The sequence below is a fragment of the Homarus americanus genome, unplaced genomic scaffold (assembly GCF_018991925.1).
Source record: "Homarus americanus isolate GMGI-L3 unplaced genomic scaffold, GMGI_Hamer_2.0 scaffold21914, whole genome shotgun sequence".
NCBI classification, from domain to species: domain Eukaryota; kingdom Metazoa; phylum Arthropoda; class Malacostraca; order Decapoda; family Nephropidae; genus Homarus; species Homarus americanus.
Genome location: NW_024719665.1, coordinates 2,873,284 through 3,017,462, shown reverse-complemented (window position 1 = coordinate 3,017,462; position 144,179 = coordinate 2,873,284). Strand labels below are relative to the sequence as shown.

Below are 144,179 nucleotides of genomic sequence, written 5' to 3'. Positions count from 1 at the left end.
TCTCGGGGGATTGACGGAAGTAGTGATCTTCGTAACACACGCTTGGTGAGGGGATAAGGGTGACTCGATTCAATTATTTAGAAGTTTTAGCCACTGTATGGAAGTCTTTACATCAGGGACACTAACTGATCACCAAGTTGTCTAAGTAATCGCCTCTTTAAGTACTTTAGCCACAGTCCTAATAAAGCAGAAGGAAGTACAATGATTAGACGAGTTGTAATGCGCCACAACTTTTACACAGGAACGTTAGTCAGCAAATAAGTTGTCGCCATTAGGTGTGAGATGATATGTAATTTTTAAAAGGAACATAAATACTGAGACAAAATTTATCAGCATCATAATTAGAATAGTGTGTAAAGAACTACTAGATTGTACAATAACGACCCAATTCCAGAAGGTAATGATCATACACGGTAATTATGATGTTGACGAACCCTTATCAAGAGAAGTAATCTTGTAGTCACTGCTTACATAACTAGCATGGAGGTTCCAAGCTTACGGATACAATTTTTTCAGATCTTTCATGTTTAGTTTTATCAAGAAATGCATTTCTTGAAGACGCTCGATGAATGAAAGAGCTCCTGGCATTAAATTTCTTCTTACAGCTGCTCAATATTACTGCAGGGTGCCACCGATCGCTGACACCGCAACTTATCCCAGTGTATTGCGGTTCTCTCCTACAAGGAAAATTTTTTGTTTGTAGTAAATGTCAGGTGGAGACCCGTTAAACATATATCTCCCCAGTGCATGTGTGTGTGTGTTCTTCCTCTTCACTGTCAAAAGTTGGGACGCGGTAATACCACAACAACTTACAAATTTGTCTAATAAATACCGAGTTCTGAACAAACAACAATTTGGCTTCAAAAGAGCTCTCAACCTCTTAAATCTTTCCACTCCATGACGCCGAGCAGATGACTCCAGACTAATTTGCGTCACTGAAGTAGACAGCCGGGAGTACACAGCCCACGTCACATCAAGAGAACCGGAGAGAAAGTCAGTTACAAATTATGCCGATATTTTTGCTGCAAGTCACCACATACGTATATTTCGAAAACCAGGGCCCAATATTACCAACGGCGTGGATAGATTCCGTGGAATGAATTCAGGACATTCCCGCTCATGGAACATTACCAAACTCCGTATATGTGCCAATGGCAGGCCAATGGCAATATTTACAGAGTTTGTTGAGGCTCCCTGGACGGGAATGCCCTGAATTTATTCCACGGAATCTATTCACGCCGTTGGTAATATTCGTCCCAGGACTGATCAACGAATTCAGCCCAAGTAGCTTGACTTGGACAGTTAAGGACAAAATCTCAGTCCGTACTTTTGAATAAAATATTGTTCAATAGGTGGTGATATTGAAGTGCTGAAAGTTGTTTTTTCTGTGTTGTTTTGCAGTTAGTTCAAAGGGCCGCCACCAAGATGGGTCGTCCTAAGATTAGCAACACTCAGCTGCGCCAGGGTAACGATAAGGTGTTCGGGGTTCGGATGCCTCTGCCATCTAACAAGTTGCCTCTGAACAAGGAAGTTGGAAGTGCCCTGGCTTATGAAGCAGAAAACGAGAGGTTAAGGAGAAGAACAAATGCTTTTGATTATATGGATGCCACCAACAAGGTGACTGAGAAGGTACTGGATGTGTATAGGAAGGCCACTGTCCCCACTATCTCTGAAATCAGGGTGAAAATGAGAGTCCACGACCTGTGGAGGATGCGGAGGGAGACGATGATGATGAAGGGAAATGGACAGAAACAGAAAAGGAAGAAAACGAAGAACGGGAAGCTGAAGATGAGGTTCGAGGATATAGCTGAGAAGTTGTTTGATGTGGCAGACGACAGCAAAGTGCACGAACGAGAGAAAAGCTTCCTGGCAGCCCAGAGGAAACCGGGAAGGGAGGGCTGCATTGATGGCGTTGACAAAATTGTGACTGCCAAGCTGAAAGAAGAGAGGGAGAAGGAAGCGAAGAGGGCAAAGAAAAGGGCTGAGGAAGAGAGGAAAACTGAGAAGATGAGGTCAAAGAGTAAGGAGGAGATGGAGAGGATGTCGTGTAAAGTGTCGGCAGTGGATGACAGTGCTCAGGAAGAAGATAGTGATTATAAGGATGTCAATGACAATGAGTTCAAGGCTATGGTCGACAGGAGAGCAAGATCAGAGAAAAGGAAAAGGGAGAAAGAAGCCGAGGACAGGATCGGAGAAACTGCTGACAGGTTCAAGGTATCCAATGATGCAGTGGCTCACATCGCAAACACCATCAGAGCTGCAGACAACATCATAACTGAAGGGGACAAGTCTAAAGTGACTAACTGGAAGAAAGTGGAGAGAGTCAGGAAGAGGTCACGAGAACAGAAAAAAGAAAAGTTCAGGGGATTCCCGTCCAGGGAGCCTCAACAAACTCTGTAAATATTGCCATTGGCCTGCCATTGGCACATATACGGAGTTTGGTAATGTTCCATGAGCGGGAATGTCCTGAATTCATTCCACGGAATCTATCCACGCCGTTGGTAATATTGGGCCCTGGTTTTCGAAATATACGTATGTGGTGACTTGCAGCAAAAATATCGGCATAATTTGTAGCGCATTGAGTTGTAAAACAATAGCATATTATGAACCAGTGTACACAGTAGTCGAATAATCCAATTCAATAACTTGATTTTAACAGGTTGTGCCACATTGCCAGTCCCTTTATTATTTACAGTTTTTTCGCGTTTTTCATGCCAAACCCAAAAGTATCCACAAACCTTCTAATGCAATGATGTAAAAAACTCAAACATATTCGGAATTAGCGTGGCCGATAGACAAATAATCCAACCCAAGCAATTAGATTTTGAAAACTTTTGCCAAACTGTCACTCCCTAGTGTACATCCTAAAACAGCCGCCATAAAACTCGCAACGAACTACAGAATCATTTACGTCCACAATTGTCTCATTTTCCGTAATGATTTGTCACTCCTCTCATCTTCGCCTCCAGGACAAAGTAAATTATCTTGAGTTGAGATTCATCTTAAAACAAGGACTCATCTACCAGGTCTTATCCTACCAGTGAGTCGACCGCACAACATTAACAAGTGAAGAAAGCCTTACCGTCTCCTCCAGCGCTCTAACCCCACATAACTTTGAAACTTCATTATTATGGTCATTTCAGTGGAGCTTCAGCATCCTACAACTTACTCACTGATAGTCTTATTGGTTCATGTTCAATAAGTCAATCTTATTAAACAAAACACTGTCTAACTGTCGGCTTTGTAAATATGTAAAGATACCAATACTTTAATATATATATAGAATGAGTACATAGGCTTTAAACCTCGATGCTAAGTGAAATTGAGCAGTGTGTATACAGAACTCTAAATACAAAGCCTTCACTGCTAAGGAGGAGTCGCTGGCACTACAGTCACTACACAACGTCACTTCCCAAAACAATTAAAACCAGAAGGGATAATATTTTTTCTAGTTAACTTTTGAAAAATATACACAGGATCCAGCCCATCAACCACACGTGTTACTCTTATGTTTGTAGTAAGTTATGTAAAAAAAAAAATAATAATACAGAGAAAAACAACACGAAACGATATATAAATTACAACTAATGATAATAATATAAACAACGCCAACAGAGCTCTTAATGGTGGTTGTTGTGGCAGAATAAGATATTAACACTGACAATTGGACTTATTAATTGAGGTAATTGGCTTTGACACTCCAGTGGTCCAGGTAAATAATGCGAGACAGAGCAGGTACAAATTGTGGCTCCCGTAAGGACCACCCAATATCCAGCGAGCTGTGGTGAGCTGGACTTAACCTATAGCGTTGCCTTGAATGTAATGTATATATGGGGGAGGAAGGGCTGTCGAATTTTATGCTTGTTTTCATTTATTATCAATTATAATTATTATTATTATTATTGACACAAGTGTTGCCACGATAACGATTTGCTCACTGGTAATAAATAGGGTATTTCAGGTGTTTAAGGAAACGATAACATGTAACAGAGTCTAGCGGTGACTACAGCAACAACATCACTAGTTTGTTTTATACCCTGCCATGGTCACAGATGTGCAATTATCGTCATCATTGTCTCCACTACTACTACTACTACTACTACTACTACTACTAATACTAATACTATTTTTTGGGTCTCTCGTAACTCTTACCCACGCTGGTATACATTGTCAAGTGGACAAGTGAATATCAATTTTGGCAATTTTGGAGGCACTGAGAAATTTATTCATTATATTCTTTATTAGATGACTATAAAAAAGTACGTATTCTTTTTTAAGGTTCGTTTTCTAAACTTTTTCTGCAACGTTGCTGAATAGCCGGACAGGTGTTAGAATTCAGCAGCTCAAGCAAGGGTCACTTCACCCCCTCAACAGGATGCTAGTCCACCAGAGGGTTAGCCCCATCGACCAGCACACCTGAGAGTGTTACGTACATATTTTTAGGGACACACACACACAGGTGAGGACCTATGAATTCCTAATTTCATCACATGAAGAACAAGAACCATCTGCAACACCCTATGTGAACTGAAGGACCTACCCGGACCACGTGGTGGATGTGCTAAGCATCTGCAGCTGTAGTGAGGGAGCGGCCCTTAGCACCTAGATACGACGGCCATTCAAGCCGTGGGAAGGACTTTGTTGGCTCCAATATCAGGTCAGAAGACTGTTAACAAGACCAGCTCCCACAGTACCAGATCTATTGTTAATCTATATGTTGACTCAGTGTTTCTTATATTTTTGAACTGAAAGCTTTTGTCAGTCAAGTGACCCACTCTCCAATATTACTATATGTAACTTATCATCTCTGTTTATTGTATATTTTCAGCCTTCTGGGTGCCATGTTATCTTCATATACCGTTAATTATTATTATTGTTACACACACACACAAACTAGTGCACCATCCTCGTCATCGCCACCTCCTGCCACCGGCAGCCCCCCCCACCTAGCGCAGTCCAACACTACAACAAAATTCAGCCCATAAGAGCCTGCACTAATAGACATAAGAACAGCACCATCCCATTTATTGTTAAAATAAAAAACAACTCCTGATTTATGTACTGTACAGCCCTGTAAATGTATTCAACCCACATTATATCATTATGTCTAAATCAAATGTAAGTCTGTATATTTTCAGCCACCGGCTGCAACTCTATTAATAAACCGATTATTATTATTATTATTATTATTATTATTATTATTATTAAACACACACACACACACACACACACTCACTCTCACGAGACGCACACACGACAAACACACACGACACACACACATACATAAGACACACTCGAGTAAGCTTCCCACAGTGCCGGGAACAAAACACACACGTACATTGTACTTTACTTGTCCAACGATGCTTACGCTTATAACTTAAAGTTCCAGTGGTGGCTGTCAGCATTGCATAATGAAGCTGGTGTATAATTAGCTTCATGACAAGGTAATGACATGCTCCCTGGGGTGCACGGCGGGATAAGTGAGCATGATGACGAGCAGGATAATAGGAACCTCATTTATATCCTGTGAGTGAATCGGATTTTCGGAAACATTTAACTGTTTTCATCTTCGACGTTTGTAATGAATGTTATTATTATTTGTCTTGATATGGAACACGTGTGCTGTACAGGTCTCAGCGGTCGCCCACACTGTGTTAATTGATATAGATAAATGTTGTAGCCTGAGTGAAATCTTAATTTTATTCCGTGAAATTTAGGAACGTTTGGTGGTTTTCACATCACCTGAAAATTAGACACCCCAGATATTTCGCGTGATAATTAAATACCCTAACCTAATCTAACCTAACCTAATCTATTCTAACCTAATCTAATCTAACCTAACCTAACCCCCCAGGTAACGTTAAGGTGAAATATGCTGGGGTGTTTAAGCCTCAGGTGATGCCGGTTTTCTACACACTATAACCACCATTATTCGTCAGTAGTATAACACCTGTTGATCGCTGGTGACGGCTTCAGGACACACACCACCGACCAAATCAACCACATTAAAAGCCTTTCCGTTTACACCACCACCACCTCCCTGTGACGGATGGTTTGATTGAACTCATGTATAAGACGTGTGTGAGTGAGGGTGCATGAGAGTGTGTGTGTGTGTGTGTGTGTGTGTGTGTGTGTGTGTGTGTGTGTGTGTGTGTGTGTGTGTGTGTGCATGAGTGTGTGTGTGTGTGTGTGTACGTATGGTAAAATCCTTCCAATCACTCAGCACGTGCCATGTGTAGAGGAAGAAGCCGATATCTTTTTATTTTTCAGTCACTCACTCAGACATGTGTTGGTCATGATTAACTGATAATCCACCTTAATGTAACTTTGTGGTGCATACTTATAAGAGTATGTTATCTTCACCAATATCACACTTTTAATTAGAGTGAAGGGTTCAGTCCTGTTGCTATAACTTCCTGTCAGTAACACTAGAAATTGTGTTTATTATGAAAATAGTTATATCTTATCACAGTCTGTTGGATTTATTTACAGATTAAGCAGTCTACAACTAACCGCACTAACTATAGGCACCTTGTGTTTATGTGTTTCCATGGAGCGCCCTGCCACTGTCACGCCTCAGGAAGTGAATGTGGGATGTATGTCATAACAATAGGGTGTGAGGATAGTCGCTGTGTTACTGCTGGCTGTACAGTGACACAGAAAACGTCAACATAGTGTGTAGACTAAGACATGGCTGGAGACTGATTGCCAAGGTCACCACAGCGGAAGTATTAAGAGTATTATGTTAACCCCAACAAGATGAGCACGACGTGTGGCCATGTTAAGACGGTATACGGGTTATCATTACCGAAGGGTGAAGCTTGTTATTTTAGTCAGCTAGGTTGAGCGCCATACTTTAGCTATAAAACAGTGGCTGGGACCGAGTGTATTCATCAATGCGTCGCTAATAGCCGACAGAGACTTGGTGGTGTAAGGTTGAGAGCAGCTGTAGCTTCCCTCGGGTACTCCAGTCGTTAGTGAGATGACAGTCATTACTCCGACAGTAATTAGCGGGTCTTTGGGTTTTAGAATATTTTCCAATTTACGAACGACACAAGTTGATAAGTAAAAACAAACTATGGTGCTGGGTGAGAGGCGGAGGTAACGCGGTGACATAATACCTCACTGTAGGAAGACCACGCCGTCGCCAGGTAGGTTTTGCCTACCTTGTCCTCCCGCCTCACACATGCCATGGAGTCCAACATCGTCACTGTAAGTCACAACATTCAAACGAGCTTGGCGAGCCTTTAATTCATTTAGCGTGACCAAATGTATCGTTGTGGTCACCTGATGCCATGTTTTGTGTTCTCAGATGCGTGGTAGATGAATGAGCCTCGTTAATAGTTAAGCAAAGGTGTCTTTATTCAACTGCCGTCAGAGGTCGCAGACAGCCACGGTGTTGCCAAATGAAGGTTGTCGCATCGATGGCCGTTACTTATTCCTCTGATAATGACTCTATCATCCAAGAAACAGGCATCATTATGTCAATGTTTCACTTCGTGTACTCGGCAGGCAGCTGCTATGAGTCGCTCCCAGCAAAAATGGAGGAGCTTGTTTCAGTTCTCTCATAGGTAAGAGGGAATGTTGTGAACATAATATTACTTTTTAAGTCAAGTAAATTGGGGGTAAGTAGAGCTTACATCCAGAAAAACAAGGACACGTGGGAACGACAGCCTCCTGATGACACGCCAACAGCATCAACACGCAACCCCCGTGTCCCCCCCCCCATATTCGTAACCAGCCCCAAGAACAGTTAATGGTAAACGTTCCTCGGCAGTTAGCTACATCTGGTATCAATTTGTGTTGTTCACGTAAACATTTTATAGCTACTGAACTATGTTGTTCACTACGACTTACTTGAGAATAACAAGAAAAAAACGTTTCATAAGAAGAAGAAAAATCTGTGCAAATATATGTTAAATTCACAACCTTTCTACCCTACACGACCGGTCAAAAACGTCCAGATAATATTGTCCTTAACTGTATGTTCTTAAAACAAAGACGTAGTCGTAATGTGTTAAATATCCAGCACAGGTACAGGAGTAACAGAACACTTGCTCAATACAACACTCTCACTGAACATCCTAGTAGTAAGACGTTAACAAAGGTCTCTACATGTGAGGTACAACACATGCCCAATACAAGTACAATATTAACATAAAACATATCCAAGACGAGTACAACACTAAAACTGTACATGATTTGTCCAGAAACAGCCCTCACACAGTACGTGTAAAGTACCACTAACACAGTACATATTTACTGTAAGTACAACGCATACACGTCAGACACAGACATGAGACGTGTACAGCCCATGCGCAATACGGACTGTACATATCCAATTCAAGTGTAGGGTTAACGTCGTAATTGTCCCCGTACAGGTCACACCAACATTACTGAATAATAAACACAACACCAAAAAAACATTTCCACCTCAGGAGCAGTACTGTACCATCACTGTTAAGGACAAGTATAGTACTAGGACATTTTACGTCGACCATAGGTAAAACACTAGTACAGTACACGTCTAGCACAGGGTCGGCACTAGTACAGCCAGATCAATAATACAGTAAAAACTGAAGACAAGTTCACTATTAAAGGGCAGGACAGAGCTGGTTAAGTGTTGGTGCCTGGGATAGCAGCCAGGACTCCTACGCTCGTGGTGTATAAGGTAAACAATGTGGCCACTGCCAACAAAACACTAATTCATTCACTTGTGGAAAAAGAAGCAGCACAAGCGACCGTCGGCGTCATTGCTGACATGCCCGCCATAACGTGCAAATATCCCCCAGGTAACCCACGTGTTTGCACACATTATCAACAGGTAAAAAGTTTTATGTGAGAAACTAACGATAACGTCCATATTCATATGCAAATTAGTAATCAACCGACCAAAATTAACAGAAAGCAAAAAAGGAAAATAAATCAGCATTTACGACCAATTAGGACCAGCCTAAAATGATAACTACCAATAATAATGAGGGTTTGGAGTTCCTAATATGATGTGAGAGGTGAGCTGGCGGGTCAGTAGCTCTTCCCAGGCTGCTCGACGCACACATACAGTACAGTATATGCATAGGCACGCACGCGCGCGCGCACGGATAACCTGAATTCTCGTGTACTACTTTTACTTCCGCTTATGTCTGGTTGTCGGCTGTTAACCAACTTATTTGTTCACTGTTTTATGCTCATTATTCTTCAGATTTTATAAACTATGAAAAAGCATTCAAAATCAACAGTGGCAGTTGTGATGATACTTATATTTTGCATTGAATTAATTCAGTAAACATAAGAACAGATTAACAAAACATTTAGCTGATAATTAGTTCATCAAGGAGGTTCACTGCCTGTATTTAGCTTAGTGTCCTTATGGATGACGGTGCGCGCTGTTTGTTACTACTGTAGTGAGACTGTGCACCACGAGAGCCTCCAGTCGAGTTCTCAGAAGTTTTGTACAAGGAATATTCCTCCCACAACTTATAACAGTTTTTGACAATTAAGTCAAAGAACATCGTTGGAGAATACCATCATAATTACACCGAGGCTCACACTTTGAATACCGCGGCAGGTGGGAAGCAAGACTATAACAATGAAATTTTTTTTTTTACTGATTCTCTACGATAATTCTACCTCCTAAGTGGTATTAATTGAACGTAGGATGTCTAGCTAAGGTAGATCTTCAGTGTAATTGTATTTTTGTTACTTTGTTGTTATAGTTACGTTTAGGTTAACTAGACACAATCATACGCTACCCTAAGACTCGCCACTGCACCAACCACTAAGAATTTGGTCTTTAAGGGATTACACACAGACTCCTGGCTACTGCAGAACTATACAGCCTATAATCCTATCTAATAAATAACCTATAATTACGGTAAAACTCTTCGTTCTTCATTCAGAAACTGAGTCATTAATTCTTATGACACTTTATGAGAACATTAAGACGACAAGACTCTCTCCATGAAACAACATAGAAAGACACAAATGTTTCTTCCTTAATATAAAAGTTTAGTTATCAGGTGGATCTTTAGTTGAGGAAACAAGACCTTTATTCGTCACCTGGCCACTGGTACACCTGTAAGCGTAACGAGAGAAATAGTATAATTTGGCTACAATAAATAAATATACATGCTAGTGTTGTATTACTGAAGAGAAATGCAATGTGTTTCTTTACTGTTCACTTGTGTTAAGTCTACACATGCACAATGAACCTCAAGATCTTACTTGTATAAAATATTGGTTACCGATATACATATATGCAAACTGGAGAATTAGCATAGAGTCAAAACAATGCCAAGTTAATATTTCTCAGTCAGAGGAACACATGGGAGCCGCTCCACGTGAAAAACTTCGACAACACAAGGCAGATAACAACACTGATATGTTTCGAATACAGAAAATGAGACGATGAAAAAACTACCCACAAATTATCAAAATTTTCTGGGAGGAGAGCAAAGTGACGCAGAAAATTCCTTATTACAAACGTACAAAGCCTCACACCGCATCACCTCATGTTAATTAGTGCAGGTGTTGGACAGATACGACGGTGTGTACGTGAGGACACAACTTACCATCCATCCATTAGTGTGTGTGTGTGTTGTGGTGTTGGTGCGTTGACTGGTCTGTGATGGTAGGTTGGTTGTCATAGTAAGTATACCCTTTACACGCTAACCTGGCCCACAGACAACGCCCCTCTTCTATTCTAATAGCTATTTGGTTAATAGAAAAATCAAAGTAAATCTGTTCACAATTGGTAAATAGACCTGTTATTATCTTATATAATGTTAAAGATGTGGATTATCAAAATTCAAACCATTTCAAGGCATTAGTACTTCAGAGAGGATGTCAGAAAATTTTAAATATTTATTATAAAAGGTCGATATAAATAGGGTACATGCTTATATACTCGCAGGGTTTATGGGTCAGGTTAACGTGGAAATACTCTAACTCTCATTATCACTCTTCTTCCTTTCTCTTCTTCCTTATCCTTCTTTACTTTCTTTCTCGTCTTCTTCATTATTCTCCTTATTCTCCTCGGGCTACACCAGTTCCCTCTTCCTCTCTATAACCGACCTAAAATTTATACTAACCTAACCTAACCTAACCTAACCTAACCTAACCTAACCTAACCTAACCTAACCTAACCTAACCTCACCTCACCTTACCTCACTTCACATTCTCCAAATACGAAATTAATATTCCCAAAATACCCGAGGCAGAATATCTGTTTAAACTGGATATAATGTGTTGTTTGTATTCCTGTCACAGATTGATCCTTGCCGGACTTGTATAAACGTGGGTGATATCTTGAACCAGTTACAAGGCATAAATACATTCAGTTACACGACCACAAACAAATGCGTTGATGACTTTATTGACTTGAGCCGATATTTTTGTCATTCTCCTGTAACGTTATAGAGAATAATATTTATATGTATATCTATTGGCAGTATGGAAATAATTTAGCCTTTAATTCTGTCTTAAGGATCGTATGTAGATTAGATCTCTTAATTAATTTTACCTGATGATTAAACACCTTAACGTTACATTGGTGGGATTTAAGTTAAGTTAGGTTAGGTTAGGTTAGGCGAGTGAAATAATATGGAGTGATAATCTTCATATGATCGTTTTAATTTTCTCGTATGATCCGTCACAACAGTACCAACCTTCGTGGTATCACAGTACCTGAAAAATGCTTTACTTTCCTATACTCAGGTGCAACATGAAACCATTAATTAAGAAGCTCCTATTTCTCAGGTTTGCGACGCATAAATCTACATATATATATATATACATACATACAAAGTGCGTTCATGCGCCAGATGCTTGTGCGCCAGTCAGGTTATTCATCTCCCACTGGTAGACCACGAGGGTAAAAACTAGTCTGGATGGCCTAGTTGAAGCAACAATGAATATTTAGTTTTTTGGGTTAATATAAATTTGACGCTATACGACGCTAGAACTATTAAATAGAGGCTACACGGCCGAGGAATTACCGTGTAGATTATTCAAATGCTTCGAATTGATGTGAATGGTGTGTGTGTTTTATATCCTTATAAATCAGAAGCAGCAAGATGGTGTAGTGAAGGAGGTATGTGTATGTGTGTGTGTGTATGTGTGTGTGTGTGAATCTCCAAGTTTTGACGGTCAAAGACCACCAGTCACCATGGCCCAGGACCACCAGTCACAATGGCTCAGGAGCACCAGTCACCATGTCCCAGGACCACCAGTCACCATGGCCCAGGACCACCAGTCACCATGGCCCAGGACCACCAGTCACCATGTCCCAGGACCACCAGTCACTATGGCCCATGACTACCGTCACTATGGCCCAGGACCACCAGTCACCATGGCCCAGGACCACCAGTCACCATGGCCCAGACCACCAGTCACCATGCCGAGGACCACCAGTCACCATTGCCCAGGACCACCAGTCACCATGGCCACAGGTCACCATGGCCCGACCACCAGTCACTATGGCCCACCACCAGTCACCATTGCCTAGACCACCAGTCACCATGGCCCAGGACCACCAGTCACCATTGCCTAGGACCTAGTCACTATGGCCTAGACCACCAGTCACCATGGCCCAGACCACCAGTCACCAGGACCACCAGTCACCATTGCCTAGGACCACCAGTCACCATGGCCCAGGACCACCAGTCACCATTGCCCAGGACCACCAGTCACCATTGCCCAGGACCACCAGTCACCATTGCCCAGGACCACCAGTCACAACACTTGGAACGAAAATGAGAAAAACTTATCTAGTAGAGAATTATGAACCAAAATGCTGAGGTTTGATAACAAGGGGACCTGTTGAGTTCCCCCCCTCCAAGAAAAAAACAATCTCTGGGCTCATGGCAGCAGCCCAAACAAGGAAACACACTTGGGCGATAATATAAACTAACTCCCGGGGGTGACAGCGGTTGTGTGGACGGTTGAGTGAGAACATTTACCTCGCACAAAATGGTCCCAAACATAAAGACATGTATCCCCGTCTAACCTCTTCCCCTCCACGCGCTCCATTATAGAAATCTTCACTTAACTCCGGGTATATTAACGTCTCACTGAAGCTCACGAAAGACACAGAATTTGAGGATCACAAGGAAGAGATATTGAGTCTGTTTATTGGTGTGACTTGACGGGGAGGGGAGGGGGGAGAGAAGGGAAGGGGAGGGGGAAAGGGAAGGGGGAGAGGAGAGAAGGAGAAGGGTGAGTGGTCAAAATGTTCAGAATCTACCATGTTGTTAATTCACATGTTAATTTTTATTATGCCTATGATTCACAAACCTCAAATAACAGTGTTCTTTAAAAATGATAAGGAATCAGACAAACATGCACGACACGTTATATACTCCTGAAATGATAACGAAACAACCTAACATATAATCATCACCACTATATCACTTTTACAATATACGGTGTGGATTCATCTGATAACGCTGAAATATGAGATGATACACTTTCATACTAAAATCTGTGTGGGGTATTTTTTTTTTCCTGAAGTATATAATCGAGTTAGCTCAAACATGGACACTCGCTTTGATAAGATCTGCCAAGTAAGGAACGCCACTCTTAACTGAGGCTGACCAGATAACTCGATTGTCATTGGTTACCTCGATTGACTTAGCGGAATAGTCACTATAAATAGAACATCTGGAGGCAGTGTGAACGAACACCGACTATTTATCACCTGTAAAGATCCAAGACTTGTGGAGTATAATGATTAGTTTGGCTTTGTTTGTATGCATGTATGTATATATACAGTATATATGTATATCTGTACGTGTGGTGTATGTATATAGGTATGAATGTATATCTGTATTTGAGTATGTATGTATACACTTCTTCCAACGTTAAAAAAAATCAACCGATTATTATCAGGATTTTACAACCTATCGGCGTAGTCTCAACACAAACCCGGTATTTTTTTACAATCACCAAAGGTCAAAGGTCACTAAAATAAGGTCACATTCCTAGTCTATCATTGTACCTCAAAGATTCAGGAGCTGTACGATGGTTTGGAAAAATAATTCATTCGTTTAATGTCTAAATTTTCCCGGTGAACGACCGTCCAGTGTGATGAGTAACACACTGAGAGAATCACTAACACACTTTACCATGAGAGAGAGAGTGTGTGTGTGTGTGTGTGTGTGTGTGTGTGTGTGTGTGTGTGTGTGTGTGTGTGTGTGTGTGTGGATGGGCAGGGGGATGGGTGTATGTCTGTCATATAATTATATTCAGTATATAAATTTCAAGGGGAAATTTATATCATTATTCTAAGGTAGATTCCTACATAGATGTAATGTATCACTCGTGTGTGTGTGTGTGTGTGTGTGTGTGTATCCTCCCCGGGCTGAAGAGGGACACGTCTTTTTTCCGCTGGTTTATTATAACAAGTCACTCACTCACTCACTACTCAAGGTCGACAAGTGACCAGCAAAGAATGACGTAACGCTTAACAAACTCACGGCTTAAGAATATTATATCACCGTCCAGGAACACCTCTGATTATTCTATATATATGAGTTAATAAAATAATTACACCCTCTGTATTACAAAAACCTGACAAAATTTTGATGAATAAATCTGTTTAAAATAAACTCAATTGAACGTTTATATACATTTTTATTCTTCTTCCCCGTCCAAATTACAACCCGCATCACCGTGGTCCCAAATCACTTGATGTAAGATTATTGCACAACATACTGAAGCACCATTCTGTACTTGACAAAGATTTTGAAGGATTAACAAAAAATCGACTTAATATTGAATAATCCAAAGGCAGAGAATAAATTACTCGTGCATCGTATACTTTAATGATCATTTAGTGATGTTGATGGTGGTGTGAGAGACGCCCTGTGATGGTTATCCTCGTCGTGTCCAGCACAGTTAATGAGATCCTCGATTATTATAACTTCATATTTATACTGTTTATTTTTTTCCTTCTCTAGTTTAATGTCAGGAAATGTCTTCAGGGGGTCTTAGCCTCGACCGTCCAGTGTGGTCGTGCTTCTTTTTATTCAGCATTACTCAAGAGGCCATAAAGTGCACAAACTTATACTCAAACGACACCAATCTTCTCAACAATCTCTCGCGTCATGGCCTCCACCTAGCTCCCCGTGGATCGACTAAATAATTATCAACTCCACTCTTAACTCTAATCTGGTTACCATCACATTAGGGAATAATAATCCTCTAATATTTATCTGTTCATTTATAATGCGCTGAAGCTTGAGACAGGCAAGAGTGGGGTCCTGCGACTATTTATCACAGTTTCTTATCAGGAGCGAGAGATAGTGTTCTGTATTTAAAGGCAAAGTGTTGATGCAAATATAATCCAAGAAAAACAATTCTACATGATAGATCTTCGTAGTATGAATAAGATAAAATATGCGGAGTGTATGAATTGTGTGAGCTGTAGAACAGAGGCATATGCATACCCAGAGACCCAGGTGGAACTTGTGGAACTCTGAGTTGGTGTAGAAGAATGGAGCAACACTACAACACTAAAACAACACGACTCTGCAACATCGTCGACGTGTAACACAAACAACCAACCTTCTCCCATGATGTGCGCCTCTTCTCCCTCCTATAAACTGCAGCTCTTCAAGCACTGGGCAAAGAAATGTCACCTAAGAACTCGACTGTGATATTTTTCTCTCCCTCAACAAACATCATAAACTCAGCGTGAATTCAGAGTCCAGTTTCGCCTGCGTCACTGTGGTGTTGTCATGTGAACAGCAACATTGTCCTCTGCTAACATATATGCACGTTTAACAATATTAATCTGCCGTCACCTTCCAGATAAAAGTCTCCGTCGCGAATGCCAGTGATGAAACGATCTCAGGATCACGTGAGGCTACAAACACAACGTAAATGTGATATGTCGATAATTAAGGTCCACTCAGGGTCTCAATGGCTCCCTCAGGTTTACGGACACTGGGTTAAGCGTGATGTTGTCATGTGATGGAATCTCGCATAAATCATCACACGACCTTCTGTCCAGGTGTTGCTGCCTTACACAAGAACTTCCCAAACATTAGGACTACATAATAATGACTCGGCTTCCGCTCAACTTAAGATCGATCCATCATATGATTATAGACTTAATTCAAATTTATGGTGGTCAAGCAATTGTCGGTGGGAGTTGTGGTCCTGTGTTGGTATCTCGCAGTCACGTCTTGTAGGCACCACGACACTCGCCTGATGGATGACCAGCTGACAGATGGTCCTTGTGATACTGGTCACACCACAACACATGAAGGGCGATTTTGTATGTCTTGTGGGTTTAGACCATGAACATAATACTTCTTGTTACATAAATCATGTAAATACACACATCTATCAGTGTGGTATTTCCAATCCCTGAGAGAAGATTATCCATTCATTATGTTACTGCTCATACAGATATTAATTTACAGCTGACATGCACTCCAGATCTATAGTTAGGCCTTATTCCTGTGATCCACGACTTCCACGGATACGATTATTTTGACTCACCCCCTTCCTTACCCCTCAAGTGGAAGTCTTACCATTGGGCCGCCATTTATATGATGTGACACCGTACCATCTGGCCCAGTCCACTGTATGGCACTACAAAATGACACAGTGTAAGGATGCCCTTGTTTCGAGGTTAGCACAAAAATTCTGCAATTTAGCAGAATTCAGCTCTACGCAGTTGTAGTGTACAGCAACTAATCCTTGCCCGACTGAACATCCACAAAGGCCCATCATATCACTCCAATATTTTATGCTCAGACCTAACTGAACCTCACTTAAACATACTTGAACACAATAACCTGTACTCACCTGAATGTAATATGACATCACCTACTAGTATTAGGGGCATCAAGAGAAAACACTGATGAGACCCCTGTCAGAACAAGACATGTACAAATGTTTGGATTTTTTTTATTGTAGCGACCTATTCGTGTTGCTCGGGCTGCTGAGCGAGACCACTCCTGTGATATCGTTAAGACGGAGGAAAAACCTCGTAACTTAACATACTTTGTAAAGTAGTAATTGTTGTAATTTTGTATGATAATATCAAGTATCAAAGCCTAAGGACTTGATCACAATGAAAAATAGCGACTTATTTTGGAATTTAAGATGCAGAATTAAAACGAAAAATTTACTATCCGCTCAAGGAAACAAGATAAGATACAGGTAGTCGTGCAAATTGTTAGACTTAACACATGATGTCAGCTTCGTGTTACGGGGTCAACCAGATCCTGTAGAATTTAGCCAGATCATTGGAATATTCTGTTCAGTGCTTGTGACAGGGAATATTTACACCTCTTCTGGCGTTATATTAAGCTGTTATATGCGAGGAGCGTTGAGCATCTGAGTGACAGGCACAGGTGTAATGTTTGAACTGTAAGGCGTCTTCTTTCCACCTCATATTGGTCCCTCACTAATTACTGTCTAAGCCTCTAAGGAATCTCCCTCTCTCTCGCGTAATAATAATAATGATAATAATTAACGGTTTATTGAAAAGGTTCAGCAGACCGAAGGCTGAAAATATACAGTATTAGGCATAGTGACACTGGGGTGTGTGTGTATCTGTCTGTCTTTCGTACTAGGAATAATGTGAATCCTAAAATTATTACAAATACATCGTAGAATATCAAAACCATGGCGGGACCTGAAGAGGAGTGTATAAGGCCAGCTGGGTGTGGACAATCTGTGGTGGTGGTCAGGCTGGGTATAGCCACCCGAGTGGACCCAAGAGATAGGGATCACTATACACGGCCCCATAAACCCTGCATATGTCAAACAGCCCTTCATATAGAGCCATTCACTCCATCCACTCCGCCTCAACGCTCATTCAAATATCTCCCATAATTCTCATCTCCTGGTGTAGCCCCTTCCTTATGGAGCAATGTAGCGGCAGGTTATGGTGTCGAGAGTGTAGTGAATCTTCCTGCCGCCATATATCACAGTTGTCCTCCGGAAGACCCTCAAGTAATGGATGGTTTTTCTCCCTGCCACTGAGTACGCTGACTCCCTCCCTCTCCTGACCTCTACCCCCCACCCCCCCTCCTCCTCCCACTCCTCCTCCCACTCCTCCCTCCTTCTCCCGGCAGGCACTGTTGGCTGTGTTCCGCCTCAGTGGCTGGTAAACACAGATCTTTTTACGAAGCTTCGCCACTAATACCCCTTCATCTTGCTGTCTTGGAGCAGAATGAGGTGATGTATATCTTGTCTCCACTTGAACATTACGAGGTTTGTCTATCAATTTATGTTCAATGTACATGTAATGTCTGGGAGACTCTTCATTAACCAGACATGATCACTGGAGTTAGGAAGAGAAGTGCCTCTTGAATGCTGTTGATTATACTGTCATCTTACTTAACAAAATATGAAAATATCCAGTTTCAGACGCAACCTGCTGAGTTAAGTTTACCATATGCCGCAAAAATTACACAAGTCACCTATCGAGTGCCCGGTCATCCTTGGCTCTTAGTAACTGATATAATTAATGATTATTGTGAATAAAGCCTAAGAAGGAGTTATAGGCTGCTTCCCTAACACCATCCCTACACCACCATCACCACACTATCACCACTATTACCACTATTACCATCCCTACAACACCACCACCACTATTACCATCCCTACAACACCACCACCATCCCTACAACACCACCACCGTCCTTACAACACCACCACCATCCCTACAACACCACCACCATCCCTACAACACCACCACCATCCCTACAGCACTACCACCATCCCTACAATACCACCACCATCCCTACAACACCACCACCATCCCTACAATACCACCACCTTCCCTACAACACCACTACCATCCCTACAGCACCACCACCATTCCTACAGCACCACCACCGTCCCTACAACACCACCAGCATCCCTACACCACCACCACCATCATATCTACAACGTCATCAGAAGCTCCAACAACTTATAAATATTCACCTAAATTTTTAAAACAACATCAACAACAACAATGATTAACAAAATACCCAATGACTTCTGAACAAATCTTAACACCTTTCACACGCGTTCAATATCATTTTCCTTTCTTCCTGCAATGTACCATCCTCGGCTCTCAAAACACTTCAAGTCCACGCAACTTCTGCCAGCTTGCTACTCACAGTAACACCAGCGCCGCCAGGAAGCACCTCCGACTCACTAACTGCCTCACACATATAGTATTTTACCCCCTTGAATAGTTTCATCATCCTAGAGTGCACACAAATATTCTTTCCAAATCCTTAATGTCCTTCTCCCCTCACCATCACCACCTAACCCGGAGTAACCTTGATGTGTTCGGAATGACTGGGCTTCATAACTCACCGGGTTAAAGTCTGGAACACGACTAGTGATTACAGAGAAGCGTTATAGCTCTCTGCTCCCGCCGTTCCTATCACCTCATCAACTGATAATTTTTACGCTACATTAATCAACCGATGCCTTAGCAGGGTGTCATTTAAAGTTCCTCGGTGTCATTCTTTCATGGCAGGAAGCTTCCACTCTATCCGAGCAATTCGCCTCCATATCAATGAGCCGTGCATAAATGTCTGTTTAAAGAGATATTTATTGGCTATTGGCGATTTCATCCCGGGTGCATTACTCCCACTACCGTTCACTACAGCTGCGCCCTGCAGGTGTCATTTGCAGTCACCAGTGCGAGACAAATGAGAGATGTGCATCACATTTCTTGCTTGTATTTATTACCCTGGAAGCCTCGACGGTAGAGTGCGGCAAATTATTCCATTACGAGAAGCAGATTATTGCCCTGGACGCTGTCCAACCCTGTTTACTCTCACGACAACCTGGGAATAACCAGGTTTTTACAATACTGTGCAAGCATTACATCAACCACGCAACACTACCTTCTCGACTGCCTTAAATGCACCAGCCAAAGGCGAAATCAATTTACTTTACCTCCCAAAGATGTAACTTCGAAGCTTCTATTGGCTAATTTGCTGGTTTGTGTTTAAGATTACGTAGAGCAAACTAACTCTCCTGATAACAGGCTTACAAATAATTTCAAAGCTTATCCGTACAGTAACTCATTAGGGAAGAATTACAAAATATTATGACCCTAAATTTAAAAAGAAATGAATGAAATGAGAGACGCGTAGTTTAAGCTCTGCTTCGCCTGGTGTTACTCATATCATCAGCGTCGGTCTAGTGGTCATTATATTGTTACGACAGATTAAGAAAACACTTCAGTAGGCATCATAAAACGGATAAAAGTCACAGTAAAAAAGAATAATTGGTCAGGTGCAACACGAGGATAATGAGGCGAAACTTTATCACCAGCATATATTACTTATACGTAAATATACTCAATAATATAATAACATCCTTAGTAATTGTTTCACGTGTTCAGACAGGACATCAAATCGCCAGTTACTAAGAACAATTTCACTAACACACATACTAATCATCACACCCACTGACAGGCAACCACACAACGAACACAGTGCCTTACGTTTAGGATTCTCAATGGTTGCTACCTTAAATATTCCTCGTAACTAAAGCTATGAAAAAGGACTTAAACGAGTGAATTAGACTGAAACAGTAAATAAAAACTCAACTTTATAAATGACGATATTCCTTCACCCTCACACACCCATGACACAGAGCTGAGACCAAGTTGTTATTATACTTACCTGACTCTCGCCCCCATTACAACATCGTCTAGATCATGTGAACAGTTCTCACATTTTGTCTGTTGTGATTCTCTATGTGTTTAAGATGAGGAAATATCCATATCTATTGATGCTCTAACCGGTTCTCCTCCACCAGTGTGTGTATGTGTGTCTGTGAATTTTACATGTTTGTGTTTGAATACGTGCGAGCGTGTCCATGTGTACGTACGTGTGTGGAATGTTTATTTACACCTGTACTGACTTATGAAAAGACTCGCCAGCTAATACCACTAACGACACCTGTCTCTCTGGCCTTGTACCATCCCCTCATCCTTATGGTCCGATATACAGGTACTTAACACGAAACCATTATCATCTGTTCCCTTCAAGTGACGTCATTAACATATTATCAACCCACATGACACACTTCAGCCAATCAGTGATCAGAACGTCGTCAATTGAAGGAAATTATTGGTTTATACAGACGCCAGCAGAAGTATGGCATGAGAATTCGAACTTTCACGCTCTTGTTGTATAAGAGCTTCAATAGATGGTGTTAGTTTCCCTTCAGGATAATTTAGGAAAGGAGTTAATGAGAGATGTGTGTGTGTGTGTGTGTGTGTGTGTGTGTGTTAAGGGGGGGTGAGTAGGGGGAGGGGAGTGTGCAGAGAGAATGGGTGGGGGTGGGAAATAATTCGGTGAGAATGGGGGGATAATTGTGTGGGGAAGGAAAGTGTTGTAAGGCTGTTAGAAGTGATGTGTGAGGGTGAGGAGGAAGGAGAGGGGAGTGACGCCTAAATGGTGTCAGTTCACTGAAGGCGGGCACTGTGGACTAAAAGCTTCCAGAAATACATTAGCTGTAAAATTATGAAAACCGTCGACCAAGTTGCTTAACAGCAAGTCAATGCTTCACTCAGTAAGTGTGTACCTTGACAGATATAACTGCAGCTGCACCAAGGCTCGCTAAATACTTGTCGGATCTCAGGAAGGAAAAACTTCTGACTCGTTCTTCTGCGTAAATGACCGACAACCCAAGTTTTTCCTTAGTGTAATGAGTGGCTGGCCAACCGTGTCGCTGACTGGAAGACTGTGTGTATGGTGGTGGTGTGGGTAGAAGGGGGGGTCATGATAAAATTCTGACGACTTGCACCTCAATAGCCACTTTTTGATTCTTTATGTAGTACCTGAGGTCATAGTAAACAGTATCTCAGTTCCTTCACTAAGATATGTGTTGCGGTAAACACACACTACTATGACGAGCGGGGTGTAATATCAATTATAACGAAGAGAATAATTACCAACACACTTGCATGTCAACACACAACAGGCTGGAGGTCAGGGTATCACACGCTTGGTAAGGCGGCAGATTTACTCCCACATTCTCCTCCCAAGTTGAGTGTTACAGACTAATTACTACTGTGAGAAACTTTACGAAGTGTGGCGAGTGGTAATGATACTCTCTGGTGTGTGAAATTCCGAAGCATAACTTTGTCTAAAACATGACCTTAGATGACTTAGATAAAAATACTCCAAAAGAAAATGTAAAGACGATGGTTGGGGAGAACGAAGGAGCCGCGGGTGTTGAAACGCTACACTTATTCTCCAGGAATTAGCACACACTCATGGCTGCTTCGGACGTCAGGTACACTCCAGGCCTTCATAAACAGGTGGAGCTCCCAGTAATTAACAGTAGTGAACCTACAAGTTTCTCATGGTGAAGACAGGCACTTGCCCAGGTGCGAATTTGACTGTAACAAGTTTTGGGTCTTTACTGAATGAAACATTGTCAAAGTGAAATATTATTAAAAACAAGATTTGTTACTGAATACGGAAAAGGGAAAGGAAAAAATACATCGAGAACAATACACTTGTATTATACTAAACGAGGCAAGGGGAAGGTTAGGTTAGGTTAAGAAAAGGGGGAGAAGAGTTATGGGCATCTTTAAAGGTATTCATTCCTCGTTTATTAAGACAAACCTAATTGTTTTTTCTATGTTACTGTTGGTAAAAGTTACCTAAGGGATGATTGATAATAATTGTTTACATGTTCAGAGATCACGTTGGGGACCTTGACAAGATGACTCTCCGTTACAGTTCCTCAGAGCGGTCACTAACATCATGGTTGTGTGGACTCCTCAGTGTGAATGGACTATTAAAGTAGTTGACTGTGACAATTGAGGATCATCATACATACATCAAGTGGCCACTGAAGTGAAGAATTCTACCACTGATGCGTGAACGTCATCTTCACTTCTACACAAAAAAAAAAGAGTTGAAAAGCGAATGACAAATTTTGAAAAGTCGCTGTGGTATTTGTGTCTTGTTTATAATAATCTCCCCACGGTAACACCACTCTGTCGCCTTATAGCTACAGATTCAATGAGAGCCATAGTATATCATGTGTTATCCTGTGATAGTTGTCGTGAAGCAGTAGTCGGTGTTTCTGGAAGGTCATTTGTGTCATATGTGCCAAAGGAAGTGACCTACGGTTTGAAACAGTTTTGTTCATGCTCTACAAAAAGTTAAAACCATCTAACCTGACAAGTTTCCTCAGATCAGCATCGAGGTTCTATGTTTCTCATCGGTGTAACATAAGTGAAAATTTCAGCGTTATTTAAGTTCAGTTCTTGACAGTCACAAATAAACCAGATGAGCCACTGCGCTGCTTTAAGTTAACTCCAACCTTTCATTCGACTTCGAGTAAGAGTCACCAGGGATGCGAGACCTACCACTCTCATCAAAGCGACTATACGGTAGACTGGAGAGCAACAGCCGATACATATCTGTTCTTGTTCTTTGAGACTTGTATCACCAAACACCTCATCTGAACACCTCGGGGGTCAGCGCTCTGATTCACCTTACTCCACAACTGTTGTTACAGCGTGAGAAGAGAACCTGTCAGTGACTATGATAACAACACCTGACGCTCACCCTGACGAAGGTTTGCCCTCCATCCCTCAAGAGTTGGTAGCTATAGTTCCCCTCAACACCTTCTATACTCTACATGTGAGTCGGTGAACATTGTAGTTACACTTCACTCCAGCAAGCGATAACAACATAATGCTCGGCGGTGAAACATGTTTGTATGAAGCTAAGTGCCAAACACACAATAAAAAGTCATTGAGTCGCGGGTCCTGGGAACACCCGTCCATCCCACGCCAACAAACCACCGAGAAACTACCGCATCAGCGCTGCCCTTAAGCCATAGTGGATAAAGAGTGAGAATGGCAGAGCTGGAGAAATGCAATAATGGTGCTCACTTGCTCGCTATCTTGGCCAAACTTTTCAATTTGCGGTGGAAAAGACGGAAGCGAGGGAAGATAATTATCATTATGAATGTGATGGCTGGCCGCGTTGTGTTGATGATGGCCCCTCACTGGGTGGTCCTCCCGCCCTCCATGACTCACTCTGTCCGACTAAAAATGACAAACTTCTCTCTGTCCGTCTTTCGTATACGGAAGAACCAGGACTTTTGTCTACCTAGATTTTATTTCGTTTCACTGGAATAAATTATATGCCTGAATCTCTATTTTTCACTTCCATATACACACACCTTCTCGTTCTCTCGCATATTGTCTCGTTATTCCTTTCACTCAAGCTCACACCATTCACATAAACAATAAACATTTCATCTTACTGGGGCGTAAACCCGGTAGCCATCAACACAAGAGGTCAACAACACCCGGACATTCTCTCCCGTAATCTATGGACGCACTAATGGGCTCCTCTTTGTTATTAGTCACATATTTCCGTCGATAATTTGCAGTGTCTACCCCGCCGTGTGGACAACCCAGGGTGTCCTTACGTTCTTTTATGTGGGTAAAAACCGCAAGGGTTTTGCCACACACACAAACACAATTCATTCCTGCTCTGTGGGTGGTACTGCCTCACCCAATTACTTGGTGTGGCCGCTGAGGATAAATCCTTGCGTGTAGGCAGCGCTCCAAGCTCCTGTAAGTCTGTAACTCAAGAAAGCCTCTCTAGCGTGTGATGGCTTATATATATATATATATATATATATATATATATATATATATATATATATATATATATATATATATATATATATATATATATGAAAACGTATATATATATATATATATATATATATATATATATATATATATATGTTAACTATGATTACATTTGAAATACCAAGACGTAATAAGCTCGAAGGATAACACACACACACACACACACACACACACACACACACACACACACACACACACACACACACTAACCAATAAGCTACACTTGACATTTCCCTCCATCCTTTATTGACGCTTGTAAACTACATTATGTACTTTTCAATTTATTTTGTGTGCGTTTTTCTTTTCCACTAAAACGCTTAAAATTCAAAAATAAATAAGAGAAAAAAATATATTCGAAATTCCTCCCAAATAATAATATAATGTAACTAACCTAAAGGACATACCGCACACATGAGTACAAGAAAGAAGAAATGTTTCGAAATATTTACGTAACACTTCACTCACAGAGCAATGGACAGAGAGAGAAAGAGCTACTGAACCACTGTGTAAAGGAAGAGTTTGCCAGCTGATGATTGTAAGAACTAGAGTACAATCACCATGTTGGGTGTAGGAGGTGAGAGACATAACACAAAGGTAGGAGTCACTGTCTCCATCGATTAAGGTAAAAATATAAAAAAGGGGCAAAATTACCGTGGTAGGTGTGGGAGGTGAAGCACATGACAGACCCACGATTAAGAGAAGTAAAAAGCTCACAGGTAACAAATACAAAAGATCTACAATGTGGTTTCTGGCGGAGTGTGACTGTGTGAACCAAACTTTTATCTCGACGTGAAATGATGAATTTATGTGACGAAAATTAGCATCGTGTTCGTCTGGATTTCTATGGGTTTTTTTTTGTGCGTGCCTGTTTCCGTGTTATTGAGTATACATGCGTGTGCTTGCGTGTGCGTGTATGAGTCAATATGTCTGTCTGTAAACATAAATTATAATCACGATAATTACAGTAGTCTTATATGTCAAAATATGACGAATTGCAGAAGGACTGACTGACGACACCTCACACTTCCAGACAAGCCACAAGCTTCAATTGACAGAATAAATGCGCACTGTTTATATTAAGCTAATTTATACGCAACACTACAACTACCAACACTAGATCGTAATCTCTGGGCTTATCTGTGCGATGGGGAACTTGGGCAGAGTTGAATGTAACACAACGTTTAACACAGACGGAAGGACACGGTGAGTGAGAGGCTTGACGGCAGTGTTAAGACGTGTCATGAGGTGAGACATAATTGATGATGTATCAGTACATTACCTCAGCCTTGACGGTCATGCCTCCAACCCCCTGCAGAGAGAGAGAGAGAGAGAGTCATACAAGCATGCTGAGGCCAACATAACACCCACCAAGACGAAGAAGTGGCATTAAACCCCATCATCCAGGAGGCAGCATCTGGTCGGTCAACATCACACAGAGGTCATCGTGATCATTCTCGCTTGATCAGGAAGAGTTTATTTTATGGCCAAGTGTTGTGACAGTCCAATAGTGTTTTCAGGTCTATTGTCAGTGGAGAAAACGTCCCATCCACTAGGCATTGACTGCACTACATCTTGACTTTAGTGCTAAATTACTTAATGAAGACGAACTAACTTCATGTAAATATGTACGTTACTTGTTTTATTGTAAATATAAAACGATATTTATTATGCTTGGCGAGTCTTTTACGGCCATAAACCAGGACATAATGAGAGACAATAAAACATAACTTGAATTTCATCATGGCGGGAATAGATTATCGCTTCTGAACCCCGAGACTTTTGTAGCCAGTTTCGATGATATACGTAGACCATTAAGAACAAAAGAAGGTCGAAACAGTGAAGTGAAGCGGAGTTGGGTATCACAAGACTGTCTACTTGGGAGGAAACGTAATATATTCCCCCTGAAGCAAAACAACTTCTCTCGAAATGAAATGTTGCCAAATACCTCCAGTTGCCGTGGGTGTCCGGACGTGTGTTATGTTAGTCTGGTTTTCATTGTCATTTAGTGTTTTCTGACTCAAATCTGACTGACTCTTTCTCACTGATTAACTCGCTCACTGACTGACTTTCTCACTGACTGACTCACAAACTGACTGATTCTGTCTCAATAACTGACTTTCTCACTGACTGAATGACTCTCACTGACTCACTGACTGACTCACAAGTGGAGGAAAATTCCTTTACTCTGACGTGTATTTGTATGAGTAACTCGCACATTTTGTTATTCAATATTGTCACAGAAAGTAAAAATTAAATATAAAACGATACTCAAGGAATAAAAATGGGACATTAAAATGTAATCTTATAACGTGAATGATTGTGGAATTAAGAGCAACTGTTCATTACATTTCACTCAGTGTACAGTGATTAAAGTCATTGTGTCGTGAGATGGTTTCGTTGTGATCGTAGTTACCATCAACACATCTTCCCTACTTCCCCCTCTCCTACCCATCCCCATCCCCCCCTCCCGGCATCCTCTCTGTTCTTACTGTAACCTTCGTTGTCACATCACTAGTTCAGTAATACAAAAGCCACGACCAGTACTAGTTATCGTAAGTAATTAATATTCTCGTTGTTACTCCAATTTATGTCATGTAAGAATTTACTTTAAGGGAGATAATATGCAAATTAGGACACGATCATGAATGACAACTTGGCCACAAAAACCTGAAGTGTCACATCTGAATGTTATCAAGCAGGTGGGCGGAGGAGTGGACACCTTGACCACCCTCTCAAGACCCACTGTGGGTGAGCAAGCAATGGAAGTCCATCTATGTCGTCCAGCCACCCGACCGCGTCATTAGGCTGGTCCAACCTGTCATGTTGTTGATCCGTGCCGGCCGGCCAGACAGCAAAATGTTATAATTAGCTTGCCAGTTAGATCTTCAAGCCAGCCAGCCAGCTAGCCCCGACCTCGAGTCAGTCAACTACCTACAGTAAGTCATCAGACCAGACCGCTAGTCAACTACGTCTTAAAGTCAGTTCACGATGTTTTAACTCCATTCAATGACACGTTTTCAGGTAGCTAGCCATCCACGCTTTCAAGCCAGTCAGCCATCCATGTTTTCAAGCTAGTTAGAAAATCAGTGAGACTACTGTGCACAAAATAAGTTCAACCATGTGGTAGACGAAGGGTTGAGCCCCGCGATGGTAGAGAATATCAGAAAAATATACAACAATCTGTCGCTAATACAGAACAACACGCCTGAAGACCACAAGATGATGCTCGTATTGCTGTACCGATACAGTTACTTCTGGCGTCATAGAATTACGTATACTTATATTCTAGCATCATAAAGGGTCACCAAGGCCGACTACGCGAAGGCTGATGCCAGAACTCATATTCTCAAAGTTTAAATTTTCTTCTCGGTCTGTGAGCTGATGAGGAGGGAAGCGTTTAGTTACAGCAGTCTAAATATAATTCCGTAGACATTTTGATCACAATCTTTGCATCGTAGCTTAATCGAGCTAATAAGATGTGTTCTCGCATAACCAGCCATTTAGAAAATGCTTAATGTACGAAAAATTTTGAGAATCGGGTCAAGAACTCAAAGATTCGCGAGTAGATCCCCGTAAATGGCTGCCACAACATCTAGTCTCGGTAGAATAAAGGTACAATTTCCACGCCCCATGGTCACCATTTTTGTGCCGTAGCTTAACTGGTTCTAGGCATTCTTACATCTCCAGTTAAGGAGATTTATAACTTACGATCTAATGAAAGTCTGGTTCAGGTCTAGACTATCCAGCGCTGGGCAAGCACCAACGACAAGTGATAAAGCCTTCCTCGCCGGTAGTGTTCACCTGCTACGATTTAATGATAAGTTGTATTGTGTTTTGAAGTTACGCGTTGCTGGGGATATAATTGTCTGCCTCGTGAGGAGCGTACTAATAGGTTATATTCCATCCCACCCACATGCAGTCTGCCCGGTGCACGGGTGTTAGTGCAGTAATTAAGTGTTGCAGCCAATTTAGCAGTAATTAATCCCTCGCAAGAAGTGAAGGCTCAGGTGATTTACCGCCCGCCTCAAGCTGTTAAGGGCGGCGCCACTGAAGCTGGCCTCCAAGTGCCATTAATCAAGGTCACATACCCAAACATAGTGACATTAAATGTGTATGGCAACAAGCCTTAACCGCGGCCTGAATACCGTGTGGGTCAGTATGGAGAACAGTTTGAGTTTGGTGGTATTTGATGGTAATCCCTTAATATATTATCCTAGGAATGTATTGAGACATAGTTGTGTTCACTCTATTGAAACAAACATCCCGAGCATAAAAATTATATAAGTCCAACACACAACACTGGTGAGGTGGTGAGCAAAGACCGAAATCAAAACAAAGTAGATAATACACATGGTCAGTACTGTACTTCTGTCGTCCAATATGCTCCAACTTTCGTGGAAACCCATCGGTTGTTACTGGACAGCTTCCACAAGGTCAGAGTGATGTACAGGTGGAAGGGTGTAAGGACGGACACCATGAAAGGTCATAATGGTGTGACAAGATTAACAAATATAAACATTATCAAGACAAAGAGAATAGAGGAAGGAAATATAATTGTGAAGAACAACTTTGTACACTATCTGTCTCGTCAGATCTTACTGCCAACATTCAGGAATTCTCTATTAAGAGGCTACAAGAAAGATACAAAGCCTTGATAATAAACTTATTAATGTTGCATATTAAAAACTTATTCACCCAACATGTCTTCATTAACTGGCAACATCAAAGACACAGGTCAGCGAGACAACGTTCATAAAGTTAACCATAATCTTTTGCATGTCACAAGTCAAACTAGACTTGCGCCAACAACATAATTTGTGTCATTATAATCTAATCATTCCTGACCGATAAGGAATTGCCAAAGCAGACAAATGATACGAGATGTTATGAATATTTTAACATGAAGATTTACAAGTCAATGAAGACAGTGGGACAAGCGAGACAAAGATATAAATATTTAAAACTTGTGAATTACGAATGACAAACACAGTCAAGTTATTATACAATATAAAACAAAAATATACTCTCTCTCTCTCTCTCTCTCGTCCTAACTACATTATTGCTCACTTATTCTCATTCTCAACTGTTTACTGCATTATTCGTATTCCTTAAATTTCTTTCAAGCTGTTGGCGTGTCTCTATCTTAAAATAGTTCCAGTCTCTATATACAGTTATTTACAGAATGATCGATAATTTACAAGCTAATGTAGATAATTGTATCCTCATTACCGCTTCAATCATTAGTACATTATCTATTTATGCATCACTCATCACTTTGGCACTGTCTCTTATTCGTATGAAGGTAATTGTGTATTTTTGTTTTATTCATTCATTCATCTTTATTCATCTTTTCGTTATATTCTTATTTTCTTGGGTTCATCGACGCAGAGACAGTAGAAGCATCAGGAGACACAAACTTCATACTTATATTTATTCACCATTATTTTTTTTTCCCCTCAGGGTGTCAGTCTTGGATGAAGCTGTGATAAATTACTGAACTCACCATTAAAGTGCTCGAGTGTGAGGGTAAAAACTGCACCAAGTCTTCCATCACGTCTGCCATCATTGCCCACACTGGTGATGGCGCAATGAGGCGTATTTATCACCACCGGCTCCCAAAATACAGCGGTTCAAGTAATAATTTATCACTTCACTTCACTTCACCTTATCAGTCAAAACAAATCTTCAAGTAGCTGAGAAAGTATTATATAATGTCCCTGTGGATAGTAAAATAAAGTATCTGAACTGAGAGAAAGTTTGAGTCTTAAGAAACTGAATCATTGGATATTACGTCAAAAATTAATTCGCCAAACAACCTCTGACTGGCCAGTTTGATAGACAAGTAAAATTCAGCCATGTTGAGGACCTCAGATCTCAACACAGTAGGTAGGTGATATTTTATCAGTAATCAGGGACATATATCTTAATGAGGCAAGACATGGGGGTCCTTCCACAACACTGAACTCCTCTTAATCCAATACTTTGATGATTATCGAGACCAAGGTTGGCTATATCGTATAACACATCTTGGATATTACCACAACAACCTCTGATAAATTTCTCTTAAGGTTCAATCTTGGAAATATATATATACAAAGCCGGTAAGATTATCCGGTTTTATATCAAAATTAATGATGAAACTATCTACAAATCGAGCCTGAATTATGGCTCAGAATATAATAATATTTCCAGTCAACTATTACTATCAAGTCTGAGGCGATGTTTATAACACAAACTTATTTATTTTGATAAGTTTTCTATTAATCAGTCAGCAGTGTATCATCAGGTATGTAAACTAAAGTCATAGAGAAACTTAACACAAAATTACACTGACAAGAATAGATGAGCCAGCCTCCAAAACAGAAGAATTTCAAGACAAAAAATAATCACCACTTTAATGACAGAGAACCACTCTATTGTGAGAGACGAAGGCGACAGATACAGCTGTCAACTTGTTCATTACACCCAAGATTCACTACCGTCCAGGGACCTTTATCTCTACGCTTGGTGTGTACCTCAGCAGGGCCATAAAGTTTACATGCCATGTGTGTGTGTGTGTGTGTGTGTGTGTGGTCGAGTATTACACATTCTCGTCACTACCTGCAGAAGTAAAACAGCTGAAATTACTTGAGACTTAACAAGGTAGGCGAGGTACAAAAAAAATGTATATATATATAATCGCCTTTATACGTTAACAATAACTCGATTACTGTTTATTAAAGATATATAACAACACATACAGAGGCCTTACTGATATACAATATATAATAATTTGATTTGTTCTTGGTTACCTGTAGCAATATAGGAAAACTTGTTATATAAATTAGGCTTTAAGCTACCGAAGATAAATACAATTATAATCAATAATTGGATTGAAGAAACTTGAGACTTGGAGTTAAGGTTCAGGAGTAACTTATGTGTGTATTGTTGTTTAACCTGTAATTCCCTTTATTACTGTTGGTGCTACTGTTACTGTTGGTGCTACTGTTACTGTTGGTGCTACTGTTACTGTTGGTGCTACTGTTACTGTTGGTGCTACTGTTACTGTTGGTGCTACTGTTACTGTTGGTGCTACTGTTACTGTTGGTGCTACTGTTACTGTTGCTGCTACTGTTACTGTTGGTGCTACTGTTACTGTTGGTGCTACTGTTACTGTTGGTGCTACTGTTACTGTTGGTGCCTACTGTTACTGTTGGTACTACTGTTACTGTTACTGTTACTGGTGCTACTGTTACTGTTGGTGCTACTGTTACTGTTGGTGCTACTGTTACTGTTGCTGCTACTGTTACTGTTGGTGCTACTGTTACTGTTGGTGCTACTGTTACTGTTGCTGCTACTGTTACTGTTGGTGCTACTGTTACTGTTGGTACTACTGTTACTGTTGGTGTTACTGTTGGTGCTACTGTTACTGTTGGTACTACTGTGGAGGGTGTGATAGTTTGCCGTGTGGGCGTGGGGAGGATGTAAGGGCGTGACGTCAGGGCGTGGGGAGGATGAGACAGCACTGTGTGTGTGTGTGTGTGTGTGTCTGGAAAGGTAAGAGGTTACAGTGTATGGGCGTGGAGAGACTGATGAGTGCTCGACATGTGAGTGTAGGGAAGGTGCAGTAGTTTGGCGTGTGGGCGTGTGTGGAGGGTGGGGCATGGATGTAAGAAAGATAAAGTAGTAAGGCGTGGGTAGGATGGCACGATAAGGGTACTGACAACAACACGTTACTATTCAGCACGAGAGAGAGACAGACGAAGAGAGAGAGACTGAACACCTGACACCTCCCAGAGTACACAACATACTGGAGACAGACACACAGACTCAATACCTGACTCACTATCCACTCAATACCTGACTCACTACCCACTCAATACCTGACTCACTACCCATAAATCGTATAAACTGCATCATGATGTGTGGTTGTCAAACACAGAGACTATTCCCTCAACCACAAGATAGTACAGATAACATCAATTAGTGTTTATGGGGAAAAGTAACTATTACTTCTTGTGGTGTTACATATCTGTTTAAGAGAATCCTAGGATCTTATTAGGCACTTACCCGGGGTCAACATAGCCTCGGGGCCTCCATAAAAAAAGGAGTGTAATTGTCCTAATTGAAGATGAATGGAGGCAGACCTTACTAGGAATTATACCATAATGGTTATCCTCACAGTTGTTAAAAGATTTATGGAACTTGACACAGTTGTAAAGAAAGTTGCAATAGATATTATGTAAATGGACGTCAACATGGATTGGTCTAATTCTATTGAGACTTCAGCAAGACAACCACACATATCTTGTGCAATAAGTGTAGATACAGATTATCGAAATAGAATGCCGCTGACGTGTTGAGTGTCTCATGAGTAGAACCCAGGAAGGTGTTAGAGAGTGATCTAGCACCAGTGTCGTGTGACCTTCCGGCAGACACACTCAAAACGTCTCTGAAGCAACGCATGTCTTACGAATAAATAATATAGAAGCAACAGTAGAGTTAGGTAGATGAACAATTTTGTTTGTGGAAACGATTTCGTCCTACTATGGGGAGTCTCTTGGCACTTGGGGGTAATAGTGCCCCTTGAAATCACTGAACACTCCAGAGTATCAGGTTATCGGAATGGGGAGGTAGAAACTTGGTTAAGTTCAATAGTAATAAAACTCAGTATTTACCAATTACACTTTCCAAATTTGATGATCTCCCACCAATCACATTTCAGGACACTATCATTCTGCCAAATTCTAAAATAGATATGCTAGGCCTCACAATTTCCTCTAATATGTCATGGAAGCCACACATCCACAACTTTGCTAAGGCTGTCTCCCGAAAGCTGGGAATGCTGTAAAGATGGCATAGCTACTTCACTCCTGAGCAGTTGCTTGGAGTAGTGCTCTCTTTTCTGGGGTGGCTCTTCTTCTGTCCAACTGTTAGATGTGGATTGTTGACCTGTGCCCGGGTGGGCTAATCCCCGTAAAAAAAAACACCATCCTCCGATACAGACACCCACAAAAGAAACACTCACCACACACACACACCAAACATAAACAAACACTCATCACACCCATACAGTAACTCTCAACTCCCCTCTCCACACACACGTCACCAACTTATAATTGTGTGCGTCAGTGATCTTATGACCATCACGTTTTGGCCACCGGAGGAGATTCTCACAATAAATAACCCATTAAGGATTCGGAAGTCACTTAAATTATTATAATGAGACAAGTTGAGGTAATTTATCTCTCTCTAAGACGTGTGTGTGATTTATGGTGGCTGCTACACCCAAAGAAATATATTTCATGGGGGAGATAGTCGTCTACCTAGTGGAGGCACAGCACATGGTGGAGGCACAGCACATGGTGGAGGCACAGCACATGGTGGAGGCACAGCACATGGTGGAGGCACAGCACCTGGTGGAGGCATAGCACCTGGTGGAGGCAGAGCACCTGGTGGAGGCACAGCACATGGTGGAGGCACAGCACATGGTGGAGGCACAGCACCTGGTGGAGGCACAGCACCTGGTGGAGGCACAGCACATGGTGGAGGCACAGCACCTGGTGGGAGGCACAGCACCTGGTGGAGGCACAGCACCTGGTGGAGGCACAGCACATGGTGGAGGCACAGCACATGGCGGAGGCACAGCACATGGTGGAGGAACAGCACCTGGCGGAGGCACAGCACATGGCGGAGGCATAGCATCTGGTGGAGGCACAGCACCTGGCGGAGGCACAGCACATGGCGGAGGCATCGCACCTGGTGGAGGCACAGCACATGGCGGAGGCATAGCACCTGGTGGAGGCAAAGCACCTGGCGGAGGCATCGCACCTGGTGGAGGCACAGCACATGGCGGAGGCATAGCATCTAATGGAGGAACAGCGGCAGTACAACTTCCAGGCTGTAAGGATCTCTAAGCACTCCCCGCGGGCCCTTAAGCAATCAAACGGCACTAATCAGCGACCTGACCGTGATGTAATTTTTCTATGTTCCTGGAGGTAGAGGCAAGGTGAGGCTGACGAGAAAAAAATATACCCTTAAGGTTTATATAAACCCTGAGGCGGGGGAGAGTCTTGGGGTGACTCTCCACCATCTCTGGGATACCCTGTCTCTTTCTGCTGGATACGCCTCCTTGCGTGTGATTGATTCATTATTCAAGGCTTCCAAGATAGACTCGAGTATTTTTTGTTCTGTTCTCACAGCAAGAAGCAGGGAAATGTCTCCAAAAACAGAGGTAATATGTAACAACTCGAGGAAGGAAAGAGAGGTGATGGTCATCTCACAGTGGAAAAAACTATGAAAATAAACGGTGTACCGGTCTCCTTTCCACAACACCTTCCCCGACCACAGACATGTAACATAACCATAACAACCAACAGCTCAACCAGCCCCCGGAGATAGTGGTAGCTATATTCAGCTCTCTTAGTCATCCAATCTACAGACACTTGTATTACCAACACCGCTAATGTCACCATCTCCACCACCGCCGCCGCCACAGTCATCAGGTTCAAAGGCTCCCGGTAAGGCCTCAAGTAAGTCTCTCAGCCCCCCTCCACACCTACTCTTTTTTTGTTTACATGTTGTGACAAGACTAGACGCTTTGATTTTCATAACACGAGTAAATGACCCAATCATTACCGAGAATGGTTGACAGCCAGGATGTAACTGCTCTCTTTATTCGCGCTGTTCTCACATTTTACGCACGCTGATTGCTACTGCTTGACGCACAAGAAACACTCTTCTTATTATTCTACGACATGCCACAACTGAGTCCCGCCTCTCGTACGACGCAGACCGGTCTTACGAGTTCCTTCTTGTTTACTGCTCACCAATAATCGTCGTCTCTCAATTACTTTCTTCAACATTTGTTTCACGTGTTGAGGAAGAAGAATGTTCTTAGTGTCTTGGGAACTATACTTTCCTCAGATGAGAATTACCATGCAGCAATTTCGGGTAAAATATCATAATTGAGAAGCAAGAGCAGCTGTCTCTCCGTGTAAAACAACCCATGAACTTGTCAGAAGACGAAGTACATCTTACCAAAAGCAGTGTTTGTACGGGGATTGTCATGTAATTTTATACTTTCTTTCAGTATTTCCTGTAATTGTAATCATGTTGTGTTGCAGACAAGTTCACTCTTCTACTGATTGCTCTAAACCTACAAAAAAAATGCAAATTTTCAGAATTCTTTTACGTCAGAAAACAACTCCTTTCACAGCACGTTTATATATAGAAAAACAAAGAACAACCAGGGACACGATACACCAATAAGGTTGAGTGAGCGAGAAGAGAAACCCAGGTTAGGGCGGCAGCTGTTATAATTGTTCACCACGTAGTAGCTGTTACCTCACTGCTCTACCGCTAATGCATATATATTGTGTGTATCTGTTGATCTATTATGATATCCGAGGCCGGGGAAGAAAAAAACCAGTATGTGTGTTATCTCGTCAACCCGGAGCATATTCACCTGACGTGGCTCGACCAATCACGAGGCTCCTTTAATTAAGCCCAATTACAAGCTTGAAGTGAACAGAGTACAGCCAATATATCAATACTATATGTTCAAAATTGTTGATCTCCTTAATACTATTCGTGCAGAGGTTATCAACTATATCAACTCAAGTCTCCTGGTCAGCCATATTCCTACTGAAATTAATTCGTGTCAAGAAGTGGTGTAATCATCAGGTATGGTGAGACAACCCTTCATGTATAACAGCTCTTCACTGGATTAATTTTCCCTGATGATCTTGTATTTCTACCAAGATGAAGTATCGATGTTCTGATGTAGTTAATGTGTTGTGTAGGTGACGACCCAGGGAGGCGAGTCCTGCTGGGCGCCGCGGTGTGTAGCTCCCATTGTTCCTCCCGTTGTCGCTCACCGCATCACCCGCCACAAAATGTACGTTTTTTTGTATCAATGATTACCTTGGGTGCCACAAAGCTCCAGGGGTACACATTTAGGGCTGTTTCTCGACCACTGCCTGAAAGTTGGAACACAGTATGGCCGGAGTATTATTATTATTCCAAAATTATATGTTGCGGCTCGCCTACTCTTCTTACTTGCCAGATCACGAATACAGAAAAATAAACAAATCCAATTACCTTTACATATCTGCACCGACTGCCAAGGAAGACATAAGGTGTATCTCGACCAACGTCAATAGATCTAATTATTTTCTACAATTTCTAGTACAAACTTAAGAAATGTCTGCCTGGGATCATGCTTCTCCCTCATGCATACAAATTTATCCTAATATTTGGTGGAGAAGCCTCTCCTTCTAGCCCTCTTACTCTTCTTCACTCTATCTTCTCCACATCTTTTACTATCGCAGTCTTTCCTCTCCCTCCCCATTTTCTCCCAGTTTCTCCTCTTCGTCTTCCTCCTCAACTCGCTCCTCCTCTCCACCCAGCCCTGATAGCTGCCAGCACTATTTTAAACATAGGCAATTGAATATTCAGATTAGTGGTGTGGCGTCTTTTTCCGTGTTTAACCAAGAGACAAGAGACCTACGCCCGGCCATTAACACTCAGCCCACCATGTCTCAGTGTCACAGTTAAAGTGTAAAAATGACCACAATTGAAGCGTTGTCGGGGTTAACAATACGTCAGACTCCGCCAGTCACCACCTGCGAGGAAGGTCAACCGCTGACACGAATAATTAGTGGTGTTTATAACCTGTAAATACTGGCTTTTACCAAGGCCAGCGGGTCTTGCCCTTCTGACGAAGAAGGCGACGTGCAGTCACGCCTGTGTTAGCTCCCGAAGACACTCCAGGCAGCTGCAGCTCGGCCACCAGCTGGAGGACGTCTCGTGAGGTGATCAACAATGATTGAGTACTCAGGTAATACCCAGCAGCTACACCCTCCAGCACTCATACACTCCAAAACCCACACACACACTCAAAACACACACTCAACACCCTGGCAAGTCAACAACCACACTTCCACAATCATGTACACCCTAAAGCGTGTGAGTTGCACACACACGCACATACAATCACAACTACACGCACACGTGCGCGCACATACAAAATTAACAGCCACAAAACATAAAACCCATTTGCTTACTAATTCGCTGTAGCACAAAATTCTACCTAAGATTCACACAGTTCATCACATTACTGTACACCCCAACACACACAGCCAAATGATTTAAATACATTCATCATTTGTATTTCCCGCACCATTCACACCAACTCATCGGTCCAACGTCTTATCAGTCATACACATTAATCTTTATGAACCATAAATCATAAAAACACATATTTATACACCTATATACATATTCTTCAACAAATACCGTATATGCATGCATCCATACAAACAGAAACACAAAATATAGCATAGGCTCAATAAAACACTTTTCGATCACACACACACACACACACACACTATAAACATGCTCAATACATGTATGCTCCTTCCACCTTTTTTATTATTAATAATAAGGTTCCAGTCAGGCCAGATGCCTTCACCGAGGGCAGACCTTCCTGAAGGAGATGAAAAACAAAAAGGGATGAAAAAGTGTTCAGGTGTGTGTAATAATTAACGGTTTATTGAAAGAGCTTGGCAGCCAGAAGGCTGAAAATATACAGTTACATATTTGGGGAATGGGTTACGAATTACAAATAAGACATATAAACTTAGATGGGGATCAGCTCAAACTACAGTTCATTTCAACATAGTGTGTGTGTGTGTGTGTGAGTGTGTGTGTGTGTGTGTGTGTGTGTGAGTGTGTGTGTGTGTGTGTGTGTGTGTGTGTGTGTGTGTGTGTGTGTGTGTGTGTGTGTGTGTGTGTGTGAGTGTGTGTGTGTGTGTGTGTGTGTGTGCGTGAAACTCGTTCTCTCTCATCTTCTATACGCTTAATATTAATCTCGATAATTTGCATACAGCCTCCTTTACCCGCGGCGAGAACACTAAACCTAAAACAACAGCGCCTCAAGAGACATTAAGATGCAAACACACGCCCTACAGTTTACTGGTTATTCTCTTTACTCATAATTATTCTCTATCATTAGCGGCCTAACTCGCGTGCCCTCACTGCTGGTATAACTGCCTCACTGCCGCAAACATTAACTACAGCTTCTTGCGCGACCAACCAGTGGTAAGTGTTGTCCCCGGGCTGGTGCTGGTGTCTCCAGTGTGTCGAACCCAGACCTGGACTTTTAAGAAGAACTTCCTTTGTTAAAATGTTATGAGTTACGAGGTAAGAACCCTCACATGTTGAATTGCTTATGAGTTATGAGAAGGTGTCTTTGTGTCTCACTTAATAATGAAGTAAAGGTAGTGACGGAAACAGAGCCGAAATTGAACAGGGAATCTATAGTACCAGGGTGTTTGTGTTCAGGGGGAGGGGAGAGTCGTACGAAGCTTTGTGAATTCAGGCTCAGGTCTCATCACCATCTGAGGCCCCGGCTCTTGCTTTCATAAGGCAGACGGGATCTAATCTCCAAGTCTTTTGCATATTCGTTAGGTGTACAAGTCTGAGGAGAAACGAAAGGGTTAAGAGAGATGCTGCATCGTTCACGTCTGCGGTCTGGGAGATGTGAGTGTTCTGTAAGTCTGGTGAATTTCTCGACAACTTTTTGTAGTCGCTGTCAAATTAAGAAGTACAAGTATTTGACTGTCAGTCACAGGTGTCAATAATATTTGGTTAGCTTAAACCACACTTTACCTATTTCTTCTTTTTTTAACTCTTCTTCGTGTAAATAAATTTCTTACATGGTAGTTGATAATATAAACAAAGTAGGATATATAACTGACGGGGTCCTCCACACGTGTTCCCACAAGTCAACACACCTACAGGCAAATGTTTCACAGGGTCATAAAGTGTTCCCTCAGTAGACACTAACAACAACCATCGCTTCACTGTAACAGTAATCTTTTTATGTTCTTAACAGAGACAAATGATGAAAGGGCAGATAAAATATTTCGTAAATTTGCTATTTATTTATGTCATGTTCTGTTCTGTTCTTCCTCAGACATGTTTGATTCTTATTATAGCAGTTAAATATTTGCCTCAGATTCACGAGACCTTAAAGAACTGAAACAAAATACAAGGTTTAGTGTGTAAAGCTACAGTAATACACACACACATGTACACCACATACAGTATACACACATACCTGTAAACACAAAGACTTACAAGCGTGAACATGCAGCGGCCTGATAATGATCAGATTAAAAGAGTGTCCCAACATAATTACGGAGTGTGAAGGTCCTTGTGGTAAAGGCTTAAGGAGCTTCTGTCATCAATGCTGGAGATGATGATTTCGACCGAGAATACAGAACTTTAGGTAGCAGCTTCAGCCTCGCCAGCACAGATGTTAGAAGCAGTAAGCTATCAACGTGATGGATGGGGAGACGGAGGGACGGACGCACGGGTGGAGGGACGGACGCACGGGTGGAGAGACAGACGGCCGAATATACAGACTACCAAGACAGACAATATCCTACGCGTTGGTTCATCAGGACTATCAAAACGGAGGCATTTAAGTGACACTGCAATGAAGATCCACCATTAAGGTCACTTTATACACACTTGTAACCGTTGACGGAATTTTGCACCACTTCAGTCGCCTCGTACTGAACTTGCGCCACTCTCAACAACAACCCTCATAAGTTCTATGTTGGAGACAGAATATCACCCCCCCCACAAAAAAAAATAAAAAATACCCAAATTCCCTGTCGGTCAACACCAAGCTACTGTACAGTCAGTTAGTCATAAATGATGAAAATAATCATGACTTTTATAAGCTGTAGGAAAGGTGATAATTTTCAGGGCGAGAACAAGACACAAGAGCACGGTAAGTATCCCGGGAAGCTTTACTGACCAATTATAACCCAGCTTAATAAATTACGGAGAATGATATAACAAAACAGAAAACAAAATAATGAGATAAAAAAAAGCTAAAAATTAAGGGAAAAAATACTACGAAAAATAAAAAGTGTAACGATAAAAGACATTACAAAAGATAGTGAATCAAATGTTACTTATTATTTACACGTGTAGTAACATAATGAAACTTGCCTCCTGAAGCATATGGTGATGGTCAGACACAAGATTAATCCCACTTCTCTTTTTCTCCCTCCCATTTCCCTTCGCTCCTCTCCTCCTCCCCCTCTTCTACCACCCCATCCTTCCTCCATTACCCGAAGACTCTTCACGTAACCTAATATAAGTACTGACTCCCGGGGCAGTTGATATTGGTTTCAAGAGTAGCATCTATTATGTTCTGAGTCAGCTAGTGTTTACCCCAGTGACAAGGGATACTCGAATATTCCTCTAAGTCACCATTAACAGCAGGTATTGACCCCATGCCCAGCAGCGGTGAGGAGGAGGTAGACTTTGTGGTGGAAAACCTTCAAAACATGGCCGGTAACTCTGAGGGATTGTGCATCCTTTGAGCCGCTTATAACAGGCTGATCTTCCAGGCCAACAACTCTCAATGGCGACCACACAAAACACGCGTCTCCAGTCGTCCTCGTGATCATGAGTCTGACCACAGCTACCATCAGTGGCTGGGGGAAGTGTGGTGATGGATATTTATACGAGGGTTTATCTAAATTATCTTCTGTTACTCGAGAAAAGAAAAGAAAAGAAAAGCAAAAATAAAATAAAAGAAAAGAAAAGCAAAAATAAAAGAAAAGAAAAGAAAAGGAGAACGCCCGATATTTTCTTGTTATTCAGAGTGAACGAAAGAGTTGTAAAAATATTTGCAGAAGTGGGATCGTTGAGCTGTGAAGCTGTCGTGTTTTGTCTGAGTTTACTGGTGCTTCATTACGTAAATGTAAAACAAGTAAATGTTGTTAGTGTTGCTCCTGTCTGTCCGTCTGTCTGTCTGTCTATCTGTCGGTTAAGCTTTCTCCAAAAACAAAACGACAGTGTTGACAGCGCCTTACAAGGATTCATAGAGCAGATGTATTGAGTGATAAAAAAAACGATTAATCCTACCGTATAATAACTCAAACTAGAATAATAATTAATGAAATATTAAGTCCACCTACCACAAAAAAAATCATTATTGATTCACCAAAACCTATAAACCTTTTACCTCTTGGACATTCACCTTCCAGAGCCATCTATACTGCACACTAAACACAATACCGTTAGTTCAGATCCACAGAATATTTATCGTTCAATAAATAACATCTCAAACATCAGCAGAGGAATACTGTGCTAGCTTTGGTTGTAATTTTTGGTTGGTATTACTCCCGCTGGATCATCTACAACGACAAGACTCTTCCCGGTTACAGAGATATAACAGGAACCGTCCACAAAACTCCACAAGTAACTGCATGATAATGATTGTTTGAGAAGTGTGCGATGTCAAAAAGTGCTATACACTTCCGGGATTGGAGCATCAATTATGTACCATCAGAAGCATGAAGGTTTAGGAAGAGTAAAGCCTGTAGCTTATGTTGACATTTTCCTCGTCTGTATAAAAAAAATTCTAAAACTGAGATGAAAATCGTAAAGTTGGTAACCGTGTGTTAAGATTTCTTCTACTTAATGAAACTTAAGGAAACACGGAAACAAAGCCTCAACGTAATCAGTCGTTTGTGCCCTGAACAAGTGTCAAAACAACACTTTGAGAACTTTAACCAAAACACTGACCCACTAGCTTGACACAGTTATACCACATAAGAAAAATACACAAATCATACATATTGGACAAAACACATTTTACAGAACCATAACTCTAATTTTGTTTGTTAATTTACCCGTTAGCTCAAGTAATCAGTCAACAAATTAAGTCGATGAACATTAAGTAAACAATGTTTCTTAGCACAATACTTATATGACAAGTGAAGAAGTAAAACAGAGTGTAGTCAGCCACAGACGAGGGCCTCGTACATAAACAACTGGCTGGATCTGGCGTGTGCGTAAATGACGCACAAAACAGCTGCCTGTCAAAACAATTCATAAAGTAATTTGTCAAACTTCTTATATAGGATGTAGAAATATTTTACTTAAATATTTCGAATTTCAAACAACTTGTCCCGTGGAACAAGTTATGGAGAACGTGAAGCAGTGATGAACTAGTGTCTGGGGCCAGCTGACAGCCGGTAGTGTCGGGGCTTTATTAATATTTTATATATGTATGTACAAGACGGTATATATCATATGAATTAGTCTGCTGAACGTTTAATAAAATACTTAGTAACTATAACAACATTGTACTGCCTCAAGATGATGATTACGAGAAGAACACTTATGAAATCTGTCCAGAGGGAGGAAGGAGCTTTTTTCTTGTGCTGCTTTAAGATTGCCGCCAATAAATGGAGACATGAGCACATCCCTCTGATACACAGGTGACCGCATTCTGTAGCTGGCAGGTGAGAGTTGTTGCCTCCATGTGCTGCTAAATATACGTGTCTTTGTTGAAGCTGTGTAATGTAAGACTATTCCTTTATAACAAGTTGACCCAATTATCATCTCATTGATCGAGTTTCTTTCGTGTGATAATGACGCAGCCCGCATAGGTCTGTTGGTCCTCCTTTCAGCAACATTTATTTCACTCTAGAAAGAATTACAGACAGTGTGAGTTGAATCCCGAAGTATGTTTTCGTCACTGATTCATTAATATTCTCGCAATTTACCTCAACTTAATCTAATGCCGTGTACTGAATACAGTATATGTTGGCTGGCATCTCTGTCTGTCGACCACCAGCTGAATTATTCAACTGGATGTGCAACCATCAAGATTTTTTTTCTCCAAAGTATCTTAGTAACTTTCACCGTTTAATTAATGTTCTATTTCATAGTTGTTGGCACAGATGGAGTTTCTTGCATAAGATTTATTTCTCATTACCAAATATTTGGATCAAGGTTTTATGCAGAGAAAAGGAGCTGTTGATAATTACGAGGAGTCCTGCCTTAAGTTCCGTCACTACCGAGAAAAGACTGAAAACTGACTCTTATAAATGCTAAAAGAAACATAAAACTATACGAGGGTGACTGAGTTCTGCTCATTGGCTGCTTCAAAACGCACTTGGAATAGTGTCCCTCACTCGCGCAAATCATCCATCTGTCGGTTCAGGCGAGGGGCTCACTAGGTTCACCAAGAGTAGCCAATGACCAGTGTTTTAAGCACATTTACTCATTCCCACTGTAGCTCTGGAGTAAGACTTATAACGAACGATACAATTTTCAGCTCTCTATCAGACGGAAACCAGTAAGTATATAATCAAGTCCATCAAGAAATATGAGTTCTATTTGATTTAAGCAGTAGAGAATTACACTACATTAAGTTAACGATTACAGTATGACTAAAATCAAACGACGCGCGGGTCCGTGATATTGCTGCGTCTTACACGTCCTGATTAGCTAATTTCCCCTAATCATTAACGTAATTTATTTCTGAGTATAATCTCTCACTTGAGTTACTATTCATGATCGTCGCCTGGGATCAATTATCTGTCTGCTTAGATTAAAATATAAAGTGTGGGGGATGTCCACCAGCTGCTGCGGCTTGGGTGAGAAATACTGAACACAAAACATCAGACGAGTTAGTTGAGGGAAGTGAATATGGCGGAGTGCAGTGCCTACCTCGCTGAGTGTTGGTGTACCGAAATCTTGGTATACAGTGTGCTGCTTTATTTACACTTATGAGAGAATAAATGTTGCATCTAGAGCATAATATCAATAAGTGTGGCTCAGTTTAGATAATTGATAAAATCACAGTAGCAGAACACCGTGGTTCCTGGTTCCTCATTCACATGCCGGCTACACCTTTGAAGAGAGAGTACCCAACTTCCTTTGGAAATTGAGCTCCATTATGCACCAAGTCTTCACCTATTACATTCCAATTCTCGTATAAGGCTTAAACCCAGATTGTACCTCATGTCAATCAAATCATGAGGGAGGGAGACTGTAATAGCGGACCAAAAAGGCGAAATGAATCCCTCAGTGAGTCAAAATAGACAACAACGTGGACGCACTAGAAACTCTATATCTGTTGACTGTATTAATACAATGACTCTCTCCCTGTAACACCTTTTTCTGCATCATCATCATCATCATATATTTTGTACACTTTTATCCGCTACACTTGTACAATCACAATGTCCTTCGCTATACCACCCTATATAATTAGTGTCAAGTACAGTGTTGTTATAGTATTTTACATGAGAGTTAAGACGTACTGTTTTAAGGCAGGTTTATGAAAAGTTGACCGAATTTGTTACTTTTACATCAATTATTTAATATAAAAGATGAAGATTGGCATAATTACGGACTGTTTCTATTCCTCTTCTCGTGAATCTTAAGACTGAATGAACAAAAATGTATGAATGCCAAGTCTGTGTGGATGTATCTTACTCTATATAGCAGCCATCATTTACTGTAGTACATCTCATTAATTCATTCATCATTAACGGTTTATACATTAATTAGCCAATATTTTATACATTATTCGGAAAAAAATAAAAACAACACACTTCAATAAGGTGCGTTACTGCCAAATGGAGAATGAACTAAGTGTGTCGTAATGAATGTGTTGTGGAGGTTGTGGCGAGTGTGTTGTGGGGGTTGTGGCGAGTGTGTTGTGGGGGTTGTGGCGAGTGTGTTGTGGTGAGTGTGTGGCGAGTGTGTTGTGGTGAGTGTGTGGCGAGTGTGTTGTGGGGGTTGTGGTGAGTGTGTTGTGGGGGTTGTGGCGAGTGTGTTGTGGGGTGTGTGTGTGAGAGTGTGTTGTGGGAGTTGTGGCGGTGTGTTGTGGTGAGTGTGTGGCAGGTGTGTTGTGGTGAGTGTATGACGAGTGTATTATGGTTGTTGTGTGACGAGTGTGTTGTGGTGAGTGTGTTGTGGGGTTGTGGCGAGTGTGTTGTGGTGAGTGTGTGAGAATGTGTTGTGGGGTGTGTGGCGAGTGTGGTGTGGGGGTTGTTGCGAGTGTGTTGTGGGGTGTGTGGCAGGTGTGTTGTGGTGAATATGTGGCGAATGTGTTGTGGGGTGTGTGGCGAGTGTGTTGTGGTGAGTGTGTGACGAGTGTGTTGTGGTGAATATGTGGCGAATGTGTTGTGGGGTGTGTGGCGAGTGTATCGTAATGGGGGGAGGGGCATCGTACAATGTGACACTAATTGAAAACTTCCTCCAGGTATAATTTGTCGGCAGTCAGCGTCAGGTGCTAACTACTGCGCCCAAATGTGACCACCGCTGTCACCTGTAATGAGAGGGCCATACCTGTAACTCTTAGAAACACACCTCTCCTCTGCCAACACCTCCCCTCTGCCAACACTTATCCTCTGCCAACACCTATCCTCTGCCAACACCTCCCCTCTGCCAACACCTAACACCTATCTTCTGCCAACCCTCCCCTGCCAACACCTATCCTCTGCCCTACACCTCCCTTCTATCCACACCTCCCTCTGCCAACACCTCCCATCTATCCACACCTCCCTTCTATCCACACCTCTCCTCTGCCAACACCTATCTCCTGCCAACACCTCCCCTGCCAACACTTATCCTCTGCCAACACCTATCCTCTGCCAACACCTATCCTCTGCCAACACCTCCCCTCTGCCAACATCTATCTCCTGCCAACACCTCCCCCCTGCCAACCCCTATCCTCTGCCTACACCTCCCTTCTATCAACACCTCCCCTCTGCCAACACCTCCCATCTATCCACATCTCCCTTCTATCCACACCTCTCCTCTGCCAACACCTATCCACTCCCCACACCTCTCCAGCCCATATATTAGATAACCTAGACACAGTCGCACCAATCACCCAGGCGGTAGTTACGGGACTGGTGGACAGACTAAATTACTACATGTTTAACAATGGTAATAATCTGCTCCTATATGAGCTGGTGAATATATAATGCTATATAGACAGGTAAATATAGGGTATTATACTGCCAGGTTGTATAAATTATTATACTGGCAAGTAAATAATAAATCATCACACTAACCGTTATATATAAACTACTATTACCTGGTAAGTAATATAAATTAGTATACAGACAGGTAAACACAATATATGACCTGGTCAAGTTAGTTACAGCCTCTGACACTACCAGGAAGATGTTATGTACTACACCATACAGATATGTAAACAAACTTGAACTATTGTACCTGAAACTAAGGAGAAAACATTACACTGGAAGGCGAGCATAAACTATCATATTTGTAGCTAAAACTAAAGTAAGTAATCTTGAAAGTAATCATATAAAGTTATAGCAATAGATAAACAAGGCGGTGGAATGATCAAGGACTGATACACAATAACGGTGTAATATTTTCCCGTTGATAGTTGCGACCCATAACACCTACAGTATGTCACGAGATCACTTCTGAAGGAGAGGTTATCAGTAAGTGTCATACAACTGTCATATTACCATAGTCAGGCGTACCCCCTCTATATTGACCTTGGACGTACTCAAAAACCACACACACACACGCGTACAACAAGGCTCCCCGTCATGACCAAAATAATCGAGGTAAGCTGCCTCAGGCCCATGATATTCCCGACGAGCAAGATTATCTGGAAGCCTCCCAGAACATAGATCTCTTTTATGGCTCTACGCTTGACTGTTATAGATCGCAGGATGCTTGCCACTTAATTACGAAAAGGAGACTGGGTCTTTCCCCTAGTGGAAGACTCAGGATGGTAATGAATTAAGACCGGTGTGATCAAAGAGGGCGGGGTGTTTGAGGAAGCCGCTGTCAAGACTGGTTAAGACAGGCGTTCAAGGCTTCACTTGGTATATTGTGTTTTAATTGAACTAACTGGTTAATAGAAGGTTAGAGCATAGGACCAGACTCGTGGAGATTATTCTGATAAGGTTGATCTTGACTGATATATGTTGCGTGTTTAGTGAGAGTCTCAGGAGTGCAGTGCCTTAACGACTGCACCCGGCTAACAGTTTTCAGACATAGGTAAATGTAATCGTTTTTAAATTTGAACCAAAAGTATAAAATGATGTCATAGCATCTAATTAGTTTTAATGTGCCAAGGAACATTGAAGAAATTGATATACTTACATACATACAACTTCGTCCATGAGCACTCCAACACATTCACAAGTACAAAAAATACACATACACATATAAGGCATGTGTCATAAATACGATGGTGATATCCACAACACTTGCGTCCACTCACATAAAACTCTTTCCATACTGCAACTCTATTTTACCACACCATCAAGTTTTCCATTATCTCTCACCCCCCCACACTCACCTGTCAGCGACCCCAACCACCCACCTCATCACCTAAGAGACATTCCTGCCTCCCCAACACCTACACTTCATCTCTCTGCCTGGAGTTCCCCCCCACACACCCATCTCATATAACCCCCCTGTCTTACCCTCATCACACGCTCCTCTCCCCATTTCACCTTCCTAATACACCCCTACACACCCCTCCCCTACATCCATCACTCTACAGGGTTCTATCTCACCACTTACCTCCCCACACACCAATAAATAAGGCTAATTTGTCTTTTTCCCAGTGTCTATCTTTCCACCCCCCACACAGCTGTCTCCCACTTTAAAACATCACTATCCTGTAAATTAAACTCCCTTGTCCCTCGGCACTCCCACACAATACCCACTCCTGCTCCTCCTCACTTCAACAAAACACTCTCCCTCTCCCTATGCACCTCCAGCACCCACTCAGACACACCATTCCCCCACATCTTCTCAGCTCTTAACATATAGCACTTGTGAGATAAACAGTATTACCTGCGGCTGTGTTTGTATTGCTCTACCCGAACCAGACTTTGTTGACCGGTAGATACTCCTAATATGGCACCAAGACGTGTAAATAATCTACTTTCTCATTGATAAATAGACTATTTTATAACGTCTATGTTTACGTGATGGTTTTTGTACAGGTACTTTTATCTGTACGTATAAATAAAGTACTTTAACATTTACACACACAAAATCAAAGGTAGGATCAAGGGTGATACCTGAATCATCTTGTACAATAATAATACTTGATTTAACTCAATAATACGAACATCTCGGAGCTAATTCTCCCACTAAAACAATCTGGTAAAGTTACATTCTCGTATATAAATAAATTATACAAATCTAAGTAATCAAGTGAAAAAGAGAATGACAACAAAACATAATGACAGGGATTAAGGATATACAAAAGCACAAACCAATTCTTAAATATAACAAGAAAGACAAACACGTTCAAGTAAGACCTAATCCCATAAGAAACAGCTGATAATGGCATGTATCGCTAAAACACACAGGTTTTCAGAGACTGTCCCCTTATAAGGCAATTCAATAATGGTGGTGATGGAAGGTGGTTGGCCGGTGTGTGGGAAGGAACCGCACAGTGATGGTGGTCGTCGATAAACTAATTCTACATCATTAGATTCTAATATCGTAGAAAGACAACACGTGGAGTTCAGACAATTTCTAGGTAGTTGGTAAATAAGATAATACAAGAAAATATTACGATAAATCGGAAAATACTGTTTTAAACTAATATTTACCGACAAGAATTGTACACTCAGAAGCTTCCAACATTGAATCAAATAAATAAATATATTGTACATAATGGTACGCGTCTTCACCTTGTTTGGGAAAGCGGTCAGTTTATTGTAAAATAACTGAATAAGAGCTAAAGTAGATCTTATTTTGTAGCAGCCACCGACTTACTAATGTAAACAGGATAAACCACAAAGAAAAAACACCCAGAGGAGGTACCAGGTATAAAAACAGGGACGGCCACAACCTGCTGTTTGGGTCAATACTTGATGAGAAGCTGGACAAACATTGGGCAGAGTATAAAAATGATCCCGGAAAGCAAAAAACCTTATAATCTTTGTTTTACAAGATAAGAATTTACTACACCAGCCTGACAATTGGTAAGTTGTTGGTATAATTTGGTGCTGCATGCGTGTGTGTCTGTAAATGCCGCCTCTTGCCTTGTGTAACTGCAACTGGGAGGCGTCACACTATCACCACCCCTGATAACATGTATGTAAACACCGGACATTATGATAATAACGCCGGGGCGCAGCTAACGTATATGGGTTGGCGTGTCATAAACCGGTCGTGGAGAGGTCGGGGGAGTAAACCCTTTGAGATAAACCAACCCTCAGGAGTATTGTCACTTCCTTTTATACAGTGAAATTAGAGTCAATTAAAATACTATCCAGGATCTTACAAGATTAGAGAGCCAGAGTTGACTAAAAGAACCTCCCACACGAGCCGGTCAACAGCCGTGAGAACTGGTTCGCGGGTCAGGCACACAGTCAAGCACCACCCCGGGCTCCTCCAACTCCGTCACTCACACACACACACACACACACCGTACCCCCCCCTCATACACGCGCACACACACCGTACCCCCCCACACACACACACACACACACACACACACACACACACACACACACACACACCGTACCCCCCCCTCATACACGTACACGTCCTTATAATGTCCACAATCTAGATATACAATATACATTACACACACGGGAATATATACGCACAAGGATTACGACCATATACATGTACGGAAATACACTTTATAGCCAAAAACAAACACTACCCACACATACACACTAAAAACACGTATACACAGAAATACACAAAACACGGAATATGCAAACACAAAGGAAAACACCAAGGGTAAAATAACCACACAAGAAGTAACACACGTACACAAAATAAACACACACGTACACAAAATAAACACACACGTACACAAAATTAACAAACATATACACATCATAAACACCCACACACCCTTCCCCCCACTTCATACACTCCCAATTAATACACCCCCATCACACAGATCCAGCGTGACACAATAAATCAACGTGTGTGTGTGTGTGTGTGTGGCGCGGCATAAGACAATCTGCAGCAGTAATCACGCCGACCACCAAGTTTGGCCAAGAATATCACAGGCTGCTAACCACTTCCACACCTCCCGTCAATTTGTTCTGTCTGATCTCTGTGATGATGAGACGGGACAAACAACGATTGCAAATCTTGACAGATGATTCGCCAAAAACAGCAGCCAGAGCCGTTAATGACTCGATAAATGGATTGAGTGGGGAAGGAGGTGGGGAAGGAGGTGGGGAAGGAGGTGGAGAAGGAGGTGGTGAGGAGGAAGAGGGGAGGAGAAGGAGGAGGAAGAGGGGAGTAGAAGGGGGAGAGGAAGGAGGAGGAGGGAAGGAGCTGAGGAAGGAGTAGGTGGGGAAGGAGCAGTAGGAGGAAGAGGGGAGGCGAAGGAGGAAGAGGGGGAAGCAGTTGGAGGGGGATGAAGAGTTGGGGAGGTGGAAGGAAGAAGAGGAAGAAGCGTCGTCATCTCCTGGATAATAGTGGCTCCGTCGGGTCGTTTATCACTGGTCTCGTTACAACTGCAGACCACAGCCTCACCTACACACCACAGCCTCACCTATACCTGCCCCACCTACACCTGCCGACCATCGCCTCACCTACACCTGCGCACAGCCTCACCTATACCTGCCCCACCTACGCCTGCCGACCATCGCCTCACCTACACCTGAGCACTGCCTCACCTACACCTGAGCACTGCCTCACCTACACCTGCCGACCATCGCCTCACCTACCTGCACTACTTCACCTACACCTGAGCACTGCCTCACCCCCACCTGAGCACTGCTTCACTACACCTGCGCCTTAGCTTCACCTACACCTACTGACCACCGCCTCCACCTACACCTGCGCACTGCCTCACCTACACCTGAGCACTGCCCTCACCTACCTGCCCACCTACCTGCCAACCATCGCCTCCCACCTACACCTGCCTCACCTACACCTGCCTCTTCACCTACACCTGCTGACCACCGCCCCTCACCTCTCCCACCTACACTGCCTTACCTACACCTGCCCTCACTACACTTAGCACTTAATCTCACCTTCACCTGCTGACCACCGCCTCCCCTACACCTGCTGACCACCTCATCTACACCTACGCACTGCCTTACCTACACCTGCCTCACCTACACTTGCGCACTGTCTCACCTTCACCTGCTGACCACCGCCTCACCTACACCTACGCACTGCCTTACCTACACCTGCCTCACCTACACTTGCGCACTGTCTCACCTTCACCTGCTGACCACCGCCTCACCTACACCTGCTGACCACCGCCTCACCTACACCTACGCACTGCCTTACCTACACCTACGCACTGCCTTACCTACACCTGCCTCACCTACACCTGCCTCACCTACAGGACAGCGTCTAAGGATGCCAGTCTTTACCTCAAGTTTCCTGCTGTATTTTCATCATTTATCATGACGTATCTCTGTGGTTCTAGAAATAAGTAAATAAAGTGAGTTTATCTCCAGGTTTATTTATATATAGTTTATATATTTAATCATTGTGTCATTTTAACCGTGGAGAACAAATGTCTTATCAATGTGGTCCAATTTGTCTTACTGGATGAGACCACGTGATTAGACCTCAAGATGATCGAGTTTAATAAGAGGTTTAAAACTGTATCTAAACGAGAGCTAATATGTCGACCTACAGCCTCCGTAATAACAATTTATCAGGCCAAGATTGTCAATGACTTGTGCGTGTCTTCATGAAGCAAATGACAGAAGCAACCACCAGAGGGAGGTAGTGGTCATGCAACTCTCTCTCTCTCACACACACACACTCACACCGAAGACTCTCAGAACATGCAATGAACACCTCACCCTTGCACTCTGAATACATCTTATAAATGCTTCCTCATCACAGTATCTCATTCTAACCCACAACAGCATAGTAATATAAAACGAATTGAAGTTCTGTGTCTTTTAATGAATTATTGTGTATTTGTGACCGACAGTATGTACCGGTCATGGGAAGAAGGGGCTTGTTCTAGGTTAATTAAGACTTACTGAAACACATCACCAGGACACTCGATGAATTAATACTCTCTTATTATCTATATATATAAAACACAACATCAACAGAAAATCAAAAAGGTTAATATCATCTCTTCAAATGCTCATCAAGAACTATTATATCATAAACACCTTTCTCACTAAACCCCAGACATGAGACCTGTTACCCTGAAGGAGTTACAATTCTGCTCCTCTGATTAATGATACGTGACTAATTACTTATCAACCTTGATATATAGTCGTAAATATTAATGGGAATTGCCTTTCATTTCATACATAAGTAACAGTGGACAAGCTAGACAATGTAAGACCTTGTTTTTCTAAATACTGTATCCTACGGTCATTTTTTTTTTGTCCACTAAATTGTTATCTCCTCTTAAGCACTTGCAGTCTGTCTGGCTAGTGACAAATTGTTGCGTAGGTGAATCACTCAAGTTGCGAGTGTGTTTTGGTGGATGATCACTAAGTTGGTGTCGCAGCTGTGCAAGTCAGTGAGGCAGTGAGTGTGTTCAGCTGCGACTCAGTTCAATGGTGAGTGTGTTGCGGGGTCGACTCAGTTCAGTGATGAGTGAGTTAGTCAGTGATTATTTCGCGGCGGTGACTATAATCATTCGATACCCGATTAGGAGGAGGAGGAGAAAGGGAGGAGGAAGGGAGGAGCGGGAATTTCCTAGCTCACTATACAACATTGTTTACCTCTCCTGGACACTTATAGGAGACAAGTTCGTCCTTAATCTTAGGCTGTACAATAATCCAGTACAAGACGACCCTAAATGGCATAACACCAGAGAGTCGAGTTTCTAATGACAATAACATTTTACCCTCAACTATTCTGCTCCTGTGATGAGTTGTTGTTCTTCCCCCGACGTCCTCAACATTGACCCCGGAGGACACCTGAGTCTGGGGGTCATTATTAAGCACTGTGTACGGTCGCTGAGGAAGCATAATGTATCCTCTTGTAGTTGTTGGTGCCACCGTCTTGAGTTACGCCTCACTGTAGTGTAAGCAATATGTACAAGCACGTCCCAGGTGATGACAGAACAGGGTGTGTACCACGATGGTTGGGAGTGACGCATACACTTCCTCTTATTAATGATAGTTAGGGTCATGGTGAAGCAGGACAAGTTCTATATTATTATATTATATACAGTATATAACTGAGAACCTTCTAAATGATAAGACACAAAATCATTTACAAAATAATTAAATAAAACTGATGATCAAAAATATATATGTGTAGGCAAAAACCTTCAGTAGTTAACACTGTCAAGACTCAGGATTGATACAAGCGAGAATCTGAATTTGACTGTGGAATTCCGGCCTGACCATCACATTTCCCCAATCGAGTGAACAACTAGCTGCTCCGAGAATAATGATACAGTCCCGGGGCTACACCGTGTTTTATGGGTCTCAGTGTACACACCTTCACGGTGGATCAGAGACTGTAATGTATTCACATCTGCCTCGGGTACAGTTCCCGTTATGAACATACTGAAGAAGTGTATGAAGAGGGAAGCATTAAATCTGAGTGTGTTTGCCTCCTCCTCCACCACGGTAAAAACGAAGGTTAAAATATTTCATGGTTGGTGTTTGTCGAGGCTCCGCGTGTTTTAGTGATCATCCGACCTTTCTGTGTGGACCATGGCGGAGAATATAAACAGTGAAGAGAGAGAGAAAGAGACGGACATGTGCGGAGTGTAAGTCTGATGATAGAAAATTGTAAAGCGAATAAAGAAGTATGAAGAAAAACATCAACAAGTCGATTATTATCACACTAGTAAACAGTAATTAAAGGCATAAACACTTTCAGAGGTTAAGAAGAAAAATAAGAACAGAGATCTCTTATAACAAGTTAATGTACACCAGGATCATGATCAGTTAAATCACAGAACAGGATAACATCAGACATACAGTAGTTCTTAAGCTCTTAACTATGACAGCACCTTCCATATGATAACTTGAGTACGATAACTTAACCCCCAAGTAATCGTACTGAAGAGGTTAACAGTGTAAATAAAGCCAGAATTACTCTTATACGATACCTGTAAACTGAAATACCCGAAATATAATTTAAAATAATAATAAAAACAATTGTAAGGAAGACTTCACTCAAGGAAGGTGCACCATCGACATTGGGAACGACCACACACTAAAAGCAGCAACTCTCAGAATTATCAGGGTGACAGTAGTAATGTAGAAAGTATTGTACTGTACGTTATAGTTCCCTGTATTCTAGAGGTATGATATAGAAGATTACATACATACATACATACATACATACATACATACATACATACATACATACACACATACATACAGTTAAGTAAAGAAAACACTGTAGTCCCTTCTCAATCATCTTCGTTAGCTTGAGTAAATATAATATATATACAATTTACACAATGTATAGTGCAGTAATTAAGGTCATTATAACATGTAGTGAACGGAGGTAAATTACACCACACTGGGGCAGGACCATAACATGAATCAGGGATAATCTTGTCGGGATTCTCTTCATTAAGTATTACTGTGTTGAAAGTTATTTGGTATTTATGGCCGTAATTTAGGATACAGAGTAAACTTGTTGTTATCTTTACAGCGATAATATACCTTAGTAGAATGAAGAAGAAGACGAAGAAGAGAGAGAGAGAGAGAGAGAGAGAGAGAGTAAATCCACAATACAAACACTAAGTCGTCAACACACACTAGGACCAGGGCTCAACACTTGTAGTACTTGCAGGTAAATATCTCAAGGCAACGATACCTTCACACCTTCACGGACGTCGTCACTATAAACCTCACGCCTGGCAAAGAAAACAATTGACTGAGAGACGCATCCACAAGCTCTGTTATTTCTGACGTGAGGAATAACAACATTGGGAGAGAGATATGAGTTTAGTGCAGAGTATCGGTTTTGCTGAGATACGAGTTTAGTGCACAGTATCGGTTTTGCTGAGATACGAGTTTAGTGCACAGTATCGGTTTTGATGTGTGGCTTTACCTTCACCATTTTCGAATCCCTTATAGGGCACCTCTGATGCTGGCCGAGGGGCTTGCTGCGTCACTGCTCCTCGGCTATAAACACGCCTCTCCCTTAGCGTGTTTCAGGGCTGAACTTACACTATGTCTCGAAGCTAAACTCACTGCCAGACTGAATTATTGATTGCTAGGCCGAGAGATTTATAAGGATGATACACGTGTAGAGGGTAAAAATTATTTTTTTTTTTGGCTACTGAGACATAGACGAACTAATATGTAGAGTTAACTAGAAGGTAGAAATTATGAGGTCAAGAAGATGAAAGGCGTACTAACTCGTTATTACAACAAGTCATAGCCAAGGCGATACAGTTTTACTTCACGAATTGAACATCAGGTTAAGGTAAATAAACTAAGGTGTAACAAATAAAACAATGTTAAAAGTTGTAATAGGTGTACATGAACCCAGAGTGAGCGAGTGAGTGAGACCACCAGACTACAAAAAACAATCACTGCACACCACACCTGTCCACCTCACACACCTGGAAGGAACAGATATAGTTACCTGACGGACTTTGTGTCTAATCCTGAAGAGATAGTATGGATATCAGTTAGAATTTTAGTACAACATGATGATGATTATTATTATTATTATTATTATTATTATTATTATTATTATTATTATTATTATTATTATTATTGGTGGAGGAAGTTTGGCACCCTGCAGCACCATCAGCTCTAGTAACAGTCAGTTTCAGCAAGTTAAGACAAAAACCCTTTGGGGAGGGGGGGAGGGACATCAATACCAATGAACCTGGGACTAGTTAAACTGCACTATATTCTTCCTTTAAAATATGTATATGACAAGTGTACCAAAAACCATGTTTCACGTGTGGACACTTTTATATACAGTCGCAGTTTGTGTGAGCGTACTGGCATAAAATAGAACACTTTATACACGTCCTTTGCTTTCTATCACTGCGTCAATTTACCGAGATAGTCCCGGCACAATTCTTAGGGCGTGTTTATTTTCATCTGAGGAACAAGTAAGCGACATTCACTACTTCCTTAATAGTTCATTGACCTGGTAAATAGAGCTCACTCATCATCATTGCCCTTGTTAATGTTGCTGGTCTCACTCACTCTGTTATTACCGACTTTCTATTATACTGGTTGGTGGGAGGGCGGCCTCTGCTCTCTCTCCTGCTGGCTTACGTGGTACCCAAACTGCCTGGCTAGAGGGAAGAGGCACCTATTTATCATTGTTTGTTCGGTTTTCTGCTCAACAAGTTACCCTTTTTATCTTCACCTTCACCGATGTTCCTGTACTGCCGTTACTCAGTGCTAAGATAAACAGCGATGATCCTCCTAACCTGTTAAAACTTTTGGTATTATCCTACATATAAATACAGTGATTGCGATGTTCATGACTAATCAAGACATTTAAGGGTAAGTGTTCGAAAAGGCTAAAAAAAAAAATGGCGAAAAAAAACCCTGAAAAATGGATATTAACCATCACCGGGAACTTGACAAAGTGATAATTAAAATATTAAATAATAAGACCGAGGCACGTAGTTCCCAGGGGTTTGGGCGATGATAACTGAGAGTGGTTAGAGCAGTAGAACACCCATGTATAACCTTTGTTTACTAGAAGCAGACAATGTTATTCCTAGATTCGATCCAATTGCTGCATCACTCTGTTGTGTCGTCGGTCACACTTGCTAATTGGATTACAGGTGGCATCAATAACAGCGTCGCTAAAAAGATTACGGCCCACGTAAAGAGACGGAGAGATGTATGATGACACAGGGCTGGAGTCCTACCCACACCTCCCCTTACACCGCCCCCAACAGTAAGTTAGCATAGCCAGCCATCCATTAGTAACCAATAAGGCCGAGATAGAATACAAAAGTAGAGGCACCCTCCTGGGCGTGCATATATCCACGACAGGTTACTCCCATCATGTCCACACCAGGAAGGAAAAGGCAAGAAGAGAGCTGAGAAAACTATACCGCTTTAATGCGCTTCCTGAGAAAATAAAACTCCGCCTGGTGACATCATTTATTATACCGATATTAACTTACCCAGCAGTACCTCTTCATACTATGAGCACCGGTCAAATATTAAAATTACAGGTGGTCCAAAATGAAGCCCTAAGATTCGTCACAGGTGAGAGGTACCCCTTCACCAGAACCACAGCCGAGATACATAGAGACCTGAGAATAAAACCCATCAACCAGCAGCTGCACACCCTGGCCAGCAGAGTCTGGCAAAAGATAGAACGATCAGAGCAAGAACTCCTTCAAAGACTCCCACCAGATAACGACAACAACCATACATGGTTCCCAAAAAGGTACCAAATCTCAAAAGGTCCATTACCACCCCCGATCTATACGGCCAGGCAATACACAACCTCCCTAGAGCAGCATCCACCAGTAGGGTCGGCGGAATATGAAGTAAGGCCCTTAAACACCCATACATGGGACAGGGTAGGATGTGTAGTGCCTGTACCGATAGACAATAACTAACCCATGACACAACCCTAACACACCATTAGCTTAGCTAGGCGGTCAGCCCGCCCTCTCTTACCTCCTCCTAAATTTCTTCGATTTCCGAACTATAACTTCCTTCCCCCACCTCCAATCTTCTTTCACCCTCCTTTCTCTATAAAAAAAAGAAAAAGTAATTTAGCGTAGAGGAGCAAGTTCTTATTCACCAGCAGAAAGTGGAGCGGCTAACAGGTGTTTTCTCACAGGTGTTCTCTCACAGGTGTTCCCTCACAGGTGTTCTCTCACAGGTATTCTCTCACAGGTGTTCTCTCACAGGTGTTCTCTCACAGGTGTTCTCTTACAGGTATTCTCTCACAGGTGATTTCTCACAGGTGTTTTCTCACAGGTGTTCTATCACGGGTGTTCTCTCATAGGGGGCCACAACTTCATTTACATTTACCTTCAATACCGTAGCTAAGGACTTAACACTCAAGAGAATATTATAAAAATTAGTACTTTAATGGAGGTTTATGTCAGTTGATATGTATTAACTTGTAAGTAAGAAGGAGCTATGTATACTCCGTTGGTTTTACTATAGATATATTCATTCTATTTTCTTTTGTTCGTTTATGGAGACCCGGAGTGGAGACTGATCAAGGAAAAGTACATTATAGCACAAACAACAACAACAACAACACTCAATAGTTACAAATTAAAGTCTCACGCACAAAAAAAAATACAATAAAAAGTTCATACAAACAATTAATGGTTCAATACCAAAGCTAAGATGGCCAGTGTTAGGTACAGCGTAGTCTTAAGATCTTCCTAAAGTTGTGTAAAAAAAAAAACCCACTTTGTGTATTAGTCATTAAATAATATTAAAATAAAGTAAATAGGTTATATGAGTGGAAAAGACAGCAGAAAATCACACAATCTTCCTCAGGCGACGCACCAGTACGTCTTCCTCACCATGAAGCGGAGTTTGTGTGACCAAAAGTTGAAATGTTTGGCACATTATACGCCAGGTAACACTACACCAGACTCCGTTATACAATAAATTTCAGTAAAATATTAGGAACTTGATCTTGCGGTTCAATCTACCGTCGTAATATATTGTTGCATTAAAAACTCCTGATTTTAAAACTTTCGGGTGATATTTATGGCCAGAAAAAATAGTTCGTATTAACACATATTTACATCCGGTGTTATGCAATCACAAGCTAAATAAATTTCACAAATGGCAGAGAAACACCCACAACACTTTAATCACTCATCGTTACCACACAAAAACTCTGGATGATTACTTCCTGAGTGTCAGCATAAAGGTAAAGGAAAAAATGCAAGGTGATAATTTTTTAGGTGAAAGCACAGGCGGTGGTGGTGGTGGTGGTGGGAGGGAGGGGCGGTGGGGAGAGGGAGGGGCGGTGGTGGTGGGGAGAGGGAGGGGCGGTGGTGGTGATGTGGGGGAGGGGCGGTGGTGGTGGCGTGTGAGGGATGGCGGTGGTGGTGGCGTGAGGGAAGGGTGGTGATGAAGGGTCACATAATGTCCTTCACACTTGTGGCAAGACAACATCTGTCACCTTTATTGCCGTTACCACCAGGACGATACCACCAACATTACCAGAGCCTCGTTTACTGATATCATTTCTACCTAACAAATACTCTATTTTTCCCCTAAGACGTCTACCTACCCTATGGCATTATTTATACAAAGTCCGTATTACTCTCTGGTCTGTTGTGGTCGAGGCAGGACCAACGTGACAGAGCTGGGACTACAGTATACTCTTAACAAATATCCCAACCTAGCAGGGCCAGTAACAGTGACACAGCCTTTATTATCATAGGAGCTGATAATAGCTACCCACAGGCAGACTCTATACTAGCATAGTGTTAATAGCCAGGACGTTTAAAACATGATAGAGAAGGACAGGCTGGGTGAGAGGAGGAGTCCGGCACGTTTGATTTTTGTACCAAGGTGAACAATGGTTTCTCTAAACACCTAAATCTAAGTTCGATAAAACACTGTCCAATATCAAAAGCCATTGTCTAAATGTAACAGTAAAGTGACAATAACAATCCACTATGACCTGTATATCTGTCCCGGAATGAAGTATTGATGAAACTTTGAGATCCTGAACAGATACATCCTGTGAATCCTACGATGGTCAGCCACATCCTAGAAGAGGAATCCTGTTGACTGCCCTATCAAGACCGAGTCGAGGTGAGGGAGGGAAGAAGAATATCTAGAGATTTAGTTTTATTGTGTAGAAGATGTGACTTATCCATGTCATGATATTTCTCAACCAGCTCCTACTGTCATCTAGTTTAAAGATGGACTTAACGAGTGAGGCACAGACACACTGGCCGCCGGAGCACCAAAATACACAATTGCTCACAGGTAGTTAATGATGAGGTTGACAGTGTTATGTGCTTTGATTATGTCAGTGTTTGAGTGTGGCCGACTGTGCAGTGTGGAACCAAATAAGTTACTATGTATAGTTTCTTTGGTATGGTATTTACAAAGAAAGATCTCACTCAGATTGTCTGGTATGTCATTTATGCACTCCATGACCTGAGGCAGTGTAGAGGATAGTATGAGGTAAACTTAAGCGGTGGCCTCAACTAGGCTGTCTGTTAATGATAGTGAGTCAAGCTGTGGTGTTCCTTAACTTCACGTTATGAGAGTCAATTAGACATGAAAAAAAAAGAATGATTAGAATTGTAAGACCACACACACACACATCCCTGACTGCACGCATTCCTGACCACACATCCCTCACTAGACAAATCCCTGCACCATGCCATACTACCAGAGGCCAGCCATCACTGGTACTGGAGCAGGTCTCTCCTGGTGCTGTCATACACCTTCTGGCACTAAGTGGTGTCGAGCTGACATTGTGTTAAACTCTCTCCTCAGGCAGGTGTCTCTCACCTTCCCCTGGCACGTGTCTAGTGCACACCTTCCTATGGCAGGTGTCTCGTGCACACATTACTCTGGCAGGTTTGTCGTGTTGCACACATTACTTTGGCAGGTGTGTCGTGGTGCACACATTACTCTGGCAGGTGTGTCGTGCTGCACACATTACTTTGGCAGGTGTGTCGTGGTGCACACATTACTCTGGCAGGTGTGTCGTGGTGCACACATTACTCTGGCAGGTGTGTCGTGGTGCACACATTACTTTGGCAGGTGTGTCGTGGTGCACACATTACTCTGGCAGGTGTGTCGTGGTGCACATATTACTCTGGCAGGTGTGTCGTGGTGCACACATTACTCTGACGTGTGTCGTGGTGCACACATTACTCTGGCAGGTGTGTCGTGGTGCACACATTACTCTGGCAAGTGTTTCGTGCACACAGGAGAAGTCCTTTGCATGTATTGTTCGGGCAGGTGTCCTGTACACAGCCTTGGGCCATGTGTACGTGTTGTCGCGGTAGCCAAAAAGCAACTCACTTCTGGTAAACGTTTTTATTCCAGGGTCATTTGCGCTGGCAGTTTTGATCCTGTCTAGAGACGTTAACAAATGAGGAAGGGTGTGTGTAACAAGGAGCGCGGGGCTCCTGAGGGAGTGATGGGCGTACTATGTGCAGCGGATCTACTCGTTGTTCATAAAGGCGCGGTTCTCTCTTATTACAAGGCTCGCTACTGAAGGGACGAACAAATATAGATATTATGCCTCATGAAAATCCCATCCTACTCGCCTCACCTGGATGGATTGAGGAGGATAGACTGTAGTGACTGGCCGATTACCTGCTGTTAAATGGTATTATTACACGCGATCGTTTGATGGCAATATAATCTCAAATGCAATTTGATTTCGGAGACATTTATCGTCGAATCTGACATAATACTATGTATCGAGGCCCTTTAGCGACTTGGTTATCCATTTACGTATAAATTATTAACAGATGCTTGTTGCCAGGCCGAGGTATTAACTTTTAATCTAGTCCGGTGGCACAATCAGGAGGACCACAGTCATTAACCATCTTTATCGTAGGCCAAATTATCCCCCGGCCGGTGAAGTGCTGTCTAATGGTCGTTTATTCATCGTTGACACTGTAATCTGGAATTCGATTTGACATCCCGTTCCCCACTCGACATGCCCGCCCGCAAGCAAGAATTACTGTAATGGCCTTTGTGACGGGACTTACCAGAGGTTTAACCTAAATTATCGACGGCCCGCGGCGCTGGAAGGGTGATATCCGCTGTTGAGGCGAAATAGTGACACTCAGTGTGATGATACTTGACTTGATCGGAACAGTAAACTAGGATATCACAGCCATTGCAATTTGTTCCTTTATTACTTACTTCATTATACGAAGAACGTTAAGGGACAAATGGGCTGTGAATCACGGCAACCAGCCAGCCCCTCACTGCTGGGCCCGTATGGCCGCCAGACACACATTCATTACAAGTCTTCCTTGAGCCATATTCGGAAACTGGTCTGACAGTTTGTCGCGGGGTGTTAAATGGGACTCTTAGTAATATTTTGTCCTGGGTACGACTGCATAATCACTGCGTGAATGAGGCGGGGGACACAGATATAGGAGGAGGAAAATTTGCCCAGTGCGACACCGGTCATCACGGATGTAACAACAAGCTGCTCATCCAGAGAATCATTCATCAACGAACACTCAAGAGTTCTTGATACTTGCTGTAAAAAATCACACCTCACAAGACGTTGTATGTTCACCTGACGTAAACTCTATAAAGATGCCTCGTTGCCTTACTGTCCAATGCTATCATATTTATAATACTTTTTTTTTCGAAGTTCGAGTAATAGTCGCCATCTTTAATTAACAAAATGCCTCGTACGGAAATTATATTGATCACCTTTAAGAGATATTTTTTAACAGAATTACTAACATTATAAAAATATAATAAAGCAGATTTTTAATTAAGCCTCAACCCAACATTATCTTGCGCTTCACGAAATAATAACAGCATTTAAATTACATATATACTTGAGGACTGAGTAAACGCCCATCTGTTGAAACCCGGGACACTGCCAGCTCAGGTGCGAGACTTGAGAGTTTATTCTTGCATTCCAACACCTGCACAATGATGGTGGAAAACCCCAGAGGCATTGTGAAGGAAATAAAATCCGCATCATCTTACAACGACGAAAATAAACCTGTTATTACAACGTTGGCTCGACCCTGCTGCTGGAGGGACGACGTGTTGATCTGACGACGAGCTTGGTGCTACTAATGCTATAGACGGGACCTGCTGTGTTCACTGTTATCATGCTGGTCCTTTTCCTCCCAAGAATGATACCACAAGGAGAATTATTAAGGCAAAAATTCTGCTCATTATTATTGCCTTGGGATTATACGTCTCTCTCTCTCTCTCTCTCTCTCTCTCTCTCTCTCTCTCTCTCTCTCTCTCTCTCTCTCTCTCTCTCTCTCTCTCTCTCAATACCCCCGAGATGTTGCTTTACTTTTCACAAGCCTCAACACTCTAATGATAACGTTCTAATACAGACACAGGTGAAGTCATATTAAATTCCGCTGCCAACGAGACGAGAGCATGATACGTCCTGTGAGTAACCATTAAGGGATCACATTACGCTCTTCAGATAACACCAATGATATCAATGAAGCTTCTCGTTTGTTTTATAGTGAGGAGACAATAGTGTGGTCTTGCGGTGATGTACTGAATCATAGTAGTTGTTGTTTTTTTTATCTAGCTGAGAAAAACGAGAACTTGAACCAGTCTCATGCGGTGCCTAACCTAACCTAACCTTCACTTCTGTATAAAAGTAACGGTTGAATGCTTGGCTTGTGATTAAATCGTCACGTTTAGCACCAAATTTCCAAAAGTTATCGTTATGGATTATTCTCTTTACTGTTTCTCACACGATCCTTTCTGTACTTCTCTGTACTCCCTTGACGACACTACACCAAGCCGAGTAATTTTAACATTACCAAAGCCTGGAAAAGTTTGTCTTACAGGGTGATCATGTTGACCGCTATTCTGATTGCTAAAATGTATGCAGTTGGTTTTATCTGGTTATTCAGTTTTGTTCAGAGGTCACTGTCAAACTGAGGCCGTGCTGGAGGAGCAGCAAGTCAACTAGTAATCTAAATTGGTCCTCTCGAGCATAGTATATTGTACAGTACTTGTAGTTGCCATTGTAGTTTATAAAAATAAATGGCCCAACCTTCGTGCCTTGAGGCACGCCGCAGTTAATAATTTGCGGATCTTACAGCTGGCTCCGGTACCGCACTATCTGACACTTTTGCTTAAAATTTCTCAAGTCATGCATGATTCTTAAGTGTGTGAATTCCCTGGTGTAATCCACCCAGTCTAAAGTTTTGAAGAAATCCACACAGAGGACGGCTGCAGCATGGACAGGGAGAGTAGGTGGACTTCTTTAAAATTATTATACCTAACAGGTGGAGGTTAAGAGAGGTGGTTAGTCTGCAGCCTAAATGCTGGAGGTCGAAATGTGGGTTGTTGTCGTCTCGGAGCCAAGCTGCTACAAACCCTCAGCTACTTGGGGAAAAAATGAAATAAGCCATCGACTACTACAGCCTTGAGGACGGTGTTTTGAAAGGTGAAAGGTGTCTAGCTGGGAGGAATTTTCGCCGTCTGGATTGAGGTGTCGAGAATGCTGGTGACTGAAAGCGATAATTCCTGAATATTCTCCATCACAAGATGTAATGGTGGATCACCAGGGGCTGTAGATTTTTTGGTTTGGGAAGATTTCAGGCGTCGGGAACCTGTAGGCGGTGCTGGAGAAGCCACTGTGCTCGCGTTTTGTTCTTTATTTTTGTCTGCTCCTTTTTATTGAACTGTAGCAAGACATTTCTTTTTCAAGTCGAGATAAGAAGATTGTTTAATCTTCCAATCTTTTTGTTTTCCTTTTCCTTTCTAAAATATTTTTTTTTGTCTCAGTAATTTCTTTGTATAATGGCGGCACAGATCTAAGAGAATCATTGTTTTAATACAGTTATAAGAGGTATTTTAATAACTGCCATTTTAAGTTGAAGCACTTGGCTGATCGTTAGATTAAGTTGAATTGATTTTGTCCGAAAAAAAAATCTTCAATTACAGTAGGACACTTATGATGCAACACTACAAGGCGAGCTGGACCTGAGGCTCTATAATAATAATAATGAAAGTCCCTCTAAATCAAGAATGGCCGACCCAAGGACCACCTCAGCGTGAATTTGCTTAAGGTGTAGAAGCTGTCGCCAACACAACAACCACACCCTAGGTTAACGAGTTGCATGACCCAGTGTCAAGGAATAGTCCGAGAAGACCGGACAGCTCGCCAACAGTGGCTAACCATTACTCAGGAACCCGATCTGCAAATCGATTTACATCCAGGTTCCCAATTACTGCTGGGTAGGCAGAGGCAATTGGCGTCAAGAAACTTGCCCGTAGTTTCATCCTGTCCGGGGATCGAACCCGGATCCACTCGCTTGCGAGGCGAGCATGCTGACCATTACAACACTCTATTACCTGAGTGTCTGACCGGCCCCACAGAGTTAATGTCAGGAGCTGGCTAACCTGGCAGGCTGGGACTAAACCACCATCAAACCTTGCCTGTGTTACCTGGTTGAAGGGGCTAATTTTTGTAGAGATAAAAAACGTGTATCAACATGTGTCATACTTAAGTCTTACTAAAATATTAACTTCAAGAACGGATAAACAAAACATCTGTAACGAGTTGTCTACACGGAACAGAAGGAATAAGGTCACTGTGATCCCTTCAGAGTGAAGCTTTGCATCCGGGTCAACTAACACGACGAGCGACCATGGTGATGAAGATGGCTTCTGAAGTTTTGAAAGGGGGAACGAAGAGGTTAGCATGGTGGAGCATAGAAATGGTGGATTGGTGGTTATGGTAGGAGCATAAGAATGGTGGTAGTGGTGATGGTAGGAGCATAGGAATGGTGATAGTGATGATGGCAGGAGCATAGGAATGGTGATAGTGATGATGGCAGGAGCATAGGAATGGTGGTAGTGGTGATGGTAGAAATTGTGGTAATAGTGATGGTAGGAACATAGGAATGGTGATAGTGGTGATGGCAGGAACATAGGAATGGTGGTAGTGGTGATGGCAGGAGCATATGAATGGTGGTAGTGGTGATGGTAGGAGCATAGAAATGATGGTAGAGGTGATGATAGAAGCATAGAAATAATGGTAGTGATGGTGGTAGGAGCATGAAAATGGTGGTAGTGGTGGTGGTAGTGGTGATGATAGTGGTGATAACAATGACGGCAATGGTGTTGTTGAGTTGTAGTGGAAAATAGTTACACTTTGAAAGCAGTGAATCGGATTGTTGTTGTTGTTGTTGTAAAATAATGATAGTGGTATTTGTAATAGTCTATCAGTATTGACGGTGGTGGTTGTTGTTGTTGTTGTGGTAGTGTAGTATGAAAGTAGTGAAGATGGTGGTGTGGTGAGGGGGGCCACTGTAACAAAACCAAAATAATCTATCGTATCCTTTCAATTACATACTACGCGACGAGCTAGCAGCTGTTGGTGAGTGTTCTAATATCGTAATGGTGGTCTCAATAGTGTTAATTGACGACTATCATTGCTGGTGACACGGTGTTGCTGGTAGTTATCCCAATAATGAGTGTGGTTTGACGAGTACTTTATATTACATTATGTTATATTATGTTATGTTATGTTATGTTATGTTATGTTATGTTATGATGTTATGTTATGATGTTATGTTATGTTATGTTATGTTATGTTATGATGTTATGTTATGTTATGTTATGATGTTATGTTATGTTATGTTATATTACATTATATTATATTGATAAAATATTATAATTCGTAAATAATCTTAATAGGTTTTAACTATTATAGAAAAGGGTAACCACATTAAGGGTGTCGGTGAGTGTGTCACTGTATAGTCACAACAGGTAATAACAACAGCAACACCGTGGTGAAGGTAGGTGGGGAGGGGAGGAGGAAAGCTGTAAATGATCATAATGTGTCGAACTTGAAAGTAATTTTTGCTTCAAAGTACATCAACAATTTGTTATAATTATTTGAGACACCGTGTGACTCTCATTCCCCCTGGCAACTCGAGTCATTGAACCCAATACACTGAAGATATAAGTTTATGAGAAGTAATAACGATGTTCACGGAATCTGATTAGAGCACAAAAGAATTGCTAAATGTTGCAGTAAAATACCGGCTGACATGACTAACTGCTCAAGGGAAGTTATTACACGGTTAACCTAATTCGAAACTGGTTGTTTAACGTAATGTGCGAGGTTTAAAGATTTTGGGGAAGAAGAGAGAAGAGAAACAATGCCGTTTCTGTCTCCCAATGCTCCTACCATCACTACTACCAACATTCATATGCTCCTACCAACACTACTACCACCATTCATATGCTCCTACCAGCACTACTACCACCATTCATATGCTCCTATCATCACTACTACCACCATTCATATGCTCCTACCAACACTACTACCACCATTCATATGCTCCTACCATCACTACTACCATCATTCATATGCTCCTACCAACACTACTACCAACATTCATATGCTCCTACCAACACTACTACCACCATTCATATGCTCCTACCATCACTACTACACCATTCATATGCTCCTACCAACACTACTACCATTCTATGCTCCTAACACTACTACCACCATTCATGCTCTACCATCACTACTATCACCATTCACTACCTATTCACTACTACCACCATTCATATGCTCCTACCATCACTACTACCACCATTCATATGCTCCCATACCATCACTACTACCCACCATTCATATGCTCCTACCATCATTACTACACCATTCATATGCTCCTACCATCACTACTACCACCATTCATATGCTCCCTGCTACCACTACTACCACCATTCATATGCTCCAACCTTCACTACTACCACCATTCATATGCTCCTACCATCACTACTACCACCATTCATATGCTCCTACCATCACTACTACCACCATTCATATGCTCCTACCATCACTACTACCACCATTCATATGCTCCTACCATCACTACTACCACCATTCATATGCTCCTACCATCACTACTACCACCATTCATATGCTCCTACCATCATTACTACCACCATTCATATGCTCCTACCATCACTACTACCACCATTCATATGCTCCAACCTTCACTACTACCACCATTCATATGCTCCTACCATCACTACTACCACCATTCATATGCTCCAACCTTCACTACTACCACCATTCATATGCTCCTACCATCACTACTACCACCATTCATATGCTCCTACCATCACTACTACCACCATTCGTATGCTCCTACCATCACTACTACCACCATTCATATGCTCCTACCAACAGTACTACCACCATTCATATGCTCCTACCATCACTACTACCACCATTCATATGCTCCTACCATCATTACTACCACCATTCAGTCACCTCAAATACAATTTCATTTTTTTACTCTATTGCTGATATGAAAAATAACACAGTACAACCTCCAATTAACGGACACCAATCAAACGAATATATTCCGATATATGAAGGTTTTACATCTTACGGACCTCAAGTGATGGTTGGTGATGGTAGGTGAGGGTAAGTGAGGTGATGGTAAGTAATGGTAGGTGATGGTAGTTGATGGTAGGTGAGGGTAGTTGATGGTAGGTGAGGGTAGGTGATGGTAGGTGAGGGTAAGTGATGGTAGGTGAGGGTAAGTAATGGTAGGTGATGGTAGTTGATGGTAGGTGAGGGTAGGTGATGGTAGGTGAGGTTAAGTGATGGTAGGTGATGGTAAGTAATGGTAAGTGAGGGTAGGTGATGGTAGGTGAGGGTTGGTGATGGTAAGTGAGGGTTGGTGACGATAAGTGAGGGTAGGTGATGGTAAGTGAGGATAGGTGATGGTAAGTGAGGGTTGGTGGTAAGTGAGGTGGTGATGGTGAGGATGGTGATGGTAAGTGATGGGAGGTGATGGTAAGTGAGGGTTGGTGATGGTAAGTGAGGGTGGTGATGGTAAGTGAGGATAGGTGATGGTAAGTGATGGGAGGTGATGGTAGGTGATGGTAAGTGATGGGAGGTGATGGTAGGTGATGGTAAGTGATGTGATGGTGGGTGATGGAGTTTGGACAGGTGATGGTAAGTGATGGGAGGTGATGGTAAGTGAGGGTAGGTGATGGTAGGTGATGGTAAGTGAGGATGGGTGATGGTGGTGATGGTAGGTGAGGGTGGTGATGGTAAGTGAGGGTTGGTGATGTAAGTGAGGATGGGTGATGGTAGGTGATGGTAGGTTATGGTAAGTGATGGTAGGTGATGGTAGGTGAGGGTAGGTGATGGTAGGTGATGGTAGGTGATGGTAAGTGAGGGTAGGTGATGGTAAGTGAGTATAGGTGATGGTAGGTGAGGGTAGGTGATGGTAGGTGAGGGTAGGTGATGGTAGGTAATGGTAAGTGAGGGTAGGTGATGGTAAGTGAGGCTAGGTTCCTGTTCTTATCAAAACACATTATCGTGCCTTAAGCTCAGTACTTGTCACCGTTATCACAGGTGCTTCTGGACAGTATAGCAAGGAGACAAGTATGTCCCAAACAATCATACAACAAAACCAAAAGGTCATAATACGTAAGACTTTCTGTTAGGTTCTAGATATATTAAATATTACAACACGGCGTCAGTTAGTCGTGCCTGAGGTTTATGCAAATTGAATGAAACCTGTGATTAGTGCTGTTTATCTAATGCTAGACCTAAGGCGTTGTGAGGCTACTCGTAAGGTGCAATTATACCCCCAAATAATCTGATTGAACATATTATTACTGTGTGTGTAGTGAAAAACACAGGATGAATGGGTAGTAAATAGCCTCTTGACTGTAGTTATCCAATTTAATGCATTAGTAAAGGTGTTGCTGTACCTTCTATACTACATAATTTATCTATATCTTTATAAGCTAATTGATGGACACTGTCATCAGCGTCTATCATGTTCTTGTAACATTACGTATGCAAAACTAATATTAAATGATTGTAATATTGACCCTTGCAGAACACCTGGCTGAGGCTCCCTGCTGACGTAACAGAGGCAAGAGTACTCAGCGCTGTGTACCCTGCAGGCGCCACACAGGACATACCCTAAAAAGAGCATTATCTCGTTCTGGGAGACAAAAGTCATATTTCTTAAGGGCTTTATTATATACGAGAAGCACGCCACAAGGACAATGACTTCTTCAAAATTCATTAGAAGTTACTGATAAGCTGTTGTCTCGTGAGCAGCTCTGCCATGAGTGTTACGTCCATATGGAAATATATGTTTTATAAGTACACTGTATCTATACAAGAGCCTCGATCCTTTATCTAAAACAATTACTGAACCTTCCTCGTGCTGTGTAAGGCGGCAACCACTCACACGGAATATTAAAAGGTTGAATTAAATATAATCCAGATAATATTTAAATATGATTTTCTAATTGAATGATATTATTTCACAAACCTTAAATCAAACATACTTTAATGAGTACTTAGTTTACTTCATGTTTCTATTAATTGAAAACCATTAAAATTTATTACTGCTCAATGAACGTTTCATCTTAAATATAGATAAAAAATATCGAGAAAATAGTTAATAATTAGCAATGAATTATGATTATATATGATTATATAAAGTTAAAACAAGAAGAATTAAAGAGCTGAGTGAATATAACTTCTTTTGATTATGATTCATAACTAAAACTAAAAATTAAATATATTTCACTTAAAATATAAAATTTATTTTTCGTTTAGAATTAATAATAAACAGTGAAATGGTTGGAGAAACGACGATATAGTGACTATGACTGTATGGTGATAGTTACAGCTGTATTATAGGTGGTGATGATGGTGTGGTGGTAGTGGTGATGAAGGTGTAATGGTGATGGTGGTGATAAAGGTGTGATGGTAATGGTGGTGATGATGGTGTGGTGTGGTGGTGGTAGTAAAGGTGTGATGTAGTGGTAGTAGTGGTGACAAGAGGTGGTGGTGATACGAGGTGACAGCATTATAAGTAGTAGTTATCGTTATGGTAGAGAGTTAACGAAAGCTTAAAATAGACATAACAGTTAAGAAAATTTGTTGTAACAGATATAAAGGTAACAGGGAGCCGGCCATAACAGCAGCTGGGGGTGGGAGAGAAACCGTGGAGAAAATGGTACGTTGGTGCTGAAATGAAACACGATATTAATGGCTGTGATGACAAGTGCGTGTGTGTGTGCGTGGCGAAATGTTTTTATCCAGATGACATGTGTGGAGTTTACAATGTATTTGCTACAGTAAGTGTAGTAAAATAATGAAGGGAAAGTATTCATGGTGTTTATTATAATAGTATGAGACGTAAATGCTTGCCTGAAATCTGTTATAAAAATGGTCTTTGTCTTGTCTGACGAGTGTTGTAACGCTGCGAAATTTAGCACAAAAAACACCACAAAACACAAAAGACAATTATTAGAGTTTTAAGATATACTGATGACACACCTGTTCATTATGTGCAGTAAATTACTAAACATACACTTGGATTATATAGAGATTTTAAACATTATATCTAATTAATTATGTGATTTATAATGCCCGTTGTGTGTGTGTGTGTGTGTGTGTGTGTGTGTGTGTATACAGGTGTGTCCTTGGTGTTTGTTTCTGTCTGTGTATATACATGTAATCCCTCCTCCGTCTTAATATAATGAGCCTTTTATATACAATAATATATCAAAGTTACAGACATATGACACATAACTAAAGGGCGTGGGCCTCCTCCAGCGTCAGGAAGGTAGAGAGAGTTACCGAGTCTCTTGCTAGCACACCTTGACGAGCAGCGACGTTATCAATATACAATATATACTAAATAATACAATAGCTTATTTATACTTATTCAAAAGAAGATAACTATTAAGGAATTTTAATACCTGGTCAAAGGGTTCGTATTCAAGAAGCAACGTGGTACACACATTGTCTCGCTAAGATTCCTGCACCATGTGAGTACTTCCCTCAACATGGGGTGGCGGTCAGCGGTCAGTCCCCGCATTAGAATACGACGTTTTCATTACTCGTACGTTAACAAGCATGCAATTTTGATAAGATAATAAGGTGTTTGTAGCGCTCTAATGTATGCAAATTTTCTACACTTATAATTTAGTACTCCACATAAATTTAATCTAGAATATCAGTCGGATCTGTGAGTGGAACAGCATGGGGGTGCGAGTTGTTCTCTATGTTCTGTATTTACTACCAGTTTATTTCTAGATGTTTATGATAAAACGTTAATTATTTTGTTGTTATATTCTGCAGCATACAATTCGTGGGTATAATCATGATATAACAGCATACTAGTGTCGTCGGCAAGGTTGAAGCAGCATACCGTTTTTATTTGCATCCACCACATCAATTATGTAAATTTAATGAATGTCGCTTGTGCAGAAAATTACTGAAGGAGCCATTCTAGTTATTCCTTTTCCTAGTAATGTTTACTAGTCCTTGAAGACAGCTGAGGTGTGTGTATGAAACGATTGGATGATTTCAAAGGCTGTTGCTGTGGAACAAATGCACTTTTTTTTCAGATGAGCTCTCTTATTTACAAAAAAAAAAAAAAACATTGCACCATCGATATATCACGAATTGCAATTTACACGATGCAACATGAGTTAGATCATCACTGCAACAACACTTACATTTGTCCCTCAGATTAATCGATCAATTCACTAGACACACAACAAACAATAAACTAGTAATATATTGTACAGTAATTCTGTAGTATTCTGTTCCTTCAAACTATTCACTTCAGCTTTAGGTTGACTGTATAAATTCAGAGGTCATTTAAATTTATCTTATATTATTGGACACTATTTTTTATCGACTTCAATAGAGAGGAATAAAAGACACGTTATCCCGATTTTAAAGATAAATATGTGGGTATGTTTGTTTATATGTGGGTATGTTTATATGTGGGTATGTGAGGAACAGCTGTGGGCATAGAAGGTTATCCGCGCCGGGCATTCTTAGCAGGTAGCCTCCTACTCTTTATTTACCGACATCTCTACTGGTATCTTAATAATGAAGAGAGGTCAGTAATTAACACACAATTCCTTGACTATTAATAACCTATCACTGACAGGGGAAGCCTTATAGCCATTAATAAATAGTAGAGGGGATATATTCACTAGATATAATGATGTCATAAGTCTTATATCCTATACCGTAGCCTCTAACATGCAAATTACTCTATCAAAATAATCCTTACGTAATTAGGTTAGGTTGTGTGTAATTATTAGGGTAAATTACAGTGTTCCTCATCAACAGGTAAGCATGGGCTACATTAATGTCTCGTAGGCATTAATTAACCTTCGAGGCTCCTTCAGCTTCTGCCTGTTTTTTAGAATAAGAACGAACACACACACACACACACACACACACACACACACACACACACACACACACACACACACACACACAAGACTGCGAGTGTAAACAATGAAGGAGATATAAATCGGGTTTGAAAGATTGTTGATGACTTCAGTGAATCGATCATAACCTCAGACGAAACAACTGAAATATAACATTTGTTGTCGAAGACCACAACTAGTAATAGCAGTAAGGGTCAAGAAGCGTCATCAATCATCAACTGGTAATTTACGGAAATCCTGAAGGAGGGGAAGGCAAGGTCCTCCACCACCTCCCTGTCCTACAAAAGTTAGATCTACTTACGGGTGAAGTATTTTCCTTATTGTACTTGTTCAGTAAATTTTAGTTTCTTAGTTTATACAAATTAAAATCAAATTAAACTTATTTAGTTATATGATGGAGGAAACTGAAGTCTGAAATATCACAGTGAATAAGAAACAAACAAACTTATCTCAAGGTTGACACACTCAGACAGGAAGCCGTGTGGCCACCTCAGTACCACAGGCTTCATATATATATCTAAATAACTTCAACCTCAACGACCATAACCAAATGCTTAGCCAACTTTAATGAACCCGCAAGTTGGACATAATCATCGGCAGGCACAGGTGATGAAATAGTTTACAAACATACATACTGGACCTCTAACTGGGTTATGTTTGACTGAGGATGTAACCAAAATGTTATTTTGGTGATAAGATCAAAGCTAGATGTGGGCCTCTTGATAAGTTACTAAGAAAATTTGTAAAGATTAACAAAACAAGTTAATCAACCGGTCCTTGTTATTTTGTTGTTCCCTTAAACTAATAACTTTTCATCTCAGAGGAAAACTTTAGTAAGTTTATTAATGGAAAACGCAATTGTGTGCCACGAGATTAAAGAAAAAGTTCAATTTCATATACAGCAAAATAATTAAGGATATTTTTCTTAACACGTGATATAGGTAATGGATAATATTGTTCCCCTTAAGAAGAGTTTACGATGGCTGATCGATCCTTGACTGACAGACAGAGAGACGAAGCATGAAGAAGACAACACCCCCTAATTCTTATACCCCAGGAGGCCAAGTGAATAGTAACAAAGAAGACTTCCTTTTCAAAACAATATACGTCACTTTACTACTTCCTCTACACAGGTCACCTCATTACTCATACTACGAGAAGGCCTTAAGTCATATTCTGTAGATCTAGTGTTATGTAGCTGTGTCCAAAACTATACTCCATGTGTCAGTGTTGTCGCCGTGGTAAGGACGACAGTGTACATCTCGTTCCGGGTATTAACTGGTCATGATATTTTATTATTGAAGCGTGAACCGAGAAGCTGAAAGGGGCCGCAGTGAATTTAATATTAATGATTGACTACTAATAAATACATAACCTTGATTATTTGTTACGTCAGCGTAAGTTATTGATCCTGTGTGAGACTTTGTTATCAATGTTTTATTAGTAACAAACGACTCTGAATCCTCTTTGTCTGTCTCTTAGTTCGCCTTAAGTCAAATCTTCAACCTCTTCATCGTTTTCATATTTTTCAATATAAAATATAATCTCTGGAGACAGTTGCCAACAGGATATGACTCTTGTTCGCGATCCCGCTGTTCCTCGTCGACTAATATGGTTAGTGAGTCTACCAGCAGGAGAGCATCACAAAAAGTGCGGAAAAGGTGACGGTGACAACAAAGACAATATAAAAGACAGAAATATGAGAGAAGACATACAGCAATTGAAAGAATTAGTCACAACGAATAACAAGACAACATCATGAACTGACCAATTTGAAGCACCAAATTATCACACTGAAATCCGACTCCTATTTACTGTGACGGCCGCGACTGTCATCAGGGCTGATATTTTTCACGGTCTAAATTTGCCAATATATATTATCTCCAGCCATGAGCTCACCGCTTTGGCGATTTAAGTTAGTAATGTCTCCGCAACGAGGAGGGTAACCACTAATCTCGTTTATCCCAAGTACATGGCAAGGACAGTATTTTTCATTACCCGCTTCCATAAAAGATAATATAATTAAAAAAGACAGTAATTTGGTGAAGCCTTTGTTCATCATCAGTCTGGTAAGTTCCAGAAAAAAATCACCACCACCACCACACCCACACAAAGAGAAAGTGATCACCGCCCTGAGTTAACTACCTAGTATCTTGACTTTAATTACTACGCCCAAATAATTGCCATCACGACACGCCACCACTGGTATCACCCAGCCCTCCAACACAACTACATAAACTTAATAACTTATTCATCACAAGTCATTAGCAGAAGCTCCATAGAATCCCTTTGAATCCTTACTACCGCCGTACACACCATCATCAGCTGTAACATGACAGACCCACCCTGACCATAACGCCACGTCACGATAATGGTTGCCCGTTATATATCAATAACTGCACATTTGGATCTATGGCCATAACCAACCAAGACGGTGATCACTACATTATATAACCTAACCATACATCCACGTTTGGACATTTCTCCTAACGACCAGTGTACACGATTATCACTGTCATTAGTGCCTTAAACTACCACTATCACTGTAACTACCACCGCCATAGCTAAAGCGCCTATCATCATCACAATAATCACATTACAAATAGCATCATTATCATACCACTACTATCATACTCACATAACCACCACAACTAGTGACGTAACAAACCCCCCAAACAACACTCCACTTCACCTGAACCATCTGCCAACCTTCACCACCACCTCCACTCGCCACCATCAGATCCAACATTATGTTAACCACCATACCTGTAACACCACCACCATTCTCTAGTACTGAAACAATCACCTCTGAACATCACCAATCCTGGATATGCTTAATGAGAAAGATTTAATCACCTCTGAGTTTTAATATAAAAAGTTACTAAAGAGATTATCACTTCGTCTCAACATTTTTTTCTCGCCAGCGTTCTACTTGTCTCACCTTAATCTAAATTCTTTATTCCTTAACAACACCTTTATACTCAAGTACAAATTCAGGTCATACAACAAGCTACAAACCCATGGCAGTGTGGACTACCTGGGGATATCACATAAGGTGTTATACCTCAATTAGCAGGTGTGAGAATAATTGGACGAGTCTCCCTCACCGCCCTGTGGCCCCTAATGACCAGTATGCTAACCCGTGACCATTTTTCAAGAACTTCTATAACCCTTACAAACTTTCACATGAAGGCATTTTTTTTAACTCGTGAGAAAGGAAGCTCATGTGTGATAAAAGTCTTCTTTCTTCTTGTTACATTGTGTGTGTGACCCACCTTAGTCTATGTTCCAGAGTATGTGTAACGTCTCATGTCCGTAACGCTACATGACATCCTAACCTAATCTAACTCGCCACCTGCTGAGGGGCGTCGTGTCAACAGCTCCCGCATAGTGTGTGGTATGACGGTACATGATATGAGTAATATTAAATGCACTCTGGCGGTACATCAAACACATTACGAAAAATATAAAATAAAATTAGTTGATGGGAAAATAATCAAGAAATAAAATTATCTTCTGGAAGAGTTAACGAGAAGATACAGGAGGTGATGACGAGAGGTAAGTTGTCTTATCTCGAAGGACATTATAAGGAGTGCAGTAGTATGCTATGAAACGGAAGAAGAGAGCCTATTCCACCCAAGGAGAACTGACTGCCCCCCCATCCCACCCTCTCATAACCTACCGAAGAAAGTGAGAATACCATTATATACAGATGTTCGCTCTATTGTAAACTAAGTTGAACATAAAATCTTAACTCGACAACAACGACGACTCCAGGATAGTGACAGTACCTCTTGTCTTCCTCGAGAATACCGGGAGTCATCAAGTGTTAGTACAGGGATCATAGAGTAAAACTTCACCTCCTCAAGGATGAAGTTTCCTTTTCTCGAGTATTATCCAGTTTTAAGAGTTTACTGATGTACGTACAGTATGCTATGTTATGTTATGTTATGTTATGTTATGTTGTTATGTTATGTTATGTTATGTTGTTTTGTGCTGTGCTCTGTTGTGTTATACTTTAACTGTAATCGTCGTAATTGCTTTTTTATTCACGTCATTGCAGCTACAACCACAATCATTGACGGTCATTGCATTACAATCATCAGTAACATTAAGGCCTTTGTTATTACTAAAATCACCACCACCATCACCACTCCTCTCACCCAGCCCCCTCCCCACCCACCGCTAAACACCTTTCCCACCACCGCAACACTCAACCCCACAACAACAACAACAATCACCACCACAACCATTACCACTACCACAGGCGTTACCATTAACCACAACCGACATTTGAAATTATGAAGAGTGATATCAGTATTACCAACACCACCCCCCCCTGGCATCAGTATTACCAACACTAACAAACCAAGCAATGCTACTATTATTAATGTTACCACCACTATTAACACAACAACCATCACTACCACAACTACCACAACTACTACCTCCGTCTTAAATTCCGTCATAATGGACCCCTGAGTATCCTCACCACAAATTAACACCACCTTCAACATCACTATGAACTCATTGTGCGGTTCTTGTCATTATCACTGTCACCACACACACACACACACACAACAATGAATCCTATTTCCACTATCGTCACTATCACCACCACCACCATCACCACTACCACCAGCACTACCTTCACCACCATTTCCACTACTACCACTACCGCCACTATTACCTTCACTACCACCACCGTCACCATCACCACTACCACCTTCACTACCATCACCACTACCGTCACCATCACCACTACCGCCATTATCACCTTCACCACCACCTCGACTAAGCTGGTCAGGTGTGGCCCGGGGACAAGACTCCATTAACAGAGGCTGCGCAGTCAGGCGTCTAGCACACACACTATTCATAAGCATTTGTTGTGTTATTCATCAGGATACAGTAAGGCAGCGGTAATTATTCTCATGGCTGAATGACGAATGACTGGACAGTAAGAAGGCTGGTCTCTATCTGGTATACAGAGAGAGAGAGAGAGAGAGAGAGAGAGAGAGAGAGAGAGATGATATAATAAGAAGATGAATGATAAAGTGGTAGAGAAGTTGGACGATTTAAAGGAATCACCACCAAAAGGAGACAGACTGTACCACCTGTGTGTTCATCACCTCCATAAAGCTTACTACTTTAATGTCAACGCAAGACGCTGAAACAGTTACTACACATATTATCATCCCGAATATTTAAGTATATCCGCGACTCATCTTGCCCGATGGCTAGCCTAAAGGCCTAACTAATTGCCTCTAATTAATTTTATATTAGTTAATTAAAAGCAAACACACCTCCGAATCTATTACATGCGTGCTTGAAACAGAAGCAAGGGTTTCTTCATCACTGGAAGGGCAGGGCAGGTGGGAAGTGAAGCAGGGTGTAGTTACTGCGCCGCCTCCTACCGTAATTAGACAGGTCTGTGGTTACGGCCCGGTCGAGCCACAGTCAGGTAGAGAGATTTGTTGAGCAATTCATCAGACTATAGAGAGACTCTGCGTAATTATCCTGGTGGCAAAATAATGAATGGGGTGATCTTAAGAGTGCTACTTCGACACGGAGTGAGGGAGACGGGGATGTCCTCAGTCAAGGGTGAGGGCCACCTTTAGCTGAGAGACCGGGTTATTATATTACCAAAGGTGAAGGCCACCTTAAGCTGGGACACCATGTTGTCCTCAGTCAAGGGTGAGGGCCACCTTGAGCTGGGTGAAGGCCACATAACTATGTTGTTCTCAGTTAAGTATGGAGCTCTAAGACACGTTGATCCTAAATCAGGAGTGTTGGGTGACCTACGATGAGAGCGAGGACAAATATGTACTAGAAGTAGGAGTTACCTGATGAGAGAGAGAGATCCGCGACCACCATACCCAGAAGGCGAAGTTAATCTTAGCCCCAGTGAAGAAGGAAGACTTGTGTTCAGGGTAGAATTATCTGAGGTCGGTGCTCATGACAAAAACCTTGTCTGGGTAATGAACAGTCAACTAGAATACATGTGAATGGGTGAATTTAGGTCTTATATGACAGATAACTTAAGCATTCGGTCATAGACACCCGGGCCAAGACCATTAGGAACCACCAGAGGCCAGGAGGATGGGTGTACCTTAGACCCAGGATGGGAAGTATACCGAAGGTCGAGAGCCCGAGTAATTTATGCCCTGGATGAGGGGTGAGGGCAGCCATGTACTGTTCTACTGGGATGAGAACTACCCACACTCCCCGAGGTAAGGGCGACTCTCGGGGACTGGTGGCTATCCTGCTGAGTTTTTTTTTTCTTCGCTCTACCGGGAGTAAAGCGAAGATACAACCGAGACAAATTAACAAAATATTGGTATATTATTCAGCCTCTCTTGTTTACCACCAATCGTCGAAATTCCTTCCCAGTAAAAACGACGCTTCTGATTTACATTAATGCAAAGTTAGTGAATATTCTTTTTAACTAGCACGTATTTTTTCCCCATCTTACATACCACTTCTTGCATGCTAAACAGCTGCTTAACTCCACGTATTCAAGCAACAAAGACCAAACGACAACCTGCGAAATATTATCAAGGAATCCTGTCTACTAACTTATGGTCTAAACTCTGGATAAATATTTCAACTGTTTACTCTTAAAAGAATTAAATAATAATACCAAGGAGTGATGGAAGTGGAATCTTTTAAATATGACTAAACAGAAGGATGGCATATGGTAAGGTTTAGTGGATGTTTGAGAGTTTGGTTAAAGAAAAAAGGGAATAGACAATATATGATCACCCACCGTCACCTGATGCCACAAATTGTGCTTCACCCAAACTCGCTCAACAAAACGGCAAATGCAACTCACATCGAACATCATCACCCAACTAAAATATATTATAAATAAATCATTCATCAGTTATCAAAATTTTGTTCCTCATTCTCAAATATTTCCTGCCTTTGCTTCTGCTTGCTTCACTCTTACGTACTTCGTTTCTTACATTATCTTATGTGATCGTCATGTCCGTGTTGAACACTCACAGTCAAAGCTGCAGGAAGTCACCAACTGTGTACAGACCATTACACTGGCAAAACACTCGTGTCTTACTCCCAACTGTAACAGTCATTACACAGTAAAACACCTAAGTCGCACTCTTAACTGTACGTACAAGTCATTACAATGTTACACACATGTACCATTCATGTGTTAGGGTGTACTTCACTGCTAGGCATTACACTGCTACACACCCATGTCTCACTTTCTCGCGTTACACAGCCTACCTGTCACTCACCGTTCTTGTAGGCATCACAGCATCCATTAAGTCCGAAAATCACAGTACTGTACTATTATCAGTGAAACAAAAAAACATGACAGAAAAAAATCACCATTCTAGGAAGGTAATTTCAGCAAAACCATAAATGTATGTTTTTACAAGAGATGAATCATTTCGCTTAAAACCAGTACTGGCAATACTTCATCTACTGAGGCTGCGTCCAATCTCCTTTGTCGGAATCATTTACACACCATTACACCATCTTCCCGTGTTACTCAATCATAGATTCCGTTAATTTATGAGTTAATATAAAAAAACCGAAACACTACTATAGAGCTTTTCTGGGAGCGATAGTACATTATTGTCAGCTCTTATAATGATCGTCGTATTAATGTTTTTAAATCAGGATGCTGAGAGTATCACCCACGGTGTGCAGTTAGGGATCAAACTCTCGTTCAGTTATTTAAGCTAAACACACCCCGTCGTAGAGCTGAGACCCAGTAAAAACTCTCTATACGGTGTAAATTAGTGTGGGGTTTGAGACTAACGCTGAGGGGAGGTAGGGCAAGGATGGGGAGGGAGGGCAAAGTTGGGGGGGGAGGGCAAAGTTGGGGGGGGCAAGGCTGGGGAGAGAGGGCAAGGCTGGGGGAGGAGGGCAAGGCTGGGGAGGGAGGGAGGGCAAGGCTGGGGAGGGAGGGCAAGGCTGGGAGGGAGGGCAAGGCTGGGGAGGAGGGGCAAGGCTGGGGAGGGAGGGCAAGGCTGGGGAGGGAGGGCCAAGGCTGGGAAGAGGGCAAGGGTGGGGAGGGAGGAAGGCAAGGCTGGGGAGGGGGAGGGCAAGGCTGGGGAGGGAGGGAGGCAAGGCTGGGGAGGGAGGGCAAGGCTGGGGAGGGAGGGCAAGGCTGGGGAGAGGAGGGCTGGGGAAGGCTGGGGAGGGAGGGGGCAGGCTGGGGAGGCAAGGCTGGGGAGGGAGGGCAAGGCTGGGGAGGGAGGGCAAGGCTGGGGAGGGAGGGCAAGGCTGGGGAGGGAGGGCAAGGCTGGGGAAAAGGCGAGTACTTTAATCTTACCTTTAATCAACCTCAGAGTAATGTCATAAAACCCCAAGTTTCATGCAGTAAACAATAGCCAGTGTGAGCAGAAATTATACACACTAAGAACTGCTATAGTGAGTGTTGAACATTATGTACACGGGAGGTAATTAGCGCCTTAGAACTAACTGTGGAGTAATTGGTGCCTAATAGCTCACGACCTGTTGATTAACCTTTTCTAACAGTAATATATTTAAGATAAAAGTACGTCACATTTCTAATAAACTTTATGATAAGACAAATAAGGAATAATAATAAAATGACAATCATATAATAATAATAGTAATAATAATAATAATAATAATAATAATAATAATAATAATAATAATAAAAATAATAATAATAATAATAATAATAATAATAATAGTGAATTAGTATTGGTTATTACTTAAGGCTACCATACACTTTATAAACAACAATATTTTTTGCATCAGTTTATTATTAATTATTATCCGGATTATGTGACCATGTAAAACATACCGTGCTGCTGAGTTGGGTTCCTAGTCAAGTTTATTTATACAGACAACAGTGGACAAATGGCCGCAAATACATAAAATAAAAGCAAATTGGCAGTGGTTAATGAAGGTAGGAAGACTCAGAGCTACAGTATGTTAAGTCCTGACCAGACCCTGAACTATAGCACGATCAATGTTTAAAGCTCATAAATGATATTTGGTGAGTCATGTTACACACTACTACTGGTACAGGGAAGGGAGTGTGTTGGGAGGTGAGGTCTGTGTCTTCTGTTGCTGGTGGTGATGGTTGTTAGGAAGGTCAAGGAAGCTCATTATGAAAGAGGATGGCGGGTGGTGTCTCTCTCTCTCTCTCTCTCTCTCTCTCTCTCTCTCTCTCTCTCTCTCTCTCTCTCTCTCTCTCTCTCTTTACTCACTCACTCACTCACTCACCCATCCTCGCCACCACTTCTTCAACACCAAGAGTTAAACGACCAACTCATCCCCTCATCTCAGCCACTCAACAGTGCAAGTGGTCAACCCTCACCTCGCTGCTGCTGCTGCTGCTGCTGCTGCTGCCAACCCCCTCCTCCTCCTCTTCCCCCTCCTTCGTCTCCCTCTCCTCCTCTTCCCCCTCCTTCATCTCCCTCTCCTCCTCTTCCCCTACTCCTCACCAGCATCCTCTTGATCAAACTCGGACAGGTCGACGAAGGAAGGACCACTCACCCTCCTCCCCATCCTATACCTGCTTCTCCTTCACACTCTCAGGGGTAAACACCTCCTTCGTCCAATCCTTCATTCCTTATTATCTCGTGTATCTTTATGTCGCTCATACATTAAGGAAACGGTTAAATATTGTATAGAATAAATGGCTTAATTCATCCACTATTATTCATTTATTTACACTTACTCCTCTATTCTCACACACTCATGCTACACTCACACACTCATGCTATACTCACACACTCATGCTACACTCACACACTCACCCACTCACTCACCCACTCACTCACTCGTTCACTCCCTGTTACATGTTTGATACGAGGAAAACAGTGATTAAGTCTTAAATACCGCCTTCGTACGAGTCACGTCAATTAGTGTGTGTGTGTGTGTGTGTGTGTGTGTGTGTGTGTGTGTGTGTGTGTGTGTTGCACCTCGTTAAACTCTTAGTTCATCATACCAACTATGTACCACCTCCAGGCCCCCTGTCAGGTGAGGTTTGTTATCACCTCTCACGATATGCATCAATCTATCGTGTTACTCAGGCTTATCTTTAATTGTTGTTTTAACACTATGTCACTGATCGTCTTTCATGAAGATATTTATTTTTCTATCGTCACCGTAATACGACTTTTGTAACAAACACACGGACATTTTGTGGAGTTCTTCATATTTTAAAAACAAAGGTATTCACACTCAAAACTAACAGGTACTCGACACTATGATTGTTTCAGTGTCTTAAAATATTCTAAGACGAGAAGCCAACGATGATATTCTGGTGATAAAGAAGAGAGAATCGATGATAAATGAGCAAAAAGCCAGAACCATTAGATTTACAAATGAGTTACACGGCAGCATAGCGAGGTCGTGTTGGCGCTACACCTTCCACTGTTGGTCTAACATCATAAAACAAAATGATATATCACACACACACACACACACACACACACACACACACACACACACACTTTCTGAATTCATAAATGTTTGCGTTAAGAAGATTTGTATACTGTTGACAGACTCCGGCAGCTGTGGGCCCAGCAGCTAAACGTGACACTGGTACAGGCGCTACACTCACACTACAATTTAAAACAAACAAACACAGTCCACATTTCCCATTATGAGCAGCAGTTTGATAACCTTAAGACATAAATAAACTTACTGAAAAACTTGTTGACTGAGTTACTTTAAGATAACAGTAAAGTACCGTTACTGAGAGTAGTGAAGTACCGTTACTGAGAGTAGTGAAGTACCGTTACTGAGAGTAGTGAAGTACAGTTACTGAGAGTAGTGAAGTACCGTTACTGAGAGTAGTGAAGTACAGTTACTGAGAGTAGTGAAGTACCGTTACTGAGAGTAGTGAAGTACCGTTACTGAGAGTAGTGAAGTACAGTTACTGAGAGTAGTGAAGTACCGTTACTGAGAGTAGTGAAGTACCGTTACTGAGAGTAGTGAAGTACCGTTACTGAGAGTAGTGAAGTACCGTTACTGAGAGTAGTGAAGTACCGTTACTGAGAGTAGTGAAGTACCGTTACTGAGAGTAGTGAAGTACCGTTACTGAGAGTAGTGAAGTACAGTTACTGAGAGTAGTGAAGTACCGTTACTGAGAGTAGTGAAGTACCGTTACTGAGAGTAGTGAAGTACCGTTACTGAGAGTAGTGGTAGATTACTACTACGAAAGGTAGTGAAGTATTGTACCGTTACTGAAGTAGTGAAGTACAGTTACTGAGTAGTGAAATACAGTTACTGAAAGTAGTAAATACCGTTACTGAAAAGAGTAGTGAAGTACAGTTACTGAAATGATGAAGTACCGTTACTGAAGTAGTAGTACCCGTTACTGGCAGGAGTAGTGAGAATACAGTTACTGAATCAGTGGAAGTATTAGATTGCTAAGGTACCGTTACTGAGGTAATTGAGTACCAGATTACTGAGTAGTGAGTACCACCTTGCGTTACTGAGAGTAGTGAAGTACAGTTACTGAGAGTAGTGGCAGAAGTACAGTTACTGAGAGTAGTGAAGTACCGTTACTGAGAGTAGTGAAGTACCGTTACTGAGAGTAGTGAAGTACCGTTACTGAGAGTAGTGAAGTACCGTTACTGAGAGTAGTGAAGTACCGTTACTGAGAGTAGTGAAGTACAGTTACTGAGAGTAGTGAAGTACCGTTACTGAGAGTAGTGAAGTACAGTTACTGAGAGTAGTGAAGTACCGTTACTGAGAGTAGTGAAGTACCGTTACTGAGAGTAGTGAAGTACAGTTACTGAGAGTAGTGAAGTACCGTTACTGAGAGTAGTGAAGTACCGTTACTGAGAGTAGTGAAGTACCGTTACTGAGAGTAGTGAAGTACCGTTACTGAGAGTAGTGAAGTACCGTTACTGAGAGTAGTGAAGTACCGTTACTGAGAGTAGTGAAGTACAGTTACTGAGAGTAGTGAAGTACCGTTACTGAAATGATGAAGTACCGTTACTGTGAAAAGTAAAGGGAGACTATAATAATGAGCAGGGAGGGGAAGAGGCAGAAAGTGGAGAAGAGGGCAGGAAGGCGGGGAGGCAGGGGTGGGAAGAGAGGGGCAGGGAAGGCGGAGGGAAGAGCAGGGTGGAGAGGGCAGGGAAGGCGGAGGGAGGCAGGGGTGGAGAGAGAGGGCAGGGAAGGCGGAGGGAGGCAGAGGTGGAGAGAGCAGGGAGAAGGCGGAGGAAGGCAGAAGGGGGTGGAGAAGAGGGGCAGGGAGGCGGAGGGAGGCAGAAGGATTATGGAGAGAGGGCAGGGAAGGAGCGGAGGGCAGGGGTGGAGAGAGAGAGGGGCAGGGGAAGGCGGAGGGAGGCTGGGGGGTGGAGAGAGAGAGGGCAGAAGGGGAAGGCGGAGAGGGGGCAGGGTGGAGAGAGAGAGAGAGAACAGGGGAAGGCGGAGGAGGGAGGAGCAGAGATGGAGAGAGGGCAGGGAAGGCGGAGGAGGCAGGGTGGAGAGAGGGCAGGGAAGGCGGAGGAAGACACTTCTGGACCTCCTCATGACAGCTGCAACACTCGTAATGCTCCGCTGAGTAAATATCGTTGTTGCTATTCACACTTAGTATTATTTTGGCTAAACAAACTGTTTCAATTTCGAGTTCATTACCGCTACGATAACTAAAAAATTTAAGAATATTCCAGAACCTAATGAGACCTTTTGATGTAAAGGTTGAACAAGTTATCAACTGAAACAATAATAGAGGATAATAATTACAAGTCACTGCAGACAACTCCACCGTCAAGGAAACTATGACAGGACTATCTAGGGAAGACAATAAACAGGTTCCCCGACACCAAGACAGACAACTCCACCGTCAAGGAAACTATGACAGGACTATCTAGGGAAGACAATAAACAGGTTCCCCGACACCAAGACAGACAACTCCACCGTCAAGGAAACTATGACAGGACTATCTAGGGAAGACAATAAACAGGTTCCCCGACACCAAGATTGTTAGCGGGGAAAACAAAGGCAGATAAAAACTGCAGGTGAACAATAATTGCAATATTTCAAAGACGAGAATGAACAAGTGAACAATTTGGTGCATCCATCTGGCGAGTCTCACCTGATGACCACGACCTCCCACGTTGAACCTTGCCTCATCTTTAAGCAAATTGGCCGAATTTAACCACTCGGTTTGACTTTGATAGTTCTGACGTCATTAGTTAGCTACGAAGCAGGGAATAAATCCTGGTAAAACAGAGGGTTGGGTCGTCAGTTTCGTCATCTAGTGAAAGCAATTAAAAACCAGGGAGGTCATGCGAGACCGCCTAACAAACACCGGGGGAACTACTGCAGGTGCATGGTAATGACGGCCGACCAGCCAGCCCGGGTCATCTTCACTAACTCCCTCTAATTACCAGGTAACATAGTACTCCCAGTGATGCTCATTATTCGCCAAAACAATGCCGGTATGAAGGTCTCATTCCTCACCATGCTAATTTATCATGCAGTTCTTGCTTCCCTGGACCACGCGTGTCGTTATCTCTGACTCCCCTTGATTAGGGACACCTGCCTCTCAGGTAGACAACTGATTGGCACTTAACAACTACCGCATTACGGGAATATCTCTAGGTTAACTAACTGGTTTGCTCCTCTACCTGTACTTATTCACTACCAGCGCCAATATAACCTTTGCTTTCAACCAGCCAGAGGAATAATTTCTTCAAGTGTCTAATTGTCCGCCATGCTTATTTGGTCATAATTCGATGACAAACGGGGCTAAAATTATAAGCTCCTCGGATGTGTGTATCAAAGATCGCTCATACTTTACAGCCATAAATGGACTAAACCACACGATGCCTCTTCTCTTGATCCCAACTCGCTAAACGGGTGTTCAATTTTACCACCACACCTCATTAGGGGCACCACACAAACCGTAACGAAGAGGAGCCAACAGGTGGAGCTTTTACTCTGTGCTTTATCATACACTTTTACTGTGTGCTTTATCATACACTTTTACTCTGTGCTTTATCATACACTTTTACTGTGTGCTTTATCATACACTTTTACTGTGTGCTTTATCATATACTTTTACTCTGTGCTTTATCATACACTTTTACTGTGTGCTTTATCATACACTTTTACTCTGTGCTTTATCATACACTTTTACTGTGTACTTTATCATACACTTTTACTCTGTGCTTTATCATACACTTTTACTGTGTACTTTATCATACACTTTTACTCTGTGCTTTATCATACACTTTTACTGTGTACTTTATCATACACTTTTAATGTGTAGTTTAACAAATAATGACCTCTTTATTATATCTCACATTCACTTACATACATTTTGTTGATGAATTTATATTACACTGCATACACAAATAGCGCATATTTCCCAACACAATTTATTACGAATGGGTGGTAGTGGGTGAGTGGTAGGAGGGTGGTAGTGGGTGTGTGGTAGGAGGGTGGGAGTGGGTGTGTGGTAGGAGGGTGGGAGTGGGTGTGTGGTAGGAGGGTGGGAGTGGGTGAGTGGTAGGAGGGTGGTGGGTGAGCAGGAGGGTGGTGGTGGGTGAGTAGGAGGGTGGGAGGGGTGAGTGGTAGGAGGTGGTGGTGGGTGTGTGGTAGGAGGAGGGTGGAGTGGTAGGAGGGTGGTGGGTGAGTGGTAGGAGGGTGGGAGGGGTGAGTGGTAGGAGGTGGTTGGGTGTGGGAGGGTGGGAGGTGAGTGGTAGGAGGGTGGTGTGTGTGTGTGGGTAGGAGGGTGTGGGAGGGTGGGAGGGTGGAGGGTGAGGGTAGGAGGGTGTGGGTGAGGGTAGGAGGGTGGGTGGGTGAGTGGTAGGAGATGGGTAGGAGGGGGTGGGAGGGGTGAGGAGGTGGGTGAGGTAGGAGGGTGGGAGGGTGAGTGGTAGGAGTGGTGGTGGGTGTGGTGGGAGGGGTGGGAGGTGAGTAGGAGGGTGGGAGGAGGGGGTGGTGGGGTGAGTGGTGGTGGGAGGGGTGGGAGGGTGTGGTGGAGGGCAGGGTGGGTGAGTGGTAGGAGGGTGGTGGTGGGTGTGTGGTAGGAGGGTGGTGGTGATGGTGGGTGTGTGGTAGGAGGGTGGTAGTGGTGGTGGGTGAGTAGGAGGATGGTAGTGGGTGAATGGTAGGAGGAAGGTGGTGGGTGAATGGTAGGAGGATGGTAGTGATGGGTGAGGATGAATGGTAGATGGATGTGGTGATGTGGTAACGAATCAGTTGTAGTAGAAGGATCGTGGTGGTGGTGGAGGTGATCAGTTAGTGGTAGGAGCATCGTGGTAGTAGTGATAGTAGTAGCGACGGTAATGATTTAGTAGTAGTAAGAGCAGCAGGATAGTTGCGATGGTTCAAGATTAGCAGCGTAATAGTGGTCGTAAACATTAGGTTTATTTTTCTGGTGTGACTATTTTGATGACGTCTTTAAAACCACATTATTAAAGAGAGATAAACAGATTCACTTGACCGCCCATGACTCGCTAATCATTACACCTCACTCGTTATAGTAAACTCGAAAAAAAATTCCTACACTACACTACACTACACTAAACACAACACTACACTACACTAAACACTACACTACACTACACACTACACTACACTACACTAGGTCCAATTATGGTACACCAGCGGTATAAGGAGGAGAATGAGAGATCGTGAAATACTAATTGATAATAAACTACAACACAAGAATATATTTAAATAATCGTTAAAAAAAGGATATTTAACGAAAAAATACAAAGACCACGAGTTATTACCATCATTATTACTGGTATTTTATTTTCATTCATTGTTAATATCATTACTATTATCATTTATCACTGTCATATTATTATCATTATTATTATTATTATTTTGTTACTGTAATATTACCAGTACATTTCTATGATTATTATTGATTATAGATATTGTTAATCTTCACAAAATAAATATTATCATTGCTAATTATTAACATCATGTTTGCTCGCATCATCAACAATTTTCTACCTTTATCATCATTATTATTCTCGCTATTACTGTTGTTACTACTGATGTCTTTAAAGGAACAGAGGCTTCTTGATAACATGATAACTCAAACAGAAAACTTATCTCTTGTGACATCTGTTGACTGTAGAGCACCAACTCCCTCACGCTATGTTCTTTACATTACGAAATATTAATAAAACAAAAGAATCAAAATTAAAAAATATAGAAATATAAACAATTATTATAAGATTAAACACTATAAACTATCGACAAAATCTTTACTGTTAGAGACAAGGAACAACTTTCTTGTCTAACATTAAACAAACCAATGAACTGATATGCCAAGACATGCCGCCCAGTACAACAATTTGGGAGGAATAATTGAGGAGTGTGTGATGGTATGTGCCGGTTCACCTGTCTCACCTGTCCTCGTTAACCAAACTAAAGAAAAAACACACACCAAAAAAGAGAGGATATTTGGTGTATTCTTAAACATCATCTAAAAAAAAATAATAGTATTAATTGAACTGATATTAATGGTATAATTGTGTCAGTTTAACATTTTGTCATTTGCACATGGTCAGGTCTCGTTAATAATAATAATAATAATAATAATAATAATAATAATAATAATAATAATAATAATAATAATAATAATAATAATAATAATAATAATAATAATAATAAACCTTTACCACAACTATTAAGACGTAAAACAAATACACCACAACACACGAGGTTAACTTACCAACAAAAATGTTTCCCCACAAATCCTCTCAGCATAACACCTCAGGACCAAACACCCTGACACAACTCTCCTCTCTGCCGTCTTAAGAGGCAGCCACATCACTACCTCAATGTAACCAAATCTAAATGTATGGCTTTCATACAGCGAACGAGAGGAGAGAGAGAGAGCAATCAAACGCAGGATTATACCGAGATAAAATTTTCCTACAAGTAATAATTAATAATATTCATGAGTCGATGAACAAGCAAGTCTAAATATAGATCAGGCGGCAGTGGGGAATATTGTTGCTCGTGAGGTCAGACTATTATTGTAATAAATAGTGGATAATAGGAAGTGATAGTTTTAATAATATTTTTATTGGTAAAAAAATAATAATTATCTATAATAATAATAATAATAATAATAATAATAATAATAATAATATAGAGAATTTGTTGTCTTTTGCCAGGTAAACTGTCGATGATATCCTTCACTTAGAGCCGTAATAATAAATGATTTGTCCAATTATGTGTACAGTAGACAATTTATGTATGTATATAAAACCAAATAACCCTGCATATTTAATACATATAAAGGTTTATTAAAACAAACACCAATCAATAAAAATGCTGAGGTTTTGACATGTCTCAAGGAGTGGAATTTACTAGACCCTAGTTGCAAGGCGTCTAACTCTTACACCTTTCATCAAAGTTTTGGAACTCAATTTGCTGTGTTACTGCTCTGATGTCAATGGCCTTTTTGGTCAAATAGGCATTGAGTACAACTCCTCTGATTGGCGTCTGTTTATTGACAGCTCAGCAAAAAGTCTTAAGGCTGTGTTGCTTCACAATGGGAATACACTTCCATCAATTCCGGTAGGTCATTTAGTTCACACGAAGGAAGACTATGGAAATGTAAAGACTTTGTTGGACATGCTCAACTATACAAGAAACAATTGGGATGTATGGGGAGACTTCAAGATAATAGGTTTCCTGCTTGGACCACAAGGTGGCTATACCAAGTATTCTTGTGTTCTCTGTCTATGGGAGAGTAGAGCAGATGACAAACACTATGACAGAAGAGATTGGCATGTTGGAAGTGAATTAACTCCTGGTGCACACAATGGATGTAACAATGCTCTTATTCAAAGAGAGAAGATATTGCTGCCATCACTTCACATACACCTAGGGCTTGTGAAGCAGTTTATCAAAGCATTAAGCCAAAGTCAAGGGCAACATCTTCATTGGACCACAAATTAGGCAGATGTTGGCATCTAAAGATTTGGAAGACAAAATGTCAACTGTTGAAAAAGTGCCTGGCAAGCATTTCGGCTTATAGTACATGGGTTCCTGGGCAACCACAAGTCTGAGAACTACAAAGAGCTGGTGGAAAATTTAATTGTATGTAACAGAGAACTTGGCTGCAGAATATCACTGAAGTTACATTACTTGCATTCACACTTGGACTTCTTCAGACCAAACTTAGGACACGTGAGTGAAGAGCATGGTGAACGGTTTCACCAGGACATACAAACTATGGAGAAGAGATATCAGGGGAGATGGGGTGAAGCTATGATGGGTGACTGTGTGGAGTTTGATTTGAGATGACCCTAAGGAACACAAAAGAAAATGCCGTTCAAGTGTTCATTTTTAGCATAGTTTATTGTTCAATTTCATTAGTAACAAAGTGTAGAAAAGGAAAGTGTTGTTTGGTCATGTTTTATGCTTTCAATATAACATAAAATTGTGTTCTCGTTTCATTTATTTCATTAGCAAATGTGATGTATATCAACATTTCACCTTCTGATTTCTGGTTAAATATCAGAGATGATAAAAAATTAATTGCTAATTTCTGATAAAACTGTTGATGCTGTAAAAAAACTAAAGTCATATTTGGAATCAGCGTACTCAAAAATATGTGTAAACAGTTAAAAATTCAAATAAACACAACTTTAACTAAAATTTGTTGGACAGTGGTATGCTTCCAATATCTTCCCAGGAAGCTCACAAACACATACACACCAAGGTAAAATTGATTTTTTTTTTTTAGGAATTAGTCCACCCAGGCACAGGTCACCGACCCACATCGGGGCCTGGGGGCCAAAGAAAACCCCAATAAATTGAACCAAAAATAAATTCAGAAATGGAAAATATTAAACAGATCAAAAGTGAGAAACTATAAATATTTTGTTTTGTCAAAGAAAGAGAAACAATTAGACACTACATTATGCTCCAATATCTTCCCAGACGGTAGTACCTCCTTGTTTAATAGCTGCCTACTACCTAAAATATTATCACCTTAGAATAATCGAATTCAAAGACTAGTTTTGGTCACCGTCATCACCAGGCTTTATTATTTCAGGAATAAATAACCAAACATTCATTAAACCAGAGCTAAAGTAATTTAGAGTGTATAAAAATAACACAAAAACCCCAGATTCTTCTTCTGTCCGGTCAATAACGCCGTGATTGGACGCTGGCGAGATATCCATCACATCTGGCGGAGTGACAAAGAGCGCGGCAGTCGACCAAAGGTTCCTCCACATAGTACAGTATAGGTGGGGTGGCCGACCACAGACAAGTAAACAACCAACCATTTTGAGACTCCCCATCCATGGCCGACGGATATGTATCGTTAAACAAGATTAATGTACTATTAAACATGACAGTAAGATTTGAAATATGTGTCCCAAATTAAGGCTTCATATAGTTTATACCATCGTTAATTTTCTCAAGATGGGAAGCAAAGCGCATTGAAAGCAGGCTGGAGGACTGACCCTATCACTCACGATGGGCAAGACCTGTGGTTGAGCCCGAGGGTTAATAACAAGTCCAAGCACATACATGGTGTGCCGATCTAATTGCTCTGAGTATCTGCGTGCTTTTTTTTTTCCTTTCGCTCGATTTATTTTCTTCACAATTACTGCAATTAGAATTAATCCTATACTGTCATTGTGTACTGGTCCACTCAGCTGATTACTCTCTATTATTATTATTATCATCACAAGACATTAGATAGATGGTATTACCTCTTGCGATACCTGCTACAGATATAATTAGTGTTTAAATGTATGTTGTTTCCTAACCTTACGTGTACCGTGTCCGGTATTAATAGCACACAACAGTGAACTATCTCAACTAAATCCCGAATCCTACACTTTTCTAGGCCCACAACACCTCCCTCTCCCCCAACACCCCCCCCCCACTCCCCCACCACCCTTCGTCCACCAGGTAAAAAAAAAAACTAACCATTTATACATTCAATAAAAAACGATACTAGTTACAGTTTACCCTCACACAAGGTCTGGGTGATGAAATTACTTGAATATATAACAAAAGTCTTATATCCGCTTTAGCTAAAGTAACTGGGAGGAAATCACATGGACTCCCACTGACTTTGATCATAAATCTTATCTTATCTTGGGGAGATCTTTACAGAGTCGAAGAGTTATCATGACTGCTCCACTGCGAACTGAGTTGAAAGTCTTGGTGTTGAAAGATATATTGCACACATCATCCTTAATTAAATGCTGTATCAAAAATCATCGCCGAAATTAACATACAAAATCAAGAGCAAGAATTCTTTTACCTGACGAAATCCTGACGAGTAGTTAAAACACTAAATCAAAAACCAAGAAAGGCACCTAACCTAACCTAACCTAACCTAACCTAACCTAACCTAACCTAACCTAACCTAACCTAACCCAACCCAACCCAACCTAACCGCACATTGGAAAAAACCGTATGAGACTGAAAAAAAACCCACTGGTCAGACACAAAATAAAACAAAAACCTAACGAAGGAATTTTTCTTCTTTCCATTAGAGAGTAACAAAAGTTTTCTTGATTCCGAATTCCTACGACCTTCTTTATCACTTACCTCTTCCCAATTAAAAGGGAAGAAGGGCCAGTTTTCTACTCATATATCAGATCTGTTGTTCAATAAACGTCACATATTAACATACGACTCCAGTCTTGTGTTGCTATGACTACCCACTTCCAGTTATACAAGGTTAAGGATTCCAGGTCAACTTTACAGTGCTGGGCCTTGATGAATGAATGGTGAACTGTGCTGGATGAACGTTAACTGTGCTGGATGAACGTTAACTGTGCTGGATGAAAGTAAACTATACTGGATGAACGTAAATTGTGCTAGATGAACGTAAGCTGTACTGGATGAACGCTGGGCTTAGGTTTTGTAAGACATTTGTTATCCGATAAAAACATTGCTGATTAAAAAAAAACACATAAAAGGTTGCATTATTTTCCTCAGGCTAATCCCGCTAAGTTGAGCCATATCCCACGACCCTCAGCGGGGATTGCAAGAACTCAGTCCCATTATATCTTAAAAAAAAAATCTTAATTGTATTTAATTCGTGAGTGAAATCAGATATTAGATTAGTATAATTCCGAATATCGCATCATTACTCATCTGATAATTATATGCAGTTAGTAATTATTGCCTTTGTAATTATTTTCGTCAGTTAATCTTCTTTTTTTCTTCTTCATGTCCTCGTCGTGGGATACTCTTGGCTGTCGTTGTGAGTCATGAATGAATCAAATGTATGTGTACCCCATTTCCGGCCCCTAACTAAGACTTGCTTCCTGCTGCACCAGACATACGACCGCTGGTAAATTAAACCAACAGTTGCCTCGAGTCCGCTATCGTAAACCACACTGTGTCTACAATATTCGGTCTAAGTTATACGATAAATACATCATCAGCGTGAATTACCTTCTGTGTACAGTAGGTGTGATGAAATAATGATTTAAGGACAACAGGTAAGTACTATATTCTACATGGCTCACTAACTGCGTCTTGTGTGTTTTATGTCGTGCTGGAGAGAGAATAAACGAAAATGATCACAACTACACTAACAATTTCCTCCTACTTCAACATGCTATAATGGCAACTGCTCTCTCACACACACACACCAGTAATGCCATTTATGATGGTAATAATAACTATGTATTATGGTTCACACAACACTCGTAAACCTGTGAAGGTACAACAAGACAACGACTAAAATCGCATCTTGTTTTCCCCTCGCCATTTCCTACTCTTGTTGGGTTGTCCGTGATTATCTTCGCCACTACCTGCAGCTCACCTGACGGGTTCAATCTACGGTGTCTTTCCTCCTCGTTATATCCTGTTTATGTGTTGGTCATAAGTGTATGGTTCGTTCTCTGTCTAAATAATTAATCTTATCACTACAACTACCGAGAAAATGTTTTATTGTTTTGTTATATCTTGGTAATAATAGTAAAAATAGCCGAATAATAACCTAACTTGACCTCTATAAGTAGACTAAGTAACAATCAGTTTTCCATAAAAGTAAAAGCAAAACATGGCATTATATACGTACCTGTGTAAGTTTACTACATCATGCACTCTGTTTTCTGCTTTAAAAGTACAATGAAATATGACAAATCTAACAACACAAAAAGCAGTCGAAGGTTTAGTTATATAATATTACACGATGATTTAGGTGTCACACAACAACAATAAGCGTCAGAAAATACAGTGTATACCAATAATGAGTTGTGTTCAGGGGAGAGAGAAGGTATTAAGGAGAAGTAAAACAACAAAACGAGTAGAACACATCCTTTGCTCCAGAGTAAAAGGTGTAATCAAGGAGAATTTGAAAAAGTCTCCAAATAGTGTGAATGTGGAGAAAGTTAAGAGCCATAAACTGGTGGAAGGATTACCATATTACTTCTACCAAACTGATACCTTCCTCAATTCTACTCATTATAAGTTACTAAAAAAAAAGTACATACGACAAGATATAATTACTTACATGTGGGGTCTGCAGCATCTCTTTTGGTATCATACAAATAAATTCCAGTGTCATTCAGGACAAAGATGAACGAAACGTTTTGTAATATAAACGGGAGGGCTTCTACCCGTGACGCATTTGTATATGATTAAAGGCCCATAAAGCTGTCTGCCTATTAAGCTACAAACCTCGGGGGCTGATCGTACACAATGAGGGTGACCAGCCCGGGAGGGAATCACTGTCGCCCTCGATTACAAAACCTGCCCGGCTTATTAATTGTCAGAAATCTTATATCTACGCCTCAGACAGATCTAATCAGCTACGCGCTTACTTCCAAATAGCTATACACTAAAGCAGTATTAATGAATACACATAAACTATTACAGAAAGGTTACAAGACCCAGAGAAGGAAGTGGGAGAGGGTGACAATGCAGACCTGTATTAAAAGACAAATTGCGAGAAATAAAATTTATCTAATATAACTAAAAAGTCTTTCTTAACCAATACACATAACAGACTACCATGTTACACGACATACATACACGCACAAACAAAATTTCAGGGGACACGTGATGCACATACTGTACAGGTGATCACATGAACACAGAAACGCGGTAAGATCCAACCACTTTCTTACACATTCACGCCTTCAGGAGTTGAGTATGTGGTGCTGAGGCGTGTGGGTAAAGCCTCTCCCCGGATACACCTACTTAACCCCTCCTGTCTCCTCATCCGTCCTCCATCTCACCCCTCTCCCACCTCACCCCTCGAACTTCACCCCCCCCCCAATTCAACCATCATCCACATATCTCCCATCATCCACTTCTCTCCCACCACCCCATCTCTTCCATCCCACTTCTGTCACCCATCCCACTCCTCCCATCACAACCCATTTAGTGTCTCTCGTGTACGTGTTTCTTCCTCAAATTAGAATTTCCATTTCAGGTTCCTTACTCCCCGACTTCTCCGTACCGGTGCTCGGCTGATGCAAACTGTCTGCTCAAAGTATGTTCTCTGCAGCTGTACACATCGAGGGTGGTCATTTGTGTGATAAGAGTGTGTTTCAACTATCATTCTCGGCTTGTTGTCACACCTCCCACCTGTCTCAAAGAGGGTGTCCGACAACTATCTCAGGTAACTGTTTCAAGTAACACTCAGGTAAGTGTTTCAGGTAAAACTTAGGTAACTGTTTCAAGTAACACTCAGGTAACTGTTTCAGGTAACACTGGGTAATCTTTTATCAGACAAAGTGGGTAAATGACTATGTACTTAAATTTCACAATAATTACAAAAATGACAACACTACCAATTACACAAGTTATCCCCCTCCCCCTTCACCTCCCCCTCCACATTTCCTCTACCTCCCCCTCCACGTCCCCTCTACCTCCCCCGTTTCCCTCCACACCCCTCCACACCCCCCCACCCCACCCACCAAGGAAAAAACCCACTCGTATGATAACCTATCAAATTTATACTGACTGCTCCCATGTCATAAGTTTAATCTCAGGCAATATCGCTACGTAAATTTATTGTCACGCAGATAACTAGTTAACGATATAATAATTTACCAACACGTCAGACTCAAACTTCCTTTGAAAGGGTCGCCCTCATACAAGCCATCAGCTATAATGTTTTCCCTTGATATAAACACGACAGCCTGGGAAAGTGCTGGGTATATATGTGAATAGAATCTGAGTAAACTAAGATGAAAATATCCTCAAAGTATAAACAGTAGGTATATTCCTTACACGTATAGTTATACAATTCACTATATTTTTAATGTCAATAAATACGAATCCGTTAATGATAAGATCTTTTTAGTCTCACAGACACGCACAGCGCTGCCTACCATGATGGAACACCTTGTTCATATATGCATGTTATATGATATAGACTTGACATTGGTAGTTATATATATGTTGGGCGCAAAGATCGATAACGACCAAAACGCGTTGAGGATGTGGGTTTTTCTAACCAGAAAGCGAAATTTTGCGTCTTGGGTTTTGGCCAATAGATACAACCTACCCTAGCCTTACCCAACCTGTAGCAAAATTTCGCTTTCTCGTTATTTTCCAAACTAACCACAACGCGTTGTGGTTAGTGTTCGTACTTTGAGCCCCTCCCCCCCAAAAAAAAATTATATATATATATATATATATATATATATATATATATATATATATATATATATATATATATATATATATATATATATATATATATATATATATATATATATATATATATATATATATATATATATATATATATATATATATATATATATATATATATATATATATATATATATATATATATATATATATATATATATATATATATATATATATATATATATATATATATATATATATATATCGCTACACACAGTTATTGTTGTCTTATCACGGCCAGTCTCTTCAATTATTAAGGACTTAACCCATAATAACTTTTAAAAGACAAAATAAGCACATGACTTGGTATAACAGGTCAGGAATCATCGACCTACAAACATGCAGCAATATATCAGAACCAGTGTTGATGATAACAGTGAACACAAACCTTCACCAAGAGATAACTAACACACTAAAGAAACTCTATCCCTTAAAACACAGTGTTGCGTCACAGTGTTGCGTCACAGTGGTCCACAAGCCTCGGATAAGGAGCAATTGACCAAATAAGGTCAAATAAGATATTGTTCTATAATATATCTGAGTGTTACCTTTTAACATTGTTTGTTAATACAATTATTTTTAATGTTGTTTATATTGTTATACATTACTGAATTAATGAATGGAAACTTATGTTCGTCAAGTTCCACCGGCTCCTGTGAGAGAGGGAGGGAGGGAGGGAGGGAGGGAGGGGTTACCACAACCAGAAACCAACAAAAACCATTACTACACACAATAAATAACGAATAGATACGACGGGATATTATCTTAAACTCTGGGAAATTTTTTTTTTTTACACAGGTGTCTCCAGCTGGGACTGTACTCACATACAAGTGCGGCTGGTAGTGCGTGGCTCCTGTCGTGACATGAATAAATTATGACGGAGATAATCTGGCCGACAGTGCTCAGTAAACACACAACAATTAAAAACTCCACATAAACAATAACTATTTCCTGTTTTTCTTTTGGTCTTTTTTATGTACCGGGTATTTGATTTTATTTATTTTTTTTATTGCTGGTTATCCCGAGGCATCCGTCATTATAACTATCGCTCGTTACATAAACCCGCAGTTAAGGTGAATATCAGATTCTTAGCCTTGACCTAACCGATCATAAATAACAAAACTCATAAATATCTGTGAATTGCTCGGGGTGTCATTTGCTATGAGTCTTCCGGCCCGGCCATTATGGAAATGTTGGCAACACCTGGGACACTCTCCCATCATTAGTGTTTCCAACTTTCTACGTGATATATTGTCTAAGAGAGAGACATACACAGACAGACGGACGGACAGACAGAGACACACAGACAGATAGACAGACACAGACACCTCACCTCCCACACAACACCCCCACACACACACCCACACACACACACGGTACATACCATACGTAATCAGTCACAAAATACACACTTCAACCAATGACATTAATATTACCACCCGCACGACTAACCTTCATCAGGGCGTGAAAGTACCCACATCCTCGGCTTGTGGGGACACTGACGGAGGGAAGAAGAAGGGAGTGAGTCTCGGCTGAACACATCCTGTTCAAGAAAGAAATTGGTGACTTGTGTAGCCTTAAATTATAATGGTACTTGTATTTTATCAGTGATATTGTGTGGAGCCGAGAGGGGTGAAAGTAGAGGTGAGGTACAGGTGAAGGTAGAGGTGAGGTACAGGTGAAGGTAGAGATGAGGTGCAGGTGAAGGTAGAGATGAGGTATAGGTGAAGGTAGAGGTGAGGTGCAGGTGAAGGTATAAATAACTCACACAGTCACTCCCTGTTCTCTACAAATCCCTCACCTCAACTATAGTGAACCACACAGTACTAAATAAACCATACACAAAGGGTCTGTTATGTTATATGCCAAGGTTCTAACAATTGAAGATCTCCACTACAAGCAAAGATTTAATTCGTTGTTGACTTATATATTTATTGGCGAGGAAAGCCACAGCAGAGGCACCAGGAGGATGGCTGACGAGAGTGACGAAGGGAGTCACGTATTGTAATGGTCACATAATCGTTGGCAGTGTGGAGTTATCGTGTGCTTATCAGTTCGTCTCTTGTGACCCTGAGCGATCTTATCTTTACTGATGATAATTATGATAATCACAGGAAGGACTTAATCCTGTGGGTTTTAATCACAACACACAAGCACATGATCCCACACGCGCACACCAACGGCAGGCATAAAAACATAGTTACGTGTAAGGATTCCTAGACGTAGTTTCGCTTGGCAATAATGATAAATAGATATAAAATAGAAAATAAACTCCATATTGATAATATACACAAATAATTCTTATAAGGAAGAATACCAATATGAGTGATACGACTTTAAAAATATAACGTATATGAGGAAATTTATGTAATTCATGATTGATACACCAGGAAGCTTCTTTACATAGAGACACTGGCGCCGCTACACATGTCCTTGGTAAATCACACAATGGTTCACAGTGTTGAAACAGTCCATCAGGCATCATAATATGTGGTGGTTGATTCATGCATTGTTTTTGTGTCTCAACTTTTCATTATTATGTTCGTCTTTCCATTACTTCTTCTATATCTCCAAAAATATAATAATATCCTGGTAGTGACCAGGACGACACACTCGCTCATGACCACACACGAGATATTGGAGTTATTCCTGCTCTTCCTGTTGTTCTCTTCCTTCGTTCTGTTAACCCGATAACGCCTCCTGTGCCCCCAAATGACCAGGAGGAAAGGTAACAAATACCTGAATTGATTACCACTGGACGTGTTACAGGTTGAAATATTGTACAAAAGATGAAATATAAACGAAAACTTAGTTGGTAGTTTAGTCAACAAGGCTGGTACAGTGTGTTTGTATATACTGTTGTTTATTGCATTGTGCTTATTCTTCTATCCATATAGAGGAAAAGTGACTTTTAAAATGTCTAAAAGTGACAACATCTCACAAAGACACAGAAGTTTCCAGGTTACTTTAGCAACCAGACGACAGAGAGCGAGTGTGAAGTGTTCACACTGTTTCTTGGGCAGGTTCTCCCCCCCCCCTCTTCCCCCCATCCCATCCCCCATCTCCTGATGTTCAACACCCAAACTTGTCCACCAATCAGCTCCAACGTTACAAGACCCATACATTCGTAAGTTTTAGTATAACAACGGTGCCACATGCACGCAAACGTTACCACAGGGGGTAAAAGAACTCTTTAAGCCAAGCGTACAACACTTCCGTTACAAATAAAAACAGACAGGTATTAACTCTTCAATATAAATGCGACTTCTAGCGTGTGCATGAACACACACACACACAATGCTCTCCTCTTACTCCACACCTGAACATGCTGCCTGTCTCTCCCCAAAAACAAAACAGCAGGTTGACAAGCATACGTCTGTGAAGGTCCTCATTTCGTAAACAACTTCCTCACGCGGCGCCTGATAAATGAGTCAACGTAGCGTAACCAGAAGGATCATTTACACGTTATTATCTCCCGCTCGTGCACTTTCCTCCGTCCCAGATTCATATATCATCCTGGGTTAATTCCTCGGTGGACAAGAGGTAAACAAAAGAGAGTTGCATAAAAGAGAGAACTATGTGGTGATGCGTCCTGCCTCGTGGTTGTGTGGCGTATGAGCCGGCACTTATCCCCCCTCCCCCCTGGCTGGAGATTTCTTAGCCAGGCAGTTGGAAAGAAGGTGGAAATTTTCCTCCATTGAACTGCAATGTAATTTTCTGTGTACGATAATGAAGTGTGTGTGAGTGTGTGTGTGTGTGTGTGTGTTTACAGTGTAAAGCAACTTAAATTTTCAGATTTTTTTGCCTTAAACTATCGTGTTATAATTTACATAGAAATTTCGTTTGAAGTACAGTACTGTGTTTTCTTATTTTCTACAATTACTTGCAAGAGACCCTGAGATTATTTTGTACTCCCTGCAGAGAATTTTATTCTGTTGTTTCCGTTCATAAGACTGTCGTACAAGTCTTGCGAAAAATTTGTCTTTGCGGTTTTCACACAAACTATAGAATAGTGTGTGATCTGTTCCTCAACCTGCATCGTTTATATTTTTGCTTTGAGTTGCTGTGTGTAGTGATAACCTCCCTGCTAGTTAAGGATCGTCTTATATCTGTATATGGTGACGGATCATAATCCAGTGTTCGTAACCAACCCACATTTATTCATCACAACTCACTCACGACACCAACATTCACCTCTGTGACATACAACACGTGCGTGACAATAGATAAACACCTGTAGCAATATTAAACTCTGTCAGAAATATATTGTACACGGGACGAGAAATAATATAAAAAAACAACGCGTGTAACAACAACAACAAAAATGGGACACCAACCACAAGTGTTACAAAATGATGTGTGACAGAAACGCTTGGCGACCGTAACATTCCCTGAAGAAACACACTTACAGACATACCGTATCTGGTAGAGTACATGTTGCAGGTACTGACTGACTGACTGACTGACGCCTTTATTTATTATACTACTTGTGTATATTCTGAACGCAGTATCAGCCCTGAATGTTCCGATCATTATCCACACACTTCAAAAATAACTGGTATTCGTGGAGATAGTCTACTGACCCCTTGTGTACGGGGTCCCCTCTGTGCTAAATAAACTCCTCTAGCGTTAGCCAAATGAAATATTAAAAATGGTGTCCCTGTAGTGAGGGTGTCAAGTCAGGCGAGTTAGTAGCAATATACTACACATAAATACTCCGGGATTTGCCGTCAAAGCTTAATCCACCCAATCATGGATATCCATTTTGTGCTTATCCAGGAGAGCTTATCACCTGACTTACTGCTTGTTGTAAATTTCACGCTCCCTCATGTTGTCCAGGAAAAAGCTTCATGTCGCCCCCAAACAAACAACAATTTATCGTCTGAAGTTACTCGTTGGGGTCAAGGATAGGAACAAGAACACGAGTCAGTCACCTCCTTCCTCTCTCACTCTCTCAATTTTTTCCTCAGTGATTTAAGAATATTTTTTTATATTTTTCTTCATCGTAATTGAGCACAGTTCCGCCGTTTACGTATGTTAATTCAGAACTATAGCTAAATATACTAGTGCAGGTGTGCACGCCTCAAGAGTGTGTGTGTAGAGTGCTGTAGGTGGAGTGGTGGTGAGGAAAGGGGTTTAAGTGGCAGTGTGGATGCTGATGGAGGTAGCCAAAGTGGTGGTGTGGATAATAAGGAAGGTGATGATGAGAAAGGAGGTAGCCAGAGTGGTGTGTGGATAATAAGAAAGGTGATGATGAGAAAGGAGGTGGCATAAGTGATGAAGTGAATGGTGATGATGCGAGTTGTGGTTTGAAAGGTTTGGCTGATGTTAAGAGGGATGGTAATATATATATATATATATATATATATATATATATATATATATATATATATATATATATATATATATATATATATATATATACACCTTGATTATCACAATACTAATACAATACACATGCATAAAATTCCCTTTTCTGCATTTCAAAATGATGCTACAGTAAATTGTATTTTTTTTCTTGCGTTTCGTTGCATATTCATGAATGTAACGACCTGAACGACCGTTATTATCTTCACGTGTCCTTTACCAGTACAGTTTGTTCTATATGAGGAAAGTTTATAAGTCGTATGTCAAGATGATGTTGATGACCAATACCGGGTACTAATGACGCCAAGTGAGAGGAACACGTCCACAACTATATTAATACTTTTTTTCGCACAAAAAAATCCTTTTTATACTACACTTTCGATGTTGCGTCGTAGGAAGGTTTTTCTAATAATGAGTTGTGACGCGATACCATCTGAGAGGTCTGTAAACTTAAACAATTCATCATTATCATGGTCACGTCACGGCTTTACACAAATAAGCTGTTTTTAGTTCTGCTTATGGCATAATTGGGGTGCGACGGCCGAGTGGATATAGCGCTCGCCCCGTCCTAAGAATAGCTGGTTTATATCAAGGGCACTTCCCCCCCCCCCCTCCCCAGTTCACTCAGCCGTAACTTTACATTTTGGGAAGTGAAGGCGGTCGAGTGCAGTGTCGGCCACAGTGCTTCCTTGTGTACCGAAGGTTCATTATACACTAGGTTGTCAGACCAACGGGTGGCGAAGCTGTGAATGATGAGAAAGTTTACCTCTATACAGAAAGCTAAATCTCTAATACGAGTGAGAGTTATACGTACAGTACCTTCCGTTAGTGCACTCAAGAGCAAATAATATTACCTTACATGATGATATTTTACCGTTTCCTTCACACTGGGCGTCACTCTGATGAATGCAGGTTTACGGCGCTGTTTTATCGTCATTTGAGCATGTGAACTGGATGAGGATTACGGTATGAGGTGAGGATAAGTGAGCCATCTGTGTTATGAGTCAAGTAAAGAATCTAACTCTCAACCAAGACTCACAATGGTAACAACACCTAATTGAGGATGATATTTTCTCTTTCTCTTGGAAACACCGTACAGAAAATACACAGGTTCACTGGTATGCATAATTTAGTCGTAAGATCAATTTTTATTTTTATTTAGTCAACCCAATATGAGAGTTTTTTCCTTATATAATTTTCGATGTTTTCCGCTCGTGAAGAAACTTTTCCCAATTTTTTCATTCTTATCTAGTAACCAATTAGGACTCCACGTAGACATAAGAAAAAATAACCTTTGTATTTATTATCTTTCGTACAAAAACACTCAAGAATGATAAGGAAATCTACACTACGGAGTTAAAACACAAAAAATAATAATTACAAAGTAGAATCACAAAAAATGAGGATGAACAACACCCATTTATCAAATTAAATAGTACTTAAAACCACGATTCCCTCACGAGCGAGAAAACAGCATCAGTCAGGCAAGGACAGGAGGCTATTGTATTGACTGAACGTGGCCAATGGTGTCTAACTTCCAGGTGTATAAAGACAACTACAAAATTTAATAAAAACAAAAAAACAACGGAAATTTATGATTTTTTGTAAGCTTAACGATGGGGAACAAGTAAGTTATCCATGACTCACCCTGGAGTGAATAACCCCCAAATTATCTATAATCCCAGAGTGAATAAGACCCACAAACCCTACAAATCACTCACAATCTTGTACTCTAAGTAACTCATAAATTATCTTAAGAGTGCATACGTCTCTATAATCCATTAAGTACCGCACTGTCTAGCGTTAATAATTCCACATACGAGTCTCTATCCAGCGAAAAATTCCAATAAAAACATGAATTACTACCCAGAGTTAATCATTTCCTATAATTCACTATAATTCTAGACTGAGTAACAACCTATAATCCCCCTTAATCCAGGAATCATCGTGTGGAGTGAAAATAACTAGCCGCCTCGCACACGGACTCTTTACCTGGGCTTTTACACACAGGGAGGAAGAAGCTTGAATACTTCCTGTCGACATGACCACCCAAATCGCGTCAACATACTGAGAATATTACTTAATCTTTATGTCTTAATTTCAACGAAAATTTCTCCATGAAACCACAAAACGAACACTAAATTAATCACACTTTCCTCCAAATCACGTCCAAACTAAATTACTGATCCGGGTTAATCAGTTTTCCGTGTAAACAAACATCAATCCGGTTCTCTCCAATTGTCGGTAAACGGACGCTAAAATAATCACACTTCCTTTAAACTGCATTGAGAGTAAAAAAAATAATGTTTCTATCCGGTAAAATCTTAAAATTTAATCACTTGAAAATTTAACCCATGTTGAAAGAAGACCACTGGGAGGAGGTTTTCTGGAAAATAATCTCGCGAGCGCTTCTTAACTTCTTATACCTGAAGAATAACGCCAAGAAGATAATTATTGTTCTTCTTATATCAATCAAAATTATCTAAATTATCCACATTATCGCAATTTGTGACGATAATTACATCCTTGTCATTTTTCGCTATATGAAAATAGGAAGTTTGGTCAATTTTATGTTTTCTTTCGGAGTAAAGTTTCCTGTACAAGGATTTACCATACAACGGGAGAGGACACCAAGCCAACACACTACAGTAAAGCCACATTAAAATCCAACCTCGACACAACAGGAATAAACACACACGCCAACAACCCACGACACGAATAAACACACACACCAACAACCCACGACACGAATAAACACACACGCCAACAACCCACGACACGAATAAACACACACACCAACAACCCACGACACGAATAAACACACACGCCAACAACCCACGACACGAATAAACACACACGCCAACAACCCACAACACGAATAAACACACACGCCAACAACCCACAACACGAATAAACACACACGCCAACAACCCACGACACGAATAAACACACACGCCAACAACCCACAACACGAATTAAACTAAAACTCTACAATACGAAACAAACAAATAAACTCTCTAACATAAATCAAACATAAAACAAACTATGAACCAAAATTATAATACAAAAAAACCAAAAACTCTCTATAATAAAAAAAAAAAAAATATTTTACCATAAATAACAAACTATCTATAAGGCGTCTTTAACTGATATATTAACTCCAATAAAGGAGATTAATAAATTTACTGTGTAGGGTGGAAGGCATATACACATCACTGTGGAAGGGGCGAGGAATCTTTCATCATTATGGTACATTTAAAAGTTAAATTCATGAGGCGGCGGCTAATAGTTTAAGAATTATTATCATACATCTAAAACCTAAAGCTTCAAAATTAAACTCACATTCAATTCAATTTTATCTCTAACCTTCATTAGATGTTGTGTGTTTAATGCATTTTGGAAGTAATAAATAAATTTCGTCTACTGGGATAACCTGAAAGCTTGCCAGGACTCGACTGCGGCTAACTGGCTGTCCTACTTCGTCACGGGTCTTAATTCACAAAATAAACTACTATGATTTTGTTCCCCGGTGTTCATGAGAATACTTCTGGTTAATATCAATATAATTCTAATGTTATTCTTGGACCTATTTTCCATGCTTTAGCTTAAATCATACAGCTAATAAGAGTAATTTCATCTCCAGTCACCGAAAGAATATTCACGTACGAACCAATGAGAATCGTGCAACCCAACGCAACCAATAAGAATTCTCTTACGTAATATTCTACCTCAACAAAGGAAGTTCATATCATGCATTCCGATACTCGAACCTTTTAAGCTGGAGATTTAACATTTTGCCTCTCATAATATAGCATTAAAGCCTCATGTTGGCAGGTAATCTTCAGAGCATGTTACCGTCCATTGGGCTCTGGCTATTGAAACTCAGTGACGCGAGCACCACCGCTGGTGGTTGTTGTTGGTGTGTGTGTGTGTGTGTGTGTGTGTGCAAAAGAGTGACTGCTTACATGTAAGTATATCTTGATAAAACCACGCAGTGTATGTTTGTACCTATGTATATGTGTATAAATTTGTGTGTGTGTGTATGTGTATGTGTATGTGTGTGTGTGTGTGTGCAAAAGAGTGACTGCTTACATGTAAGTATATCTTGATAAAACCACGCAGTGTATGTTTGTACCTGTGTATATGTGTATAAGTTTGTGTGTGTGTATGTGTATGTGTATGTGTATGTGTGTGTGTGTGTGTATATGTGTTTAAGTATGTTTTTCTGCATGTGTGAGCATGTGAACATACCCGGTATTCTCACCCCGGTAGAGTCAGTCTCTCTCTCTCTCTCTGACAGTGATGACTGGCCCGGCGAGGTTGTTATTGTTGACATTAGTTTGAAGGCTTCTAATCAGCGAGGATAATTATGATGATATTCATCTCCTTAAGTCACCAGTCGCTAAATTGTACAGTTGTATAAAACTTTGGCCTCTCTCGTCACTCCAATACTCGTATACCCGCCTTTACTGACTTGACTAATTATTTTTATTGTAGGTGACTCACTGTGAGGAGCAATCTCTTCCCCCAAGCCTTCAATACACACTATTTTACGACATATTTTGTTTTCCACAACACATTCATTTTGCTTTATCATCTCACTTTTAGGCTATTTCTTTTTTTTTACCAACACCCGACAATGTTCTATTATTTTCACTTTCTGGTCAACAGTCTCACTTAACCACACCTGTCCACCAAGCGCTACATTATTCTAGCTTTCTTAGACGCTGTCATCATTATATATTATTTTATCTTCCCTTTAAAACTTTTCTTAATAATTATCTTCCATTAACACTGAGTTTTTTGTACTTTAATAAATCCGCGGTAATTATTTTTCCTCTAAAGTATTCTTGTTGTGTTTGTTATGTTTTATAGTCTTTAATATATCCAAGAGCATCTCTCCTCCTCCTCCACTGCTACTGGCTTGGAAGTCTGTACATTATCTTCCTCTTGTGTCCCTCACCTTCCCTCTTCTATCTTCCTCAGCAATACCTCCCCCACTGCCTTCATCACCTGAAATATCCTCCCAGATCTGAATGATTACCAGAGAGTAATTTTCGAGGACTCCATGACTTCCTAGGATGATGAGTCAATAAATGGAGAGATGAATGTGGACACTGCTGAGCTCTGCTGGGTGTAATTAGTCCTTAACTGTACTAGATGATATCATTAACGAACCCAGCAAGACACAGCAACTTGTCTGAACTCTACAAAGGGTACAAGAAACAATGGTGTCGCCAGTGAACTTCTCCCAGAAGGGACGTTAATCAACAGGTTCGTGTTGCGCTCTAGATGGAGGTTCAATAGGCTGTCTTCTCATCGTCCCCGATCAATAAACTGTTATCAACTGGGTCCACTTCTCGACACGTACTGTGCAGGAATCTCACCCGCACAGATTAGTAGCCAGGAAATAATCGGTGCGATGTTGGAACTTTGGGTTTTGCTTGAAAGAGACAACTCGCGAAATTGCAATAAGTATGTAGCCGCCATGAGTGGAAGTAAGTATATATTAGAACTATTATGTCTCATTAAAACATTTGTAAAATAATGAAATCGTGACTACAACTTGTAGCCGAACCACCAACTTCCTGCTAGTTTACCAAGAGAGAAACAGTATATATATATATATATATATATATATATATATATATATATATATATATATATATATATATATATATATATATATATATATATATATATATATATATATATATATATATATATATATAAAACGTAATTTCGACTACCTGCCGCGAACACTTCTACTCTGTACTGGAAACCCTGCTGTGTGACGGGGGAAACTTCGCAGTGTCAAAGAAGCAGATTATTTTTCGAGAAATTTCACTATCTGTCGGAACCTCTATCTGCCGGAAATTGTCTCTGCCGAAAACTGTATCTGCCGGAAACTGTATCTATCGGAAACTGTATCTGCCGGAAACTGTATCTGTCAAAACCTCTATCTACCGGAAACTGTCTCTGCCGGAAATTGTATCTGCCGTAAACTGTATCTGTCGGAAACTGCATCTGCCGGAAACTGTATCTGTCGGAAAATATATATGCCGGAAACTAGAGCTGTCTCTCGGTAACTCTATGTATCGAAAACTCACTGTCTGTTGGCAGCTCTAATCTCTACCGGGAGCTCTAACCTCTACCGGGAGCTCTATGTTGAAAATTGTCCAGTACTAAGTTCCCACCACGGGTTTTCCGGTTGTTGTGTGGTAAATACAGTACCTGAGGCTGGCATTGGCTATTTCCTTATAACACACTAAAGTTAAGAGCGACGAATTGAACGCTGCCAGTAGATTTATGCCTTAACGGGTATACTTACCACAGTAAATACGTCACGAGATTTACACTGCAGTATTCAATCTTATCTGTGTACAATTTTCCTGTCAGGAGTCTTTCTAAAAATTTGACTTGGTGGTATTTGGTTCACTTGCTGATTTGTCTACCAAGAGCTTCTGTTCAATTGTTAGTGTTAATAAATTTCCTGGATGTTTTGTCATGTATCTATATTCTTGCCTTTTGCACGAGAGAGTTAATATATCTAGCCCCAATGTTACTGTGGGTTTATTTATGAATATCTCTAAGTGACATTAATATACATATACTGTAGACTATATAATAAAACACACCAAGGAATTCTAGCTCTCCTACTATGTCACAGGAAGTTTAGTATTGCGGTATTTTAGTTCTCTGAGTATAGTGAAGAGTTGTCATTAGTAGTGGCAACATTAACTTCCTTGATATAGTTGTCGAGTACCAGCAGAGCCCTCCAGACAACAGTACATGACAGTATTAGACATTCTATCACAACCATCATTTACTGCTAAACACTACAAATACACTCTACAGATACTTTTAATTTATGAAATTCACATAACTATAATCTCATAATGTTGCTGTCGAATGAGTATTCCTGACGAGATAATTAATCTACATTATTCGGCACTTTCGAACAGATCACTAAACGAGGCTGAATGAAAACGGGTAACTGATTGATTGTGTTTAGCAGCTCCTTTAGGTATATATCCTTCACGTGCAGAAAATATCATCAGTCAGGTCAAGAAAAGCAAATAATGTGTTTATTAAAGACTTATGGCTGCAGATTTTTGTGTATTTATTGTGATAAACTTATTTCAAGGTGTAGTTTAGAAGACCTGTTACCTGAGCAGTCTCACAAACACGCACAAACATACATACACACTACTACTACTACTACTACTACTACTACTACTAGTACTACTTTTTTTTCGTGCTAGCCTCCCAAACACCTCCACCATTTATTTATTATTAAATATCAAACATCTATCTGTGTTAAGTTGGGGATCGTCGGCATTCGGTGACGTGTCAAGTGTATCTGCGCAGTTGACGGGGGGCAACCTGTTCTGAGCAGAGAAAGCGAAGGAAGAGATGACATCTCATCAGGCTGGTGGGCTGCTGCTGTTCGGATCGCCGCGAGTCTGGCGTATCTTGCGCTTGGGCCCATCCACAGGGTTGTGAACACTAGGGTGAACTGCCTTGATCGACATTTGAATTCTCTCCCCATGCCTTCTCTTGTCGTTCTCGTTCCTCCTATGTGCAGCATCGAGAGCAGGTTCGACAAACGGCCTGATCAAAAATCCTACTACTACTTTTTTTCTTTTAAACGTGGCCTCCAGCCTCCCCCAATAGCCACACCTTCGCCACCATTTATTTACCTTAATATTAAATATCCTAATACATAAGAAGCTATCCTATCTGTGTTAAATTAGTTGAGCCGAAGATCTATGCGGCATTCAGTGACAGTAGCCTCATAGTCAATATCTGCAGCAGTTGTCGGAGTAGGAGCAGAAGCTCTCGTTCCCCTGAGGCAGAGCAATTATAAAAAAAAAAATTATAAAAAAAAAATAAAAAAAAGTAAATTATAAAAAATTAATAAATAAAAAATTCTATAAAAAAAAATATAAAAAAAAATAAAAATAAAAATATAAAAAAAAATAAAAAAAAATATAAGAAATTATAAAAATATAAAAAAAATAAAAAATATAAAAAAATTAAAAAAAATTTATAAAAATTATAAAAAAAAATTATAAAAAAATGTAAAAAAATAAATAAAAAAAAAAAAAATTAAAAATTATAAAAAAAAAAAATAAAAAAATTATAAAAAAATTATAAAAATAAATAAAAAATTATAAAAAATTAACAGTACTATACTATATAAAATTAAAAAAATTATAAAAAAAAAATTATAAAAAAAAAAAATTATAAAAAAAAAAAATTATAAAAAATTATAAAAAAAAATTATAAAAAATAAAATAAAAACAAATATATGCAAATAAAAAAATTAAAAAAAAAAAAAAAATTATAAAAAAAAAAAATTATAAAAAAAAATATAAAACAAAAAATTACAAAAAAATAAATAAAAAAAATTATAAAAAAAATTATAAAAAAAATTATAAAAAAAAAATTATAAAAAAAATAAAAAAAAATTATAAAAAAATAAAAAAAATATATAAAAAATTAAAAAAATTATAAAAAAAAAAAATTATAAAAATTATAAAAAAAAAAATTATAAAAAAAAAATTATAAAAATTAAAAAAAAATAAATAAAATTATAAAAAAATTATATTAAAAAAAATTATAAAAAAATAAAATAAAATATAAAAAATAAAATTATAAAGAAAAATTATAAAAAATAAATAAATAAAAAAAATAAAAAAAATTATAAAAAAAAATTATAAAAAATAAAAAAAAAAATTATAAAAAAAAAAATAAAAAAAAAAATAAAAAATTAAAAAAAAAATTAAAAATTAAAAAAAAAATTATAAAAATAATATAAAAGAAACAATTATAAAAAAAAAATTATAAAAAAAAAAAAAATAAAAATAAAATTTGAATTCTCTCCCCATATGCCCTTCTCTTGTTCTCGTTCCTCCTGTGTGCAGCATCGAGAGCTAAGTTACGGTGACATGCTGCCATGGGATCAAAAATCCTGATGAATAAGGCTCGCTGCCCCAGCGTCCAGAATCCTCGAGCACTGACGTCAGCACGGGTTTCGTTGGATGTGTTTGAAGTCCTATGTTGGAAAATCACACAGTCCAATGGAAGGAGGGTCGGTTCTACCCTGACATCACGGCAGATGTCCTTCAACATATTTGCTGTGAGATCCCTTACTTCGTCATGCCTCATGCATATGAAGCCCCTTTCTTGCACACCATGGCGTGATCGCCATCATAGGAAGAGCCACACACGCATTGGGAGGGCAAACCTACTAGCCTACCGTACCTTAGAGCAATGGCATCTGTAAATTCTTGTTTATTGAGACTGAAACCATTTGCCCTTATCGGTAACGTAGTTAACCAGTTCGAGGCGCCCACCTCCTGCGCTATAGCTACTTTTTTTTTTCAAATTCTTTGGTACTTGCAGCAACAGTTGCTGCAACTTATCACTTTGGCCGTGCTGTCGTTCTGTCGTAATGGACCTTCTAATCTTGTTTACTTCACTGGTACCCACCTCCCCTGTTGCGTTCTGAGCTATTATGTGGTCCGTGAGGGCTGCCGTGAGCTTTACTGAGTTTTAATGTTCGGTGGCAGCAATCTCCTCCCAATCTCAGTGGTAGTGCAAGGAGTGATCTTTCTGCTGGGGTTAAGTGAGGGTGTTTCACTAATTTGGGAATGAAATTGACGCTGATTGCTTCTTCCAGAGGGTGGAGGAGGGGTTCGACATCAGGGATAGAGCGCATCAGGTAGTTCCAGCGATGCTTGACTCCATGGGTGAATGCCGCATGTGGCTCTGTATTTGCAATCTCAAACAGAGCTTGAATTTCCCTAACCCACTCATTCACCTTTCCTGTAACGTACTCGATCTTGAAGTCCGTCGTGCCGATTACTGCGCCACATATCTTCCTCTTGCACATCTTTCACCCATCACCGCACATCCTCCACCACCACACATCCTCTATCACACACCCACCACCACCACATCCGTGAGACCTTCCCCACATCTTACAACACACTCCCAGGGAAACGTGTTTTTTAGCTTTACTTTTAGTGAGTTAATTACTTTATGGGAACAGGTGGCTTACAATAGCCTGAAGGTAGCCTTTTGGTAGTCTATGAGTAGTCTATGTGTAGTCTAAGGGTAGTCTACCTGTAGTTTAAGGGTAGTCTATGTGTAGTCTAAGGGTAGTTTATGGGTAGTCTAAAGGCAGCCAAAAGATAGTCTATGGGTAGTCTCTGTGTAGTCTATGGGTAGTCTCTGTGTAGTCTATGGGTAGTCTCTGCGTAGTCTATGGGTAGTCTCTGCGTAGTCTATGGGTAGTCTCTGTGCAGTCTATGGGTAGTCTTTGTGTAGTCTAGGGTTAGTCTAAGTGCAGCCAAAAAATAGTCTATGGGTAGTTTAAGGGTACTAGGAGTAATGTCTGGGTAGTCTCTGTGTAGTCTATCATGTGGTTTATGGGTAGACTATAGAGAACTAATATATAGCAAAACTGTAGTGAACTTATAGCAATATACAGACAATATTTAGTGAACTTGTACTAATACGCGTAACATATAGATTAGGTGTAGTCACTTTACATAGTATTAAGGACAGTTTAATATCATTTCCTTAGCACAGAGGGAGAGTTAGAACATCATACAGGGTTATTACAACACATTTATACATAACAGGAAGCTACACTTACTTAACATTTTATTAAGTTATGGTCAATTTACATAGATTTAAAAAACAAAAGTCTGGGAGTATATTTTTTTCAATTTGCATAAAAAACACATTTATACTTTTTTGACAGGGAATATAAAAGTGTACAGATATGCAGACAAATAATTACAAGGACAGGTAGTAGGCAGCTACCAAACAGGGAGGCACTACCACCTGGGAAGATATTGGAAGCATAATGTGTTGTCTATGGTAGACCCTGCTGCCATATGGCATCACGAAAATTGTGACCAAGTCCCAGGTTGCTGATTCAGATTCACAGATTGCCCTCGAGGGGACTACTTTATTGGGCACCCCCTTACATCCTGTGCAAGGTGAAGCGCAGAAGCGTTTACAGCGCCCAACAGGGAAGTAGTATGAAAAGTTCATACTTGCCTTTATGACTCGTACATTATGGCGTAAAAGCCTGAAGGGTCATAGGTTCTGTCAAGTTACATAAAGTGAGAGAATGATGAGAGTGTGGGGGGAAAGTTCCCGGTACATTTTATCTGTTTATGGCAAAGTGTGGCAGGTCCCTAATAATGTCAAATGCCAGGCCTGTGACTAGGAGGAGGGATATCTGGTCTGGGAGGGAAGAGGTGTTGGTAACGGCTGGGAACCTATAGGAGGAGGTCATAGGACAAGTGAGGATGTAGTGAGAGAGGGTGTGAGAGTCGGGTTGGATTTTGATAGTCAAGATATTGAACATTAGTTTAGGTAATAACACGTCTGCTTACCAACTGTGAACATATTTAGTTTGAATTTTCTATGAACTAATCAACTTACGGGCCAGGTTAGCGTGGAAACAGTACAGTAAACAGTAGTGCTTCAGCGTTAGTGATTCCAAGACACAATCAATCCACTCCGCTTAATTGAACATAAACCTCTGCTCACTATCGCGTGAAGATGCCATATCCGAAGACATCTCATGTGAAAGATTCTTTATCTATTCTATTCATGCTATTCTTCAAGAAACTTTACAGCTAAACTACACAATACACAAAAAATATCTGATATATATATATATATATATATATATATATATATATATATATATATATATATATATATATATATATATATATATATATATATATATATATATGATAAAAAAAATACGTATGACATGTAAATCTCCGACGAAAATTTTTTTTTTCTATATAACCTTGTCTGTTGCATTATTCACTGGTGTATTGTGGATGAATAAACACAGTAGTTCATGAGAAGAAGGGTAGAATTTTGGACACTCGCCAAAATCACACAAAAATTACAGAAATCGTCGTCAAAATGTGTATCATAAAAAAAGGTCATTTACTTAAAGGGGATATTCATGTAAATCGTCCACAAATTACCGACAATCACACAACACTTTTTCCGGTTAGGTGTTTGCATTTTATTCAGAGGCATTAAGGGACGACACAATGCCTTATATTACTAATGGCACCGCTATCTTTTTCTCTGATTTACACATGAATGAAATATATAATAAAAGACTACAAATGATTGCCTGTCCAACTTCCCCCTCCTCCTTCAGCAAATAACTTAAGCTAAAAATAGTATTCTCCTCACCATTACACGACCAAGGTCAATATTTGTCGAGGCTTTGGGCCCGGTTACTCCCGACGCAAATGATCGACTACAATTACTGCTGCAGGAACCTGGGGATACAACAGCAGATGGACGGTATTGTCTTAGGCCTCGTGCTCTCATTATCTTCACAAAAGATCCATTTTCTTACTTGTTGTATATGATTTACACACACATACACACACAGACCACTCCATCCCTCCCTTCCCTTCCCCAACACCACACCACACCGCACCACACCACACCACACCACACACTCTAACACGTCCCATCAGCTAAAACCGAACCTTTACCTACAGTACGTAACATATACTAAACTTTAACTTACCGCCACATGCGTAATTTCCGTTATATTCCAGTTCGTTCTCATTCATTTTTTGCTCTTTGTATTTAGAAAGTAAGAGAAAAACAATGATGAAAAATTAGTGGGAACTGTCGGCTACAAGGTAATAACAACAAGCGTCATCTGTTGGACGACAAGGCAGGGAGAAGCCGCGGCTCTCCCAGGAAATTCTAATTCTCGACGATCACGCAGAGATATTCACGTTTTCCGAGGTACACGTGTTTTATTTTATTTACTACGGTGCCTTAACGGTTTAACTACCTATGGTCTTTATCATCAAATTGTGAAACTAAATACAAGTTGACGTAGGTATATTTTTTTTTCTATAATAATGTGCATGTTTTTAGAGTTTAATAATAGTTTACAACGTCAAGCAGCAAAACCACATGATCACCTATTTCCTAAAGTACCCATTTGTTGACGCAATGAAAACCAAGCTCAAAGACAAAACAAAAACAAAGAACTGAAGAATAAGAGGAAAATATGGAAAAGTTTTCAAGCAAACACTGACGGTGGTTCAGGACTAGTAAGGGCTGGATACATATTAAGATCTGACCCTACAGAATACAGTTTCTGGCATTTTACACTATTTGCACATAAAATAATACACGACATTTTTTATTATTAATTTTCCAAGAATCGGCCACAAAGTAGGAGGGCGTGAGGTATGTTATGATTGGTCAAATTGCCGGGTTCCTGGCTTATTTTGGCTTTACTGCATACATGATAGCAAAACATTTAGACAGCCACACTCGCCTTCATGCGTTAACTCGGATTTTGAGTCGTTGATTGATAATACTTCACAACTCTCTCTAATTTGTGAATATGTTGGCAGGATAAATTAAACACACTAAAACAGATATAATTCACTTATAATGATCAGAGAGTAATCAAAATATCCCAATATTAACCAGTTTCCGGTGAACGAACTCTACTGAGCCCTTGGTCGGCGCCAACCTCCTGGACACAGCCCAACACCAAACAGCCTTAGAGATTCTGATGCGGTTAAAATACTGTTTTATATTTATAACCTTCATACAACTTTCCATAGCTATAATTTCTATATATCTAGTACTCTTAAATTAATTACCTAACCTTTAAACAAATATCTTTTAAGTTCATCTAATCTACTTGACAACGTTCAATATAACCAAGGAATACAAATAAGAGTCAGTTCCCGAATGACTTCTTGTTTTGTTACATTATAAAACGTGTTGAGAACATACATAAGAACATAAGGAGTCTACAATAGGCCGGTTGGCCTGTGCATGGCAGCTCCTGTCTAGAGTTACAACCACTCTCTATCATCCATGAATCTATCTAGCCTCCTTTTAAAACTTTCCAGCGTTCCAGCACTCACTACAAAGTTGCTAAGCTTGTTCCACTCGTCCACCACCCTATTTGTGAACCAGTTCCTTCCTATCTCCCTCCTAAACCTAAACTTATCCAACTTAAATCCGTTGCTACGAGTCCTATCCTGCTCGGATATTATAAGAACTTTATCTATATCTCCTTTATTAATTCCTTTCACCCACTTAAATACTTCTATCATACCTCCCCGCACTCTTCGTCTTTCTAGGGAATGCAAGTTTAGTTTCTTTAATCTATCATGATATGGAAGGTTTCTAAGTCCCGGAATTATTTTCGTGATTCTTCGCTGCACCGACTCCAGTGAATTGATATCCATTCTGTAATAAGGGCACCAGAACTGAACAGCATAATCGAGGTGCGGCTTGACTAGCGCAATATATAGTTGCAATATGACCTCCGCACTCTTATTACTTACACTTCTAGATATAAAACCTAATACGTACTCTGTTTGCTTTATTTCGAACATTAACGCACTGTTTTCTAGGCCGGAGGTCCGGGCTTTCAAGTACCCCTAAGTCGCCCCCCCCCCAACTCTTACCTTAAAGCCAGTATCACTAGGAAATGTTTACTAATAAATCAAGACAGGTACTACCACCATGTGAGAGATGGGTGTGGAGCTGAGACAACACAACTTGTCGGTAATGAAAATACTTTATAGTTACTGTAATACACAGACACACAGAGGGAAAAAATTACTCATATCAAATCACCGCTAATATTAATAATAATATGCAGTGCTGTACACTGTCGAAAGAGTTATGGGATACTAACCATTAAAAGAAGATTCCAGTGTACGCATCAGTATGTACACCCACTAAAAAAATATTCGGCACCCGTGTCATATTTATCACGCCGTAAGGGTGCCCAATAAATTTTTGGTGGCTGTACAGTATATGGTTGTGTTGAATGTGATATGAAATTATATTCATTCACCTCGTGTATAATATATATATATATATATATTTTTTTTTACATTTATGTTTTATAATAATAATAAACACCATCTAAGATATATAGTGCTTTTGTGTTCCTTCCAGTAGACTTCAGAGTCCCTTTAAAAATATTCTGTAAATGTCAACAGTACATCTGTAAGTCATGGGCGATATTAGTTAAAAAAGCTCTTTGGTTCTGTGAATAATATGCTGTATACTGTACGCCAAATATTTTATTCGTTGACCATTTTTCAAACTTTTAGGATTAGTTAACTTAAATTTTATATAAGTTTTATAGTATTATTTTATAAGCTCAAACTTGCAGTACATCCATTTACTAATTCTCTAGTGGTTCTTAAGTTTTGTTATGTTGTAAACTCATGTAACTTCCATTAATGACTGTTTAACCCAACCTTACGAAAACGAGCAGCAATTACTTCTTTCCAGTAATTCTGAGCAAACGAGGAGACGGCACGCGACCAATTGGTGAGGGAGAACGTGATGTGCATCATACTCGTCACCAGGCAGAGGTGGCGCCACCGTTATGACGTGGACAGACCGGGAGGTTTGCCGCTTGGCTTGACAAATAACAAGATGAAAGATTGTTCCGACTTGTTTGTCTACTCTTGGCAGACCACCTGATGTGTTAGGCAGCAATTTGTGAGGATTTTCCCTCCATTAGCTCGTATAGTCGCGCAAATGACCCCACTTTCGTATACTGCACAAGCTTCTTAAAGGTAGTTACCAAGACTAATGTGGGAGACCAGCTGAGTGTTTAATTTATAATTTATATCGGAATGTAATAAGTACAGGATGAATGGTAATATGTCTTGAATAAAGACGAAAGCTAAGGTGCTCCGTTGTTTCCCTTTTCCCGTGTGATTTTATCAAGATATATATATATATATATATATATATATATATATATATATATATATATATATATATATATATATATATATATATAATATATATATATATATATATATATATATGGGTAAATTCGCAGATCAGGTCATGTATGCAAAACGGTAGAACGTAATTTGTAGCGGATCTCTTCCCAGTAAACGATTAGTTATCTTCCCCTTCACTTACCTCACAGGACCACAACACAGGCTCTTCCTCTCAGCCATCTAACATCTTGCAATTCCCAATAATCTTAACGCTGTACACAACAACTCTGATTTATTTTTTACGTTCTCAGCGAGTATGAAGGTGACAATTTGGTCTTAATAATCATTACAGTTAACCTCCAACTTTGATGACAATTTCAGTCGGTGATGATGACTGTTGTGGTGATATTGGAGATGACCAGGATAACTACTGTCTGCTGCACGGGAACAGATTGAGCACCAGCAAACTTTCCCATAAAAATTTCACACTTAAAAGGAGAAAAGACAGCTCTGTATGTTAAGCCTGGCGTTATCTCCTAAGACGTGCCATAAAAACTTCGAGACACCAACCCACAACATCAGCTCATACACGATTACTATGAAAAAATTGGTTTTATCTTTATACAAGGAATCTTCAAGTTTCAACATCAAATAGAGCCATCATCGGTCGATTAATTACGTTAGATAAACCTTTGATAACACAATTCAAGATGAGAGTTATCTTACTGAGCCAAAACTACAATGGAAGTGATTTAGAGTATTATCTTAAGTGCGGACTACAGGATATTAACCTAACTAAACACGTCACTTGGGCAGATAAGACGCGCGAACACCTGAAATATAAACACCTATTTCTTTTAATTTATTTCTTTATAACTAGTGTACGTAATAACCAAGATTACTCGTTTAAATAACTTAGATATTTAAGAGAAGTAAAACATAAATTACATCAACACCCGGGTCTCGCTGCCCGGCAAATGCCCTGATAATTATGAACCAGACATCAAATTCTTGCCACACACACAATCAAATAATCCTGATTTTAAGAGTTACCTGTGTACACGCCTCCTTAATGAACATTCATTTTACAAACTTTTAAGTAATGTGCTATACTCTTTTTGTCGTGAAAATAACAATATTATTTTATTGAGTCCAACATAAGTGTGTAAATGATTCAATATTTCATCCCAATTAATCATATACCACGTAGAGTAATATCTCCCGGCTACAGTGATTTTCATTCCATGGTTAACACACTCCTGGCGCCGGTTAACACACTCCTGGCGCCGGTTAACACACTCCTGGCGCCGGTTAACACACTCCTAGCGCCGGTTAACACACTCCTGGCGCCGGTTAACACACTCCTGGCGCCGGTTAACACTCCCAGCGCCGGTTAACACTCCTAGCGCCGGTTAACACCCTAGCGCCGGTTAACACACCACTCCTGGCGCCGGTTAACACTCCTGGCGCCGGTTAACACCCTAGCGCCGGTTGAACACTCCTAGCGCCGGTTAACACTCCTGGCGCCGGTTAACACTCCTGGCGCCGGTTAACACTCCTGGCGCCGGTTAATTCCTAGCGCCGGTTAACACTCCTTAGCGCCGGTTAACACTCCTGGCGCGAGCCACTCCTGGCGCCGGTTAACACTCCTGGCGCCGGTTAACACTCCTAGCGCCGGTTAACACCCTAGCGCGCCGGTTAACACTCCTGGCGCCGGTTAACACTCCTGGCGCCGGTTAACACTCCTGGCGCCGGTTAACACTCCTGGCGCCGGTTAACACTCCTAGCGCCGGTTAACACTCCTAGCGCCGGTTAACACACTCCTAGCGCCGGTTAACACTCCTGGCGCCGGTTAACACTCCTGGCGCCGGTTAACACTCCTAGCGCCGGTAAATGCAACAGCCATAATCAACTATTCTTCCTCTACCCTGTCTTCTTTATAACTCTCACCTGTACAGGAAAATATTACACATTTATCTTCTATTATCTCCGTTGTTTACATTCAGGATACATATTTTATTGTTTTCAGTTGACATCATAGTGAAGATGAAGCACCACACTGATAAATGTACTCAGAGATTCACGTCGATTAATTATATCAATAGATTATACCTGAATCCTGATGACACACACGCGTCATCTCATCAAGCTCTCCACAGTACATCTCACCAGGACTCCCAACACACATTTTCTCTGTCTCCGGCGATAACTTGCTCATGGTCATGTGATGGATTGCCTCATAAATTAGTGTTGGATCATGTAACTCCTGATAATGGATTGATGGACTGTGTCAATTATTGTTGTCGGCAAAGCTGAATCTTCATTTTAAAACGTGTCAGCGGGCGGCTAATTCTTGTTTCAACAAGATGTGGCTTGAATAATGCAAATGCACTTTATATGTTACTAAACTGATTCGACTGATTACAACAAACGCAAACAGCTAATTGATAATCTGACGTTGTTTATGGAAGCTGGTTAGTGACACGGCAGCAGGATAACCTACGGTGTAATGGTCAGCATTCTCTGCCCGGGCAGGGTGAAACGACGGGGAAATTTCTTTGCGCCATTTGCCTCTGTCTACCCAGCATTAATTGGGAACATGGATGTTAATCGATTTGAGGATCGTATCCCGGGGTAATGGTTAGCCAGTGCAGTTGGCGATTTGTCCGGTCTTCTCGGACTGTTCCTTGACACTGGGTCATGCAACTCGTTAACTTGGGTGTGGTTATTACGTTGGCGACAGCTTCTACACCTTAAACAAATTCACTCCTAGGTGGCCCTTGGGGCGGCCATCCTCGTTACCCGAGGGGCAACCACTACTTCTAGTCACGTGATAGTCAAGGTGATATGTATTAAGAACGAAATCTATCATAAGATTATGTTATCAGTTATTGAGTTGAAGCTCAACCTTTTCTCATGATTCAAAATACGATTCATGGAAGGATGAAAGCTTCACAAAAAAAATGTTGAACCACGGCTAACTCAATTACCGTATGTTTTGGTCCAGCTAGTGCCTGGTAGACTGACCATCCATCCCGATTGCTCGTACACGTCATCCACTGTAATTCACAGCAATTTTCCTCGCTTACAATGTAGTCATTACGTCTCAGAAGGCCAATTCACATGAGGTGGCAAATGAATGGATTGAGAATCAAGGAAAATGCTTGAGTAATTTTCCCAATCATAGTCTAGTGTAGATCAGGAGTCACATTCATTACAGGTACTGAAGCCCACACCAGGTATACATAACACAGTTGAAAAGTCTTCGCCGTGGACAAAAGACCAATACTGCCTCAAAGAAATTACACTAAATTTTGTTTTGTGGTCTTCATAACATTCACACTTGAGTGCTCACTTAGTTTTCTATCACATTAAGACCACCACAAACCATACTACATTCCAATCCCATTATATTTTACCTTAATACTCGACTTCTATATTCACCCACATACATAACACTATAACTACTGTGTTCTGACGCCTTTAGTAGTAAGAAACAAGGTGGACTGGCCGGACCATTAGGGTATACAGGTGTGTACGAAATGAGAAGCTTGAGTGAGATAGATGTGTAAACACGAAAGAAACGAACCCAAGACTCAAGTAATTTACGTTATTTATCTTGTCCTTCAGTTACCTGGGCTGCCGTGTGACTTTATGGAACTAAAATATCAGGTTTTTCTCACAGTGGTTCCTTGTGGTAATTGTCCAGGTCAACAGGACCCTGCTGGATACACGGACATTCTTTATAACATAATAAGCTCAAAAACAAACAAACCAACACAAGCACACGCACACAAGCACGTACATAAACACGCACGCACAAGCATACAATCATGCACACACGCACATAGAGAAAAAAAACTTTGGGTTGTGAACGTACAGATAAATCATAAATTTTCTTTCAATGCTTATCAGTCTGTTTAATATACAGTAAGTAACTATCTATCTATCTACGTTACATCAGAGCTTCCCAGGTTGTTTACCATCAGGGGAACTATGTTATGTTTACAAGTGAGCATAATACAAGCGGCTCCTGTAAGCTTCCCACACACAGAATGATTCTTTCCCTATGAACAGTGACGTAGCTTTAGCAGTATTGTGTTCTTTATGCATCGGGTGATCCAAAGCTGAAGATAATTATAGGTGATAACGATAAAAAAAATCAAAGATGAACCGAGAATTAGTCAAGGCTGCGGCAGTGCGGGCCTATATGTGTAGGTACGGTAACATACACAGTATAATGAAGTTAATTAAGTCAGGTAAGGAAGGTACTGGGCTGGTTACCTTAGCTAAGATCCTCTCATTATCGTCTACACCTGCACACTCGACAGTGGTAAACCAAAGGAGTGTACAGGTGATCCACTGATAAAATATATATTACACTTCCGAGAATAAAAAATCATTACTTTTCAATAACCTCAGTGAGTGTATAATGTTACACGTAGATGCTGTAGTGATTACGTAATATACAGAACCACTAAAAGATGTCCACCTCTATCAACCACTGTAGGTTCATATGTGGTGATGTGCTTATGACTGCACCCTTAATGACTCTTCTACTTCTAATGCTGGTTGGTTTCAGACAGAGAGAGAGACAAACAAACAAACAGAAAGAGAGAGAGATTGTGTGTGTGTGTGTGTGTGTGTGTGTGTGTGTGTGTGTGTGTGTGTATCTAGCAACACCGTTCATCAATGTCGTCACTCCAGTTAAATATCCAACAAATCAAAACCGATGTCACACCTGAACAAATTAATTACTATAGTCTCAATTAAAACGACTCTCACGTTAAGACAACACAGCAGAATGTGGACCACTGTCTGTTTGTGTGAAAGTCTCGAGACCATCAACTGGCAATGTTTCTGGTGCCATGTGGTGAAAACATTTCCTGTTGATGATGTCTACGGTGGAACGGGAGTCTACCTGGTGAAAAATGAACTCCCCTGTGGTGGTTGGTGGTCCCCCACACTAATGAAGGGGCCATTGATTAATGCAACCCATTAGTAGCCATCTTGTGGGGTAATAAATGGTATCAGAAGCCTTTTGAGGTGGTCACAACTACAGCTGCAGCCTCCCCAGTGATGACTTACTCGCTCGCCCGCCCTCATTGTTACGCTTGTTGTGGGATGTTGCTCCTAGCTACCGCAGTGATGCATAATATTTACTGCTGCGTCAGAAAGTTCTGTGAATACTAATCCTGACTGACTGACTCAAAAATATATTCTGACACAGCCAACATATAAAAGGTCAGGACTATTATATGAAGACCTGTAAGGATTATTACTGTAGGCGAGTGTTGAGAGACCTGCAGTAGTTTCCTTACTTCGTTTAAAGGTTATTACTTACAGCACGGGAAGTATAACAAGAGATTAATCATTGTCATCTGTGGACCGTGGCATGATATAAAATATTATAATCAAAGTCATTTAAGAGATTACGTTCTCTTAGCTGCACAATGAAGGCGTATGTTTAGTGATAAAGCCAGATGTGGCCCAGGTTTACCGTGGCGAAATTTAATGATAGAGGATTCAGCTTGTACTTCATCCTCTCTGTATTAATATTAGGTTAATGGTATCCTGGGATCAACTTACTTTCGGCTACAGTGAATTAACAGTGTCCAAGGCTCGGCTCCTGTAACACCATGCAACTCACAACTGACAACACTGTACATTGTCAATAGTGTATCAGAAATGTTTATTCTTTTGTTTTGTTGCCTTAGACTAGTGAAATAACGGGTCGTTAAATTCCGTCCAGGTGTATTATCGCCACACAACCTTTACTCTAGAACACGATCCGCAAATCGAATAATGTCCAGGTCCCCAATTTCTGCTGGATAGACAAAGGCAAAATGCGCAAAGAAATTGCCTGTGGTTTCACTCTGCCCGGGAATCGAACCCAGGACTACTTCCTTGTATTGTGCGCACGAGTGAAGAATGACTCGGCGTAAAATAGTTTACAATTGATCATCTAAGGAAGTATTTATGCAAACGAAAAAGAAAATAACTTGTTTCTCCATCAAGGACGGTCTTTTACTTAATTCATTCATGTATATCTTTTCATGGTGACTGAACGTATAGATATATTTATATCTTAACTTGTAACGCATATACTAAAGAGGATATAGTCAGGAACTTATTCCAATTATGGTACAAGTCAAGTGAATTATCAACAATTGGTTGCAAAAACTAACCAAGGTGATCATCTGTAAAACAGCTCATCATTACATAAGTTTAATCCAATATTGCTTTGTTTGAGAGTCAGGGAAGCATTAAATCCATCTAAAGCTGCAGTATATCATTATCAACCACAAGTTTAAATCAAAAGAATTTGTTTTGCACAGTAAACAGTCGATGCCTTCTCACAGTACTATGAACAGTGTCACCAAAGATGCCATAGCGAACACAACCACCTGAGAATCTGAGATTGAAGGGAACTTTAACCACAAACCACAGGCGTCAAGCTCCCATACACATCCATCCTCAACTGAAACCAAAACTAGACAGCCACTGAAGTTGATGTATATCGTTGTCAAATTTTCTAAAAGCGGTCCTGTCTTCGGTGAGAAATGATGGTAAAACCTTATATATTAGACTGGGACGTAGACAGGAGGATACTATATGGCCTATATGTGTTCTCTGGAGGGAAGGGCGTTAAATAAATTGTTTTCTAATCTGGTGAGACCTTCAGCCAGTGCGAGTCGAGTGGTAGTTTGTGACAGAAGAAGTCCTAACTGCCTGTTCCCCGTCGGGTGTGGCACAGGTGCACGATGGTTCACAGCTGCAGGGGGAGGTGCTGCGCCTCCGTTGATTTACTGCCGCTTTGGATATTTTGTATGTGGAGAAATAGTGGCGAGAGTGTGATTCATAAAATATGATGACTCCTGAGAAAATTACTAACTACAGCTGCTGCTGCTGCTGTCACGGGGCCTGTTGAAGAGGTACACTGCTGCTGCTGCTGCTGCTGCTGCTGCTTCAACGACAGCAGTAACACTGAGTACTTATGTATCATTTGACTGAGAACTCACAAGGGACGGTAAGGTGTGAGTCACAGACATACTTTATGGATGTAATGCAAATAAACAAGCAGAGAATTTAGACCAGACGATCAAATATACGGAATAAACATTCTTCCCTCTACACTATCACACCCTACTCCTGCACCCCGCACCCCACACCCCACACCCCCACGCCACACCCTACTCCTGCACCCCACAACCTACTCCCCCACGCCACACACAGCACCATCTCGGGGAAAACAGTAAACAAAGCAAACACAAAACAAGCAAGCAGTGGCGGTGCAGCATCGAGAGTTCTAAAGTTCATAGCCCACTCACCAGAGGGCAGTGTAATAGGCAGGTGAGAAAGACCTAAACAGATTCCCACTGCGCGTCTAAGACCCAAATTCTCAAGACAAGAATATAGTGTTTTAGCCACTGATTGACTGAGCTGTTCACGTGGACACACACAAAGTGAGTCAGTACCAACACTCGGCAGGAAAAGTCAACATGAAGTTTTCATTTGTTTAGGTCAGTGATCTCAGAACTGTAAATCATCACTATAACAATATCACTGAAAATAGGTGTCAATTATCAACACTATCGACATGTTTGACGTGAATAAACAAATGACATGTCTATACACAAATAAAAAAAGACTTAGACACGCATGAACAAATACAAATCCACTCAACACACGTCTTCAGCATACAGTATTATGGAACATATTAATAAGTTACATATTGACTTTTATCTTATGTTGAATGAGGAGTATGAGGTGAATATATCAGGGATCACAATAAGATCCTAAGATAACATTTTATAAAGTGACTAATTAATACAGCTTCATCTTCATCAAATTTGGGACAACTTGTGTATTTAATGTTTTATGTTGGGTTGTTTTTCAGTGTGGGATTAACATGTTCTTGACGCTACTAAATCACCGTCAACAATTCGACCTTTTTATCCAACACATTTACTCTATATCCTTCACTAACCACATTTTTACATAACTACACATGTTTCACCTCTCAACCTCGGTGACGTAAAATGAGTTAAAATAAGATAAAACATAAACTCGTACGTCAAAGAAATGTTCCCTCGAGGGTTAATGATTACTACGAGGACTCAAGATTAGCCACAATAAACGTGCCAACAACTGAAACTCTACCTTTGACCTCGATATATGCAGCAGCTTTTCACAAACAACGGTGTAGGTAGAATGGGTTACTTGGACACACTCAAGTTCTGTTTTTAGTATCAATAGTCATAACCTTCGAACATTTCCACACCATAACTCATAAATTTATCCCGCTGCTCAAGGAAATGGCATTATCGTCTGTTCATATTCAGTTTCACCAAATATGGCTTTAACCTTTAGCCCATTGACCCTGGAATCAATAAAGGGCCTCATGCTCCTTTGATAGTTCAGAAATCAACAATGTAAGTAACAACCTCTGAGCAGCTTCCCAAGGAGTGTGGGGACTAGAAGGAATAACTCCGATATTTGTACCTCAGAAGGAAGTTGTAAGAAGTAAAAGGTAGTCTTGTAGTGCACTCAAACCCGGCGATGAACAAGCCAGCTCGGTCCCCAGTCAGCTAGCTGCTTTTCTTAATTTATCCATATATATATTTTAGTTCTTTTTCTTCTCTTATCTTACTCCTTTCCAGTTAAAATTCCTTCCTTGAAAGCTACAATGATTCACTGAGTAGATGTGGGGATCTAAATTCCTTCACATCTCAATTGCTTCATTTCTATACAAAATGCCCCTGGAGGTTGGCTCTGGAATTAGTCACGCTGCTAACTTCTTTCTCTTGTCCGCCATTGCCGTCGTGTATATCTCCTGCACATTATGCGTATAGATACAAAGACTACAACTAGTTTTTGCAGCTTACTAGGGCAACGTGTTTGTAATTGCTAGTGAAGTTGCGCTTGCCAATTTCCATTAACAGCGAATCTTCCCTAAAATGCGTTTCCACTCACCGCACTTTGTTCTGCGGCTCATTCATAAGTTATTAAGATGATAAAATCCCGGGTATGACAGAGATCTCGTGGGATGAGGACATATTTCATGCGGCACCATTCACCCTATGATGTGTCTGGCTGTACCGAGGAAGTGACAAACCCATCCGACGACGGCAGTTGTAGAGTGCTTTGCCGTTTTTATTCCGAGAGAGAAATATTTTTATAGAGTTACCACCTTGCTTATCAAACTGAAGGCCAACCAACGTAAGGCCTGCGACTGGCTCCTTTAGAATGTACTCTGTGGGACGCGAGATTCAGAATAGCATCCTTCAAATCACCTTACTTGACTAAAGCTCATGACGTATATAATGGTGACTGACATTACTCTAAGTCTTTCGTATTATTGACTGATGGAACCTAACTTTATGTCGTAGCTGATAAATGAAACTAAGGGAATGTTGTTTATCATCTGTTACGTGGGAAGAGCTGACTAGTGCAAGGTGAAATACTGCCCAAAGGAAAATTCTTTAACAAAAGAATCTCTATTAATTTTATCTTCAAACTGATGTTAAGTAGAGGTATGTAGTGAAGGTATAGGTTCAGTGTAAGTTTGGTGATATTTGTGTTGGTTAATAGTAGATTGATGTTTTAAGAGGATCAGTTATGAAGGTTTCAGCATCTGGACTCTGATTTCCTCGTTTTGACAAAGTACTCAATAATTTATAGAATAAGTGAGCGAGTCATTTTAATTATTCTAGAAGCTATTGAAAGAAAAAACTAATGTTTTCCTATAAATAAGCTTCTGAAAATACAACAGAAAAACCCGAAAAACAAAGAAAATTGAGTGTGTAACAGAGAGCACTAAAGTGATCACCAGTTGTTCTGCTTGAAGGCGTTGACTACTAACGGGTGGTGGTGGTAAGTCGGTCAGTATCTAACATTTAATGTAAGTAAATGAGTAGGTCTACACTACAGGACGGAGGAGCTACAATAGTCATACTTGACATGTATTGACTGTGATAAAATTGTGGAGCTCATACATGTTTTGAACTTAAAAAAACCCATTCGAACTGACTTGGCACCTCCTTCAGGTACAGTTTAACTGACTCAGGCCCCTCACTCCCTAGGGCGTCAATTCCTGATTACCCATGACAAACTGACACAGGGGACAGTCCATTGTTTCTGGTCAGTGGACCATTAAAAATATTATATTGCTGGCGCCGTTCTCTAAGCAATGATTTATTACCAAGCATCCAGATAACCTGTTTGTCAGGGCTCCTAACCTTTTCGCAATAATCAACGAGACAAGCGTGTCAAAAGTGATTCAACTGCACTAGGCAATGACGCAACCGAGTTTCCCTATGTGAAATGATGAACAAAATTATCCGCTGGTCAACAAATTTCAGCTTTTCATCTGGTTCAGAAACGAAAATATTTATATTCAGTAAATTTAAGTATATAGAGAATGAGTCAGTGTCAAATAATAGCCTTAAACTCACTGTCAAAGGGTCACACATTAGTCAGTCATTTCTTAATTCCAAGAATGAAATGTCACTCGTGTTCTTTACCAGCGGCGGGCAGCGTGAGGGTAGGCCAGGACACTCCGACCACCGCTCACTCAGGAGGGCGTTGCTTCCTGTCCATGCGTCCGAGAGTTGTGAAAAAGATAAATCGAATAAATAACAATGAGTTACAAGCAGACTAAACAAGTGAGTACAACAGAACAGAATCTCGGCCGAGTTCAATTATTAATAAAAGTTTCAGTCTTCACGGTTCAGCTTTACGGCTTTTTGGACTTTCCTGTGACGCGTCGGAGGAGTTTTCTACCATTTGTATCAACCTTGTACTGCAATTATTTATTGTTCACAATGCCTAAGCTCCTAATTCTATGGTACCCCTCGAGGCGGCTAATAATAACAATACTGAGAACTCCGTTTCCTGTTCATAATCAGGATATTTGTTTCAATGTTTAGTCAGCCCAATTTCTGAATTTCTTGACCTGACTGGTGGATATTTTACTCGTTGAGGCATATCCTTTCAAGTGTGCCTTAACGCTCACAAGACCTAAATCATGGTAACCAGTATTTGTGTCATTTACGAACGACTACATTTCACTTGTCCCAAAATGTGAGTGAATAAATGACTGAGCGAGTGAGAAAATACCCAAAAGTACAGGAAAGTGAAGGACCACACAGGTGAGGAAGGTAACTAAGGAAAATAGAGGAGACAGAACTTAGAAACGGATTTACGAATACTTTCATAAAAATACGTGTGTGTGTGTGTGTGTGTGTGTGTGTGTGCGCGTGTGTATGTGTCCGTGTGTATGTGTCCGTGTGTATGTGTGTGTATGTGTCCGTGTGTGTATGCGTGTGTGTGCGTGTTCGTGTGTATGTGTTCGTGTGTATGTGTCCGTGTGTATGTGTTCGTGTGTGTGTGTGTGTGTGTTCGTGTGTGTAAAATTCACCATTTATCTATCCTGGTATGTATACTTAGCATGTTGATTGGATCATGCTGGGATATTCACTAGTAAGAGTCGCCCCCACAGGTGAAGGCGCTAAGGTCACCCACCGCCTGGGTGCCGCACCTGACCACCATCCATCACCTCGCCCCGGCCTCCCAACCTGTTTATATATATATATATATATATATATATATATATATATATATATATATATATATATATATATATATATATATATATATATATATCTGGTGGACGCTGTCTCGATCATTTTGCAGGCTGTCTTTATCATCCTTTGCTCTTGTCTTCTTTCTCGCTTTCTCTTTGGATCTACTTGTTGTTGCTTGTTAGTCTTGTTTTGTTTCCTCAATTGCTTATCATCCCTGGTACAATGCCCAAAGATAATTAATATAAATATATTAGTTTGCTAATTAGATAAGACAGAAGGATGCCAAATATTCTTATTACTCAATATATTAGCGTAACTCATTTAACCTATGACAAATGCTGTAAATTCTAAAGTTAAACTTATCAAAACACCACCTGTCTTCATAATGGTATTACCTAACATTGGTTACAGTACAAACTGTTACCTAGATACCTCTCGGCTTTTGGTTCATAAGAAGATGAAGTAAATATCATTATACATGTTCTGAAACTTGACGATTAGTGTTAATAAGCAGCGACATGTGACCGTGCCTCAGTCTGGTTATCTTTAAAGCATTAGCAATAAGTTAAAAATAATACCGAAGTGTCATCTTTTGCACTGTATGTGACACGAGTTATGGTATTTTGAACTTTTTGTCTTCCTCGTCCGACAGCAACGATAAAAAATACCCAAGAATGCCACTTTATCTCGATTTTTATAACATACCGTCTGAAGGCAGTCATTGTGGGCTGGATACATGTACTGTATATTCAGGAGCTCACTTTTAAGCCGAGACCTATCGTGTTGTCCAAGTTGGAGCCGCGTTGCATTCATACCACGCAGTTTTCTCGATCAATATATTTGCTACTTGCATTCGAACTATCTCGATTAAAATACAATAACATGACTTAGCTATGAGTACACAAAAACAACGAAAAATATTAATATATCTTATTAACTATTGGAATTCCTCCCGTTCCCATTTTGGTAATTTCTCGTAGAAACTTGGTAACCGGGTATTCATTACACTCAAGTCACCCTTAACAAATGAAAGATTATAAAATGAACTGTGGTCGGAGGTGGCTGCAGGTGCACAACAAAAGCTCTGACTTTGTATACATGGCTGGCCGCTACACGTGTCCTTCATAGCCGGGATGCTTCTCATATATCAACCCCTCCGCTGTGATCCGTCTTGATCAAGAACTTGCATGGCTCTTCTTCTGGGCTGACGTGCAAGACAGTGATCCAGCCAAGATAATTATAACACTTAAGTAGATAACGTGCGTAAGTTAAGTGGGGTATTTGTCCCCTTCACAACGTCTGCGAACATACCTATTAAAACCTCAACATTTATTTGGGTAAAATTTCGATACTGTCGGTATTACTAAGCTTAAGGTCAAACATTATGACAGAATGGTACTCATATTATACTTACAAACCCATTAGGTTCTCTTAAACTAAGTTGCACATGGTAGATAGCCATGTTGGGGGTGAGACAGGTGATTGAAGTAACTAGCTGTGGTCTAAAGAGGCACTAAAACACCATCACATGTGCTTAAAATTTACGGAAACGTCTGTCAGCATAAATGATAAAAGATACATGGAAACTGGTGTTCTCTGGCTGTGATTATACCGAGGTCGACAACAAAGGATGGCAGAGTAATTGACACTGTCTGGGCCGTTTCATTAACGTCTTTTTGCAGTATTTTTCTCGCGTCCAAACATTGTTATTAGCCAGTTCTCCTCGGCTAGTTGACAACCACCAGACCCGGACCCGACTCCAGTGTACTATAAGCGTGTTCATGGTCAAATAGTGGGGGTTTGACAGCTTTTCTTTTATGTAATCTCTCGCACTTTCCTAAAACCCAAAAGAGACAGTGTGAAATAACACAGCTGACTTACTTCTGATTGGTCTACTCTAGGTTTTCACCACCACACACCTGAGATGTACGGTATTAATGGCGCCTGTCAAACATAGAAATCCCTAATATATGATTATGATTATACCAGACACATAGTGAACCACGGAGTAGTTTATGCTTATCCTGGCCACCTACCACATGTACCATTATAATTCTCATAATGTAAACAGTAAATACCGGTGTGTGTGTGTGTGTGTGTGTGTGTGTGTGTGTGTGTGTGTTGAGGAAGACGGTACCTTACTAATGATCGAGTGGTGACGGTGGTGATTGGTTTTCATTAGTGGTGATGATGACTGTTTTATATTTATGGTGTTGATGGTAGTGGACACGGGTAATGGTGGTGATGGTAGGGTAGATGGAGGTGGTGAAGGCAGAGATGATGAGAGACGGTGACTGTGGCAGTGCCGGGGGGGGGAGGAGGGAGGTAACTCTTCGTAAAGAAAAGCAAATAGGTATAAGCAGATGCTGTCTGTTATATCAGTCAACATCCTAGACGACACCGCTTTGTGCCCGTCAATTCTCTCTCTCTCTCTACTTATGTATTCCCTCATCATCTACTCCACCTCATCCTAACCTCTCCTCACCTCTATCTCACCTTAATCTCTCCTTCTAAAGCAGACAAAGACAGAGATGACAGACAGATAAGACAAACAGACAGACAGATAGCCACAGACAGAGACACCTCCTGGCTCCCGTCCCTCTCCTATTTAATAAGTCATTAGAATCGGGCCTAGTGCCAGAAGCTTGAAACTTTGCAAATGTAGTCTGATTTTCAAAAGGGTGATAAATCAATAGCATCAAATTACCGTCCCATTAGTCTCACGTCAATCATAGGCAAGTTACAGGAGTCAATTATTGCTACAAAATCAGAAGCCACCTTGAAACATTCAACTTAATTCATTCTTCTCAGCACGGGTTCACCCAGGACGTTCTCTTGTCTCTCACAAATTTGCTTTAGCTTTTTCAGAAGTATATGAAGCGGTAGATAATGATAAGTCATAAGGATATAATTTATTTAGATTTCAGTAAACATCTGACAGAGTCCCTCATGAGAGATTGGATAAGGAAGGTAGGAAGCACATGGAATAGGTGGATCAGTATTAAAATGATTAGGGTCATGGTTAACTGGTAGGAAACAAAGAGTCAGCATAAATGGATTAAACTCAGACTGGGGTGCGGTCAAAAGCGGAGTTCCCCAGGATTCGTATTGTTCTTGCTGTTTGTTATATTCATTAATGATCTTGATTTAGGCATAACTAGTAGGATTAGTAAATTCTGCAGATGATACCAAATGGGGAGAGTGATAAATTCAGACAGTGACTTTGAACACCTTCAAAGAGATCTAGATACCTTACATGAGTGGTCAGTAGACTGGCAAATGAATTTTAATACTGATAAATGCAAGGTACTACAGATAGGAAGACGAATACAAACGTTAAGTATAAACTAGGTAACACGGAAATAGAAAACTCAGATTGTGAAAAAGATCTAGGTGTATTTGTTAGCAACGACTTGAAACCTAGAAAACAATGTATTAGCGTTCGCAACAAGGCAAACAGGATTCTTGGGTTCATATCTAGGAGTGTGAGTAACAGAACTGCTGACGTTATCTTGAAACTTTACCTAGCATTAGTGAGGCCACACATGGATTATGCGGTTCAATTCTGGTGTCCTTATTATAGAATGGACATAGATTCTTTGGAGAGAGCACAAAGAAGAATGACAAAAATGATTCCATAATATTAGAAACCTTCCATATGAAGAAAGACTGAAAAGCTTAGGCTTACATTCATTAGAGAGGCGTAGAGTTAGGGGAGATATGATAGAGGTGTACAAGTGGGTAAGTGGGATTAACAAGGGTAAAATGGAAGATGTTCTGAAGCTCAGTAATAACGAAATAACTAGAACAAATGGCTTTAAATTAGATAAATTCCGATTCAGAAAGGATATAGGCAAGCACTGGTTTGGTAATAGAGGATATGTGGAATATAGGCTACCGAGTGCTATAGTAGGATCGGGGACGCTAGGGAGCTTCAAGACGAAGTTGGATAGGCACATGGAAGTGCTGGGATGGGTGTGAAAGGATCTGCCCTGTATGGGCCAGTCGGCCTCCTGCAGTATCCCACTTTCTTATGTTCTTATGTTCTTATGAGCCACCAATAGACGGTCCATTAGCACTCATCAGCCATTTCGTTACTAAAGACCAACATGATTAATCGAGGTAGGTGGAGGTAGGTGGTGAGGGGTAGGTGGTGGGAGCGGGAGGGTAGGGGGCAGGGGGAGGGGTGGTAGAGAGGGTGGAGGAGAGAGCTTTATTACACTCAGTGGGAGGGCTGAGGGAAAGACGTAACCCCTTCCCCTTCACTCTACCCCCCAGGTAACAACACGTACAGTACAAGTACAACCTAGAGTCCGTACTTGATTTCTGTGTTGATTCCAGTTAATCTCTATCTCTCTCTTCTCTTTTGTGCTCTGTTTCTATGTTCTCATTCATTCTCGTTCTCTATCTCATTCTATCTCTTTCAGGACTTTTACTTTCAATCTTTTCTTTCATTTTTTATTGTTTCTCTTATTCATTTAATTTTCTCTTTCATTATCTCTCCTTTCAAACGCTCTTTCATTCTATTTCTCTCTTTAGTTCTGTCTGTCTCTCTGTCCTTTGTTCTGTCTCGTTTTCTTTGTGTATGCATCTCTATCTGCCTTTATCTCTCTGTCTCATTCCCTGTGTCTGTCTCATTATTAGCTAGTTCGTCTTTCCAGGTAAGCACTATAGATTATATTTTCGATGTTGATAAGAAAAATAAATCCCCTCTCAACTCAAAATCACCTGAGGATTAATCCCCCCAGCTTAATTCGCCTAAAGATTAACCAACAAAAATAACAAACTAACCTAACCTAATCTAACCAGATAGAGTAAAGGTGTTTAATCCTTAGGTGATATAAGCTGTAGTGGTTAATCTTCAAGTGATCCATCATAGTGTAATTTATAAAGATCGTATTAAGATCACCAAAGAGGAGATCTAGAGGGTAATGGAAGTTAAGAAGGAGGGACGTAGTTGACATGGAGGAACACAAGTGAGAAAATAGTAGAAAAAAACACAAGATAAAGATACGTGGTTGAGACAGAAGATAGAGGCACTATAGATGACTGGGGCAGATCAGAGAGGCTGACTCACTGACACTGAGAAGGTGAGACCAATACTGATACCTGATTAATTGATATATTCAACAGGCACTTGTTACCTCACTCACATAAGGAAGGAAAAATTACAATAATATTCAAGATCCAAATTGAAGTCTCGATCAGTAATATTTAGTTTGCAATTAAAAGTGTAACGAAACCCTGATGTATATACAAAGCTGTTCTCAAAGGGAATTACTGACTATAGCTAATACTGCTGTTGCTGCTGCTACTGTCACGGGGCCTGTTGAAGAGGTACACTACTGCTGCTGCTGCTTCAACGACAGCAGTAACACTGAGTACTTATGTATCATTTGACTGAGAACTCATAAGGGACGGTAAGGTGTGAGTCACAGACATACTTTATGGATGTAATGCAAATAAACAAGCAGAGAATTTAGACCAGATGATCAAGTATACGGAATAAACATTCTTCCCTCTACACTATCACACCCTACTCCTGCACCCCGCACCCCACAACCTACTTCCCCACGCCACACACAGCACCATCTCGGGGAAAACAGTAAACAAAGCAAACACAAAACAAGCAAGCAGTGGCGGTGCAGCATCGAGAGTTCTAAAGTTCATAGTCTGCTCACCAGAGGGCAGTGTAATAGGCAGGTTGTAAGGTAGTAGGTAGCAGCTACTAAATATATAAATACACATAATGTATATCGTTTTTGTATTTATTTACGGTTATTATTATTATTTTTAATTTTATTATTCTGTTATTTATTTTATAAACTATTATAATAATAGTTATTGTTATTATATATTATTATATCCCCCCCCCCAGGCCCTGATGTGGGTCAGTCCCTGACCCACGTACAGTAAAATATAATAATAAAACTACAAAATACAAACTCTGGCCGTCGTTCTCTACTTCATATTTTTTGTTTCCGTCAAACTTTGGTGAGACAAAACGTGTGGTTTAGTAGTACTTGGAATACGACAAGCTGTGTGATCCTTTGGTAACTCGCATCTCATACAACCTGTACTTGGCGAATACCTGGATGTGTTAAGCCAAGTCAACCGTGAGGAGCAGCAGCACCACCGTCACTACCCTGTTCTTAACATACGTCGGTCAGTCGTGTGGCCGCTGAGAAATGGCAAAAGGTCACTCACTATACTCCTATGTCCGCCCACCCACCCACTCATTCACTCACAGAAACTTATGTTTAACGGAGTGATTACCGGTAAACTCATAAACACTCTAGAATTCTTTGCGAAGTCCAGAATCGTTATCGGAACAAACAAAATAACTTAAATAAGTGTCATTGGTTAAGGTACATTACACTGGACATGATTATAAGGTAAACTAACTTTGCCGATGTTTCTTTTTCGTCATAATTTTATTTAGACATGTTGTAGGACTCATCAAAGAATTCTCACAGTTTCATCTTGGGTAAGAGTGCGCTATGTTAATAAATGAGCAGCGGTCCTCATCTGTAATCTTACTAAAACTGAAACATTAATCCCCTTGAAACCAACCTCACCTCACCTCACCTCACCTCACCTCACCTCACCTCACCATACGCGGTTTCAAATTTATTCAGTACTACCATCATCACGCACCATGTTGTTTTGTATACAAATAATATACTTCATTATCTGTTAAAACATATAGAGTCTTGCACACAATGAGGGCACATTCTTCGCCTTCTGTTGACATGGATCCAAACATCAATAACAAATGCATAATTGTTCGCAACTAATAAGGAAATTTAGTTATTATTGCATATGGTTAAAGAGGAAAGGAGACTTTACGAGGTATTGAAAAGGGCGATGAATGATCACTTTTAGACATATTAATGCACAATAACATTCATGGAGTTTGTAAGGAGTTAAAACATAAGGAACGCCACAGAAAATGCACAAACACCAGTAGCACTTGATGGCAATATAGTTTTAATACCCACTGTGACTGAATTAAATACAAGGTAAACTTTCTCAGGTTAAATAAATGAACTGTCAGGTGTGAAGAGAAAGACATCAAGGATAACAGAGGGAGGATGTTAGTGGAGAGTTGAAGTTGACGCTTATACATCACCAAGAAATGAGAAATGTCGACGAAGGAATAATAAAGAGGTATACAATGAAGAATATATTCAACTGGGGCTCTTTTGTGAATCATTCCATAAATAAGCCACATACATACCACAGAGACGCTTATGTACTCATTTGAAAGACCAACGTTCCTCCGAGTACCTGCCATTAACATGTTACTGTTGAGTGGAAGGTAACGCCAGGCGCTGATGATTCCCTACGCTGGCAATGTTTTACGAGCTTTAATAATAATAGCTGGGGTGCGTCAGCTGAAGCCAAAGCAACGCGTTAGAGGAGGCTATTAAACCAGGGAACAGTAAATTGGGGTCTGATAACAGTAGTGTCCGCAAGTCCTGTTTGGGCCAGAATACAGCATGTTAAGGTCTGACAACTGGAAGGTTCAGATGGAATGTAATGAAGCCGTGTTTAAACCGGAATATAGAAACTTAAGGTCCGGTAACAGTGGGTCTCAGTAGGTCCTCAGGGTGAAAGAATTTACCAAATTAAACCGGAGAACAACCATGTAGTTACGGTCTACTAACAGTACGCTTCAGCGGGTCCTTAAGCAAGAATAGTGTCTCTTAATTAAAGGTTTGGTAACAAGAGATTAGGAGAGTCCTTCGAGAAGCACTGCCGCGGGGAAGCGTTGGTATGTCCGGCGGTACTTTGCTTTGCGGATGTGCGAGGTGAGAAGTAGCGGAAGTTGGGGAGGAATGGATCACCTTTGGCTCACCCGCTAAGTTTAATGGCTACTTAAGACGCCCTTAACTTTCTAACATGGAATAACCATACTAACTGCTGGAGGAAGAACTCAGGTGACACCCCGCTGCTTACCCCCACCTGCCAAGGCTTGTCACACACTAGCATATGTGAGTGAGTTTGATATTGAAGGCGTGTTTAATATCCAAAGATCCTTATAGAAGCCCATGGACATTAGTTACCTATTACTGGGGTGAAGAATTTGGTAGATGATGAATGTAGGAGATAAACTGTTAATGATTGAGGCTTAGAAGTGTGACATGGAAACGGATCAATGGTGTCAAGTCTTCACAACCTGGATGGAGATGGAGGGAAGTCTATCCAAGTGACTGATATATTTTCTTTAATATTGACACTTAACGGGTTGGCTAGTATCGTTTCCATGGTGGTCACCTCTTCCACCTACACCGCCGTTGGGGTCTTGTTGGAGCTCTGTAAGCATGTCTGCCTGATGCGGGGCTCCACCGCAGATTTTTCGTTCGGGGTTTACTCCTGTAGCCAAGGTTAATCCGCAAGGCAGCGGGGCGGTGGTTGATAGGCGCCAGGACGTGTCCACATGCCAGTGGGCCTATGCGCCGTCCCTCTGGGGCCCACTGCTACTCCGAGATCCCCTGCTGATCTAGACTGGGCCCACGGGGCACCCAGTTGCCGTGTGTTGCCACGAGGAGGCACAGCAGGAGTCTTGATGGTGAAGAGGCTGTGTACTGGCAGGGGAAGACTTATGCAAGTTGCTTCCCTGTTCGCCACGAGGGCTAGCCAGCGGCGGCAGCTGAAAGCGAGAGGGAGCAAGCAGTGCTTTCACCTTAATACTAACATAATGCTGCCACTCTAGACGTATTTCACCACCCTATGTGTGGCTGCACACACACACACACACACACACACACACACACACACACACACACACACACACACAAATAGCGTAGATTAATCAAATGTTTTCACAACACATTAATATCCCTCAACAGGAAGCTACAGTCTTTACCTGGTAAAATATTTATTGCATCGTACAGTAAGGGTGAGCCGTGTACCATATGGACCCAAAGTGCTTTACTCCCCCCGTCCCCTGATTCTCTCTCTCCCTCGCAATATGCTGAACTGTCTCGCTCACACTCGCTTTAACCTGACCATATGGTTTGCTGTAATCATAGTTGACATGTTCATCAGTGTCAATTATTGTCTGTCCTCGAAAATATAAGTTGTTTTCTCTCTCTCTCTGTGTACTATACTTGTCTGGCCTGGACCTCCGAGCTGTGTAATGCCTGGAAGTAAGTTGTGGCCAGAGCCTTAATTCCCCACAATAATCATTCCATATCTGCCGGTCAAATTATAGTACACGTGAAAGACAAGTTACACATTCTTTCTTATATGGTCTGGCCGAGATGTGATTGTGGGTCTCTCAGATACCTATTTCTCAATGCACAGTTAAGCATTAAATGTTAGTAAAACACAGTCTGCCGTCAACCTTGTTTTCTCCCGCTATGATCTGAATCTCTAACACGTCGAGGACCTCTAAGACTTCATCAATTCCTGACATTTAGAAGCATTTTAATACAATTGAAATTATGTCCATGACCTTTGACCCCTGACCTCCGAATAAGAGAAAACCCTTGTGAAGTTAATCTATAACACCCATTTGATAATGTCAGTTTTACACGATTCCCTGTTCATCTCTCTCTCTCTCTCTCTCTCTCTCTCTCTCTCTCTCTCTCTCTCCATCTATTATTCTTTCCTTCGGCTATTCAGTGGTTCAATACATGATTCATCGTTCCATATACCGACACATCCACTTCCAGGTAACTAAAACACTACACTTCCTACATTCTATACCCATATAATCTAACATTTATTTTCTCTTTGTCCTCCTTTATTACTTATTCTTAGCACCTTCCTTCACCTCCCAGCCAGTACACAGTAATCACCAACATTTGTCATCTGTCAACACCAGCTGCAATCTCACCAAACCGATAATAAAAATACTCATATATTATGTCATCAAAATGGCAGTATGTTTTTATAATCATTTCAGTGCCAAGGATGAGCAAATGTAATGATTGACAATAATTGAGAAAACAAATACAAGTCCACTTCGAGTGAAACACCGATTATCATATTTTCTTAACGTCTCCTGACAAAACTTAAACCTGAAATAATGGCTTTTCCTGCAGTCTGCCGGCTAGAGCTGCCTCACTCAATAATAAAGTATTTGTCAAAAGATGGTGAAGGAATACACTTTTCTTTAACTGGGCATACGGCAATAAGCTGTGCAAGAGAGTATTCTTCTGTCTTACCTGACTGAAGAGTTCTATTCGTCTTCAAGTGATCTTACAGTGAAGCTCTTTACTTACCTAAGTGATTGGATGATTATTTCACTTTTCATCAGATGGGATAAAAATATTGCAAATTTGAATAAAAAAAAAACATTCGTGAAAGATCTGAGATCCTCCTTTTTACTTAAAAATTTTGAGTCCACATGATTCCTGCAGTTAATATTTAATTCCGAGACCTTGCCACTTTAACCTCAAGTATTTTTACGCACTGCTTCATCTAGATTCACTGTACAGAATGCTTAGGCAAATGTGTATCTAACACTAATCAAAAAAAAATAAAAAAACATTGCCTTCCTCGAGAGTACCAACACCATTTCCATCTTGGCCTCGAGGTGTTCTGCGACTGGCCACCTGGTACTCGAAACGTTAACAGTTTATTAAAACGGAAACAGAGATTATTATTTCATCTTATGCAAGTAAACATTTCTATTCTGTCGGATAGCACAGTCGGGGCTGTTCTGTCGGGTAGCATAGTCGGGGCTGTTCTGTCGGGTAGCATAGTCGGGGGGATGTTCTGTCGGGTAGTATAGTCGGGGCTGTTCTCTCGGATAGCATAGTCGGGGCAGTTCTGTCGGGTAGCATAGTCGGGGCTGTTCTGTCGGATAGCATAGTCGGGGCTGTTCTGTCGGGTAGCTTTACCCAAACCTGTGTCAGGTTCATGCACCGAATGAAGCTGTATTAACACCTACTTCACTTCGGCTTCAAAAAGTTAATTAAACGACTTCGAATTTATCCAATGCCCATAGTGGAAATCATTCTCTAGTATATAGTCACCAACTTGTCTTTCCTCTAGGAATTATAAATGAGTAATTTGTTAAGTCTAAGACAAAAATTCGAAATAAGAAATAACGGCTAATATCACTCGAAATTACAAACACATAAAATACAAACACCATTAAGACACACACGCTACCAGACTACCTGCGTGTGGCCGAGAGTTTATCAAGCAATAAAAACAATCACTGTGACTAGACTAGCCTTGTGTTCATCAGTATGCACACCTCAACGTTATTGTGGTTGCCGCCGTTTGATTAGTTTGGTGTACAACTGCGACCTTGAGCTGTGGTCTCTACTAGAGAGAGTTTACCATAGTTAAGGTTTACCTTCACCTTACAAATTTATCTTTATTCATTAACAATGTTTCTTTCAAATTAGGGTTTAGTGTTCACTGCACACGTGTGTTTGAGAATATATATATATATATATATATATATATATATATATATATATATATATATATATATATATATATATATATATATATATATATTGTGTGTGTTAGGGAGGAGGATAGGTTGGTCCATCGTCAAGAGCTCCTCAGTGGACACTAAGGTCCAGCATTACAAAAACGAACAACAACACACACACGGACCCTTCGCCAGCACCCCAGGTAAACATCCCAGGTTCAAACGTGACGAATATGAGCCCTTCAACAACCGCCGACCCAAACCACGCAAACAGCACATACCCCATTAAGGTAGCAGCAGGAGCAGCTGCAGCAACAGCAGCTGCAACGACAAGAGCAGCAGTATATAGAACTAGATAAGTGAGAGCTTTTTCCAAGTGCTCCTGAAATATTCGAAGTTGTATTGAGCAGGCGAAGAATGTTTTGTCTGTCACTTAGCAGTTGGGATAATGGACAGGTTGAATGTGATATCTGAGCCAGACTGACACACATTTTATAAGATAACCAGAATACAGGAATGTTACTCCAGGGCCAGTCGGACTTCACGAGAGTCATCACTTAATATTATTAATTGGAAGAGGAAGGTTCCAGTTTACAGCAGTGTGTGGGTTAGGTTAGGTTAGGTTAGGTTAATGGGAGACGTTCTATGTGACTCCAGAGACCACACTCACACAAACCTTCACAAGTCTACGGAAGTGTCCAAGCCCAGAAACGTCGCTTTCAAGATATTACGGAGCCTACGTATGTAATATTAAGAGAACCATCGATCAGTGTGAAGGTGAACCTCGATGGTTTATAAGCCAAGCGCCGACGTTCTTAGTGAGATTTCCCATAGAGAGATTTTTAGGAAGTGTGTTAGAGGAGTTAAGCTTTGAGGTCACAAGGTATTCAGAATTAAGAAAATTACTAGGAATACAACAGTGTCTTTAAGAATGCTTCTCGCAGGTGTTTGGTGCAGTGTGATTGTTCAGCAGTTTAAGAAGATAGTTTGATATTAATCACTGTAAATATTGCTTAAATTTATATTATTTTGGAAATTACCAATGAACACATCAGTTAATATGTATATTTTTTCTATCCTGCATCTTAAGTACCCCATAACTACATCAGCTCACAAATCGTCATCAATATGAGAATATATTTTACACACAACTGGAGCAAAAGTAAAATGAGTAATGTTTAAATCACAGCGTCTAGGAATCTTAGATGAAGGTAGACAATCGTAGTGAACCTTGTATATCGTAGCTCATGAACACACATCTAACACAAAGTGAAAAGAAAATGTTTGTATTCTAACAAGAGAGTAAATGGTTCCGTGAATTATATGAATAAAAAAAGTAAACTATGTCAGAACTGAACGTCAGTGATGCTTTTAAAAGAACCAAATTTTTAAAACCAAAAGTACAGTGAGATGTTACACTCAGGGATGAGGTGTAGTGGTCGCTAGATTTACAACTCATCCAGCTCGATCCATCTCCTGAGGTCTGCCACCCAAGGCTCTAAAGTTCCTGACGTTGTTTATCAAAGATTGAACAATAAGTTAATGTCTGAGGCACACATGACACATTATGATGCGCTCGATAAAGCAGTGGATATGAATTGCATGTTTGCGTCACCTGTCCTAAAAGTGGGCGTAAATAAACAGGTGTCGGTCACGGTACACAAACCAGCAGACAGGTGGTGGTGAGGCTCCTACATGCCTTGTCCCATGTTAATTACAGGGTACACTTTATCTCTATGGATAATTTTCTCAGAAAAGACCTCCCGCAGGAGACCCCGAATGAAACTCCCATGTGAGCCGCACAACAATATTTCATCGCTTCATGTTAAAAACTGATAATAAAATTTAAACGAATGAGCAAATAATTTAATAAGTATGCACGTAAGTACACACAAACCACCATCTCTCTCTCTCTCTCTCTCTCTCTCTCTCTCTCTCTCTCTCTCTCTCACACACACACACACACACACACGTGAACAGACAGCCACAAAGTAACTCTGCTCTACGTGTCGAGACAAAAGAAAAAAGTTTTGTAGGTAGATATATATATTTTAATTTATATTGGACACAACATCACGCCTATCA

At 40.8% G+C, this 144,179-nt stretch overlaps 1 protein-coding gene across 1 annotated transcript; it reads right to left on the bottom strand.

Moving 5' to 3' along the window:
• Positions 1-33,968: 33,968 nt before the first annotated feature.
• Positions 33,969-34,508, bottom strand: LOC121860241 (classical arabinogalactan protein 9-like). The gene has a single exon (XM_042357328.1). The coding sequence runs from the start codon at positions 34,506-34,508 to the stop codon at positions 33,969-33,971; it is 540 nt and encodes a 179-aa protein (XP_042213262.1).
• Positions 34,509-144,179: the final 109,671 nt, after the last annotated feature.

Coding starts and splice junctions, on each gene's coding strand:
- LOC121860241 (XM_042357328.1), bottom strand. CDS start 34,508: ATGCCTCCGCCATGTGCTGTGCCTCCACCAGGTGCGATGCCTCCGCCA.